The sequence below is a fragment of the Canis lupus genome, chromosome 23 (genome assembly GCF_048164855.1).
Source record: "Canis lupus baileyi chromosome 23, mCanLup2.hap1, whole genome shotgun sequence".
NCBI classification, from domain to species: domain Eukaryota; kingdom Metazoa; phylum Chordata; class Mammalia; order Carnivora; family Canidae; genus Canis; species Canis lupus.
The window spans coordinates 16843848-16953060 of NC_132860.1; the positions used below are offsets into that span (position 1 = coordinate 16843848).

General features: G+C 42.7%; 2 protein-coding genes, 1 long non-coding RNA gene, 1 other non-coding gene and 2 pseudogenes across 5 annotated transcripts in view; 4 read left to right on the top strand and 2 right to left on the bottom strand.

The window, feature by feature from the left end:
- The window catches only part of EIF4G2 (eukaryotic translation initiation factor 4 gamma 2), a 10875-nt gene extending 5579 nt beyond the window's left edge, over positions 1 to 5296 (top strand). Inside the window, exons 13-23 of the mRNA XM_072795153.1 lie at positions 1 to 62; positions 174 to 334; positions 686 to 799; positions 1300 to 1425; positions 1565 to 1669; positions 1757 to 1972; positions 2057 to 2315; positions 2661 to 2865; positions 2994 to 3205; positions 3294 to 3415; positions 4470 to 5296. The exon at positions 1 to 62 is cut by the window's left edge and continues 80 nt beyond it. Of these exons, the coding sequence (XP_072651254.1) occupies positions 1 to 62; positions 174 to 334; positions 686 to 799; positions 1300 to 1425; positions 1565 to 1669; positions 1757 to 1972; positions 2057 to 2315; positions 2661 to 2865; positions 2994 to 3205; positions 3294 to 3415; positions 4470 to 4535 (1648 nt within the window). The 3' untranslated portion in view covers positions 4536 to 5296. The remainder of the gene's footprint in view (positions 63 to 173; positions 335 to 685; positions 800 to 1299; positions 1426 to 1564; positions 1670 to 1756; positions 1973 to 2056; positions 2316 to 2660; positions 2866 to 2993; positions 3206 to 3293; positions 3416 to 4469) is intronic.
- LOC140615645 (small nucleolar RNA SNORD97) lies at positions 852 to 994 on the top strand. Its single transcript, XR_012016140.1, has one exon. It is a non-coding gene; the product is annotated as a small nucleolar RNA SNORD97 (small nucleolar RNA).
- A 2517-nt stretch (positions 5297 to 7813) lies between the features above and the next one.
- Positions 7814 to 14284, top strand: LOC140614786 (large ribosomal subunit protein eL15-like; annotated as a pseudogene).
- A 9307-nt stretch (positions 14285 to 23591) lies between these two features.
- Positions 23592 to 57614, bottom strand: CTR9 (CTR9 homolog, Paf1/RNA polymerase II complex component). The gene is made up of 25 exons (XM_072794075.1): positions 57359 to 57614; positions 56056 to 56154; positions 53628 to 53867; positions 51986 to 52103; positions 51349 to 51438; positions 48495 to 48643; positions 47077 to 47184; positions 37013 to 37120; positions 36640 to 36876; positions 36314 to 36403; positions 36071 to 36199; positions 35783 to 35966; positions 34244 to 34332; positions 33560 to 33745; positions 33369 to 33456; positions 33054 to 33202; positions 31236 to 31352; positions 30886 to 31031; positions 29886 to 29957; positions 29275 to 29410; positions 28975 to 29121; positions 28396 to 28553; positions 27622 to 27718; positions 27283 to 27395; positions 23592 to 24667 (listed from the first exon to the last, which is right to left on the bottom strand). The coding sequence occupies exons 1-25, from the start codon at positions 57401 to 57403 to the stop codon at positions 24241 to 24243; spliced, it is 3522 nt and encodes a 1173-aa protein (XP_072650176.1). The 5' UTR covers positions 57404 to 57614; the 3' UTR covers positions 23592 to 24240.
- Positions 56605 to 78530, top strand: LOC140614790 (uncharacterized). Of its 2 annotated transcripts, XR_012015566.1 has the most exons (6): positions 56605 to 57103; positions 67530 to 67630; positions 72078 to 72151; positions 73092 to 73188; positions 76331 to 76382; positions 78090 to 78530. It is a non-coding gene; the product is annotated as an uncharacterized lncRNA (long non-coding RNA). The 2 variants fall into 2 exon arrangements; XR_012015567.1 differs by lacking the exons at positions 72078 to 72151; positions 73092 to 73188.
- A 14292-nt stretch (positions 78531 to 92822) lies between these two features.
- Positions 92823 to 93629, bottom strand: LOC140615404 (RNA-binding protein 7 pseudogene; annotated as a pseudogene).
- Positions 93630 to 109213: the final 15584 nt, after the last annotated feature.

Genomic DNA, 109213 nt, shown 5'->3' on the forward strand with positions numbered 1-109213 from the left:
CAGGATGAAAATGGATAGGGACCCACTTGGAGGACTTGCTGATATGTTTGGACAAATGCCAGGTGATTTTGAACAAAACTGTGGTTTAAACAAAAACAAAACAAAACTCTGTGACATTTTAACAACAGCAGAGTTGTGTTGTAAAATGTTTTTTTCACGTTATGTTTTTCAAGGTAGCGGAATTGGTACTGGTCCAGGAGTTATCCAGGATAGGTTTTCACCCACCATGGGGCGTCATCGTTCGAATCAACTCTTCAATGGCCATGGGGGACACATCATGCCTCCCACACAATCGCAGTTTGGGGAGATGGGAGGCAAGTTCATGAAAAGCCAGGTATGGAAACATTGAGAATGCTTAGGCAACAAATTTTAAATCCAGTAATCTGTTATTTACCTTTTGCTTTTTAAAAAAATGCAACTATTTTAAGGTTGTGTGTTTTTTCTAAACCAAATTTACATCTGTGACAGTTATTTAAAACTGGGTGTGAGATGCTTATCCTTAAGATTAGTAAAATTGCAGTACTTTATTTGACAGGCTAGATTTTTATTCTTCCTTGTTTCATCTTTTACTTCCTCTGAACAGTTTAAACTTTCCTTATGGCTTGGTTCATCCCTTTGGTACTTGATTACCATAATTTGTTGGACCCCTTTTTATCTAGCCTTTCTTTCTCCCTTTCTAAAATAGGGGCTAAGCCAGCTCTACCATAACCAGAGTCAGGGACTCTTATCCCAGCTGCAAGGACAGTCGAAGGATATGCCACCTCGGTTTTCTAAGAAAGGACAGCTTAATGCAGATGAGGTACATTTGCCTATGTTACTTATATACCAAAGTGTGTCAATTCAGAAATCTATTGCCCGATGATTATAAATAAGACGCGTTATTAAGAGGACTTAATGCTGGAGTTCTTTATCTTCTTCTTTCTTTTCTGTACTTCTTTTTCTTTCTTTGGATGTCCAGCGTCCTATGAGCGAAGATTATGAGATATGAGGGCAAATCTTTTAATTAAAGTCTTCAGTTAGAACAAAGAAAAAGGTTGTCAAGATTTTGATTGTGATTTTCTTGTAAATAAATTCTCTGATTTAATATTTTAGTGATGTTTCTCCTAGGAGAATTCTAGTACAAATGTAAGATTTTGTGATACTTTTGTGTGGACCAAATCATTACATTTCCTTGCCTGAAGTTCCGTTAACATGGAGCAACCTTTTTCAGCCATCAGTTCTTGATTTTGTGCCTTAGATTGTAGGATGTTGGATCTAATAGTTTGCCAACTGCATGTTAACTTTTGTTTTCAATTATAGATTAGCCTGAGGCCTGCTCAGTCATTTCTAATGAATAAAAATCAAGTGCCAAAGCTTCAGCCCCAGATAACTATGATTCCTCCTAGTGCACAACCACCGCGCACTCAAACACCACCTCTGGGACAGGTATGACTGGTATAACCATTTCTATTGTTAGAATATTTTCTGAAGAGTGTGTGTGTGTTTAACTCCATGAGTCTTATTTTAAACTAAAAGATGCATACCAATTTTTTCTGGTTTTTTTTTTTTTTTTTTTTTTTTTTAGACACCTCAGCTTGGTCTCAAAACTAATCCACCACTTATCCAGGAAAAGCCTGCCAAAACTAGTAAAAAGCCACCACCATCAAAGGAAGAACTGCTTAAACTAACCGTAAGTTTCAGATAATTAGAGTCTAATTCATAAAGTGTATCTGAGATAGGAAAACCACTAAAGATACTTGGATTGTGTTCTTTTCAGGAAACTGTTGTGACTGAATATCTGAATAGTGGGAATGCAAATGAAGCCGTCAGTGGCGTACGAGAAATGAGGGCTCCTAAACACTTTCTTCCTGAAATGTTAAGCAAAGTAATTATCCTGTCACTAGATAGAAGTGATGAAGATAAAGAAAAAGCAAGTTCTTTGATCAGTTTGCTCAAACAAGAAGGGATAGCCACAAGTGACAACTTCATGCAGGTACAACACTTGACTGATTCTGTGAGAACTCTGTTTTTGCATTCATATTTGAGAACTGATAAACTATTATGTGTTTCTTCTAAGGCTTTCCTGAATGTATTGGACCAGTGCCCCAAACTGGAGGTTGACATCCCCTTGGTGAAATCATATTTAGCACAGTTTGCAGCTCGTGCCATCATTTCAGAGCTGGTGAGCATTTCAGAACTAGCTCAACCACTGGAAAGTGGCACCCATTTTCCTCTCTTCTTACTTTGTCTTCAGCAATTAGCTAAATTACAAGATCGAGAATGGTTAACAGAACTTTTTCAACAAAGCAAGGTCAATATGCAGAAAATGCTTCCAGGTAAGAGCATGCTGGGAATTTTTTGTTTTTATTTTGAATAATAAGTCTAGATAGTCTTTAGTACCTTGAAAAGATTTGTATAAATCATCACACTGATTATCCTGTCCTGATAGTGATAATAAGCATTACTACAGGCTAGATTTCACCTTTTATAAAAAGAAATAATGATTTAATGACTTTCATTTGATGTGAATACTAAGCATTTCCTTTGCTGGGTGTGGTTTTTTTTTTTTTTTTTTTGACATTAATTTCTTACCTTTGGGATATAATTTGTGAAGCTGTTCTCTAGATAGGAAACTGGCTAAAATGAACTACCTGATGGAAGTGGGTTTTTTTTCTCTCTAGAAATTGATCAGAATAAGGACCGCATGTTGGAGATTTTGGAAGGAAAGGGACTGAGTTTCTTATTCCCACTCCTCAAATTGGAGAAGGAACTGTTGAAGCAAATAAAGTTGGATCCATCCCCTCAAACCATATATAAATGGATTAAAGATAACATCTCCCCCAAACTTCATGTAGATAAAGGATTTGTGAACATCTTAATGACTAGGTAAGATAAAGTTCAGAGTTAAGTTACACTTTGTTTACTAGAAAGAAGTCAAAGGCAAGGGACTTAGAATTGTCTTTCTTGAGCTAGAAAATTTCGCTTTTACGTTCTAATGAGCTCTTTCTTTACAGCTTCTTACAGTATATTTCTAGTGAAGTAAACCCACCCAGTGATGAGACAGATTCTTCCTCTGCTCCTTCCAAAGAACAGTTAGAGCAGGAAAAACAACTGCTTCTTTCTTTCAAGCCAGTAATGCAGAAATTCCTTCATGATCACGTTGATCTGCAAGTGAGTGCCCTGTATGCTCTGCAGGTGCACTGCTATAACAGCAACTTCCCCAAAGGTGAGTGACAGAGGACGGGGATGGTGGTGCATGTGGGCCACGTCTTCCAGCAGCCCACTAGATCATGGGATTGCATATTGTTTTTTAGGCATGTTACTCCGCTTTTTTGTTCACTTTTATGACATGGAAATTATTGAAGAAGAAGCTTTCTTGGCTTGGAAAGAAGATATAACCCAAGAGTTTCCTGGGAAAGGCAAGGCTTTGTTCCAGGTAAATCTTCATTAGAGGCAGTTAGTCTGCTTTTTTTCAGTTTACTTAGTATTTAATGAAGAGCCTTTAAAGCTGGAATAGAGGAGACAAAGTACCTGGTTTTTTCCTCTCCTTCTGCACTGCACTGCTAGAAGCTGTGGTAAAGTAGGCAGTTAGCAGAGCAAGGTGAAGTCATGAAGTGATGAAAGGCTTCAATCTAGGGATACCTAAGAGGTTATTGGTGGCTAGCATTTTTTTTTTAGAAATAAAGCTACTTATAAAGGTTGAATGCACAAGATTGGATTTAAGCTTTTAAATGTAGTAAAGAAGAGATTGCTGCTGATTTTTTTTTTTTGTTAATACTTTAAATCTTAGTAGACTTCTAGCCCTAGGGGAAGATTGGGAAGATCCTTAATACTTTTCGGGGATTTTAAAAGCACTGTAAGTTAGTCATCAACAGAGTGGTTTGTGTTTGTTTTTGTTTTATTTATTTATTTTTTTAACAGTGGTTTAAATGCAGGTTTCAGAGACTTAGATTTAGTGGGTCTGTTGTTTTCTAACAGACCAGGCTTTGAGAAACCCCGCTCTCTACAGTATATTGCTAAGGCTCACAAACTAGCTTTGTGAGGGACGTCTGTGAAGCATTTCTCATTAGCTCTGTCCTTGGGGAATCTGATCTAGCAATGCTGGGGTGGAGCTAGAAATCTACTTACAGGAATCCCCCCCCCCCCCCCCCAACTACTGCTAACCTCTCTTAGGTTTGCAGGGCAGCCCCGGTTGCATACTAAGATAAACCTGAGATATAACTGGAAGTAGTTAGTTACCTGAGAATGACACCCAAGCTAACTGGCTATAAACCCCTTACCAGATACAATTAATAGACACCATTTTAAAATAACTTCTGGCCAATAGTCAAGTAATATTTGCAGTATTTTTGAAGGGTTTTGCGATCACAAAAGGTATATACTATCTAAAACTTCTCCCCTTTGGTGGGTTTGCTAGCTCAGTCCTAAATCAATTGGTTTTTCTACCTTCCATAAATATGGCTTAATTTTGTGGAATTACAAATTCACAGGTGAATCAGTGGCTAACCTGGCTAGAAACTGCTGAAGAAGAAGAGTCGGAGGAAGAAGCTGACTAAAGAACCAGCCAAAGCCTTAAATTGTGCAAAACATACTGTTGCTATGACGTAACTGCATTTGACCTAACCACTGCGAAAATTCATTCCGCTGTAATGTTTTCACAATATTTAAAGCAGAAGCACGTCAGTTAGGATTTCCTTCTGCATAAGGTTTTTTTGTAGTGTAATGTCTTAATCATAGTCTACCATCAAATATTTTAGGAGTATCTTTAATGTTTAGATAGTATATTAGCAGCATGCAATAATTACATCCTAAGTTCTCAAGCAGAGGCAGTCTATTGCAAGGACCTTCTTTGCTGCCAGTTATCATAGGCTGTTTTAAGTTAGAAAACTGAATAGCAACACTGAATACTGTAGAAATGCACTTTGCTCAGTAATACTTGAGTTGTTGCAATATTTGATTATCCATTTGGTTGTTACAGAAAAATTCTTAACTGTAATTGATGGTTGTTGCCGTAATAGTATATTGCCTGTATTTCTACCTCTAGTAATGGGCTTTATGTGCTAGATTTTAATATCCTTGAGCCTGGGCAAGTGCACAAGTCTTTTTAAAAGAAACATGGTTTACTTGCACAAAACTGATCAGTTTTGAGAGATCGTTAATGCCCTTGAAGTGGTTTTGTGGGTGTGAAACAAATGGTGAGAATTTGAATTGGTCCCTCTTATTATAGTATTGAAATTAAGTCTACTTAATTTATCAAGTCATGTTCATGCCCTGATTTTATATACTTGTATCTATCAATAAACATTGTGATACTTGATAGAGTTGTGTGTGACTTTATGAATTACTACCTTAGATTTGAAGAATTAGGAACTTTCGGGATGAGACTGAATATTTGAAAGTCTCATGAATTCAGAAAGCCCATACTGATGCATAGTAACAAACTTGGTGACTGTCCTATGAAATACATGGTGACCTGCAACGCTAACCTCCAGCCAGGTAACAAATATTTCTAAGACTGGATGGTGTATTTTCTAGCGTACTATACTGTGGACCAATATTTGGATTTACTCAGTGTGTCCTTATGAATGACTTGCTTTTGTTAGCTAGCAGTATGCAGATACTTTGATAACCACATCTAAACAGCCCCAAATTTCTGCTTTCCTTTATACAGCAAAACTGACATTTGCCTAGGCAGATCTCTAGGTCAAAACCCTATCCTTGGTCTGTGCTGCCCTACATCTGATCTAGTCTGACCTCCTGTCCTTACCCAATGCCTGTTTCTCTGATCAACAGCAAAGTTGTAAGAAATTCATTCTGCTCCTGCCATACTGGCCTGCTTCCTAGGACATGCCAAGCATTCCTCACTTCACCGCCATAGTTAGATGACTGGCTCCCTAAGTCTTGGCTCAAATGTCAGGTTAATTAGAGTGCCATTCTGGTTTTTTTTAAGATTTTATTTTATTTTTTTTAAGATTTTTTTTTTTATTTGACACAGCAAGTAGGCAGAGTGGCAGGCAGAGGAAGAGGGAGAAGCAAGAGTCCCACTGAGCAGGGAGCCTGACGTGGGACTCGATCCCAGGACCCTGGGATCATGACCTGAGCCGAAGGCAGACACTCAACCCACTGAGCCACTCAAGCGTCCCTGTCTGTTCAATTTAAAAATGTAACTGAACACATAACTTGATATATCCCAACCTATTTTAGGTATTGCTGTCCACCATTGTGACTTCCTGCATGTTTTTTATCTGACTCCTTCCAGAATATGAGATTGAAAGTTTTTTGTTCATTGCTGTTTCCCCAGCAGCTAGAACAGTGGCGCTACACAGCATATTTTATCGAATTAAATCACAAGCATAATCAACTTGCCCTATGTGGTAAGATCTGGATGTAGAGATAGTGGAAGGAACTCAGACTTGAGTTCTAAGCTGGTGTTTATCCTGACTGGTGAGCAGTGTCTTCTCAGGCAGGATACTTTGTTTCATTCCTCTGAGTTGATTTTATTTATTTTTTTTAAATAGGACCAAGGGATGGATGCCTGGGTAGCTCAGCGGTTGAGCATCTGCCTTTGGCTCAGGATGTGATCCTGGTCCTGGGAGCCTGCTTCTTCTGTCTTTGCCTCTCTGTGTCGTTCATAAATTTTTTAAAGGGGGGGTGCAAAGGGCATGAGAACTAAAGGTAATGTGAATGCCAAGCAAGATAGTCCCACAGAAGTAGGCCTTTGATCTGTGTGAATTCCTACTTTACCTTCTCAGTAGCTTTTCTAATGTCTCAGAAGAGCTGCTTCCATCCTGAGCTTCCATTCAGGCACGTCCAATGGGCTGACCTATCAAAAGCAGTCAATAGTTGGTTCTTTGCCTTCAGGCTTTTCCATCTTTGAAGGCCCTCTTTTCTAGCCTGACTCAGGCATAGTACTGTTCTCAACACTCCACTCTTAGAGCTCCAATTCCCATCGACAGTCTGAAGACCATCTATCGAGTCTACATCTTCCCAGATCATCAGTTGACATCCAACCGGCTCTTGGACATTTTATCTGAATGTGCCGCAAGCACTTTAACCCCCAAATCAACGTCCTGGCCTGAATGCTTCCCCCATCTGAGCCCTCCTTCCCAACCGATCCAATGTTCCGTTCATCTTCCATAATCACCATCGAGGCCCTTGACTTCAACCTCTTCCCCCATCTCCACTGCACGGCCCTGGTCCAGGCCCCACGGTGTCATGACTGAACTACTGCAATGGACTTCCAAACGGTCGCCCTCCCGTTCATCTTGCTCTCCTTCCAGTCCATTCTCTATATCAGAGTGGTTATAAAACTCTGGCCTTTTAGGGACTTTTGCCTTTTAGGGACTCCTAAGTTTACCTCAAGAAACTCCTTCTGCCTTTTAGGGACTCCCAAGTTTACCTCAAGAAATTTTAAATTCCTTAATGCAGTAGCTACCTGCTGTTTACTCCTTTATATATGTATTTTTTTCTTTCTTGTGTCTTGACCTCTACATGTTGTTTCCTCTTCCTGGAACATTGCTCTCCTTGCTGTTCCCACCTCTTCATCTAGCTTATTCTTACTTTGCCCTTCAAGAATTAGCATGGGTGTCCCACATATGGAAAGCTTACCTTCCTCTGCCAAGATTGAGGAGTTGGTACCATTCAAGAGTTCTTAGTTGCAGGGAGAAATGTACCCTGGACAAAGTAAGTAGAACTTACTGGAACTCCACTTAAGGGATGCAAAGAAAGCCCAGAGAACCAGGCTAGAAACGAAGGGGGTAAGGGGAAAGCCGGGTAGCCTGCATCCCAGAACTCCCCTGGCCAGAGCAGTGTTGTAAGCCCCATCAAACCCCAGAGCCTCCTGTGCCAGTATCTTCCTCTCCCAGTGATACCAGGTCTGGGTTCAGAGCCCCAGGCAGGAGCCCACAACTCACGGGCTTAGGTCTCGAGTTCACCCTTCGCTGCCTTTTTTCATGTTAGCAGAGCGTGGATCTGGCCCTTTGGGCCACTGCTGTGTCAGGCAGTCCTTGACTCCCACAAAGACTCCCAAGGTGGGAGGGAAGGAAGAACTCGGGAAGGGAGCGTGGGTAGACAGCCGCCACTGTCTGCTAGGAGGCCTCTACCCCACCGCCCCATCTAGCACTTACCCCCTCTGCATTTTGACCACCCACTTACTGCCTGCCCTCCCACTGTGCCGAGAAGAGCTCCCGGGTGCGGGTGTCTTTTGTCCATTCCTCGATTCTCAGGGCTTATTAGCACAATGCTGGACACATACCAAGTACCAATAAATAGATATGGGATGCGACGATGAATCCAGGTTTTGGAGAACCTGAATTTTCTATAATTGGGACATGAGGAAGAAGGTGCGATTCTTGAGCCCAAAAAGGGTTGTGGGAGAAAAGTTCTTTCTGTCCGTCAGCAGCCATCGGCTCAAAGGGAAGCCAAGATGGGCTCTTACAAGTACATCCGGGAGCTCTGGAGGAAGAAGCGCTCCACAGCTCACCCCCCGACCCCGCCTGACGAAGCCCACGACTGGGGTTCAAGGCCAAGCAAGTTTATGCCCTATATCAGATTTGTGTGTGTCGTGGTGGCCACAAACCTCCAGTTCCTAAGGGCGCTACGACAGCAAGCTGGTCCATCATGGTTGTTAACCAGCTGGTTTGCCAGAAGCCTTCAGTCTGATGCAGAGGCATGAGCTGGACGCCACTGTGCGGCTCTGAGCGTCTTGACTTCCCATCGGGCCGGTGAAGATTCCATATACAAGTTCTTTGAGATTATCTTCATTGATCCATTCCATAAAACTATCATCAGAAACCCTGACACCCGGTGGATCACCAAGCAATCCACAAGCACAGGGAGATTCAAGGGCTGACATCCACAGGCCGCAAGAGCCGTGGCCTTGGAAAGGGTCCCAAGTTCCACCATCTATTGGTGGTTCTTGCCAAGCGGCATGGAGAAGACACAACACTCTCCAGCTCCACCATTACTGCTGATGTAAGTAATATTTGCACAATTCTTACCTAATAAACAATGTAGGACAATTTTTAAAAAGTACAACTCTCAAAGAACACAAACTACAAACTTGGGGTCAGTGTCCAGATAGATTCCTGGGTAAGAGTCCGATCTTGAACTCAACCTCATTGACCTCTTGGCAACTCTGGCAAGTGGCTGTAGTTCACACCTACAGTATGATACCTCTTGTCCCTCTCTGCACTAGGTCTTGCTTCCAATCCAGTTCCAAAGCACTCAGCTCCCCACATTAATTTATTCATTCGGAACTTCAAAGGTGAGCACCTCATCACTGCCAGCCCTGAGCGCTCGGGGCACAGCAGGACGAAGACACCAGCTCTCCCCGCGAGAGCCCTCTGTGCAGCGGGGACACCGGGGTGGGCCGTGCAGCCATGGGCAGGCGATGGGCCGCCTGAGCGCAGAGAGGGAAGCGCGCTGGAGAAGCCGGGACTTCAGGGAAGAGTCACTCTCCTGAGGAGCATTGGAAGGGGGGCTCTCTGGGCAGAGGCGTTGAACCCCCGGAGGCAGAGTCCACACCGCTTCTGAGCGAGGGACGTCTGCCCTCTTCTCCTGGAGGTGGCAGCGTAGAGCAGCTTCGGACACCAGCTCTGCCGCGGGGCCTGGAGGACAGGGACTTCCCAAGCTCCCTGGCCCCGCTGGATGGGGAGACCGCCTTCCAAGGGGTGTCCTCCAAGGAAACCCTGGGCTCTGGTCGGGGAGACGTCTGAGCAGAGAGCAGAGGGGAGCAGACACAGGCCCTGAAGCCACACACGATGCAGCAGTGGGACTGACAAGCCCTGAATCCCTGGGGGCCGCTCAGGTCTGCGTGGGACTCACTCAGAGCCTGGGCACCCCAGCTTCCCGAGGAATGAGTTCCAGGAGCTTAGGCCGCTGCTCCGCCTCTCTGGGCTTCACCTGCCTTATCCTTTGTTTGGCCACCTCCTCGGGTCGTTGCAAGGACAGGTACGAGACTGCTCTACAGGTCCGTCCATCCCAGCAATACTTAGGGAGTACCAACCACATGCTGGGCACTCTGCGGCGCTAGGGATGTGACGTGAACGAGGCAAAGGCTCTTAAGGGGCACACGTTCTGGCTGGTAGGAGAGAGAGAAGAAACAAGTGTATAGGGTCCATTAGGTAGTGCTATGCGGGGCACCTGGGTGGCTCAGTCGGCTCAGTGTCTGCCTTCAGCTCAGGTCATGATCCCGGGGTCCTGGGGTCGAGGCCCGCATCAGGCTCTTCTCAGTGGGGAGCTTGCTTCTCCCTCTCCCTCTGCATCTCATCCCCCACCCCTGCTCGTGCTTGTGCTCTATCTCAAATAAATAAAATCTTTTTAAAAAATGGTATACGTAGAGAAATAAAACAGTAATAGGGAGTGATGTGAATGCTCGCTGAAATAGAGTATTCAGGAAGATCTTATATGGAAGTGACCCTGCAGCAAAGATCTAAATAGTGAGGGACTGAATTATGCAGATATCTGGAGGAAGAACTTTCCAGGCATGGGAGAAGCCAAGCCAAAGGCCCAGAGATGGGAACACACAGGGCGTGCGAGGAACAATGAGGGAGCCAGTGCAGCTGAGCAGAGTAGGGGCCTGAGCCAGAGAGTGGCAAAGGAGCATGTGAACTAGCCAGATGCAGTGAGGACTGTGGCTTTTTTATTTTTAAAGGTTTTATTTCTTTATTCATGAGAGACACAGAAAGAGGCAGAGACACAGGCAGAGGGAGAAGCAGGCTCCATGTGGGAAGCCCGATGCGGGACTCGATCCTGGGATCACGTCCTGAGCCAAAGGCAGACCCTCAACTGCTGACCCACCCAGGCAGGTGGCTCTTATTCTAAATGGAGTGGACTGCCTTTGGAGGATCGCTATTATTATTTATTGATAATATTACTCATTCATTAGTATTACCCATGCTTTGCTATGGCATATTATTGTGATTATTCGAGCTACCATTGCTTTAGCATGTAGTATATGCAGTCGAGATTAGGTCTGTTAATCATCTCATTTAATCTTCCCAACCTCTTTGAGGCAGGTACTTTATTATCTCCATTTCATTGATGAGGAAACTGAGTCTCAAAAAAGTGAAGCAGCTTGCTTAAAGTCTTTCATTTCTTCAAGTAGTGATGAGCACCTTCTGTGTCCTCTTTTGATGTGCTGGGACACAGTGTTGTCGTGGGGTCATCACTCAAACCCTGTACTGCATTTCAGGAGCCAGCACTCATCACTGATCACTGCTGAGCCCGATGCGGGGGAAAAGAAGGAAAGGAAAGAAAGGAAGAGATTTGCCCAGAGGCAGTGAGCTCCTCCTTCCTGGGAGTGGGCAACCAGACCTGGGCGAGCACCTGAAGAGCAGGTGCCTTCAAAGGTTGTGCCACAGCACCTGAGGTGAGGAACAGACAGCCTCCAGATCCCCCTGTTATGGGTTGAGTTGTGCCCCAGCCAAAAGATAGGTTGGAGTCCTCACTCCAGGTACTGTGAATGTAACCTTACTTGGAAATCAGGTCTTTGACCAGATGTAATCAAGTTGAGGTCTTTAGGGTGGATCCTAGTCCAATATGATGGTGTCCTTGTATGAAAAGAGACACATATAGACACAGAGGGAGACTGTCGCATGATGACAGAGGTGGAGATTGGACTGATGTCTCTACAAGTCAAGAGATGCCAAGGACCGCCAGCAACAGTGGAAGCTAAGAGAACAGTATGGAACGCGTTCTCCCCTACAGTCCTCAGGTGTCCAACCAACATCTTGATTTCAGACTTCTGGCCTCCAGAATGATGAGAGAGTACACTTCGGTCGTTTTAAGGCAATTTCAGGCCTAGGAAATGAATACACCTGCACTGCTATACCAGCACCCCCATCGCTGCAGCCACAATGCCTACCAGGCACCCCCTACTGGTCCCCTACCCTAAACCTACTTCACTGCTCAGCTGGTTGCAAAAGGGAAGGGAAGCACTTGGATGAACAAATGAATGAATAGTGGAGCTTTATTTAGTTCTGAGAAAAATCAACTCTGAAGAAAATTACCACACTGGTAATCCATTTGAGCATTGGAAACTTAGAACATCAAGAAGAGTGAAAAGATACAGTTAGTCATATCAAAGATTTTCTCAATTTGGGGCAAGGTGACCGTGCTAAGCATGTTGGTGGCAGTTCCAGATTTTGTGGGGCCTGCCTGCACTTTAAATCATTTGAGAGGCCCTTTTAAGAAAAATAATACAAAGTTAAAATAAAAAATAATGTACAGGGCCCGAGGAGGTGCGGGGGGTGCGGGCACCTAAAGCATAAGCTTCTTCAACCTCATGGAAAATCCACCTCTGCATGGAAAAAAAAAAATCCAGAAACCACTAAAGAAAGCGTTGATGGATTTGTCTAATTAACCTGTTTGTCCCAATATTAACAAAGGACAAACTAAGAAAATATTTGCCATACTCACAATAAAGGGTTAACCAGAAAAAGCTCTTAGAAGTCAGTAAGAAGGGGCACCTGGGTGGCTCAGTGGTTGAGCGGCTGCCTTCAACTCAGGGCGTGACCCCAGGGTCCTGGGATCGAGTCCTGCATCAGACTCCCCGGAGGGAACCTGCATCTCCCTCTGCCTATGTCTCTGCCTCTCTCTGTGTCTCTCATGAATTAATAAATAAAATATTTTTTAAAAAATCAGTAAGAAAAAGGCTAGCTTTGGGGGGCCCCAACTATGTGCCTGGCCCACAGCATACATTATTGCATTGGATTCTCCCAGAATGGTCCTGGGATGCAAATATTGTCCTCCCAATTTAATCAGTAGGAAATCAGGGATAAGGGACACAAAGCCACTATCCAAATGAAGCCGCTGTCCAAAGTCGCATAGTTTGTTGTTGGAAGAACAATCTGATGCTCATATGTTTTCCATCAGACATGGTCAGAATTGGAGCTGATTTTCAAAGCTGGAGAAAATAGAACATGGCAGCCCTGCAGGTTTTCATCTCAAATTACCCCCAAGAACGGGCCTGGCCTGACATTTTAGTGCTGACAGTTTGTTTCCAATGACACAAAACCTTCTCAGTTATTTTTTTGCGCATAAGGATGTACTGGTTGGGAATGACACGCGAACCTGAAATGGTCCAATCAACGCTAGTTTTTGACATGTGTGGAGACCCGCCCCCCACACACAGTGGGCTCGGTGAAGAAAACAAAACAAAACCAAAAAAAGCACAGAGAAACTTAACACAGATTTAATCTTTATTCCTGGGGATGTGATCACACAATCTAAAGAGTTAGCAAAAATTATAAACATTTTAAGGATCACTTAAAAATTTTTTTAGGGCAGCCCGAGCCCGGGTGGCTCAGTGGTTGGGTGTCTGCCTTCGGCCCAGGGCCTGATCCTGGAGACCCAGGATCGAGTCCCACGTCGGGCTCCCTGCACGGAGCCTGCTTCTCTCTCTACCTGGGTCTCTGCCTCTCTCTGTCTCTCATGAATAAATAAATAAATAATATTTTTTAAAAACGAAAAAAAATATTAATTTAAAGATTTATTTTATATTTGAGAGAGAGCGCGAGAGATCGTGAGAAAGCACAAGCAGAGTGGGGAGGGAGAATCAGGTTCCGCACTGATCAGGGAGTTCGATCCCAGGTGCCCCAAGGATTATTTTAAAAATCAGTCCACTATGGGGCGCCTTGGAGGCTCGGGCTGTTAACCGTCTGCCTTGGGCTCAGGTTGTGATCTCGGAGCCGGGGTCCTGGGATGGAGCCCCACATGGGCTCCCTACTCAGCGGGGAGCCTGCTTCTCCCTCTCCCTGCTCCCCGTTCATGTTCTCTCACTCTCTCTCTCTCTCTCTCTCTCTCTCTAATCAATAAATAAAATCTTAAAAAATAAATAAATAAAAATCAGTACGTGAAATGGAGGTGGACAATACACATCTACCAAATGGAAAGGCCAAAAATCTTAATGTGATGAGAGTGAACATATGGGGTACATTTCCAGCCAAAAATAGACAGATTCTCAGGCCCGGATCACAAACAATGCCACGGAACAGAAGGCTACATTCTATTAAAAACCACATTAGAGGGTTTGGAACATGGCTAGAGACAATGAGGAAAATTATTTTATGAAGTGTGAATGGAGAAAAGCATTAGTTCTTTTTTTTTAATTTTTTATTTATTTGATATAGAGAGATTGAGAGAGAGAGAGAGCACAAGCAGGGGGAATAGCAGAGGGAAAGAAGCAGACTTTCCACCAAGCAGGGAGCGCGATCCCAGGACCCAGGGATCATGACCTGATGCTCAACCGACTGAGCTACCCAGGTGCCCCAAGCACTAGTTCTTAGCCAATGTTTTGTTTTATATGCGGTTTTAAATATACGTTTGTAATAAATAAATTAAATATTATTAACAGACACTGAACTATTTTGCCTGTATCCCAAAAGTCTATGAACTTAAGTTAATTAAAAAAAACCTTTGGAGCAAGGGTGCTGGGGTGGTGCAGCCGGTTAAGTGTCCGACTCTTGGGTTTGACTCAGGTCGTGATCTCAGGGTTGTGACATCGAGCCCCACATCGGGCTCCCTGCTCAGTGGGGACTGTTTCTCTCCTTCTCCCTCTCCCTCTGCTCCCCCCCCCCACCTGCTTACACTCTCTCTCTCAAATAAATAAATAAATAAAATCTTCAAAAAAACCACAAAAACATTTTGAGCGGTGAGAGAACACATGGGAATGGAGTGAGCGACCCTGTAATTCAAGCCACCTTATATCTGGGCGTACATGGCATTTGGGACTCAAAGCACAATTACTGCTTCATCTTTGGAAATGCTGAGCAGGGAGTCCTGTTTCCAGTGCAACGTGGCCACTGCGCTGCTTAACCACATTGATGTAAAAAAGCACCCTCAGTAACGAGACGTGCCGTGGAGACAAGGGCACAACCACACCCTTCCTGCCCAGGGCCACAAGGCAACAGGCCCTCGGGAAGAGGCGCCCCATTCTCCGGGTCCAGGAGGGACAGCGTCCCTGTAGCTCTTGTGCCCCCCAGCCTCCTCCCTCCAAGGATGCCTGCGTGACCCAAGCTGCCGGAGACCGCACCCCTGCTCTCTGTAGCCTACCCTGGTCACCTTGCCCCCATCACGTCTCACCCCCACCCCAGCCCACTAGAAGCCCGAGGGCCCCCGCTCCCACGCTCACCCCTAAACCTCTCTGTATACCTGCTGGTCTGTCCCAACTCCCCAGCCCTTCTCCCTCAAACCCTTCCTTCAGACCCTCTGGGTCCCATCGTCTATCGCCACCAAATGTCCCACATCCTCGATCTCTCTCTGAACATTACTGTCCTCTTCTTGCTTTGAAGGAAACCTGACATCTCCTTGAGCCCATCACCTCCCTGCTGTCTTTCCCCTCATGCCAGAGGCCTTGGGTGGGCCACTGGACACCTTGCTTCCCACCAGCACTTTCCAACCACTTTTGCCCTCTTTTCTTCCGAGGACCCAGACCCTTAGAAGTTTATAACATCCGACTTTACCACTCCCAGGTATGCCACTCTCCTGCTCTTCAAAATAACGGTTTCATATCCCTAAGTCATATCTGACTCTTCCCTTCCCCTCCCTGTGTCTCCACATCACAGCCCCTGCTGGGCCTCTCAGTCCCAGTGAACACACTGCGGGTGTTCCCTCAGCAAGGGTACACTTGTCGTGACGTACAACTTTGCCATCATCTGGGAGCTTGTTAGAATTGCAAAATATTTGGTCTCACTCCAGACCCACCGGATCAGAATCTCTAGGTGATTTGCAAGCCTGTTAAAATATGAGAAGCCCTGATACACGACATAATGCAGGCTCCCTTGCTGACCACCAAGGATTGTATCGCGTCCCCCGTTGTGGTGGCCTGGGACTCAGCTTCTACTTCGCTGAAAAGCAATTTTATCCCCGCGTGACTCCCTACCTTCCAAAAGCCCAGCCTGGACACATGACTCCTCTCCTTTTACTATGGATGGAGTTCCAGTTCTTTCCAAAGGTCAAACCCTTTCTCCATTCTCATCTCCCATTCCCTGGGGCCAAATAACTGTAAAGTACTTGCTGTCCCCATGACAGGGCACAAATGTCAGGGCCAATGGCCACAGCACAGATGTCATTGGGAGTCAAGGGGAGTCCATGCCAGTTCATGTGACAACTGAGAGCCTCTAGTCTGCCCCAAATAGAGGTTTTGGACAAGATCAGCTGTTTGCGATGTGAGATTCCAGCAGGAAGAGTTCCTGAGTCTTCCTGGAGGATCAGAGGGGTGAAAACCTGAACTCTGTGACTTCTGTGGGCCATGCAGAGGAAGGGTGCGCACGATTCTGAGGCCAAAGTGTTGAGGGTAGACGGAGAAGAGGCCTGCAAGTGCTGCAGGGAGCCTACCCCAGCATTCAACCCTTACTTCATTGCTCAAGGTCAAGGATTATGGTGATGCTCCCTTGCCACACGTCCTTGGTCCAAGAGAGCGCCTTCACTTCGCTTCCGCCGCCACCTCAAGTTGGAAGTAGCAGGAGGAGAGGGAGGGAGGAATGAGTCTACACACAAGCGGGCCAGGACAGTCCAGCAGCGGGTGAGGGCAGGAAATGAAGTCTCCGCTTCTCTCCAGCTAAGGAACTTGGAGCAGGAGCCCCCATTGGAGAAATCAAAGCAGCATTGTCCCGAAGAACCAAACAGCCCAGGAGAGAACAACGGTGTTGGCGCCGATGCCTCTCACGGAGCAGATGTTATCGGAGACGCTTCACCTACTTAGATTAACCCGGCCCGTCTAGAGACCCAGCACTAGACACCAACTCACAGCTTCCTTTATTAGGACCAGGCTCAAGAGAAGTGATCTTGGGCCGCCCCCGTGGCTCAGCGGTTTAGCGCCGCCTGCAGCCCAGGGCGTGATCCTGGAGACCCTGGATCGAGTCCCGCGTCGGGCTCTTTGCGTGGAGCCTGCTTCTCCCTCTGCCTGTGTCTCTGCCTCTCTCTCTGTGTGTGTCTCTATGAATAAATAAATAAAATCTTAAAAAAAAAAAAGAGTAGTGATCTTTCAGTAGCTTGACGAACACTCAGTACCTTCACTCTTACAAAAGCTGAGAAGAGTATCTGTTGAGCAGCAAGAAGGATTTCTAAGGAACCATCACTTTAACAATGTACAGACGCCCAGAGACGTGGGCAGCGCGCCTGCGAGGGGGCCCCGGGCTGCACCCACAGGCCCAATGTAAACACGACGCCAACAAGATGATTTTGTTGAAACTCTTGTAGGGGAGAAGTAAAGGAGCTACCAGAGACCCCGAGCAGAGCCCAGTCCTTTCCCCCAACATCCATTTCTAGATAAGAGATTCAATGTTAAGAACAAAGTAGAGGGACTCCTGGTGGCTCAGTCAGCTAAGCGTCTGCCTTCAGCTCGGGTCATGATCCCAGGGTCCTGGGATAGAGCCCTGCTTAGGCTCCCTGCTCTGTGGGGAGTCTGCTTCTCCCTATCCTCCCACCTCTCCCTCTACCCCCGCTCCTCCCTCCCCCACACCCCACTTGTGCTCTCTTTCTCTCAAATAAATAAAATCTTTTAAAAAAGAAAGGAGGAACAAAATATAAAGCCTTATGTTTGGCTCTTGGAAAATAGATGAAAGAAAACAGAATTCCTGTCCTCAGGTTCACTCACTAGTGGGGACATATGAAGAGATTACTTCAATCAATATAGTCTGAGGTCAGGGGATCCCTGGGTGGCTCAGTGGATTAGCGCCTGCCTTAGGCCCAGGGTGTGATCCTGAGGTCCCAGGATCGGGTCCCGCATCGGGCTCCCTGCATGGAGACTGCTTGTATCTCTGCCTATATCTCTCTCTCTGTGTCTCTCATGAATAAATAAATAAAATCTTAAAAAAAAAATATATATATATATAGTCTGAGGTCGTTCAGGGCAAAAGTGAGGAGGCTGTTTGACCTCACTTACTGTAGGAGCACACGACAATAACAAGTATTTGAAATATGGACCTTGGATCATCAAAAAGGGGGTAAAATTCCTCTCTTAGAAGTATCACATGTGGGATGGAGAGCAGCTGAGAAGGGGTACGCAGGCAGCCTCTGGTAGGGGCAGAGGTATTTGTACTACGGTCATATTTACTACATTACACCTTCTTCTGTATGTGCGATAAAATGAGTGAATGAAGCTTGGGTTTTTGACAATACTGTCTCCTGATTGAAGTGTCCCTTCCTCCTCCCACCCTCAGATGTCCAGCACAAGACACAATAATCTTTATTATTAAATCCATTTGAAATATCGTTTCCTGTGGTTTATCACTGAAAGCATCCTAACTGCAAAGGAATATAGAATTCAGCATTTTCCTAACTTATTTGGCTATAGAATTCTTCTTTAAGGAGTCTCTCTTGGGACTAGTGTTGCAGGGAAAACTTGCTGGGGAACACACTGGATTAGAGATTTGGGAGCCAGGACCCACAAGAAGGTGAATTCACGAATTTAGTGACTTCTGGATAAGACACCTCAAAATCCAGCCCCGATGTCTTGCACTCATTAAGTGTTCTCTTCACTACTTAGCTGTGGACCACATGAACAAGCACAAAGTTGCCCTTCCAGTGCTGCGGTAGTGGCGATCTAGAATAGATGAGCCAGGTCAAGGAAAATGCCAAAAAGTCAAGATATTTTCTACAACTCAATGTGTTCAGAATGACAAATGTTACAAAACACATTTTGGCTGTAGTAAATAGAACAAATAAAAGCAAAAATCAAGAATGAATATATATATATATATATATTTCATAGGCAAAAAAATAAAATCTATCTGTATCTATGGAAAAATTAGGCTTGAAATAGCAGGCATGGTTTCCAATTTCTTGGAACAGAAAGACCTGAAGTTACTCAGGCAGTTGTGGTAGACAGGACAGTCTGGACAAAAGTCTCTGCAATGACCTCGGAGTGTTTAACTTAAAAGGATCTCAAACAACCTTATTTTATAGATAGGGATACTGAGGCCGAAAAGGGAAGTGCTTCGTCACACCAGTGTGTCAGAGCCGGGCTAGAAGCCAGGGCCTGATGCCACGTGAGGCCCTGATGACAGGCTGCAGTCTCCTGATTTGCTCCTCCCAAGTCAGTGGATGGACCGATGAACTTGATTTGCCAGTAGCATCTACCCTCCCCTGGGCTCCTGAGGATGCAGGGCAAGCATTACAATGGCCATGTGCAACACTAACAACTCCCAAAGACCAAAGCATCAGAAACTACCTTTAGGGAAAAAAACCACACTGGGTTGTGCTCCAAGTTCTTTTTCTTTCTTTTTTTTAAAGATTACTTATTCATTTATTAGAGAGAGAGCACACAAGCAGGGGGGGAGGGCAGCAGAGGGAGAGGGAGAAGCAGGCTCCCCACTGAGCAGAGAGCCTGGTGTGGGGCTCAATCCCGGGACCCTGGGACCATGACCTACCTGAGCTGGAGGCAGATGTTTAACCAACTGAGCCACCCAGGGGCCCCTGTGCTCCAAATTCTGGTTTTAGAAGCAGATACTAGTCTCCTTTAAAAGGTCTATCTTGACTCTATTGGGTACTTACTCTCCCAGGGAAGAAATTCTTTGTCAGTGGAATCGAAACAAGGGAAACTTAGAAAGCTCCAGGAAAGTCAACATTTCCTGGAGATTAAAAATATTTTTCTCCAGGGGCCGCCTGGGTGGCTCAGTTGGTTAAGTGTCCAACTCCTGATTTCAGCTCAGGTCATGATCTCAGGGTCCTGGACTCAAGCCCTGCATCAGGCTCCACCCTCAGCTCCCCTCTCCCTCTGCCTCTCCCCCTGCTCGTGCTCTCTCTCTCTCTCTCTCTCTCTCTCTCTCTCTCTCTCAAATAAATAAATAAAACCTGTACAAAAATATTTTTCTCCAGAGGAATTGGGCAGAAGCAAGAACTTGTTTCAAGAATGATCGATGAAAGTGTAACCGACCTAGACCCCACTCCGTCTAAACATCAGACAAGCATCACCGAGCTCGGCAAACGGGGCCAGGCAGTCGGCCCGGTTCCGTCCCGGGAGGAGGACTGTGCGGCGAGTCCATCACAGGCTCATTGCGGAGCCGCCGTCCGAATCCTACAGCAGGTAGGTGCAGCCTTTGGCGGCAAGGGAGGGATTGCCCGCCTAGGAAAACTCGGCTTTAAAACGAGCAATTTCGGTAGAGGAAAGTGGGTTTTCTTGCCTAGATCGAAACAAAATTTTATTTATTTATTTATTTATTTTTAAGATTTTGTTTATTCACAAGAGTCACAGAGAGAGAGGGAGAGAGAGAGAGAGGCAGAGACACAGGCAGAGGGAGAAGCAGGCCCCATGCGGGGGCCCCGACGCGGGACTCGATCCCGGGCCTCCAGGATCACACCCTGGGCCCAGGGCAGGCGCTAAATCGCTGGGCCACCGGGGCTGCCCAGGAGTCCGACTCTTGATTTCACCTCGGGTTATGGTCTCAGGGTCGTGAGTTCAAGCCCCCCGTTGGGGCACCGGCCGTGAGCACTGGGCAGGGAGCCTGCCTGAGATTCTCTCTCTCCCTCTCCCCCTCCCACCACGTGCTCTCTCTAAAATAAATCAATCTTTAAAAAAAAAAAAAAAAAAAACAGAAAAGAAAAACCTCACGATGTAGAAGTGGCTTGTTTTACAGAAGGGAGAGCGGCCTGACTAGGAAGTAATTTGCTCAGGGTCACCTGGCGTGTCAGCGTCACAAGGCGAGATTCCCTCGGGGACACCTGGGTTCCCGTGTCCCGCTCAAAACCAACCACTCGGTGGGCCTCTCCTGCGGACCCACACCCCACTAAGTGGGGGGCTGGGGCTCCCATTCAAGACGGCGACACGGCAGGGTCCTGGACCCACCTGCCCCCTTGGGCCCGAGGAATCTACGGTCACCCATGGAACCATTTCTAGGGGAGAAAGACCCAAACCAGCAGAACGACTCCTTCACATCCAGAAGAAAAATCACATCAAAACGGGTAGGAAAGGCCGAGAAAGCACCTCACCGTTAATCCCTCCCCACCCCTGCCCCACCCGTCACCCCCACCCCTGGACAGCAGCCCACAGTTGGGAGGGAACTCAGGAACCCAGAGCTTCTCCCTGAGGACTTGGCACCCTAACTTTGAAACTCGCTCCGGAAAGGCAGCCCCCAGACAGCTGGTTCTGAGGCCCCGAGGCTCAAGCGCAGCACATGCCTGGGCTCGGCACACAGGACCGGCTCCTGGGCCCCCTCCCCGGCCCCCACCTCCGCGCAGCAGCAGGTTCGAAAAGTGCTCAGTCTTTCTGGGAAAGAAGCTCATTGCTCAACTTAAAGGGCCCAACGGGGGTGGGGGGGCTGGGGGTGGGTGCAGGGGGGGCAGGTTGGCAGGGGGGCTTGGAGGGTGGGGGCAGGGGGCAGGGGGGCAGGGGGGGCAGGGGGCAGGGGCCTGCTGGGACACTCTGGCCTGACCCTGGCAGGCGCCTTCTGCCCTCCCCCGGGGCGTCTTTGGGCACCATCTCCACATCGCCCCTCTGCTGTGCTCCCCAGAGAGGACCTGCTACACACACCTGGTGCCCGGGGTTTTACGGTGACCCTGTTTTTGTGCCTGTATCCCAGGGGACGCAGCACTGGGCGCCTGGGGCCTTGCGGTCCTGGGTCCGGCCGGGCTGGGAGCTTCAGAGCCGTTCGGCCACTGCGTAGACAGCACACTGAAAAAACCCGTCTTTCTGTGAAAGAGGCGGGTTTGCTGGTTCAGGCCCTCAGCCTGGCCACTCTCTGGGGGCCAACGGAGCTGCACTCAGGCAGGGAGGCCGTGGAAGCCATCTCCGCACTGCGCCTGGCTCCAGCTGCCTGGCATCTTACTTTTTTTTTTTTAAAGATTTTATTCATGAGAGACAGAGAGAGAGAGAGAGAGGGAGGCAGAGACCCAGGCAGAGGGAGAAGCAGGCTCCACGCAGGGAGCCCGACGTGGGACTTGATCCCCAGACCCCAGGATCAACTCCCTGAGCCAGAGGCAGATGCTCAACCACTGAGTCAGTCACCCAGGCGTCCCTATTAGTTCTTTTTTTTTTTTTTTTTTTTTTTGAGGAACTTCCATACTGTTTTCCATTTTTGTCATTATGTGTGGTGATGGATGTTAACGAGAAATGTGATTATTTTGCAATATATACAAATATCAAACCATTATGCTGTACATTTGAAAGAAATAAAAAAATGTCAATTATACTTTGAAAAAAAAAAGGGAAGGAAAGAAATTGAAGGCTGATCCTAGCACACGGCCTCCAGGACCATGAGTTCCTGAGGGCAGCGGGTGGCAGCAGACCAAAGGCTATTTTTGTCGGAAGGGCTTTCCCCTTCCTCAGGGGCATTTCCCAATTCTTGATCATTTCTGTCATCTCCAGGCTCCAAACTGTGGCTAGAGGGGAGTCAAGCCAGAAGAAACCTCGCAGTGGCTTCTGACGTGGGACCCATGGCCAGGGGAGAACACTGCTGCTCTGCTAACCTGAGGCCCACCTGGAGGAAATGCCCGTTTTGAGGTGGCACTGACCAAAATTACAAATCAGGACATGGACTAAACACCTTTGTAGCCAAAACCTGAAGCAGGGAAGCAGCATGATGCTCAATCCCTCCTTCATAAATAGCTGCCCAAAGGACCTTCTACCAACATACTTTAGTTACTGCTTGATGTTGAGTCATCTGTTGGGAAATGTTCTTTATTTTTTTTGGGAAATGTTCTTTAACTTAGATTTTTGTCACTTGGGGATTAAGTAGATCACCTCAAGTTATACGTGACATAATGGAAAGAGCAGAGGCCTGGATTCTAGTTCGAATCTCCCCTTTCACTAGCTGCGTTAACTTCTGAATCTCAGGCTCTTCGTCCTTCAAAGGCAGAGATTCATATTGCCTCTTACATTCTAGTTGAGTTGCACACGCGCCTCCCACAGCCTCAGACGCCCTCCCTTGACTCTCTACTTGTCCTGTCCCTTGAGTCATCGCAGGTCTCCCGTCCTTCAGGAAACCTTGCTTTGATTTTATCCTCCCTTCTGCACTCACTACCTGTGCAAACATTACTCTTGTTGTAATCATGATACTTGTTGACTAAATACAACTTTTTTTTTTGTAAAGGTTTTATTTATTTGTAGAGAGAAAGCACAAAGGAAGTAAAAAGAGAGGGAGAGAGAATCTTAAGCAGGCTCCATGCCCAGCGCAGAGTCCGATGTGGAGCTTGATCTCACGACCCTGAGATCGTGAGCTGAGCCAAAATAAGAGTTGGACGCTTAACCAACTGAGCCACTCAGGTGCCCCTAAATTAATTAAAGCTTTTTTATACGCCATAAAATGCAACATAAAAATGTTACTCATAAATCATTAATCACTGGATTACTGAAAATAAAAATACATACCAGTTTGTGTCTTAAACTCCACAAATCTATAAAAAATTATCAAGGTTTTGGGGTGCCTGGCTAGCTCAGTCAGTAAAGCGTAAGACTTGATCTTGGGGTTCTAAGTTTGAGACCCACATTGGGCTTAGAGGTTACTTAAAAATAAAACCTTTTAAAAAATGATGAAAGTTTTAAGTAAACAACCTCAAAAAAAAATAAACAACCTCAGCTTAGTTCAGATTCTTCCAAATATTTGCATAGTTTACTAATTGTAAATTTTCATAAAGAAATATACTGAGCAAATAAAAATGACATGTTACCCATAAAAGTTGGTAAAAGAATTTTATTGTGTGGCTTATGTAGGTCTTTGCATTCTACTAACAGAAAAGCATTTTTCCACATTTTATTTGACCTAACAAATTATATATTTGTGATTTTATCTACATGGCTGCAGTATTACACTACTGAAGAAAACCTTCCTTCCACTCGTACTTTGGTGCAATTATACAGTAGATATCTTTCTCCAGAAAATAAAAATATTCTCAATCTAAACTTCAAATGAACAAAAACATGAAAACCAAGTTTCTTGCACCACTTGGTAAAAGATTGCAATAAAAATCAAAACAGTATGCTGCTTAACATACAAAGATGATGAGACGTCTGCCAGTTTCAGTCAAACCTCTGTAGGAATGATTTAGCATCTGGGTTTATTTTTACTGCAGTTTTCACATATGACAGGTGGAATTGTACCATACTGAAGAATAGTCACGTTCTTCATTTGCTCAAGAGACTCAAATATTGGACTCTAGCACAGGAAATATCTCTTGGGGTTTAGTAATATACAAATGGGTAGAAAAAAAAACTGCCTTAGGAAAAATTTCACAATTGTTTGACTAAACTTTTTTTTTTTAGTCACAGCTTTCATATATTAAAAAAGTTTCCTCCAGAGATGAAGCTTATTTATGAAATAAAACCTAGTCGCTCTCATCTGACCCACGTTCTGAGCCCCGATCCGAGGCCTCATTGTTGGATCCCTCTGGTTCGGATTCATTCCCAGAGCCTTGGCCAGAGCCCTCGTTATCAGAGCCTCTCTCGGAATCGTGCTCTGACTCGGCACTCGGAGAAGCAGGGCGAGAGTCCATGTCGGAACCTCCAGAGCGGCTTCTCCCGGACTGCACAGACTCATTGTCAGACTGTTCAGAACCTGAGGGCCTTCTCTTTCTGGATGGCTGGTCACTGTCTGAATCCTCATCTGACTCCTGTCTGCGGGGCCTCCGGGGACTGCCGGCCTCGCTGCCAGACTTATTTTGGTTCTCATCAGAATCGCTCTCCGAAGAGGCGTGTTTCTTCCGCCGCTCTCCCTCGTCCGAGTCACTGTTGCTGTTGCTGTTGCGGTGATGTCTGGCAAAGAGAAGCACTGGTTAGACTGGCCAATGGGAGCCTCGATGAGCAGAGAATGCTTTTAAAAAGTCAGGGCATTTAATGTCCTATTTCTTGACCTGGATATTGTTTACACAGGTATTCATTTTATGATATTTGCCAAGTGTACTGTTTTGTAAATCCAATCTATTCCACAATAAAAAAAAGGATTAAACGACAAAGAAAACAAGGCACTTTGATTATACCACAGCATTTAAACAGTCAAGGAGGACTCTCACTGGGTTATATCAGGCACCTCTCATCAGAATGAAGCACTTCTCAGTTTCATACATAAAATGATGAAAAGGAAGGGATACATTTATTTTTATACACAAATTCATAGCAGCAGAGGTGAAATCAGGGTCTTGCGTGGCTGTAGAAGACTCTGAAGAATAAACCCTCTCCTGAGGCTGGATGAATAGGACTGACTCTTCCCTGTCCCATCAGATACCTGAAGAGCAAAGGCACCTTTTCTATCCACGATTTGCTGCTGCACTAGTGCCCTACTCCAGGACAGGGCTTACTCAAGAGAACAAGCCACAACTAAAAGCCTTGTGTAGCTTGCTTCCTTTTGCTGAGCTCCCCTCTGCCCATGTATATACTAAAGGCCAGTGGCCTCCTGGGATCCAATTCCTATCATTCTACATGGCCAAAATTAAACACTTTGTGATGGTCAGGACCAAGTTTAACTGATGATATAAGTGGCTCAAATCAACTTGGTCTTGACCTTGGATATAGTTTAGCAGTAACTCAGCCTCTAACATAGACCCTTCTGCCTACATGTTTTAATGACACCCATTCTAAAACCACATATTTCTTGCTCTGCTCTGCCTCTCAACACTGGCCAGGGTGACAGCACGGTCAAGGGCAAGGCAACCCAAATGTGTGTCAGCCAGCATCTTCAGAAAAAAGGGAACTACAAGTCTTTATAGATGGTTCCCTAGAGATCGCTACCTGTGAGGCTGCACCCCCACTAGCACCCTTAGCTCCTTCGACATGCTACTTGCTCACCTCTAACCAGCTAGGACTCCATTTTTCCAAGACTCAACTCAAACAGTCTTTTACAAAGCATGTCTCTTACAACCCTACCCTCAGCTCCAGAATAGGTATAGTCTCCAGAGAGTAATAAATGAAACCGTAAGTGATAACACTTATCCAACGATAATGTTTTTGGTTTATCTGTTGTTCTCCATTGCCTCTAAAGCATAAACTCCTTAAGGGCAGAGCTATGACTCTTTCCTCTGTATCCTCAGCACTCAGCACACTGTCTCATGGAATTCTTAGTGTATGCTCAAATGACCGTGGAATGAATGAAATGACAGCCATTGGAATATATATAAATAATAAATATACCATGTGGTACAGCACTGAGTCCCAGTCTGTGAATCCACATTGGGAAGAACCTCCAGCTTGAGGGTCAAGTTTAGGACAAGTAAAACCAAATACTGCTTTTCCAGGTGTGCCATGAGCTAAAGGAGAGTACTAGAAAAGCAGTCTAGGATAAGCCCTTCACGAAGCAGGCAGAGCTGAGTCACCATTGCCTGACAATGAAGGACACGGTCAAGAAAATCCTATCTCCATGTGACCAGGATCAGGCTATTCATAACAGTTTTAGCCAGTCTGGTAGTATACCAGAGTGATACACTCCATTTAGAAAGATGCCATCCGGAAAAAAAAAAAAAAAAAAAAAAAGGATGCCAGCCAGAGCTAGAGTATATTAGGCTGTGAAATAAGTCAATCAGAGAAAGACAAATACCATATGATCTCACTCATATGTGACATTTAAGAAAGAAAACAGATGAACATATGGGAAGGAGGAAAAGAAAAAAAGGAGAGAAGGAAACAAGCCATAAGACACTCTTAACAACAGAAAACAAATTGAGGGTTGATGGAAGGAGGTTGATGGGGGATGGGCTAGATGGGTGATGGGTATTAAGGAGTGCACTTGTAATGAGCACTGGGTGTTGTATGTAAGCGATGAATCACTGAATTCTACTCCAGAAACCAATATTGCACTGTATGTTAACTCCCTACAATTTAAATAATAAAAAAACAGCAAAAAATAATAATAACAATAAAATATAATAAAGTTTCACTACTAAAAAAATAAAAAAAAAATAAAAAAAAATAAAATAAAATAAAGTTTCACTACTAAAAAAAATAGATGGATGCTATCCAAGAAATTTCACATAATACCCACAAATAAAATATTTCAAAATAGGTTTTCTTCTCTGAGGGACAAACATGACAGGAGAAAATGACAGGGTTTGAATAAGATGTGTGCTTAGGTTTCTTCCAGCTATGATATATATTTTTTAAAGATTCTATATATTTATCAGAGAGAGAGAGAGGTAAGCAGGCAAGTAGGGTAAGTGGCAGGCAGAGGGAGAAGCAGGCTCCCCGCTGAGCAAAGGAGCCTGACACGGGACTCAATCCCAGGACCCCGGGATCACAACCCGACTGAAGGCAGATACTTAACCACTGAGCCATCCAGGCATCCCCAGCTTTGACATTCTAAGAGGCTGAAAAGAAGTCATTATGGCACAGTGACCACTCTTATCTTTCATTAGAAAGTACACTAAGGAAACAATTCCTACCCTTCATCGGCAATTTTAAGTTTATCTTCGTCTGAAGAATCATCACTTGATGATATTATGGCTTTCGATTTTATTTTGCCCTTCATTGAAGGAGGCAGACGTTCTGGCTTGGGCTAAAGAAAGAAGACCAAACATAACAGATTATTCAAGACTTTTAGGTTACATTAGGACATCCTGTTAACTAAGTTTGCAGTGTAATGATAACAATCAAATAGCAACAAATACACTTCAAAAAGAAGCATTTGTGCTTGAAGAAACTGTAGGGAAAGAATGTATTCTGGTACAGTGTAGCCCCTCCTGCCTACGACGGGAATGAAAACCACAGTATTATAAACTTACAGCCTTCTTCTTCTCCGCTCTCGGGGTACGGCGCTTTTTCGGTTTTGGGCCATTTTCTGTTTCATCATCATCAGATCCTTCTTCTCCCTTTGGAGGTCTTACATAGTGGACAAGAGAAAGTCTGTCAAGATCCACTCATACATAGAAAGCCTAAGACTACTTTGTCATCAACATATATTCATTTTGAACACTACTCAGAGTAGATACCCTCTTCAACCATACTGTCCACTCCTCAAGAGCAGAGGCCCTAATTTACAACTGCTACACACAGTTCAGGAATCTGCAAAAACCATGGATTTACGTGATGTCTACCAAATAATTAAGTCTCTGTTAAGTCCTCTTATTAATCTAAGATAAGCTTGAATCTTGTACTTGGTGGAGGCACAGAGACTGTGACAGAAGACCCAGGCCTCAGACCTTACATCCTTCCTCTCCTTTCTTCCCAGCTACTCATTCCAGGCCTACTAATGTCCTATCATAGCTTCCATCCCACAGGTCTGTGTCTGAATGAATTCATTAGGTTCTCCCCCAAGGAAAGGTGGCCAAGGACTGGGAAGAACAGCCTTGCTAAGACAGCTGACTGGAGATTCCTGGACGAGAGACGAACAGGACAGCTCAGGGGCACCTCAAGGTGACAGACGGGCAGGATACCACTTATCTTAACAGCAAATGGGAAGGGGAAGATTCACAGGCAAATTCTAATACAAGAAAGATTCAGAAGGTGAAAGGTCATTTGTCACCTTTGTAAGGCCCTTCACAACACACTAATAATACCTTCTCCTCTTTTTCTTCTTTCTCTCACCACCCTCCTCTTCTTCGCCTTCTTGTTCACTACCACTGCCCTTTCTTCTCTTCTTCTTTTTGGATATAGGCAGGTCATCGTCCGTATCATCATTGACAAATTCGTCAAACTCTCCTCCCTTTTTAGAACGCTGAAAACCAAACAAGACTACAATCAGTTTTCTCCTAGCTGGTGGAATGAGGCCAGATCCTATCAGTCATTTGACAAATGAAGGATCTTTTTTTTTTTTTTTTTTCCTTTTATAAAGTCCAAAGGAAGGGGTGCTTGATGAGGCCCAATGTTAAAGACTTCTAATTAGGATGAATCACCCTAATGTCAAAAATCATCAGCTACCTAGGCCACTACAAGGTACAGCATATGGGACCGACATTGGAATGCATTTCTAAATACTGGATACCACTGAAAACACCGTGCTGGAAGACTGTCTCTTAACAAAGGAGGAAGTCAAACTTAAGAACCAAGCACTGTGTAAATACAGCCGATTATATTTACTTCTGAGAGTCAAATGACAGGGACTGGGGCCATCAGTATTAGCAGGAGTTCTATCTTACCCGTCCACCACCACCACCTCTTTTCTTTTCTTTTGTTGCTTCAGTCTCTCCAGTAAACATAAGAATGTTTTTGGTCTTCTCTACATACTGGGCCCGCTGTTCCAAAAGTTTCTTTTGCTCTTCCTTTTCTCTGAGACGTTTCTCTTCCTATGAGGAAAAAAGAGTAGAAAAAAACTGTATCAAAATGTTCTGTTGACAAAATATCATGACTACCATCAGAACAACTTCTTTTTTAGCATACAAGGGGCATGTATGCACATAATTCTTTAGTTCTAGTATAACTGAAAACACAACAAATACCTGTTCTTTAAGAAGTTTCTGCCTTAACAGTTCCTTTTCTTGCTCTTGTTTGGCCCGTAACTCCCTTTCTTCTTCATCTTGTTTACGTGCCCGAGCCACATGGTACTGGGCCTGGCTCAACAAGTCAGAGCACTGCCTATAACATTGTAGATATAGAGAAACATGAATGCAGTTAGTCCACTTTTTGTTCAAAACCTCAGAACATCTGTTTTCCTTACACAAACTGAAAAGTCTGAAGATCATTAGTTGATATCTAAGAGATATTTTAATTAGCAAAATTAACTTAGTTTCTCAAAAGTCAATACTGTCAAACTATAGTAACTTTCCAAATTATAAGTGTCCTCTCCAAGCATAGATGTAAAGATTTTCAACATTATCTTCACATGGGACTCAAAGAACCAGAATAGATAGAAAAGTATTTTCTCCATACAACTTAAATACTTGTACTACACTGATTTTGTCATATTCCCTGGAAGGGCTCTCAGAAAAAAGCCTTGTATCAGGCTGGGGAGATGCACAGGAGTGGGAAACACTGACCCCTGGAAGGCTACCCAGTGCACATAGGTACCACATTGCCTCACCCAGTCACCTGCCATAAGTAGTAACATTACCTGGCTTCTGTAGCAGCAAGGGCCAAATCGAATCTCATTTTATCTCCCACTTTACTCAAGTAACTGAAATATCTAAATGGAATGAGAAAATAAAACAGTTCATTTAAAAAAAAATTCTAATGAAATAGGCCCTTTACATTTTTAATCCACTCTATAAAAATAGTCTGAGACTAGGTTTATATATTGACTGACTTACATGAACCTAACGGATACATGAAAGGCTATCATTTCAATAAAATTATATATGAAACACACTGAGAAAAAGACTCATCAATAACACTCAATATGTTTAATAAAAAAAAGTTCACAAAGTTAAGTACTCATATTAATATCATCAATAAATTCATAAATAACCAAAAATAACCTCAAGCAACAAAGATTTACTAAACACTGTATTTACTAAATATGTCAGCATGGAGGTTAGGAGGTGTAGGCCATGAAGACAGAACCAATGTATCAGGCAAGGCAAGAAATGCTTATGTAAGAACTTAATTATAGTTGGACAAAACCTGAAGAGATGTCAGGCTTTGATTTCACCACATACTGAAATTACCAAATAAATCCTATACATAAATTTAGAGCTAAGATGAATAAACCTATTCAATATTTAAGAGGCCAGGCCTTAATAATCTTAGCCCAATGAAAATTAATATCCCATGAAAGACATAACAGTATTAAGTAATAAAACCAACATAAGTGGAGTCTAAAAATTTCAATTGTGTAAAATGCTGGGTCATTTTATTGTCAGATTATGAAAATCTAGGGCAAGCTTGCAAAGCTAGCCAACTAGTTCTAGGGGAGGCTACAGGATCTAAATCTGGCAGGATCTTGGCCACAGTTTGGCGCCACCTGGTGGCAACTGTCCACTTTGGCTTAAAAATCACTGGAAGGGTTCTTAATAAAAAAGATTCTCTTGAAGGAAGTGATTTTCAGCACCTTTTGAGACAAATGGATTTACAGAAACAAAGCATTTCAAAAGTTGTTTCCACAAAATCTTTACCTATGTGCAAGCTCCAGTTCTTTCACAGCATTAAGTACTTCCTTCAGATTACTCTTTTCATCCTTTAGAACAGAGGTAGCTAATCTTTGCAGGACCAAGGCCACATTAAACATAAGTACTGTATCACTGGGTGCCACATGTCTAGCCTATAAATAAGAAACAAAACAACAACAACAACAACAAAAAAAAAAAAAAAAAAAGAAACAAAACAAATATTTCATATAATCTAATAACATGAAAAAGATTTTAGCCAAATAGATTGTTAGGTACATGAACGCATGAAATAGAATTAAAAAAAAAAATACAATGCAGTAGAGAATTACATGAGAAAAACGAGTTTTCCTTTTTACCTTTAGCAAAGTCTGTTTGCATTCCTGTAACTTGCCACACTTGAAGAGGGCCCGGGCCAAATATAGCACAACTTCCGTGTTCTGATGCTTATAGAACTTTCTGAGGCAGTTTTCATACTATAATAAAAGAAAAAGTCAGATAAAATACAATAGGGATTAAACGACATTGTGATCATGTAACAAGATTTTAAGCGATTTTAAAAGGTGTTTTACCCTTTGAATGGTTAATTTTAAAGAATAATTTGAGAATGATTTTTGACATTCACCAGGATACATTTCTACAACATGAAAATCTAATTCAAAAAAATCCCCCAAGACTAGATACTCAAAATAGTTTTTCCATTTGAAACTCAGACCAGCACTGAAAGGATAAATAGACTGGATGGCCTTTTTTATCTCTCTCTAGCAATGCTATCCAGAATCAGCTTATTGACAACTTATTAAAAGTCACACACCTTACTCCTTTGGGATATATTCTCTACCATCCTTCTTTAGGATCGGTGGAACCTACTGGCAATGAGCATGTGAATCTCACAGTTCTGGTTAACTTTTTTTTTTTTTTAATTTTTTTTTTAATTTTCATTTATTTATGATAGTCACAGAGAGAGAGAGAGAGGCGCAGAGACACAGGCAGAGGGAGAAGCAGGCTCCATGCACCGGGAGCCCGACGTGGGATTCGATCCCGGGTCTCCAGGATAGCGCCCTGGGCCAAAGGCAGGCGCCAAACCGCTGCGCCACCCAGGGATCCCGTCTGGTTAACTTCTTGGTAAAACCAACATATAACAACACTAGTGCCAATTTTGTCATGAATACTCTACTTTTTGACCATGGAACCTATCTTGTCATCGGTGAGATCTTTTTCATGGAAGGTAGTTAGAGTTTCCCCTTGAGTATCCCTAGTAATCAATTTGCATTTTTTAAAGGCCACATTATCATTTGGCAGATCAGGAAGGCCCACCTCCAAAAACAACCTGAGCTACCATATGCAGTCTGGATTCCATAAATCCTTCTAACTAGTACCTTTCAAATATATGATTTTGGTAATACCCACCCTTCCTAGAAAATAGGTTAGCCACTTCCAGGAACCTGGACGGACTGCAATTGTCTTGTACTTCTGCTAAGAACCTTGTTTTTCCTGACCATACTAATTTCCCATAGAGTCTAAGAACTGCTTTACTTTCTAATATGCTATAGATGCTAAATATCATTTTTTAAAATATTTTAAACTCACGACACTGAGATCTACCAACTGAGACAACCAGGCACTCCTAGATGCTAAATATGACTTTATTCTACTGCAAATTCAAGCACTCCACAAATAGGAAAAGCCTAACAAAATTCTATAGTGATGAAAACTAATCCTCATGGAGTTTTTTCTTTCTTTCCAAAATGTCATTTAACCTTTCTGAAACTCAGTTCTCCCATCGAAGAAAGATGAGTCTAAGACAAGCAAACAAATATTAAATCCTCCTATCTTCTGGGTACTTACTGATATACTAGGCATGTTTGTGCCAAGTATGGTATCCAGTACTTTTCATACTGGATCCTCACACAATTCTGTGAGTTTATGATCTCCATTTTATAAATGGGGAAAATGGATCAGAGAGGATATCCCTTGCCCAAGGCATGCGGTTAAGGGTGAACCAGGACTCATGTCTCTAGACACTGAAGATTGGCCTTAACATTATACGATTATAAGTCTCTGAATAGACACAGTACCACAAGACATAGCACCCAGTTCCATGACAGGGCCAGAATAGTTAAGAAAACATTTGTTCAACAATGAACATAATACAAAAATATCTTGAAAGATATTACCATCTGAACGGCACTAATATATTGCTTCTGTTCCACGTAGATGTGTGCTAGGTTTAACCACACATCACTGATATCTGCTGTTGCTTCTCTTACTTGGGCAAATACATCACGAGCTTCACGAAAATATCCTTTGTGGGCCAAAACAGCTCCTAAAATTATAAAAAGGTTCACATTTGAGAATTTTCTAATTGTAGCCAGAAAAACTAAAAGTCCTATTTTAGAACAACTATATTATTACTTTTAGGGAGAAATTACAATCTACAAACATTCCTTTGAAAGCACTTATTTCACAAATCACTAGGGATTTGTCTTTACCTATGCCATTAGCAGCATACAGATTCTTTGCATCATTTCGGAGTACTTGTTTATAGATGGCCAGAGCACGGTCTTGATGACGTTTTTCCTATAAAAAGAAAAAAACATTATAGAACAAAATTCAAACAGGAATAAAGTGCCAGTTTTGTTTTAAAGAGACAAAAAAGAAGAGAGAGACAAAAAGAAGATACCTTTTCTCGATCTCGGGTGGGCTGATGCAAAGTTTGGAGCCAGACGTTGCCAAGAGCTAGCATAGAGTAAGTATCACTCTGCGTAGATGGTTGTTTTAATATCCTCTCAAATTTCTTCTGTCCTGGACCCCATTCTTGTTTTGCTAAATGAAGGTTACCAATCAAAGACCAAGCGTCTGGATGGTCCTGAAACACACATATGTAAAGAAGCAAAATCTGTAATTTGGATTCAGAGACATCAATCACCTTTCTATGATAGCTGATTACTGAAGTTTACAAGCTACATTTACAAATTCAGAGGGGAGATGGATTTATGAATTGTAAAATCAATTTAGTGTGTAATTATCAATGTAAGAAATCCAACAGAATGGAATATAGGGTTATCAGTGTATAGCACATAGCAACAGCACATAAAAATGTGCAAAACTTTCACTTCAGTTGTTTGTATACACAAACAACTATACTAGGCTATGATGTAAAATCTATTTCTGTGGGCCACAGTCAAAAAGTTTAGATGACTTCTGCACTCTAGTATCTTTAACAAGTAAAAATAAAACAGAGATGTCAAGATATTAGAAATACGAGACATTAAAATGAAAAAAAAAATAAAATGAAAAAAATGATTTACTAGGGAAAAAAAGGTGAGAAAATTGTTTTTCAAACCTAAGAGTTAATACTACCAACCTGATTGATCTGAAGAGCTTCCTTAAACCAATCTGAAGCCTCATAAAAATTTCCTTTATCTCTAGCCATAGCTCCCAGGCGCAGATAGCCTGAAAATACACATTTAAAAGTTCTTACATTTAAGGTATTAGCTATAAAAGATCTTAACTTCCAAGTCATACTTTTGAAATGACTGTATTTTAATACATTCATACGATGAACAGAAAAATCCCACAGGTGAAAAAATACTGAGCACCCATTAAACTAATTAATAATTTAACAATAATCTAACAAAAGAGCAACTCTGTCACCCTCAAGTCTGTTTGAAATCTCAGATTTCTCTCTGCCACTGTATTCCCGATGCTAGCACCCCAGTCCAAGTTCTTATCTCCACCAAAGATATTTAAAAAGCTTGCAGCTGTTCTATTTCCAGTTTCTTTCTGATGCACAGTACTGTCACTGCTTGTCATATGGCAAAACAGTGAAAGCATGGACCACTAGTTAGAAAAGCTTGCAGCTGTTCTATTTCCAGTTTCTTTCTGATGCACAGTACTGTCACTGCTTGTCATATGGCAAAACAGTGAAAGCATGGATTACTAGTTAGAAAATCTGGACTCTAACTGTGGGCTTCCACTTAAAGAATAGTAAGAAAGTGTCACACAAATTTAAGTTGTTATTTTCTCCAGAAAATGTCACTCTCCTCAGGCAATTAATAATGGCTTCCTATATCTATCAAACCAATTCAAGTTCAGCCTGGCATTCAATTAAAATCTTATTTATTTTAAATCACTTTTGCATCCATAACAGCATGATGGGAGGCAAGTTAATAGCTTCTGATATAACCCGAGTCAAAATATCATAGCTTCAAGTTCTTTTAAGGGGAGTATATTATTGTCAATTATTTTTAATTAAAAAAACTTCCCAAATTTTATAATGGCTAATGTGTAAAAATTCAAGGCAGGACATTTTAGTAATAGTTATTTCAAAGTAAGACAGTGTTCTTTCTTACTGTTATAAACACTGCAAAAATGTTAATATGAAATAAGAGCAGGTGCATCAGAAAGGTACATCTATCATCAAGTAAGTCAAGGAGTTGTTCAAAGTCTAATAAAGGTAGCTGACCCACTGAGGTTGGCTCACCTCATGAAATATATGGTTCAACTTGTTTTGTTTCTTTTATTTTCTACCATAAATTTAAGTAAAGCTGCATTGCTTTTTTTTAAGGCCATAAATTTGGTTTGAAGGAAAGGGGGACATTATAACCTTCACATTTTTTAACTACTGGTTCAAAGAAAGATTTTTTTTCAGGCTAAATTTTTGCTACTGTTGTGGGAATTTTAATTCATAAAAAAAAAGCTTTATGGGCAGCCCAGGTGGCTCAGCAGTTTAGCGCCGCCTTCAGACCAGGGCATGATCCTGGAGACCCGGGACCGAGTCCCATGTCGGGCTCCCTGCATGGAGCCTGCTTCTCCCTCTGCCTGTGTCTCTGCCTTTCTCTTTCTGTATCTCTCACGAATAAATAAATAAAATCTTATATATATAAAAGTTTACAATTCTTACAGTCAACATAATTAGGATGTTCCCGTAAGATGTTTTTATAGAGTTTTTCTGCTTCATGGAATTCACACATTGCCTCATACAGCCTGGCTAAATTGTATGATGTCGTAACAGAAATGGCATTATAATAGTGTTCATCATGCTCAGCTTCTGCCTTTGCACGATCCAATGATGCCAAAAAATATTTCTGTAAGAAAAGAAAATTACATTGTTAAAAAACAGTTGATACATCTCAAATAGTGTGCATTAAACCTGATAGTACATAAGAAGGGATTATTTCCAGTTCCCTACCTTTGCCTCCCCTAGATTTCCAAGTCTAAAATGGAGGGCGCCCACATTATTCAGAATCTCTGGCGGGACATCGGCCTGCACTTTCTCCTGAAGGATACGTGTAGCTGTTCCATAGGCTGAGAGGGCACCCTGTATTTTTCATAGTGGAGACAATAAGGTGTAAGTGAAAATGAAAGGGAGAAACACTACACCATGCTTTCAAAACACACATTAGGTAGGAGACCAAAAATATTGCTAAAATACCTGTATATCAGTCTGTTCTAAGATTTGTGCCAATTCAATCCAAGCTTCAACGTCATCAGGATACTGTTCTGTGACCTTCTTCAAATGGCCCTGAGATAACAGAGATCATTAAGTTGAAGCAGGCTTAATCTAGAAACTACAGGCTGTCAAAGTAAAAATTGGTAGCTACTCTACCTTGTTTAATACGTCAACTGTTCGTTATTTCAACTGGAACAAGCCCGGCTAACAAAACTGCTTCCATCATATCTCTACTAGCAATAACAAGAATGAGGCATGACAGTCTAGTGATCACTAACAGAAAATGGCTACAATTTTTTAAAATGTACCTTGGCAATATCTCTTTTTTCTTGATCTTCTGAGGCAGCATATAGCGATCCAAGAATTTTCATAGTTTCATAATTATTAGGATAAGCTTTCAAAACTTTCTCAAAGCACTGAGATGCATTTTCTTTGTCACCTCGATAAATGTACATTTGTCCCAAACCAAAAAATGGCAGCACAAAAGAGGATGAGGCAAACTGTGTGGCTTGATAGTAGTACTGGAAAGCTTGGTCATAATCTTCCTAAAAAATGAAAATAAAACAAGGTCAACAGTATGTACAAAAGTTTGTCTTCTTTGTGACATACAAAAATTTTTTAAAAACTTGAAAAACTATCAAACAAAAGAAGTAGATATTTAGAGATTTAAAATGATTGTACCTGAACGTGGAATGATCTAGCCAGCTGATAGCAACTTTCTGCTTGCATAGCCTCCACTTCTGTATTATGGAATGCATGGAGAGCCAAGTGCTGGACTTTACTATAATCCTGAACAATGAGATCCAGAAATTGAGTAAATTCAAACAACTCTAACAGTCTCAATCATAAGGCTCACATAAGGCTCAAATTTCATTTTTAAAATGTGTTCACTGAATTAATAATAACAGTGTTGTATCCAGAATTAAGAATCATTTTTCTTATTCCCCTTGCAGATAAATTCATTTACCTAGAGCTTAACATCTACTCAACACATCTATTGCTTTATTTAATCCTGTAACAATCCTTTGAGGTATCAGCACTACTTCTGTGATGAGAAAACCTAAGAGTTAAATCCCTTACTACTAGTAAAAGGAGCAGTTACAATTGACTGAGAACTATTATATACTAAGCACTGTGGTAGGTATGACACACTTATTCTAGCCTTAGTCAAAAACTCTGTGAAGAGTATCATTATTGATGGGGAAATGGAGGCTTAAAGAAATAAAGTATGCTGTCTAAGGTGGAAAAGCTAGATTCTCAATTTAATATTTTTATGACTCTAAGGGAAATGTTCTAACATATGAGGGTGGGCAGCTTAAGTAACTGGATTTTAATTCACCTCTCTTTGAATGCATGGGTCATGACTTTCCCATTAGACCTTACTTAATTTGGATTATAGAGCTAATCTCCTGAGAGTCTGGAAGTCAGAGTTCATACATCAAGGCATAGTTTTAATAGGGATATGTTTTACCCATTTCACTAGTAACCTGGTCTGGAGAGCCTCTGTTTGGTCAATGCTCAGTTTCAACTTTTTTTTTTTTTTTTTAATATTAGGAATAATAGTGTGATTGCTGCTTTTTAACAGTAATTGTTTTCCATTACTTAAGTATTTAATATGCACATGACATTTAGTCATAACTGCCACTCCTCAAATCCTATGAAGTAGGTATTATTCTTGTTTTACAAGTGAGGAAATTAAAGTTTTAGAAAATTTTTTGCCCAAAGCCACATAACTATACAATGGTGGTACCTGAATTTGAACCAAGTGATTCAAACTTTATATTTCGAATTTTGTTGCACAGTCTCTTAGTTAAATTTATAGATTGTTCCCTGGGATGAGGGTAAAAGTCAAATGTTGAGTTTGGAATATACTTTAATTTTTCTATTTTTATTAGTCTTTCACTCATGACACATTTTTTAGGGAATTTCCATTTTGAAATTTAACAAAATACACTAAAGATTACCTTTTACTTTAAAACCCTCATTCAGATCTCAATTCTACCTCACATCCCAATTTTTGCCCCTAATCCCCTTTGCATTCTAGCTGCTTCTCTTTCTGATCAAAAAACCAAGCTCAATTCTCTATTCTTTCTAGAAGTCTGTGTTAATTGTTCCAGGAATCACTATAGCTCCCATCTCTAAACACACTTTATTATTTAATTACTGAAGTGTCTGGGATGTTAAGTAATAATACCTTTTCTTCCCAGCTAAATGATTCTTCTATAGGGGATGCAATGTAGTGTGGTGGGCAGAGAATTAAAATACATCTCAACTGTATTCAACTGTACTACCTGCTAGTTGAGTGAATTTTTGGCAAATGATGTTACTTAACTTTGCTGAACTTCAATTTTCTTATCTATAGAAAGTGAAATAGAAATATCCTGCCTACCTCCTAGGGCTGCTCTAATGACAAATTAAGAAAAAATACATAAGCATGCTCTGTAAACCTTCAGGATATATATTCAGTGCAAGAGGACCTCACAGTGCTGATCACATATCAGGTGCTCAGTAACACTCAAATAGATTGGCTGGCTTGATTTACATATTTCATGTATACAATATAAAAAGTTTTGAGCGGCAAGATGGCGGAAGAGTAGGGTCTCCAAATCACCTGTCTCCACCAAATTACCTAGAAAACCTTCAAATTATCCTGAAAATCTATGAATTCGGCCTGACAATTAAAGAGAGAACACCTGGAATGCTACAGTGAGAAGAGTTTGCTCTTCTATCAAGGTAGGAAGACCTTGATAAAAAAAGAAATAAAAAGAAAAAGAAATAAAGAAACAAAGGCCTCCAAGGGGGAGGGGCCCCGCGAGGAGCCGGGCTGAGGCCGGGGCGAGTGTCCCCAGGACAGGAGAGCCCCGTCCCGGAGGAGCAGGAGCTGCACCAACCTTCCCGGGCGGAAAGGGGCTCGCAGGGAGTTGGAGCAGGACCCAGGAGGGCGAGGATGCCCTCGGGCTCCCCGGGACAGTAAGAGCAACTGCCCAGGAGAGTGCCCAGGAGAGTGCACCGAGCTCCCTAAGGGCTGCAGCGCGCACGGCGGGACCCGTGGGGACCCGGAGCAGCTCGGAGGGGCTCGGGCAGAGGAAGAGGCTCCGTGTGGAGGGGGCTGCGCGGTTCCAGGAGCAGCTCGGGGGTCTCGGGCGGCGCGAATCCAACAGCGCAGGCTCCGGAGCACAGGGCGCCAGGACACAGCCCAGGATCCGGCCTCCCCTGGGATAGGCAGAGGCGGGAGGGGGGGGGGGGGGGCCAGGACAGCAAGGACGCTCCTGCCCCGAGCTGAGCAGATCAGCCGCCCCGCCCCGGAGCCTCCAGGCCCTGCAGACCGAGAGCTCCGTGGTGACTGCGGGGGGCTGAATCCAGGTTTCCAGAGCTGGCCCCACCACTAGGGCTGTTGCTCCTGCGGCCTCACGGGTAAACAACCCCCACTGAGCCCTGCACCAGGCGGGGGCAGAGCAGCTCCCCCAAGTGCTAACACCTGAAAATCAGCACAGCAGGCCCCTCCCCCAGAAGACCAGCTAGACTGACTGACAACTTACAGGGGAAGCCAAGGGACTTAAAGTACACAGAATCAGAAGATACTCCCCCGTGGTTCTTGTTTTTTTTCTTTTTTTTTTTTTTGTTTGTTTTGCTTTTTGATTTGTTTCCTTCCCCCAACCCCTTTTTTCTCCTTTCTTTCTTTTTCTTTCTCTTTTTCTTTTTTTTCTGTTTTTTTTTCTTCCTTTTTTTTCTCTTTCTCTTTTCTTTCCTTCTTTCTCTCCTCTCTTTTTCTCCTTTTCCCAATACAACTTGCTTTTGGCCACTCTGCACTGAGCAAAATGACTAGAAGGAAAACCTCACCTCAAAAGAAAGAATCAGAAACAGTCCTCTCTCCCACAGAGTTACAAAATCTGGATTACAATTCAATGTCAGAAAGCCAATTCAGAAGCACTATTATACAGCTACTGGTGGCTCTAGAAAAAAGTATAAAGGACTCAAGAGACTTCATGACTGCAGAATTTAGAGCTAATCAGGCAGAAATTAAAAATCAATTGAATGAGATGCAATCCAAACTAGAAGTCCTAACGATGAGGGTTAACGAGGTGGAAGAACGAGTGAGTGACATAGAAGACAAGTTGATAGCAAAGAGGGAAACTGAGGAAAAAAGAGACAAACAATTAAAAGACCATGAAGATAGATTAAGGGAAATAAACGACAGCCTGAGGAAGAAAAACCTACGTTTAATTGGTATTCCCGAGGGTGCCGAAAGGGCCAGAGGGCCAGAATATGTATTTGAACAAATTCTAGCTGAAAACTTTCCTAATCTGGGAAGGGAAACAGGCATTCAGATCCAGGAAATAGAGAGATCCCCCCCTAAAATCAATAAAAACCGTTCAACACCTCGACATTTAATAGTGAAGCTTGCAAATTCCAAAGATAAAGAGAAGATAATTAAAGCAGCAAGAGACAAGAAATCCCTGACTTTTATGGGGAGGAGTATTAGGGTAACAGCAGACCTCTCCACAGAGACCTGGCAGGCCAGAAAGGGCTGGCAGGATATATTCAGGGTCCTAAATGAGAAGAACATGCAACCAAGAATACTTTATCCAGCAAGGCTCTCATTCAAAATAGAAGGAGAGATAAAGAGCTTCCAAGACAGGCAGCAGCTGAAAGAATATGTGACCTCCAAACCAGCTCTGCAAGAAATTTTAAGGGGGACTCTTAAAATTCCCCTTTAAGAAGAAGTTCAGTGGAACATTCCACAAAAACAAGGACTGAATAGTTATCATGATGACACTAAATTCATCTCTCTCAATAGTAACTCTGAATGTGAACGGGCTTAATGACCCCATCAAAAGGCGCAGGGTTTCAGACTGGATAAAAAAGCAGGACCCATCTATTTGCTGTCTACAAGAGACTCATTTTAGACAGAAGGACACCTACAGCCTGAAAATAAAAGGTTGGAGAACCATTTACCATTCGAATGGTCCTCAAAAGAAAGCAGGGGTAGCCATCCTTATATCAGATAAACTAAAATTTACCCCAAAGACTGTAGTGAGAGATGAAGAGGGACACTATATCATACTTAAAGGATCTATTCAACAAGAGGACTTAACAATCCTCAATATATATGCCCCGAATGTGGGAGCTGCCAAATATATAAATCAATTATTAACCAAAGTGAAGAAATACTTAGATAACAATACACTTATACTTGGTGACTTCAATCTAGCTCTTTCTATACTCAATAGGTCTTCTAAGCACAACATCTCCAAAGAAACGAGAGCTTTAAATGATACACTGGACCAGATGGATTTCACAGATATCTACAGAACTTTACATCCAAACTCAACTGAATACACATTCTTCTCAAGTGCACATGGAACTTTCTCCAGAATAGACCACATATTGGGTCACAAATCGGGTCTGAACCAATACCAAAAGATTGGGATCGTCCCCTGCATATTCTCAGACCATAATGCCTTGAAATTGGAACTAAATCACAACAAGAAGTTTGGAAGGACCTCAAACACGTGGAGGTTAAGGACCATCCTGCTAAAAGATGAAAGGGTCAACCAGGAAATTAAGGAAGAATTAAAAAGATTCATGGAAACTAATGAGAATGAAGATACAACCATCCAAAATCTTTGGGATGCAGCAAAAGCAGTCCTAAGGGGGAAATACATCGCAATACAAGCATCCATTCAAAAACTGGAAAGAACTCAAATACAAAAGCTAACCTTAAACATAAAGGAGCTAGAGAAAAAACAGCAAATAGATCCTACACCCAAGAGAAGAAGGGAGTTAATAAAGATTCGAGCAGAACTCAACGAAATCGAGACCAGAAGAACTGTGGAACAGATCAACAGAACCAGGAGTTGGTTCTTTGAAAGAATTAATAAGATAGATAAACCATTAGCCAGCCTTATTAAAAAGAAGAGAGAGAAGACTCAAATTAATAAAATCATGAATGAGAAAGGAAAGATCACTACCAACACCAAGGAAATACAAACGATTTTAAAAACATATTATGAACAGCTATACGCCAATAAATTAGGCAATCTAGGAGAAATGGACGCATTCCTGGAAAGCCACAAACTACCAAAACTGGAACAGGAAGAAATAGAAAACCTGAACAGGCCAATAACCAGGGAGGAAATTGAAGCAGTCATCAAAAACCTCCCAAGACACAAGAGTCCAGGGCCAGATGGCTTCCCAGGGGAATTTTATCAAACGTTTAAAGAAGAAACCATACCTATTCTCCTAAAGCTGTTTGGAAAGATAGAAAGAGATGGAGTACTTCCAAATTCGTTCTATGAGGCCAGCATCACCTTAATTCCAAAACCAGACAAAGACCCCACCAAAAAGGAGAATTACAGACCAATATCCCTGATGAACATGGATGCAAAAATTCTCAACAAGATACCGGCCAATAGGATCCAATAGTACATTAAGAAAATTATTCACCATGACCAAGTAGGATTTATCCCTGGGACACAAGGCTGGTTCAACACCCGTAAAACAATCAATGTGATTCATCATATCAGCAAGAGAAAAACCAAGAACCATATGATCCTCTCATTAGATGCAGAGAAAGCATTTGACAAAATACAGCATCCATTTCTAATCAAAACTCTTCAGAGTGTAGGGATAGAGGGAACATTCCTCGACATCTTAAAAGCCATCTATGAAAAGCCCACAGCAAATATCATTCTCAATGGGGAAGCACTGGGAGCCTTTCCCCTAAGATCAGGAACAAGACAGGGATGTCCACTCTCACCACTGCTGTTCAACATAGTACTGGAAGTCCTAGCCTCAGCAATCAGACAACAAAAAGACATTAAAGGCATTCAAATTGGCAAAGAAGAAGTCAAACTCTCCCTCTTCGCCGATGACATGATACTCTACATAGAAAACCCAAAAGTCCCCACCCCAAGATTGCTAGAACTCATACAGCAATTCGGTAGCGTGGCAGGATACAAAATCAATGCCCAGAAATCAGTGGCATTTCTATACACTAACAATGAGACTGAAGAAACAGAAATTAAGGAGTCAATCCCATTTACAATTGCACCCAAAAGCATAAGATACCTAGGAATAAACCTAACCAAAGATGTAAAGGATCTATACCCTCAAAACCATAGAACACTTCTGAAAGAAATTGAGGAAGACACAAAGAGATGGAAAAATATTCCATGCTCATGGATTGGCAGAATTAATATTGTGAAAATGTCAATGTTACCCAGGGCAATATACACATTTAATGCAATCCCTATCAAAATACCGTGGACTTTCTTCAGAGAGTTAGAACAAATTATTTTAAGATTTGTGTGGAATCAGAAAAGACCCCGATAGCCAGGGGAATTTTAAAAAAGAAAACCATATCTGGGGGCATCACAATGCCAGATTTCAGGTTGTACTACAAAGCTGTGGTCATCAAGACAGTGTGGTACTGGCACAAAAACAGACACATAGATCAGTGGAACAGAATAGAGAATCCAGAAGTGGACCCTGAACTTTATGGTCAACTAATATTCGATAAAGGAGGAAAGACTATCCATTGGAAGAAAGACAGTCTCTTCAATAAATGGTGCTGGGAAAATTGGACATCCACATGCAGAAGAATGAAACTAGACCACTCTCTTTCACCATACACAAAGATAAACTCAAAATGGATGAAAGATCTAAATGTGACACAAGATTCCATCAAAATCCTAGAGAAGAACACAGGCAACACCCTTTTTGAACTCGGCCATAGTAACTTCTTGCAAGATACATCCACGAAGGCAAAAGAAACAAAAGCAAAAATGAACTATTGGGACTTCATCAAGATAAGAAGCTTTTGCACAGCAAAGGATACAGTCAACAAAACTAAAAGACAACCTACAGAATGGGAGAAGATATTTGCAAATGACGTATCAGATAAAGGGCTAGTTTCCAAGATCTATAAAGAACTTATTAAACTCAACACCAAAGAAACAAACAATCCAATCATGAAATGGGCAAAAGACATGAACAGAAATCTCACAGAGGAAGACATAGACATGGCCAACATGCATATGAGAAAATGCTCTGCATCACTTGCCATCAGGGAAATACAAATCAAAACCACAATGAGAGGGATCCCTGGGTGGCGCAGCGGTTTGGCGCCTGCCTTTGGCCCAGGGCGCGATCCTGGAGACCCGGGATCGAATCCCACATCAGGCTCCCAGTGCATGGAGCCTGCTTCTCCCTCTGCCTGTGTCTCTGCCTCTCTCTCTCTCTCTGTGACTATCATAAATAATAAATAAAAATTAAAACAAAACAAAACAAAACAAAAAAAAAAAAACAAAACCACAATGAGATACCACCTCACACCAGTGAGAATGGGGCAAATTAACAAGGCAGGAAACAACAAATGTTGGAGAGGATGCGGAGAAAAGGGAACCCTCTTACACTGTTGGTGGGAATGTGAACTGGTGCAGCCACTCTGGAAAACTGTGTGGAGGTTCCTCAAACAGTTAAAAATAGACCTGCCCTACAACCCAGCAATTGCACCGTTGGGGATTTACCCCAAAGATACAAATGCAATGAAATGCCGGGACACCTGCACCCCGATGTTTATAGCAGCAATGGCCACGATAGCCAAACTGTGGAAGGAGCCTCGGTGTCCAACGAAAGATGAATGGATAAAGAAGATGTGGTTTATGTATACAGTGGAATATTACTCAGCTATTAGAAATGACAAATACCCACCATTTGCTTCAACGTGGATGGAACTGGAGGGTATTATGCTGAGTGAAGTAAGTCAGTCGGTGAAGGACAAACATTGTATGTTCTCATTCATTTGGGGAATATAAATAATAGTGAAAGGGAATATAAGGGAAGGGAGAAGAAATGTGTGGGAAATATCAGAAAGGGAGACAGACGTAAAGACTGCTAACTCTGGGAAACAAACTAGGGGTGGTAGAAGGGGAGAAGGGCGGGGGGTGGGAGTGAATGGGTTTCGGGCACTGGGGGTTATTCTGTATGTTAGTAAATTGAACACCAATAAAAAATAAATTAAAAAAAATTTTAAAAAAAGTTTTGAGCATGTTAAAAGCAAGACTTTCTCTTCAGCAGTGGAAGGGTGACTAGCATTAAAAATTAAAAATTGAAAAAAAAAATAAAAATTGAATAATTTTCTTTTGGTTCAAGGAAGCTTTCCTAATAGTTGTGAGCAATGATTATTAAATATGTATTCAAATATTTAGGATTATTGGTCCTTTGTCTTCTTAGTAAAAAGCATACTTGTGTAACTTTTATCTGAAACAGTAACACTTCAAGTACTTATAAGATACCTTTCCATCTTCTCTCTAAATAGTTGTCTTTTCATACTATAAAAGTTACAGCATATAAGTTCATTAGAATTCATTAGAAATGAGGAGTATGCTCCTATAGCCAGAGGGAATAAAGCATCATGGTTAATAGCTGTGTGACCTTTGGCTATTACCTTTGCTTCAATTATTCATCCACAAAATGGAGATAATATTAACTACCTCAGGATTATCTGACTGTTCTACAGATTCATGGAATGCATATTTTTTTAAGTTTTATTTAATTAAGTAATCTCTATACCTCACATGAAGCTCAAACTCACAGCCCTGAGGTCAAGAGTCACATGCTCTTCTGACTGAGCCAGACAGGCACCCCCATGGAATTCATTTTTAATAGTACTTGGTATTTAGTAAGTATTGACTGCATATTTATAGCAATAATAAGAGTGATATGCTATCATTAACAAGGATTGATATAGCTTTGTGAACTTTTGCCTAAACTGCTATTTAATTAAAGTTCTTAGCACAGTTTAGTACCTGGTTTCCACATGGTGAGTAAAACTTTCACTTACTGTATAAAAACTCTGTCAATGAAATATTTGATTTAGTATTCAAGAAATCAAAAATACCATTGTTTCTACAGAATTAACGGCAACTTTAAAAATTACAGCTTAGGGATCCCTGGGTGGCGCAGCGGTTTGGCGCCTGCCTTTGGCCCAGGGCGCGATCCTAGAGACCTGGGATCGAGTCCCACATCGGGCTCCTGGTGCATGGAGCCTGCTTCTCCCTCTGCCTGTGTCTCTGCCGCTCTCTCTCTCTCTCTGTCTCTGTGTGACTATCATAAATAAATAAAAATTTAAAAAAAAATTACAGCTTGATCAATGAGCGAAAATAAAAACTTCAACAACTCCTTGGTTGCCTGCATAAGTAGGTCCAAACTCCTATATCACAGAAGCGCCTCACTATCTGTATCCAATGCATCGTCTATCACGAGAGCCCACCATATGCCCTGCTTTTACTAAATCTAGATCTGTCCCTTTCCCCTTTCAACTACCTAAAAACCTCCTCCTAAAAATCTAGTTCGAGAGCTTTTTCTTTTTGGTGAAAACCCTCCTTAACCATTTGGTCACTTCCTCTTTCGTTTCTCTACCACAGCAAGGTAGAGACCTTTATTTCTGTATTTACATTTGTTTACATGTCTGTGTTTTCTATGAAACTGAACTGAGTGCAGAAACCACAACTTACTGGTCTCCACGTCTCTATTACAGTGTTAGGTACAGTATAAAGGATCAATAGAGTGAATGAATAAACATACCCACCCCAAATTAACTAATATACATTTTAACTTGAAAAAAACTCTTGACATTGTCAATTTTTTTCCAAGTTAAAAAAAATACAGTATCAACTGCAGAACAGAAAAACAAGACAGGATTTAAAAGCAAACAACTTTAATAAATTGACTTGTCTTACCTTTTTGAAGAAAAAGTGATTTGCTAAGTGGTTCAATACCATGGGGTTGCTAGGATCAATAGTATAGGCTCTGGAAAGAAGCTGAACACCATTTTTGATGGAATCAGCCTAAAAGAAAAGCAACAACAGGGTCATTACTTAATTAGCATTTTTTCAAAATTTTCTTTATAGTCTGAAGAAATAAGGTTATATAAATCTAAGTTCAGACACCAAGATACAGCTCATTTCAGTCAACCTTCAGCAGAAATAAAAAAATTTCTAATAGTGAATTAAACTGTTACAACTTCCCTCACAAAGAGTCACCTATGGTATCTTTTCCTGGCTGTCTTCTTGGTGGCAGATGTCTGTGGATTACCAACAGCCAGTTTAACCCCCTTAATAATTCTGTTTAAATAGAGTCCAGACATTGCAGCCTGTGATCTTTTAATTTCAGGAAGGAAAGTTGCCTCTTCCTCTTCTCAAACCCCAGGGGATGAAAGATTATTAATCTAAACCAGTCAAGATGATCTATTCCCCTTCTCTGGAGATCAGTCTAAGGTAGTGGTCCTAAACTGGGGGCAATGTCATTTTTCATTATCACAACAGGGAGGACGTGCTGGTTTTTAGTGGGCAGAGGTGAGGTATGCTGCTAAACATCCTACCAACGGATAGGATAATTTCCCACACCAAAAAATCATCTAGCTCCGTAAGTCAATAATGCTGAGACTGAGAAAATCTGATAACCCTGTCAGACAACTATACACAAGGGGAAGTATGATGGGGATAGAACTGCTCTAAGAGAAAGCTGTTGATCCTTTCTTTCCCTTTCCTCCCTATATATAAGATTGATGAAATAATGAGAGCCTGGAGATATAGCAGCTATCTTGCAACTTATAAGGTTAACAGACATGAGGAGGAAACTTCACACACTGCAGAAGGACAGACAGAAAGATGTAAAACTCTAGCTTTGAGGATAATGAGGTGCCAAATCCAAGACCTTAAGAGAGCTTGTTTAGTAGACGACTAAAAACCCTTATGTTTCAGTCACTCAGTAGGCTTTCCGTTACTTGCAATGGAAAGCATTCCAAACTGACATATATTGTACAACCCCTTATCTGAAATTCTGAAATCCAAAAACTTCTTTAAAAAAACAAGGTGTTTGGTAATCTTAGAGCAAGCTCACGTGGTAGCAAACTTCACCTAAATTGTGCGGTTATCCTAGTAGTGTGAATCATCACTCATCCTCACAGAGAAATGTAAGTTTGCATTTGAGGTAGGGTCCTAATACCTGGGCATTATATATAATGCAGTGCAGGCATCATGTTATATTTCTATTATCTGCAATCTTGACCTTTAAAACACTCTGGCCTCAAAGAGTTTTAGATAAGGAATATTGAGCCTAACAGATCAGTCACAAAATAATTTTTTCACTCACATACCTCTTTATTGTTGAGTTCCAGTACAGCCAGTCCAACCAATGCTCCCACACATTTGGAATTGAGTTCCAGGGCTCTGCTGAATGCCAGACGAGCCTTCTCCAGTTTGTTGAGTTTCACAAAGCAATGACCCATTCCTAAACGAACTTCCGCTAAAAAAATAAAGTCATTCAAGCTGTCAAACCAGGGCATTTTTCAGGTTTGAATTAAACAAAATGCTTAAACATTTTCTATGAGTTGCAAAATCTCAAAATTCACCTCAGGATAACTACACTATAAAATCTTTTGGTCTATCATGAATTTGGTTTCAGTGGATATTATACCATACTCCCTCTGTCCCCTTTCTCGTCTTAAACACAATATCTACAACGCTGGTATTTTTCTGGTCTTCCAAGATTCCTGGGGTACACTTTACCTTCAATATCTAATTTTCAAAGAGCAATTTTTAAAGAGAGCATAAAGTTTCATTAAGACCTTCAATATCGTGACTACACTCACAAACTGTCATTCCTTCAGAGCTGTGCTTATACATGCTAGCCAATTTCAAGGCCATGCTGAAACTCCACCACGTTCCCATGAAGGGCCAATCTCCCCATTGGACACTAGATCTTACCCCTTCTCATCTATTTAAGGACACTGCTCCAGCAATCATCTATTTTTCCTGCATTATCAAATATTGCCTTTTACATCATTCTCATTCACATATATTCTCCCATCTTAAAAAAAAATACTCTTGATTCCATTTTCCTTTCCAATTGTTAATCCACTCCTATTCTTCCCTTGATAGCAAAACTCTTGCTGCCTAACTTTCCTTTTCCATTTTCTCTTAAATGCACTCCACCAAGGATCTCACCCCTACCATTCCAGTTAAAATGCTTTTATCAAGGTCACTAATGATTAATATGCTACTGAATTCAATGATCAATTCTTTTTCTTTTTCTTTTTTTAATGATCAATTCTTAATTCCTATTTTACTTGACCTAATAACAGAATGTGATAGTGTCTGACACCATCCTGGAAACATTTTACATTTTACTTCAAGGACATTGCCCTTATTCTTTTCCTCCTACATCTCTGGCTGCTCCTTCTCAGGCTCTTTTGTTGGTTCTTCATTTCCCTAAACTCTACAATGTCACAGTGCCCTATAACACCATCCTTGGACCTCTTTTCTATCTACACTCACTTCTCTGGTGACCTCATAGTTTCAGGGCTTTATACACCATCTATATGTTGATGTCTTCCAAATTAATTACTTCAGTGCAGGGCAGCCTGGGTGGCTCAGCGGTTTAGTGCTGCCTTCAGCCCAGGGTGTGATCCTGGAGACCTGGGACCGAGTCCCACATCAGGCTCCCTGCATGGAGCCTGCTTCTCCCTCTGCCTGTGTCTCTGTCTCTCTCTGTGTGCCTCTCGTGAATAAATAATAAATCTTAAAAAAAAAAAAAAATTACCTCAGCTCAGATCTCTTTCCTGAACTATGGTCCTCCTGACCTCTCCACTTGTAGGTCTAAAAGGTATTTTTAAATTTTCACACCTAAAACTAATTCCTCTTGAACTATCTTTCAATGTACTAAAATGTAACTCTTACTCTTACCTTTGAGTCCTCCTTTGTCTCATATCACATCTACTCCATTAATTCTTCCTTCAAAATATTCCAGTCACTTCCCCCTCTACTATTATCATTCCAGTGCAAGCCGAAATCATCTCTCACCTACATGACAGCAACAGCCTTCCACCTGGGCTCCCCATTTCTATCCTTACCCTTCTCCCAGACTCTAGTCTCAATCCAGAAGCTCAAAATGATCCTTTTAAATATAGTCAGATTACGTTACTTCTTTGCCCAAAGCCCTTGAATGACTTCCTATGTCTATCAGAGTGAGAGCCTAAGTACTTATAATAATCTATAAATTCCATGAGGGCAGGGATTTTTTTTTAAGATTTATTTATTCATTCCTGAGAGAGAGAGATAGAAAGAGAATGTACACACACATGTGCACAGCGGGGAGAGACAGAGGGAAAGAATCTCCAGCAGACTCCCTGCTGAGCATGGAGCCCGAAATGGGGCTCTGTCCCATGACTCCAAGATGATGACCCAAGCTGAAACCAAGAGTCTGATGCTCAATCCACTGAGCCACCCAGGCACCCCAAGGGCAGGGACTTTTTCTTTTTCACTGCTGCATTCCCTGGGTTTAGAACAGGAACACAGTTGGCACACAGTTGATTATCAATAAGATTTACTAAATGAGATTTTCAATAGAAAAATAGTGTAAAGGGACGCCTGGGTGGCTCAGCGGTTGAGCGTCTGCCTTCAGCCCAGGGCGTGATCCTGGAGTCCTGGGATCGAGTCCTACATCGGGCTCGCTGTGTGGAGCCTGCTTCTCCCTCTGCCTGTGTCTCTGCCTCTCTTTCTCTGTGTCTCTCATGAATAAATAAATAAAATATTAAAAAAAAAAGAAAAATAGCATAAAGCAAAAAGACTATAATATGATCTGCTAGGACCTTAGTCAGTTAAACTTCCAAATCTTGGTTTCAGCTCGGGTCATGATCTCATGAATCATGAGATCAAGTCCTACATCAACAGGAGTCTGCTTGAAGATTCTGTCTGCTTCGCACCCCCACTCGTGTATGTTTGTGTGTGCTCTTTCTCTCTCTAAAATAAATAAATCCTTAAAAAAATATATGATCTGCTATTCAGTTTTTGGATCAAACATAGCATTTTTTAAAAATTTCAATTCTGTCATATCAACAGCCCTATATCATCTTTCACAACCAACTTCATAAGCAACTGCCTTTAAATCTTCAATATTTCTGGTTGGATCATTTACAGCTTAGACTATTTAAAATGAAGTTTTTCTCTTACCTGGACATCCTGGGTTAGTACGCAATGCTTTCTTATAGTAAGCAAGAGCTCCTCTGTAATCCTTCTTGTTGAATGAAATGCAAGCTTTACCTATAATTTTTAAAAATAAACATCCATTGACTAAAGAACACAAGTCTCATATGTTCTATATAAACCCACCGAAATCAAATACATCTCTGAATAAGAAATACTTGAAAATGGTGAAAATGATTTTATACTAAAACTTGTTTCCCATAAGGATATATTACTTTATGCCTTTAAAATAGTCCTGTTAGATGGTATAAAACAACAATTAAAATAGCTTACAGTTGTCCAAATAGACATTGCTTATGGACTCTTTAGAAGTGGATAACAAATAGGGTGACGGGATGAGTATTGGGTATTATACTATATATTGGCAAATTGAACTCCAATAAAATAATATACATATAAAAAAAAGAAGTGGAAAACAAATTACTCTTAACTGGTATATATTCTATTTTTGTAACTTTAAAAGAAAAAATGATCCATTGCAGATAGTTTCATTTTTATAAGGTAAAGCTCTTTTACGTTGCTGTCTAGCCCAGTCAAAAAAACATTATTACAGGCATATGATGAAAGATACAGTTTCCTAAGATGGCTGCCAAAAATGACTTACCAAGAAGGGCTGGAATATTATTTGGAGACTGGTTGAGTACAAAATGAAATTGTGCATCAGCCTGATCCATTTTGTCACCTTCAAGTAGGCAGAAGCAGGCTCTTCCCAACAAATGGTTCTGGAAAAGCAATACATCATCTTAGACTTGACTTTACCAATGACCAACCACAATTTAACATGAATGTGTAATATTAAAATGAAAACCATATAGGAAGGAGGTGGAGTATCACACAAATTCTTCTTATCAACTATAATATGTGTATAAGCTACCAGTGGGTAATTCTTAATTACAAATCAAGAAATTGAAAGGGAATAAAGGGGAAAGGAGAAAAAAATGAGTGGGAAGTATCAGGGAGGGAAACAGAACATGAGAGACTCCTAACTCTGGGAAGCGAACTAGGGGTGGTGGAAGGGGAGGTGGGCGGGGGGTGGGGATGACTGGGTGACTGGCACTGAGGGGGGCACTTGATGGGATGAGCACTGGGTGTTATTCTATATGTTGGCAAATTGAACACCAATAAAAAATAAATTTATAAAAAAACAAACAAACAAAAACAAATCAAGAAATTATCCAGAAATGAAAGACTTCTGTGCAAGGAACAATGACAAAAAGAAAAGTTCATTTTTCCACAATAGCCAAAATATGGAAAGACCCAGATGTCCATTAAAAGATGAATGGATAAAAAGAAAACGTGGTATGTATATGTGTGTATATAATATATATAATGGGGGATGCCTGGGGGACTCAATAGTTGAGTGATGGCCTTCAGCTCAGGCTGTGACCCCAAAGTACCAGGATCAAGTCCTACATCAGGCTCTCCAAGGGGAGCCTGCTTTTCCCTTTGTCTCTCTCTCTCTCTGTGTCACTTATGAATAAATAAATAAAATCTTAAAAAAAGAAAAGATATATATATGTATATACATGTGTACATATATATAATTGTATATATGTGTGTGTATATATATACATATATATAATAGAATATTACTCAGCCATCAAAAGAACAAAATCTTGCCATCAGCAATGACATAAATGGAACCAGAATATTATGTTAAGCAAAATAGGTCAGTTAGAGAAAGACTAATACCATATAATTGCACTCATATGTAGAATTTAAGAAACAAAACAGATGAACAGAAGGGAAGGGAAGGAAAAATAAAATAAGATGAAAACAGAGAGCAAATCATAAGAGATTCTTACTCTAGGAAACAGAGGGTTGCTGGAAGGGAGGTGAGTGGAAGGATAGGATGGGGATTAAGGAGGGTTGGGTATTATATGCAACTGAGAATCACTGAATTCTACCTCTGAAACTAAAAATACAATATATATTAATTAAATTGAATTTAAATAAAATCTTTTTTTTAAATATGCTTGAAATTCATCTGGAGTTGATGGAATTACTGACTCAACCTGTGGATAAGTTTTATATATGCTACTTTGTCCACATTACTTCAATAGTACAACAACCAAAGAAATTCCAATTTTAACAGGGAATTCTTTTTTCAACTATTTTTATTATCAACCATGTTATTTTAAGAAAAATTCTTTTCAAAAAAAAAATCTGTTGCTTACAACACACATTCTACTCTCATGTGGTATTTTTCCCCCTTTCATAAATTCATAGAAGTCTGACTTATTTACCTGGTCGTACATAATAATTTTGTCAGCCATGGTATACAACAGGGTTGCTTGTGTAATAAGATCTTTCTTATTGTCTTTATTCTTTTCCTTCCGAGCCTGTTGTACATAATAGGCTGCCAATGTATCCAAGCAAGTCATCTGGTCTTTTTCATGGTCTCTATAGTCCAAATTGCCATCTATACGTGCTGCTTCCAACAACTTTACAAACTCTTCCGTTTTTCCTTGCTTGTAATACTCCAGCTAAAAGGTAAAGAATCAAATTAGAATTATTAAAGTACATATAAAAAGCTGCACACAAACATTTATAGGAGCTCTGTTTTTAATAGCCAAAAACTGGAAATAACTCAATTGTTGATCAACAGGTGAATGGGCAAACAAGCTGTGGTACATCTGTATAATAGCTGCTACTCAGCAGAAAAAAGAATTACTGATGCATGCTACAATGTGGATAAATCTCAAGATAATTATGCTGAGTGTGAGAAGCCAGACCAGAAAGAATACATACTGTAATGATTCCATTTATATAGACTCTAGAACATGCAATCTTTAGAAAGAAAAAGCAGCAGATCAAGGATTGGCTGAGCACTATGGGGGGTGGGGAAGAGTTTGGAGGAAGGTTTGGGGGGGGGTGATGGATATATTCATTATCTTGATTGTAATGATTTCATAAGTATGAAATATGCTAAACTTCTCAAGTGGTACATGTCAAATATGTGCAGCTTATTATAGGTGAACTATGCCTAATTAAGTTATTTAAAAAATGATAATCACCATAAATGTTTCCAAATTGCTACTTACCCAGCAATAGTTGATTTCAAACTAAATCAGAGCCCAAGAGAAGAAGCAATGATGAGGGGGATATAGAATTCTAAACAGAAAATTTAGGTTCTGGTTCTAGATCTATCAAAATTATCCGTGACTTTGGGCCTCCTGAATAACTTTCCTGGGCATCTGTTTCATTTATTAATACTAAAAGGAAGATCCATCATTTACTCACCTACTATGGGCCACAGATTATGCCAGGAGTTGTATATACTTATTTCTATCTGTACAATCACTCTTAAAGTAAATGCTAACATCCCCATATTTTAGAAGAGAAAATAGGCTCAGAAGGTAGATCATTTGTCTAAGGTCACACAGCTAGTTAGCAGCCAAGTGGGAATATGAACAAAGGCCTCTCTAATCCCAAAGCCTATACTCTTTTCTCTGTAACATTCTACAGCCCACAATGTTTCATCAATTTTACCACAGGTGCCACACTAATCCTTCAATTCTCCATTTTTCCTGTAAGCTCTGTTGGAGGCATTTGTACTAAAGAAAATCTAAATTCCCCTCTAGCTTTAAACACTGTGTGACAAGCATTAAAGGCTTGTTCTCTGTAGACCAGGAAAACTTAACACTTCAGAAAGGCACCATTGTCACAAAGTATTTATCTGTAAATCCATATCTAAGAAATTCTTACAGTTAGGCTTGAGCAACAGATATAAGTCCAATTCCAGATCAACTTCTCCTTTCAAGATGATAAAGGGAATCTCCTATCTATCTTTACACAAAAGTGACCTGGGGTATGCTTGCTTAGAAAAAATGATTTTAGTATATGCTATACTATATTACCAGAATAATTCAATATGATGTTCTCATACAAAGGAAACATTAGGCAGTCGGTGCTGGGGGGGGGGGGGTGAATGGTGTTAGAATTTTAGACTCTCTGAGGTGATTCTCCTGAGAATCTCCAGTAGGGTTTCTGTTATGGAAGGGACCAAACAGGACAAAAAAACAAGCCCCTCAAAAGGGCTTTTGTGAGTCAGCCTGGAATATAATCACCTTCTAGACTACTTTTCAGGAAATGTTACATTGTTATGGAAAACAATGTTAAGTAACAATGTTTACATGGTGGCACTTTGTTTTTTCCTGATTATCTACAAATTATAAGCCAGTCTTCATTGAGTAATTAATAAATAATCCAACACACAGTATAGAGTACTGTTTAATTTAAATGGATTTTGCCTTTACCAACATATACTAATTTAGCAGTAGAGTAAGTACATCATTTAGGAAACTGGCCTTCTTGTTCTATAAATGGTAATACAATTAACTTTCTTTTTTTTTTTTTTTTTTAAAGATTTTATTTATTTATTCATGATAGTCACAGAGAGAGAGAGAGAGAGGCAGAGACACAGGCAGAGGGAGAAGCAGGCTCCATGCACCGGGAGCCCGACGTGGGATCCGATCCCGGGTCTCCAGGATCGCGCCCTGGGCCAAAGGCAGGCGCCAAACCGCTGCGCCACCCAGGGATCCCTTAACTTTCATACATATGGTACAATTTACTTATCATGTTCCCAAGCTGGCTATTACTGTATTTGAAAACAGAAACCAAATTATTTTTCCCAGCCAACATATAAAAAATATTTGTTACATGAATACTGACCGCCAAAGCAATCCATATGTGCAGTTGTGTGTGTTCCTGTTTCAGAATACTGATAACTTCATCTCCCTCCGGTAACTGATCGAAGTCAAGTTCAATGACCTAAAACACACAATGGAGGTTTTGACTCTTAGTTCTTCTTTAAATTCACATTTCTTCTTTGCTGCCTTTCAGAACATACATCGACACGGGATATACATAGGGTGTGTGTTCACTTGCAATAGGGCTGAGCAAGTGCATGTAAAGAAATGTTCAAGGCACACATGTCAAAGAGGCCAGAGGAGAATATTAAGGTAAAAGCACAGAGAAGCACACCAGCAAGTACTGCCAGTTGTCTTCAAGTCACCGGAGCTACAAAATGTCACAAAAGCTTTGCTTATTCAAAAATAATAAAACAAAACCCTGCATAACATATAATCTGTGTGAAGTGCAGACAGATAAGCACCGATGCCACAGGCCCGACAACTTGAGAAGCACAATCCTAGAGGCAACAGGAAGTTGAACGCTGCCTCTGTACGCGTTCCTCAGGCCACAGCACTTGTGTGGCACAGACACTTTTGAAAGTGGGCACGAAAATGAACAGTGGGTAAATGCTCTGGAATTAGTGCGGACGGTCACACAACTTTGTGACTACTACTACTACTACTAAAAACCAATGGATTTTAGGCTAAGTGAATTGTATCTCAGTAATGTATACCTCAACCGAACAAAAATAAGAATTCGTGACACACTGGACCCAGACAACAGCAGCGCTGAGGGCTTTACTGAGACACGCCGCGGGCTACCCAGGATGGGGCGTCGGGAAGGGAGGGAGCGTTGGGTCCAGCAGCACACCGCGGGGCTGCATCTCGGGCCCCTCCTGGGCGCTGGAGCCGTGTGTGGAGGACACAGCGCACCACCACTCCAGTTCCTAAGGGATAAAGGGCGACATTCTGGGCGTTCTCAGGGGAAGGCGGCTGGAGCAGCAGAGACCACCTTACGACTGACTCATCGGCACTCCAAAACCCCTGCGCCCGACAGCTAGGAAGCGAGCACTGTCACAGACGAACAGGTAGGAAGGAACTTCCAACAACTCCCGGGGCGGCCCCGGGGCTGCGGGGACGCGACGCTGCCAGGCTGGAAGGGGGCAGGGGCAGGGGCAGGGGCAGGGGCAGGGGCGGGAGGTGACTGCGGCTTCGGCCAGGGAGCCCGACTCGGGCTCCTGGCGCAGAAGGTGCTCTCGCCCCGGAGACCAAGTGGAGAGAAGGGGGAAGGTGGGGATCGTCCAAGTTCACGGCCCCCGCCCTCCCCCATACGCGACACTTACCTCGTCAGTGTCCCGGAGGGGAATCTCGATGGAGCCCCGCGACATGATGAGATCAGAAGGCGAGCGGGCGTCCCGCCCGTCCGCTCCGCAGCCGGCGCTCCCGGCTTCTGGCTCGTCCCGGAGGCTCGCGGCGGCCAAGCTCGGGTCGTGACTGCCGCCCCGCGGCGCCGCCGGAGCTGGGGCTTCTCCTTCCCGTCAGCCGCTTAAACAACGAGCAGCGGACGGCGTCCGGCCACTTCCGGCAGCCCCGCCCCCTGCCCCGGAAGCGTTCCCCGCGGGGAGGCCTGTCAGGCGGCGGGCCCAGCCTGCGGCTCCGCGGCTGCCTCGGCGGCGGGTGGACGGCGCCCGGGGCCCCCTGAGCCCGTCAGCCCCGCGGTGGGTTATGGCCCCAAGTCAGCCCCGCACTGGCGCGGCCTGAAGAAAAGCGCCGGGGGCGTAGCCGGCCGGCCCCGTGGCGGGCGGGGCGACGAACGAGCAGCGGGTTCGGGCCGGGCCGCGACTGACGAGGGCCGTCCGGCCAATTGTGGCGGCGGCGTGGGAGCCCGGCCCGCCCCCGCCTCCGCGCCCCGCGCTGGGCCCGTGGTCGCTCGGTGCCGAGGCTCCTCGTGGAGCGGACAGGAGGTGCCGCCCGCCTGCGCCCCCCTCGTCGGCCGCTTACACACAACCGCGGCTGCGAATTCCGTCAACACCGTGGGAGTCCCTGTGCTGTCTGTGCATGTGTGTGTTCTCGGTTCTTAGCAGCATATGACAATCGGCCGGATTGGAGATTTTTAATAACATTGTTGAATTTGATTGACTCAGCGTTTTTGATTAAATCACCGAATTCGCTCAATACATTTTAGTTGCTGTTGTCATCGTAGATTATGAGTAAATGCAATCAGTGTTTTGATCCAATCAGATAAGAATCGGATTAAGTAAAGTTTTAATCCTTGTCACTTTTACCTCCCAAGTGTCTCTCAGGTGTACCTTCTCTTCATCTCACCACCTCCATTCCAGCCCAAACCAATAGCATCACTTTTCTGCCTGAATTACTGCAGGAGCCTCCCATGTTACCCGATACTACAGCCGCTCGCCCTGAATTCCAATCCAGCTTCAGCATATTACATATTACACAGCATATTACAAATTGGTAAAAATACCAATTTGGGGGCGCCTGGGTGGCTCAGTCCGTTAAGCATCTGCGTTTGGCTCAGGTCTTGATCCCAGGGTCCTGGGAGCCTCACATCAGGCTTCCTGCTCAGCGGGGAGTCTGCTTCTCCCTCTCCCTCTGCCTGCTGCTCCCCTTGCTTGTGCTCACTCTCTCTTTCTGTCAAAATTTTAAAAATATATTTTATTTATTCATAATTGAGAGAGGCAGAGGCACAGGCAGAGAGAGAAGCAGGCTCCCTGCAGGAGCCCGACGCGGGACTCGATCCCGGACCTGGGATCACGCCCTGAGCCAAAGGCGGAAGCTCAACCGCTGAGCCACCCAGGCGTCCCTCTGTCAAATATTTTTTTAAAAAATAAAAATATCAATGTGATGTATTTCCTCCCAACTCCCTCAAAAGCTTTAACTGGAAACTTTGTAAGCCTTTACGTGCAAACTTTGGTAAGTTTATGTTTTTGATTAGTTGACTAGTTGGAGCTGCGCTGTCCAACATAACGCTAACCCTGTAATTAGCCATGTAATTTAAAATAAGCTAGATGGTTTAAAGTTTTCTAGTAGCCACTTAAAGCAAGTAGGTGAAATTAATTTTAGTGAAATATTTTATTTAACCTAATATATCCAAAATATAATTTCAATATGTAATCATATAAAAACAGATAATTCACATTTTTTAATACAAGTCTTGAAAATCTGGTATCTACATTTCTATACCTTATTCTTAATTGCTTAGCTTTTTTTTTTTCAAAGATTTTATTTATTTATTTGACAGATAGAGCCAGAGAGCACAAGTGGGGGGAATGGCAGAGGAAGAGGGAGAAGCAGGCTCCCCACAGAGTGGGGTGGGGATATTCCAGGACTCAGGGATCACCACCCAAGCTGAAGGCAGACGCTCAACAGACTGAGCCCCCCAGGTGCCCTATTAATTGTTCAATTTCAATAGGAAATATTGGACTGTATTAGATATCATAAAATTTGCAGTTGGAAGAAAAGATTCACATACTTGAGTTTTTCCAAATGCACTTAAAAATTCCGAATAACTGAAGCAATTATCAGCTTTAAATTTTAATTAAAAATAAATAAAATTGAAAATTTAATTCCTCAGTTGCATTAGCTGTATTTCAAGTGCTCAATAGCCACATATGGTTACTGGATACTGTTTTGGACAGTACAGCAAAGTATTTCCAGGAAATACTGTTTACTTACATATTAAGGTTTACATAGTGAGCTTTAAAAAAAAGTACACAGGGGAATCCCTGGTGGCTCAGTGGTTTAGCGCTGGCCTTTGGCCCAGGGTGTGATCCTGGAGACCCAGAATTGAGTCCCACATCAGGCTCCCTGCATGGAGCCTGCTTCTCCCTCTGCCTGTCTCTGCATCTCTCTCTGTGTGTGTCTCTCATGAATAAATAAGTAAAATCTTTTAAAATATAAAATAAAAAAAGTACACATAGTGGTGAGCATTTTGAGCATTATCCATGCTCAAAACCTCCCTGGCCTTAAAGATACGAGTAGTACATTTGAATTAGTCTTCAACCAAAGGCATCCTAACTGATAATTCAGACACTATGACTGATAGGATAACAATTTAGATTGGGATTTGCGGAGGAAGTGATATTTAAATTGCAACTGAGAAGATGAGGAAAATTTGGCTAGGTAAAGGTTATAAACGAGTGTGTATCAGACAGAAGGAATACTGTGCTAGGGAAGAGCTTGTGAACATTCATAGGCTATGTGGCTGGAACATAGAAATGAGGAGGGACGGAGACATAAGAAGTATCCAGATCATGCCCAGATTTATCCTTGTAAAGCAAAATCAGCATCTTGCCCTGCTTCCAATATGTATAAGTATAAATGCCACATACCACAGCCAGGAAAACAAAACACTTTGTGCTCTGAGGTAAGCCAAAAAAGAAGTGTTATACTATCTATTGTCTCCAAAGTGAATGAAACCTCTAACATTTCTCACATGTTACTGATTCTTTAACAAAAACAATGTAAGCATTGACTTTTGTAATGCTGACTTTTGTAAGCCTTTTGTAAGTCTGATGATATGCAATAATTTGGGGGAGTATGGAAATCGTATGAGAAAGTTACTTTTTCCATCATGAACCATATAATCTTGGCGTGCAAGTGTTTTCTGAACCACTGCTTCTAAAGTTGAACTCACTTGTAAACTTTTGAGAGTCTTTTTCTAAGAAAACTTTGTTCCTGAATACTTTTGTCTTTGAGATTTCTTTTGACATAGGATATGTTAAGGAGTTTGGATTTTATTTTAGGTTCAATGTAACCGAAAAGTTTGAAGCGATTTGTATATGTTTTAGTCAGTATGTGTGTGTGTGTGTAAGAAAGAGAAAGAACTGGTTCTGTGGCTTTAAAAGATTATTCTGGCTACATTGTAGAGAATGGATTAGAAAGTGTTTGAGAGGATGTGGGCAGACCACTTAGGAAACTAGTTCTGATGACTATCCAGGTGACACATGATAAATATCTAGGAATAGGATTAAGGTAGTGGGGTTGTAGAGAGATATATAATATATCTCCATTTCTCTCCACCACCATTACAATCAATCAAGCAATACATAAATCTTAATCACTAGATCTTGCAAACACATTGGATATACAGGTCATTGAAAAGGTAGTATCAGGAAGGGCTTCCAGAGTTTTGCCATGAGTTATGGGGTGAATGAAGTGTCATTTTTCCAAGATAGGAATGATTATAGAGGAGTACATTAAGACAAAGCTAGATCACAAGTTGGGTATCAGACATATATCTGAGACAGATATCAGGCACTTGGATATACAGATCTAGAGGTCAAAAGACAGTTTCTGAGCTAAGAAGTAAGTCTGAGAGCTGCTGATATATAGATTAAATTTAAAAGTATGGAATTCTGTGAGATAAGCCAGAGAGAGTTTGAAGAGTGATAGAACAAGGCCCCAGACCAAGCTCTGAGGCATTCTAGCATATAGCAGGCAGGTAGTGGAACAGGGTCTGCAAAGAACCAGAGGATTGAACAGAGAGAAAAATCACTTGACAACAGTACAGAAACTGCAACTCAACTCTGTTACTTACAGGCAGCCTTTTATTTTCCCCCAACTGTAGCAGATATGAACTTAGGCATTTTTAAACTTTAGATCCAGTTTTGAAGTGAGTAAAAAAGATTTTATCTCAGCTGGCATGACTGTGCAATGTCCACTCACAAAATGCCATTCTCCACATTGGGCTTGAGTGCACCAGATCCAGGTGAAGCAGTGTATTTGGTCAGTGTGGGCTTTGTTGAGTGTATACGAAGACAGCTAAGATTCTTTAGTTTTCTGTTATTGGTACTGTGGTTGGTTATAGTGTTGGTAAATATATATGTTTAGGAAATCCAAAGAGTGAGCTATTTTTTAAAAAGATTTATTTATTTGAGAGAGAGAGCGCACACACATGAGCAGGAGGAGGGCCAGAGAGAGCCGGGGAGAAGAAGCAGACTCCCTGCTGAGCACGGAGCCCCAGAAGGATCTCTTGACTCTGAGGTCATGACCTGAGCCGAAACCAAGTCAGACATTCAACCAACTGAGCCACCTAGGTGCCTCCAAAAAGTGAAGTATTTTTAGGTTGATATAATATGCTAATTATTAAAAAGGAATAAAGCATATTTGATCTTAACAGAGAATGTTTGAGACCTTAAATTAGATATCTTTTAAATAGCAGAACACAAAGGGAAGTGTTTTAAGTACTTTCTCTACATTAGTGAGAAAGAATCGGCAGCTGTATTAATTCACTAGGGTTGCCATAACAAAGTATCACAGACTTTGTGACTCAAGCAACAGGAATTTATTTTCCCACAATTCTGGAGGCTGGTAGTTCAAGGTAAAGGTGTTGGCAGAGTTGGTTTCTTCTGAGGCCTCTCTCCTTGGCTTGTACATGGCCCTCTTCTAGATGTGTCTTCCCTCTGTGCATGTCTGTGTCCTAATCTTCTTCTTATATCAGTCATATTGGATTAGGGCTCACCTAATGACCTCATTTTAACTTAATTATCTCTTTTAAGATCCTGTCTCCAAATATGGTCACATTCTGAGATACTGGAGGTTACAAGTGCAGCTTATGAATTTTGAGAGGACAGAATTCAGCCTTTGACAGAGGTGATCAATAGAATAAGTCTTTGCACATGAATTTTTAAATGGTGGTGCTTTTTCCCTGTCAAATACCAAAGTAAGGCTTGTTTCTGAAATATTAGGATATATTATCTGTAGTGAACGTTTTAGGTTATAATTAGTCATTACGTTAGTATGGGCAGTTGTTTTACTATCTATACCATAGCTTTCCCTGGGTTTTCAACAAAGATTCATCTCTAAAACATGAGCTTATTTTTAGGAATTTAAAACTAAATGAAATGCTCCCTTAGGTAAGAACTGAGAAGGTAAGGGTAAATAGGCCTAACTTGACTGTCAGTGAAAAGCTATAATGGGAATCTTTGTTCTGGCAAGTTAGAATAATTAGATAATCCTCCAGCTATAAAGCACCTACTTTGGACTGCTCCGGTGGCTCAGGGCTTTAGCGCCGCCTTCAGCCCAGGGTGTGGTCCTGGAGACCCTGGATCGAGTCCCATGTTGGGCTCCCTGCATGGAGCCTGCTTTTCCCTCTGCCTGTGTCTCTGCCTCTCCCTGTGTCTCTCATGAATAAATAAATAAAATGTTTTTTAAAAAATTGATGAATTGGTTCAGAATAGTCAGAAATTTTGTATCTCTCATTAAAAAAAAACACCCCCCCCCCAAAAAAAAAAAAACCCACCTAGATACACTGGATTAAAAACCAACAAGAACAACCTAGTAAATGTCCTTGTAAATGCATAGCTGAGAGATCTAATAACCTGAGTCACAGAAATTTAAGCCTATACTAAGGCTACCCAGGTAGTGGTAAGTACAAGAAGGGTGTTGTTTTTCATTACTGCAAGGGCTTGAGAATTTTTTTTTTTAAGATTTATGTATTTATTCATGAGAGACACAGAGAGAGAGAGAGAGAGGCAGAGACACAGGCAGAGGGAGAAGCAGGCTCCATGCAGGGAGCCCAATGCTGCACTCAATCCCCGGACTCCGGGATCACGGAGGGCTTGAGTTTTAATGCTCACACACAGACAGAATTAGAGGCTTTGGGTCCATGCTGTAAGCCTTAAAAAGTACACCCTTGGTAAAAGGGGTGGTAAGTAGGGTGGAACTAAAGAAAAAATATCCTACCAAGACACATGACTGTATGGCCTCTGGATTTGCAAGTTACAGGTGATGGTAGTAGTGGTGTTGGAGGTAGCTAGAAGAGGGATGGGAGGGTTTCCCTTGAGAATTTGCAACCATGGGTCTGTATATCAGGTAGATTTGATCTCTGACATTACCTAGTATTTCTGGGAATCCCCAAGGAAAGAAATTAGCATAGGAAATACCCCTAAGTGTGTGGGATGCCCAGGCAACTTACTTAATCTTCTTGATTGATACTTATTTACTATAGTAGGAATTAAATAATAGTAGCTAACAGATACTGAATGGTTATTGTGTCAGCACTCTATTTGCTGAAACTTCAGAACAACCCTATGACATGGATACAGTAACCTGTCAGAAGTGCAGGGCAATGAGGAGTGGTCATATCTGTTTCCTAGGATTGGTGTGGAAGTAAGACAAGGAATAATGGCATAGGCCAATGCTTATGTGACTCTACTTTGGAAACTGTGACCATATGCTTTATCCTTTGGGATTTTCTCACTTCAAGTAGGACACAGACTCTCAAACTCTTCTCTTCCTCTCTTTCTTGTTGGTCCCAAGGACAAGAAACATAAGATCCCTTCTTGTCTTAAGGATTTTATTATTGATTCTTGTTGAAGGAAGGAAAGAATTTGAGGTGGCCTTAAACGATGGGTGGAATTTTTTTTTTTAAGATTTTATTTATTATTCATGAGAGACCCAGAGAGGCAGAGAAAAAGGCAGAGGGAGGAGCAGGCTCCCTGTGCGGACCCCGGTGTGGGATTCCATCCTCTACCTCTGCCAATCACACCCTGAGCAGAAAGCAAGACATTCAACCATTGAGCCACCCAGGGGCCCCAATGGGTGGAATTTGAATAGGCTGGATGTGGGACGAATGTTTCAAGCCGAACGGATAGTAAGCAAAATCTTAACAGTGGGAATAATATACACTTTAAATACCAGTGACAAGTAAACATATCACAGCATTAAAACTTGATAATTCCTAAAAACAAAAAGCAAAACAAAAAACAAAAAACCCTTAATAATTCCTTGATATCTGTCGAGTCTCCCATCTCTTCCCAGAAGCCTTCCTTGTTGAGTACCTTCAAGATACTCTGTCCTTTCTATGTTTCCTATTGTCTCCAAAAGTAGCTTGGTATTGACCTATATTCAATTTGGAAGAACAGTATACATCACGATTTATTATTTATTTATTTATTTATTTATTTATTTATTTATTTATTTATTTAAAGTTCATTTATTTCATTCATGAGAGACACAGAGAGAGAGGCAGAGACACAGGCAGAGGGAGAAGCAGGCTCCATGCAGGGAACCCGACACAGGACTCAATCCTGGGACTCAATCCTGGGACTCCAGGATCACGCCCTGGGCCGAAGGCGGCGCCAAACCGCTGAGCCACCCAGGGATCCCCCCATCAGGATATATTTAAAACACAGTTTTTGAATGTAGTCTTTTTTCCCCTCTGACTTTGCCCGTCCTGAAGGTCAGAATACATCTGGAATACCCCCTTTTCCTAGTGTAAGGAAGCTAGAAGGTGCTGGCTACATCAGTAGATTTGGAATTGCTTTGTCAAAGTCACAGTCAGAAGTACAGCAGAGGATATTGCTTCCCAAAGCAAATGTACTCATGGAATTTGCATGCTATTGCTTTGCATAGACAAAGCTTTCTGCTTAAGTGTTTAAATAAATATTTTGGAGATATTTTCAGAACCTTGAAAAGTGAAGATTGCTCTTCACATTCATTCCTAAAAATTGCGAGAAGCATTACAAATTCAAGAAAAGATGGATTATTTTGACTGAATTATCTGAGGTTTTGTATATTAAAAGATCTTTGTTTATAAAGCGAGTTTAGAACTGTTTAAAAATACTTTTACCTGATTATTTGTCTATCTTTATGTATGTTATAAACACATCACTGTGCTCTGGGACTTGTTAGGGCAAAGAAAAATTAATGCGTGCTTCAGTGAGAATTCTTTTTACTTAACCCCGTGGTGACTTTATGCTGAAACAAGTATGTTGTTAACAATTTAGGAAATTCTTTCCCAACTATCCTATCTACTTATTCACCTCTATGAGTGCGGAAAATCAAGTTGACTGTGTAGTTTAGGATTGGTCAAGCAGTGGCTTACACAGTATAACCAAACTTAGTCAATTTATCAGTGCTCTTGGCTCATGACATGCCAAGGGCAGGTCATACTCACATACTACTCATAGTGCAGATGATTCCAGCCAGTGAAACCTGTTTACAAAGGCAATGGTTAAAAAAAATAATAATAAAAAAAATAAAAAGCATTCGGATCAACATTTCAGCACTATTTTCATTTTAAAATAATTTTAAGGAGGAATAAAGGGAGAGTATTTTAAGGTTTGGAGAGGTTTTCTATTTTCGTATTTCAGAGACAGGACTGTCCCTGGAAGGCACTTTTTAAACTTTTTAGTGTAACAAACATCACTGGGAGCGCTAGTTGAAACTCAGATTTCAGCACCATCCCCAACCCCCTCAGTTTCTGATTCAGTGGGTGTTAGGATGGGAGGGGGGCATAATTTGCATTTCTATTGAGTTCTTTGGTGGAGCTGATGCCCTTGGTCCAGGGACCACACACTTTGAGAACCCCTGTTTAGGGAGCCTGGGATTAGAGAGTCCCAGAATGGAACTCCACAAGAAAAGTTTTACTTTCTTAAATACGTCCGCTGTGCCAGACACTGAGCAAGTCACCTTGCATACGTTCTGTCTCACCCAGACAGAAGCCTCACAAGCTGGGAATTAGTACTCCTATTTTACAGATCAAGGGGTTGAGGCTCAGAACGCTAACTCAGTGATCCAAGATCACACTGGTAGTAAAGTGGCGGAGCCAGAGTTTGAACCTGGGCTTTCTATGTCCAGGTGCATGCTACTCCTGCTAAAGTCTAATCTGGATGAAGTCCTAGCTCCAGCTCCTTCCTCATGCAGGAATAATTTCTCTAACATCCCAGAACTATGGTTCTCCATGCTCAAACCATGGTTCTCTTCTGCTCAAACCCATCACAGAGAGGCACTGGCTACTTCATGAGGGAGGCCTCACTGGGGGACAGCTAGGGTGACCAGTTGTCTGATTTGCCTGGGACCCAGGGTGGGATAGTGCAGGGCCACTCTGGAACAAAGGGTCTCTCGGGGATGGCTCAAACCACTTCAAATGCAATATAACAAGACTATCCTTCTTTCCCATAGTTTCCACTTCTGTTGCAGTTGTTTAACAGGGTCTTGTCCATGACAATCCTTCAGCTATTTGAAGACGATGATCTTTCTACCAGTCCTCAGACTGTCCTCATTGCCCCAGACCTTTCTTCAGAGCATTTACAGTTTTTTTTAGGAACTCTCCCAAGAGCATTATGTATATCAACTACCTAAATCCTCACAAAAGTCCTATGACGTAGGTACAATTATTACCCCATTTTGTAGAAGGGGAAACTGAGGACAGGCAAGTACCCTGGCCTAGGTCACATTGTGATCAAGAGGCTGAGTCAGGATTTTAACCTACAGGGCATGGCTCCAGAATCCACACTCTTTCTTTTTTTTTAATATTTTATTTATTTATTTATTCATGAGGCACACACACACACACACACACACACACACAGAGAAAGGCAGAGACACAGACACAGGCTCCCATGCAGGGAGCCTGATGTGGGACTTGATCCCAGGACCCGGGGATCACGCCCTGGGCTGAAGGCGGCGCTAAACCGCTGAGCCACCCAGGGATCCCAAGAATCCAGACTCTTAATCACTATACTTTCCTGTTTTCCTCTCGGTCGACAGGGCTTTCCTGAGTACCTACTATGACAGAGTGAAGAGATACAGAAGAGGGATGGGGTCCTTGTCCTCATGAAGTATACGGTTTATCAGGAGACACATGAGCAGTAAGTAAATAATGAAAAAAATAAAACCATTACAAGTTAGAAGATGTGCTGTGAAAGCAATAGGTGTTCAGACAGAAAATATTGGTGAAGCAGTTTGAGTCCAATCAGAAGACTACACAACAGGTAAAATGGGGGGCAGTTTAAAGAATTATTAACTGTGATAAAAAGAGTAACTATAGGATGTAAGGACACTATCTGGGACCCTAGAGCTGAGGGAGTATATCCAAAGGACAGACTTGGAAGGGCTTCAGCTCTCATTAGGGAAGGTATGGGTATTAGCTCAGGTTGCCATAGCAAAATGCCATAGACTTGGTGGCTTAAACAATAGGCATTTATTTCTCACAGTTCTGGAGGCTGAAAGCCCAAGATCAAAGTGCCAGTTGATTATGTTCTCTATTGAGCAGTTTATTCCTGGTTTGCAGCCTCCTGGGTTTGCATGCTCACAGTGAACAGAGAGAGAGAGAGAGAGAGGGAGAGAAAGAGAGAGTTCTCTGGACTTTTTTCTTTGAAGGTGCTAATCCCATCGTGACACCCCCACCCTCAAGACCTCATCTAAATGTAATCATCTCCTAAATGCTTCATCTCCAAATGGTAGTGTTAGCGGTTAGGGTTTCATAAATGAATCCTGGGGGGCACAATTCAGTCCATAGCAGTGTGGTTCAGCCATCTGATAGCAGATAAGTTGCCTGATTTGGCCAGGCTGGAGCTAGCCTAGAGTCACCGGACAAAGAGGAGACCATATTCTGGAATGCAGGAGGGGATGTAAACCATCAGCACCTGGCCATGTGGGTGGTCTGGGTGGTCTGGGGCCCTGGAGTGGGCAGGAGGCTTTTAGAACATGCTTGTGGAAAGGCTGTGAAAAGCTTATCACTGAGCTGAGGCTGCAGGGTTATGGAGAGATGGTGCTCTGGGCCCATGGCTGGGGTAGGATTCAGCATGCATCCTCATACTTGCCCCTCTGTCCCGGAAAATGGCAGGAAAGTCTCTTCCTCCAGCAATGTCCCTCCAGTGCCTTCAACTGAGAAAGTTTACATTTTACTTCAAAGGAGAAATGCATAAAGGAATCCTGTTGTTTAGCACAGAGCCTATTTTGAAAGGTGTATCCAGAGCTCAGAGGCCATACCCTGATAATGAAGGATTTAGTGCCAAGTTTAACAAAAAACTGTTGATAATATAGAGACACCTGGGTGGCTCAGTGGTTGAACGTTTTCCTTGGGCTCAGGTCGTGAACCCCTGGGTCCTGGGATGGAGTCCCATATCAGGCTCCCCGCAGGGAGCCTGCTTCTCCCTCTGCCTGTGTCTCTACTTCTCGCACTATGTCTCTCATGAATAAATAAATAAGATCTTTAAAAAGCTGTTGATGATATAAATCCAAAGTAAAAATTTCCAAGGTCTTCCACCTTACTCCAGAAAGCTACAAAATAAGAAAGGAGAATCTCAGTCCTTCCCTTCATATCCCATTTTCATTGCTCAAACATAAAAAGCAGTTTCCGGTGGTTCCTTCCAGAAAAAAATATGTTACTCACATACACACCAATGTTATAATTTTTTTTTAAATTTTTTTATTTATTTATGATAGTCACAGAGAGAGAGAGAGAGAGAGAGAGAGAGAAGCAGAGACATAGGCAGAGGGAGAAGCAGGGCTCCACGCACCGGGAGCCCGATGTGGGATTCAATCCTGGGTCTCCAGGATCGCACCCTGGGCCAAAGGCAGGCGCCAAACCGCTGCGCCACCCAGGGATCCCCCAATGTTATAATTTATACAAAAGGGATCGTTTTCTTCTATACTATGCTTTTTTCTTTTATTTATTTTTAAAGATTTTATTTATTCATAGACACAGAGAGAGGCAGAGATACAGGCAGAGGGAGAAGCAGGCTCCATGCAAGGAGCCTGATGTGGGACTCGATCCTGGGTCTCCAGGATCACACCCCAGGCTGCAGGTGGCGCCAAACCGCTGCACCACCAGGGCTGCCCTGCTTTTTTTCTTTAATATGTCTCAACGATCTTCCCCCATCAGTACACCCAGATCTCCTTTTTCTCTTTAATCACTGCACAGTATTGTGTCATGTAGATGACATATAATTTATTTACTTTTAATAGACACTTTGGGTGTTATTTTTATAAACAATCTGCCAAGAAGATTCCTGTACAGTCATATGGCTGCATTTTTGCACATATAAGCATATATATAAATTCTTTGCTATGGGAAAGGATATGTGCCTTCGAAATTTTGGAATTTATCACGTTAACCTGCAATAAGTGCACCAGTTTGTGGCCTCCTCTCATCACAAGTGAGAGAGCAGCGATTCCCTCACAGCTCTGCCAGCATCAGGGAAGCCTTGTACAACTCTGACAAGTGAAGAAAAGATGTTTTCTTACTATTTTGATTTGCATTTTTAAAATTATACATGAAGTAGTGCATCTTTCCATTTGTTTATCATCTTTTTTTTTAAATTATTTATTTATTTATTCATGAGAGACACAGAAAGAGGCAGAGACACAGGTAGAGGGAGAAGCAGGCTCCCTGTAGGGAGCCCGATGTGGGACTCGATCCTGGGTCTCCAGGATCACACCCTGGGCTGCAGGTGGCACTAAACCGCTGCGCTACCGGGGCTGCCCCTGTTTATCATCTTTTGAGTTTGTTTTTCTATAAACTATTTCTACCCTTTGCACAATTTTCTGTTGAGCTGTTCTTTTTAAAAATATTCATTCATATATATTTAAGTTAAGGAAAAGAGCTCTGTGAGAAATATGTCTTAAATATATTTTCCCTGTTTTGGAACTTAGTCTTTTAAGTGTTAAGTGGTTCTTTTTTTTTCCTTTCTTTTTTTTTTTTTTAAGATTTATTTATTTATTTATTTATTTATTTATGATAGACATAGAGAGAGAGAGAGAGGCAGAGACACAGGAGGAGTGAGAAGTAGGCTCCATGCCTGGAGCCCAACGTGGGACTCGATCCCAGGACTCCAGGATCATGCCCTGGGCCAAAGGCAGGCGCCAAACCGCTGAGCCACCCAGGGATCCCCTTCCTTTCTTTTTCTATATCAAAGTTACATTGCTACTCAGATGAATTTATCAGCTTTTCCCTTTATAGCTTCTGAATTGTAGAACCTTCTCAGAAAAGCCTCTTTCTTAGATTAGTACTAAATTAATCCACATTTTTAGATATTATGTTTTTTTTCTTTTCTTTTTTAAAAAAGACTTTATTCATGAGAGACAGACAGAGAGATGGGCAGAGACACAGGCAGAGGGAGAAGCAGACTCCCTGCGAGGAGCCTGTTGCAGGATTTGATCCCAGGACCCCAGGATCATGACCTGAGCCAAAGGTAGATGCTCAACCACTGAGCCACCCAGGTGCCCTGGCTTTGTCCTTATCTCAGTAGATACTATTACGAGGTCACCATTTATTTACTTACCTCTCTTTTCCCCAATAATTTAAAATCTCATCTTAACATGTTTACAGTATTCTAATTCTCTTGTGCATTACAGTCTATTTTTTAATTTTTCTTTGGTTCCATTAATTTCTTCTCTTATATCAAACTTCTTTATTGACTGAGGGTTCAAAATACATTTGCTAGAAGTGGGTTTGCTTTGGACATGGTGGACAGAGAGGATCTTGCTGAGAGGTGACATGTAGATTAACATGATTAACATTTGAAGAATTAGAAGGAATTTGCTACAAGGAGATAAAGGCAGGAACATTCCAGGTAAAAAAAAAACCTATGTATCCAATGGCTGGCAGGCAGAAAACAGTTTGGTGTGTTTGAAGGCACTGCAAAAAGACCAGTATGGTGAACACAGTAAACATAGGAGAGAAAGACAGGAGAAGGGGTGGGAAAGATAGGCCAGATTTTGTCAAGAAAGGTTGGTTTTGTCCTGAGGACAAAGGGAAGATGAGACTGGATTTGGAGTAGGGAGCCACCATGCTCCAATTTCCCAGAGTATAACTTCGCACTCTGGCTATTGCGGGGGCTGGGTAGGTGTTCTGGGCCAGAGACGGTGGTAGTCAGGCTCCAGAGGGGCAGTGCAGCTGGGGACAAATGGGTGACTCAGGCACATTCTGGCAGTAGAATGAACAAGATTTGTTGATAGCTTGGGTGTAGGGTAAGTCACAGGAAGGAATCATAGCTGATTCCCAGAGGCCTTCTTTTCATTGTGTACGTTTCTGGACCGAAGGGGAACTGAAAAAGTTACTAGTCCCAGTTGCTGAACTGCAGGGCTGTGACAACAAGGCCTCAGCAGAGGGCAGCAGAGGGCTGTGGTTCTGCTTCCTGGGGCCGTTGGCAGGGGTGGATAAGGGAGGGGCTGGGGTGCAGGCCAGGCAGCTAGATCAGATCCTTTAAATTTACCCACCTTGTGCATGAAGGCATTTTAAAATGGAAAAATAGCAATGACTGGGGGAAGTGAGGGACCTGTGAAATATATTTGGGTTTGTTTACAACACAGAGTCACAACAAGTGGTGCCATTTGCTGAGATGGGGACGATTTGGAGGACATTGGATTTGGGATTAGGAATGAAGGTGAGTGGGCTGGGGTTACATCAAGAGTGCAGACCTGAGATGTTTGGCTTGAGATTTCTGAGGAACCCAAAGCAGGTAGCAAGTAGGCTGTCTGATATGTGGATCTGGAGCCAGAAGGGGTCCAGGTGGAGCCACCAACCCACGTTTGAATGTTGTTTAGAATTGTAGGGGTGGGTGAGGTAGCGGAGGGAGAAGAGAACATAGAGAGAGAAAAGAGAGCTAGGACAGAGCCTTGAGGAACAGCGGCAAAAGAGTTGGGTGGAAGAGAGGGAGCCAGTGAGAGACCGCAGGGCAGCCAGGGGTATGGCTGGATGAGTGGGAAGACTCAGAGTGAAGTAAGTCAGTCGGAGAAGGACAAACATTATATGTTCTCATTCATTTGGGGAATATAAATAATAGTGAAAGGGAATATAAGGGAAGGGAGAAGAAATGTGTGGGAAATATCAGAAAGGGAGACAGAACATAGAGACTCCTAACTCTGGGAAACGAACTGGGGGTGGTAGAAGGGGAGGAGGGCGGGGGGTGGGAGTGAATGGGTGACGGGCACTGGGGGTTATTCTGTATGTTGGTAAATTGAACACCAATAAAAAATAAATTTTTAAAAAAAAAAAGATCACAACCTGAGCCGAAAAAAAAAAAAAAAAAGAAACCCACTTCCCAAATCTTTGATGGCTTCCCCTGAGAATAATGTCCACCCTCTGGGAGGCTGTGCCCACTCTGGCCCATGTCTACTACCCTCACTGCCGCTCTAGGTCCTCCCACCCTCAGGCACCTCCTTTGGGCCTCACAGTGGTCTTCTTGCCTCTCTGCTGGGGAGACTCCTGTTCTTGGTGTGTTGCTTCTTCCTCATCCAAGTAGCTTCCTCTTGTTCTATTCTCCCAGCATCTTATTGATTTCCTTTATGGAAAAATTGCTGCCTTATTCCTTTTTGTGTTCTTAGAGTCAACACGGTGTCTAGCAAGAAGTTGGGCATGTAATAAACATTTTGACTCATGAATGAATGAATAAGACTTTTACTCTACACTGTGGCCCTTGAGGTGAGAATTTTAAATCCCCTCCAACTTCTCGTTTCTTATTCTTAGTTTGTATAATTGAGCACCTGACTAGTGATGGGTGGGTTAAAACATCGGTAGCGGGATCCCTGGGTGGCGCAGCGGTTTAGCGCCTGCCTTTGGCCCAGGGCGCGATCCTGGAGACCCGGGATCGAATCCCACGTCGGGCTCCCGGTGTATGGAGCCTGCGTCTCCCTCTGCCTGTGTCTCTGCCTCTCTCTCTCTCTCTCTCTCTCTCTGTGACTATCATAAATAAAATAAAAAACAAACATCGGTAGCTGCGTTCCAGTGACCCGCCCAAAGGGGAAGTCAAACACTTGGAGAAAGAGCCCCTGGTTGGTGTTGCAGAACCCCAGGGCTGTGTAAGCAAGGCCCCAGCAGAGGGCAGCAGAGGTCTGTGGTTCTGCTTCCTGGGGGTGGGGTGGGGTGGGGTGGGGGTGGGGGTGGGGTGGGTGCTGGCGTGGGCTGGTGCTGAGGGGAGGGGCGGGGCAGCCGGCTAGGAGGCTAGAACCCGAACTATAGTGTTTGGGGAGATGGGACCGTCTAGTCCTTTGCAGGAATCTAAAGTGCATTGATGGAGGGCATGAGGCAGCCTTCCTGTTTGTGTTTAGATGGTGCTGATTCTTGCCACTCGAAGTCTAAGGAAGCTCTTATACTGTGGGCCCCTTGCTCTTGGGAAGGGCAAAGGGTCTCCTAGAACAGTGATGGGGGAGGAGGAAGGGCCCTGAGTCAAGGGTGTAAGGGGACAGGCCTCCAGGAGACTGTTCTGCAAAGCAAGGAATAACGTGGTGCGGGTCAGTTAGAGGCAGGCAGGAGCTGGGAAGGCTCAAAGGCGGCACTTTGGGGAAAGAAGGGGGTAGTTAATGGGTCAGAGATGTGCATTGTCAGAAATAACTGTTTCTTATGCTCTTTGAATTCTGGTCTCCTTTTTTATTAGTAGAGGCGTTTTTAAAGTTTGTAACCTATCATCTGAGCTTAGGTGAAAAGGGATTTTGTGCAAATATTGATCATAGTGTCAAAAGGGGAGCACAGTGCCCCCCTAGGTGCTAGCAAGTGGTAGCAGCAGAGGTCAGAGTGGAAGGCCCTAAGTGGCAGGGATGCTTAGTCTGGGCACATGGTCTTCTAACACACATGTGCGTGCACGCATACATACATCTCACACGCATGCTCATACAGATATATAACATACACATAACACACCCTCATACACACACATCTCACACACTGATGCACACATCACAACACACCCACACCCATACTGATAAAAGGCAGCCATCCTGTTGTGTGTAGCAACAATGTGGCTTAAGTTTAGAATCAAATCAACTCTTGGTTTCAGGCATAGATTCTAATTGGCTTAATCATCAACATAATCCCTACCCCCTTGGAGCTTCCTTGGTTACTGGGGTTGTTTTAGGAGTGGATATATAACTACATAAATCTATTAGATGTGAATGAGTTGGCAGGTAGCCCTGGAAGCTGCCAGCAGTCCCCTCAGAAAAGGCTGGTTTAGAAAAAGCTGACAGGGGGCAGGTGGAGATGAGAAACTCACCAGCAGAGTTGTAGACCTCAGACATTGTGAGCTTCTGAACAACCTGTGCCAGAAACCTACGCCACCTCTAAACTTAAGATTTGATGAACCAGGGGCGCCTTCGTGTCTCGGTGGTTGAGCATCTGCCTTCAGCTCAGGTCATGATCCCGGGGTCCTGGGATGGAGTCCTGCACCAGACTCCCCGCAGGGAGCCTACTTCTCCTGCTGTCTATGTCTTTGCCTCTCTCTGTGTGTCTGTCGTGAATAAATAAAATCTTAAAAGAAAAAAAAATATTTCATGGACCAGGAAGTTGTCTTGGTTGTTTAAGGTCTATAGGTTGGGTTTCTGATATCAGAAAACTTGAGAATGGATCAACTCGTCACATAACTCTTCTGTAGGAAGCCGGGGGAGAGGGGTCAAGCCTCTGCTTTAATAAGGAGGACTGTTCCTTCCTACCCCTCTATTGCCCTCTTGGTCCTCAAAGTGATCACAGTGGAGCTGGCACAGTTCTCAGACCTTTCCACGTATGATAGAGAGGGAGAAAATAATACTTAAAGCTCATTGTGGCCTCTTTGCATTCTATGGAAACTGATACGATTTTAATCTATAGAGGAATAAGTATCTCTCTATATATACACACATGCCTCCTCTTTCATCTAACCTGAGAGGTGGTCATTTCTTACCATTTTACAGACGATCAATGATACTCAGAGAGAGTGTCATCTGCTCAGTGTGAAACAGCTACGAACAGGTGGAGCTGGGCTTCCAACCCAGGGATCTTTGGCTCTAAAGTTCATGGTCTCTCTTCCAGGGTAGCCACCTACCACACTCCACACTCATGGCTGCCTCCTGTAGGTGGGTCTAGGTGGGCCTTTTGGGGAAGAGGGTGAGGAAATATTCTTGTACATTTCTTAACATTTCCTGGGCGTAGTGGTGGGAATGAGGAAGACAGCAAACCCCTTTAGGGTTTCTGATCATCATAGGAAGGAGAAGCAAAGTGGACGTTGAAAAGTCAACCGGTGCTAGGGATGCATTGTAACATAGTGGCTGGGCACACAGCCTTAGAGCCCATGAGTCTTGGGTTCAGGCTCCAGGGCCATAATGGACCTGTGACCTCAAGCAAGTTACTTAATTTGTCAGCGCCTGAGTTTCATCTCTGATAATGAGACCTACCTCCTAGGACCTTCATATAGGCTAAATAAGAAACTGTAAGTAAAGCACTTATCACAGTGCCTAGCACCACGGAGCTTGTGGTGTAACTTGTGTAACTTGTCACACCACATTAAGGTACACAGTGCTCTGCAAGCTCAGGGGAGACATTCTAAAGGCCATTGTGGTCCAAATTGCAATGCTTAAACACTGTATGATACAGAGAAGTCAAAGGGAGGCAGTTCACGTACAATGCTTTCCTTTTTGTAAAATTTTAAATTGTGGTAAGATGCATATAGCATCAAAATTACCATCTTTACTATTTTTAAGTGTAGAGTTCAGTAAAGTTAAGCACATCTACATTGTCATGCAACCAATCTCCAGAATTCTTTTCATCTTGCAAAACTAAAACTTATACCCATTATTCTCCTCATTCTTCCCTCCCTCAGCCCCTGGCAATCACTATTCTATCTTCTGTCTCTGTGAATTAAACTACTCTAGGTAAGTGGAATCAAACAATATTTGTCTTTTTGTGATTGTTTTATTTTATTTGGAATGATGTTCTCAAGATTCATCCATGTTAGCATGTGTCAGAATTTCCTCCCTTTGAAGGCTGAATAACATTCCATAGTATGTATACACCACATTTTGTTTATCCATTCATCTGTCAATTGATACTTGGGTTGCTTTTACCTTTTGGCTATTGTAAATAATGCTGCTATGAACATGAGTGTACAAATATCTCTTTGAGACCTTGCTCTCAATTCTTTTGGGTATATACTCCGAAGTGCATTTGCTGGATCATATGGCAATTTATTTTTAATTTTTGGAGGAAACATCATACTGTTTTCCATAGTAGCTGCACCATCGTACAAATGTTCCAGTTTCTCCACATCCTCATCAATACTTGTTTCTTCCTTCTTCCCTCTCTCTTCTTCCAACGTTTCTCCTCCCCCCCCCTTTCTTTCTTTCAATAGTTGCCATCCTAATGGGTGTGTGGATGTGAGGTGGTATTTCATTGTGGTTCTGATTTGCATTTCACTAATGATTAGTGATGTTTACATGTGATTATTAGCATTTGTATAACTTCTTTAGAGAAATGTCTACTCAAACCCTTTGCTCATTTTTATAATCAGCTTACTGTTGCTGGTTTGTATGAGTTTTTTAAAAAATATATTCTGGATATTAATTCTGTATCAGATATATGATTTACAAATATTTTCTTTCATTCTGTGTGTTGCCTTTTCACTTTGCCAATTGATGCATGAAAATTTTAAATTTTGATGTTGTCTAATTTATCTATTTTTATCATAGTGCTTATCTTTTTTTTTCTCCCTTGCGAGCAAGTTGGTGGAAAGTGAGGTGACCTTGGCTGTGTTCTATCTCTGTTGTTGGCCATTGGTATGAAAAAGGAGAAGGAGCTCCTTACTACAAAAGACAAAAAAGACCAGTGTCCCTATTGGAGACATCAGGACAGAAGATTTAAATACATCTGTTTACTGAAGACTCCTGAATTAATAAGGAATGCTGACATAGAAGGATTGGCTCTTAGAGAGCCCCTCTGACATGTGGCTCAGGAATCAAGCTGGAGGTGGCAGGAAATCTGACCATTGTGCTGGCCAGGACCGGTTTCCGGGACTGTCAAGGCCAGGGTAGGAGTGGCTGGAACTAAGATGAGATAGATGAGGCACTGAGGGCACACAATTTAAAGAGACACTCCCTTTCAGGTGCCACCTTGCATAAACCAGGAGGGAATACCTCCTATAATTTTGCTCCTGGGCACCTCCCTTACCTCACCCCAGTCCAGTCTCTAGCTGGTGCCAGGGTAAAGGGGGGCCTGGCATCATGGTTTCTGTGTCTGAGTGAGGGAGACAGTTGTGTGGTGAAGGGCATACAAGTGTGTGTGTGGCCCACCTCACAAGGAAGAATGCTCAGGCCAGAGTGTGCACCTGATGGTCAGGCCCAGTGGATCCTGACTGTGATAGGCTCTCAGATATCTTCCCCTGGATGGAAGATCAGACCTCAGGGTACCATGCAAGAGAAAGCATGTTCCTTTCTTCTCTTCACCCACAGAGTAAGCTTGGGTCCAGAAATGGAATCCATGATACCGTGAAAGGAAATATATTAGTTATCTATTGCAACATAACAAATTATCCCAAAACTTAGTGGCTTACAACAACAACATTTATTATTTCACTGTTTCTGTAGGTGAGGAATCCAGGCACAGCTTACCTGGGTTCTCTGTTTCAGAGTCTTTCACAAGCTGGAATCAATATTTCACCTGCGAATAGTCATCTCAAGGCTTGACTGAAGAAAGATCTTCGTTTTAAGTTTGTTCATGTGTCTATTGGCAAGATTCAGTTTCTCTCTAGCTGTTGACTGAGGCCTCCCTCAGTTCCTTGCCTTGGGCGACTCTCCAACATGACAGCATGCAAGCCACCATGCTGAGAGGGCAGTAGAGAAAGAAAATGCAAGCAAGATAGAAGTCATACGGGAACCCTGGGTGGCGCAGTGGTTTAGCGCCTGCCTTTGGCCCAGGGCGCGATCCTGGAGACCCGGGATCGAATCCCACGTCGGGCTCCCGGTGCATGGAGCCTGCTTCTCCCTCTGCCTATGTCTCTGCCTCTCTCTCTCTCTCTCTCTGTGTGACTATCATAAATAAAAAATTAAAAAAAAAAGATAGAAGTCATAGTCCTTTGTGGCCTAATCTTGGAAGTAACACTCTATAACTTTTGCTATATTCTCTTAGTTAGAAGCAACTCTCTTGGTAACACACCACCCCCCCCACCCCCCCACCCCCCCGTCAAACACACAAACTACCCCACACAAGTCCTTACACCAGGGTGTGAATACCCAGAGGCCAGACCATCAGGAACAATTTCAGAAGCCTACCACAGGAAGGGAGTAGAGGTAGGCAACTAGAACTTATTGAGGTCCCAACATGTGTCAGGGCAGCCTCATAATGATCCCACTAAGTCTTCACAGTAGGCTTGAGAAGAGAGTGGCCTATTATTCTTAGCACAGAAGAGAAGCGAGGAAGGTATTTGAAGAGTGAAAGGCCAGTTGGGACACCCATATATGCGTTAGTCTGAGGAATGCAGGTATGAGTGCTGTGAGACACTGCAAGAGATTAGTCAAGTTTATAGCACAGCTGGCAACAGACATGCAGACAAACTGCAGATTCCCAAACCTTCATTTGAATGGGGAGGGCAGGGAATACTCTCCTGATGAATGAGTGGGGCTTAAAGCTGAGGTTGCCAGGGCAACCCCCCAGAGGCTGAGGTTGAGACTTGACTTATGAAGCAGTTAGTTGCATGACTGATGTTCCAGAGTTGTCCACAACGTTGGAAGAAAAAGTGAAAGACTCCCACAAGAGGAGCGCATCTGAGAAGTAGCCCATGTGCTTCCGGCAGAGGGGTAGTTGGTGCATCAGCCCCACAGAATGTCACTCTGAATGGAAGCCTCAGGCAGATGAGGTGGTTTCTGAGGTGATCAGTGAAAGTGAATGCTGGTCACAATAGGATAAGCTTATGCACAGATGATGTCAAAGTAGAGACCATGCAGAATGTTTGGAATTTCTAGTTACCTTTCCTTAGCTTGTATGAGCTCTGGGAGTTGGGAGTGGGGGTTTCCCCTACTGTCCTAGGAGGTATCTGTCTTGATGTGACTCAGGGAAACAACTTATCCACTATAAGCCTTAGTTCCCATGTCTTTAATATGGTGATACTACCTACCTATAGTGTGTTATAGGAAATTACTGAGTTTATAATAGATGCCTAATAAAAGTTAGCTCTTTTCTCCATTCAGCCTCTCTTCCCTCCTCAGAATAAGATGGTATGGTTATACACAGCAGATGGGCACTCAACCTGCATTCCATCTGCCTTCTAGTGGACTGTCTGGTATTGCAAAGGCTGGGAAGCTAAAAACCGTATTTCCCAGACTCCCGTGTAATCAGGAAGCTGGAGGTAAGTAAGAAAGGTAGGTCAGGCCCAACCATCAGATGCACAGAGAGCGCTCAGTGGAAGAAGGCAGAGACCACACTTCTGAGCTCCTGTCATTTCTGTTGGTATTGCCGTTGAGGGACAAACTGAGTTTTCTCTGGCAGCACGAGCAGACATCCTAGGGTCCTGTCACAAGCCTCAGGGATGCTGGTGGCCTTGTGGCAGGGGCAGCACTGGTTCTGGAGTGAGCAGCTTCCTTAGTGGCTTGCATCTTCTTTGGGAAGCTTTTCTGAAAGCTCCACCTAAAGTCCTTTCTAAATTCCTCCTGCTAGTTCTGTAGGACACCTAATGTCCTGCCGTAAATTGTTTCTTGCTTAATGTGGCTGGAGTGGATTTTGTTCAACTAACCAGTACAAGTGGGATGGAGAGACTTTAATTCCTGAGTTCTTCTTGGAGAAAGCACTGTGTGTATGTGTGTGTGTGTGTGTGTGTGTGTGTGTTGATACTTTGCTGAGTGCTTGGAGAGGGTGTGGTCTTCCTCCCTACCTCAACTCACCTCATCCTTCCTTGGACCTAGTTGTCAGGGGACACTAAGACTCAGGAGCTTTAGGAGTTGCTCTTGAAAGACAGGAGGAAAGGGACAAACGTATGGAGAGAAGGCAGAGGAACTCAGTGGATGGCTGAAGGCCAGGTGCTGTAGAACACACCCTTTTACAGGACCTCCTCTCTCATAATTTGTAAAACTTGTGGTTGAATTGAGTTTTATTTTGTGTGGCAACCAAAAGAGTGACTGAATTTCATGTTGGGGAGGATGTTATATGGGGACAGAGTGGTATGTGAGGAAGCCAGAATCTTGAGAGGTAGAAAGGCCAGGAGACCAAGGCCGCCATAGGGAGCCAGCAGAAATACTGGAGAAGGTGTGGAACTCTCTAGTCCTTGGGATTCAGAAGTCCAAGCCCACCTCACTTGGACATCAAGGAGCCGAAGCCCTCGGTGGACATCTGGAGCACACACAAGTAGCAGCTGAAGCTGGTTCCTTCCCATTCTGCTTGGCCCTTTACCTTCCAGCTTGATCTCTCCCCGAGGAACTCTCAAAGTCCTTACACAACAGTCCTTCAGAGCGCTAGTTGTGTTCTCATCTATCTCTATGTGTTTTTTTCTCTGTTTACCTTCTTTGTAAGACTGTTAGCTTCTGGAAGGCAAAGGCCTGGAGATGTGATATATATCACTGAGCCACCAAAAAAGAATGAAATCTTGCCATTTGCAAAGACGTGGATGGAACTAGAGGGTATCATGCTAAGCAAAAGTCAGTCAGAGAAAGATGATTTCACTCATATGTGGAATTTAAGAAACAAAACAGATGAACATAGGGGAAAGGAAGGAAAAATAAGATAAAAACAGAGAGAGAGAGAGAGAGAGAGAAACCATGAGAGACTCTTAACTATAGGAAACAAACTGAGGGTTGCTGGAAGGGAGGTGGGGGGGGTGATGTGGTAACTGGGTGATGGGTATTAAGGAGGGCACTTGGTGTAATGAGCCCTGGATGTTATATGCAATTGATGAAATATTAAATTACCTCTGAAACTAATAATATACTATATGTTAATTAAATTGACTTTAAATAACAAAGTAAAGAAAGAGTCATCTTTCATGTCAAATTCATTTCATCTTCAGGCTTGTCTTCCATTGAGGGGGTGAGTCATGGAGATCCAAGGCTCGTGGGCTACGCAGGAAATCTAGAATAGGCTTCTGGTTTCAAGATTCTGTCAATTAGGGACTCAGTCAAGCAGTGTGTGTTTATCGCCTCTTCCCCAGGATGCCTTGCTCTGCACTCAGAGAGGTTTACAAGCCAGACTGACACCAGGCAAGTCCCAGGGAGGGTGGGATCCATGGTTGTTGTGTGCTTTCCAGCTTGTTGTCTCTGAAGCTATAAATATTTACCAAGTGAATGTGGAGGTGTCCGTCTCCAAAGAGTGTCTGGGGTGATGTGTATGTAGGGGGCGGTGCTGGGCAAGTGAGAGACCTAGGAGGCTGCCATGCACTGTTGATGCATTAAAGATTGAAGATAAGCAATTAGAGCCCCACCCAAGTCAGTGTCTCTGTAGCCCAGGGTGGGTGGCAGATTAATCTGTAAAACCTGCACATCTCAGCCCAGAAACCACAGGCAAATATCAGTGAAGCAAAATTGGCTTCCCAGCACTGCTGAGTTTATAAACTTTCTCAAATTCCCATATTTATCTCTTAAATGAAGCCAGCAACACCTCCATATGGTTGACAGCTTTGCCTGTGCGTATGTGGATAGGCTCAGTAAGGGAAACAGTAAAAGTTTGGAGAGGGCCAGATTTTTTTTTTGTTGTCATTTTATGGATTTTATGGAGTAATTGGTTGTTAAAATGAAATGGCTTCACTCTTGGTTGCAGTGAAGGCTCTAAGATCCTGGCCCCTTCCTAATTAAGATCACTTCTGAGTGCTTGCAAAAGGGTGACACCTCACTTGCCTAAGGACAGAAAAGAGTTGAAGTTGAGGTGGCCAGGAGAAAGACACACTGGAGACCTCTCCCACTGGCCCCCTTCCCTAAGTAGAAAGCTTCCTTCTCTGTGTTCCCACAGCCTAGGTAAAATGTCAGTCTCCTTTGTTAAGCTGAAAGTTTCTGGAAGGCAAGGATTTTGTATGTCTCATTTGTATGTCTCTTGCACTTACACAAAGCCTGATAGGTAATAGCTGTGCCCACAAATTTTTTGATACTTCTCTCTTCAGAAGGTGGAGCCTAATTCCCTTCCTTTTGATTGTGGACTAGACTGATGTGCTCCTAATGAACAGAATGTGGCAAAGTGATGTGTGACTTTTGAGACTAGGTCATAAAAGATGTGGCTCAAGTGCTTTTGGATCCCTGGCTCCCAAGGAAGCCAACTGCCATGTCATGATGACGCTCAAGCAGCCCTAAGGAGAGGTCCACATGGCAAGCATCTGAGGCCTCCTGCCAACAACCAGCACTAACTTGCCAGGTGTTTCCTTCTCCCAGGAGGGAGACTCCCATCTGACCTGGGAGGACATTCAAGGACCTTGCCTCCCTAGTCCATTAAAGTGGTTAACAACCACAACCTGTTGACTTAATCTTCTTTATTTCCTGTGAATTGAGGCATGGTGGACAGAAGGTACTGAGAGAAGACAGGATAGAAGTGAGGCTGGAAGGTCTGTCTTCACTGAGGGTTTCTGGTTGGCTTTGGCTAAGCCTGACTGATTCTGCCGAGAAAGGCAAGGAAGGGCCCCCTCACCTCTTCTCATTGGAGAGAACCTTGTGGTCCTGGTAAACCCCGAGATTCCAGCACAGCTCTTGCCAGAGGAGGGAGAGCCACTCAAGAAAGGATCTTCCAGATCTCTCCGTCTACCCTGGTGCCCTATGTGCTAGTGAGTGGTCTGGAAAGACTGCTCTGTAGAGCCGAGAGAGAAAGGCTCTTACCCAGCAGTAATACAAGAGCATTAAGCCAGCTCTCCAAGTGATGCCTCCAGCAGGGAGGCCTGTTTCTCAACTTCTTGAGGCAATTGGGGATAAGTAAACTGCTCATTTCAAGCAAACTAGCTGAGGGTAAAAATTGACTTCTCCAAGAAGGTAGAGCCTTGGCAATGCTTGGTGTGTTTTCCTCAAGCTGGGATCCTATACCTTTCTTTTCTTTTTTTAAAACTTACACAATTAATATATTTCATTATAAAATAAAGTTCAAACTATTTCAGTTTTATGGAGTAAACAAGAGAGTGTTCTTTATAATCCATCCCCTCCCTCATCCCATTTCCTCCCCACAGGTAATTACTGCTAATACTTGGGCATGGAGCCTGCCAGACATCATGTGGGTGTCACACATTATACATTGCCCTGAAACTTGTTTATTTTTCCATTTGATGATAAATCACCAACATTTTTGATCATGATATTATGTGCAGATCAAACTTGCTGTGTTTTCTAATAACTGTCTAATCCTCTGTAGTGAGAGGAAGAATACAAGTATGCTAAGAATAACCACTTTGCACTACTTTTCCATGGAGTAGGGAGCAAGAGTGTTGACAGGACACCCAGTGGAGTTGTGGAGAGCTGAATAATGATAGCAGGGGAGGCACTTGTAGCCTGTGGCCACCTCAGGTAGAGAGATGAGAAGGAGAGAGAGAGGGCGGGGAAGAGGTGTTGACCAGATGGAATATAAGGGCCTGTAAAGTGACCCCTCTGTGCAACCCTCACATCTTTAGCACATTTACTAAGTTCATGAACTTAGATGTTCCCCATCTCTTGAATGTTTCATTAGCAACAACGTTGCAAGGATGCTATTTCTGGATCAAAGTGTGGGAATTTCTCTATGGCTCTTATGATATCATTAAATTTTTATCTCAAAGGGCTGTAAGGAACCATGCTGCTACTTATAATGTTTCCTTGTGTCTCTGGTAGGGTGAAAGGATCCCCAGCTTAGGATGCATACTTCTAGAATCTGTCATTTGAGATACTCTTCACAAAGTCCGACAGATCAACGCATAAATATGGATGCCTGTGATGTGCCAGTCCCTGTGCTGCCCTGTGATGCCAAGGAGGCTGAACTGGCTCAGGTATCCAGCTTGGCTCCCAGCTCCACACTGCTGACAAGCGTGAGGGTCAGGGCATGTGTACAAAGCATGGCCACAAACACTAGGGAATCCACAGGCCAGAAGTAGCAAATGTGTGGCATCTGTGCTCCACTCCTTCGTCCAATGATTGATTGTGGATCTTTCTTGGTGATTCCAGGTGCTTCTTGTGCTTCTTCAGAATTCTTCTCAACACAGTGCTCTTCCAGGCAGTTATTAATCAATCAGATGGATTGAATAGGACATATTTTCCCTCTCTTCTATAAGTTCAATCTAAAATGGGATTTAATTTTTTTTCAAAATGTGTATTAGATTAGAATACACAACCAGTGACATTTAAAATGCTTATCCAAAATAAAAAATTAAAATAAAAGAAATAAATAAAATGCTTATTCATATTCCACCAAAGGTAAATGTGTGTACTTGAGAAAATCTTGGATTGGTATAAAGATGGGTGAGCAGAGGGGAAGCAAGTCCCCAGCCACCAACTTCCTGAAGGCTGGCCTTGGTCCCATCTGGTGAGCCCATAAGCTCATATCTGAGGTCCCAGACACTTGGATGAGCAATGGTGGCTGGTTGGTAGTTGCTAAGAAACACTCAGGAAGTGGCTGGGGCACATCTGCTGGGCCTGGGGTACACTATCTGGTAAGAAGTCAGGGCCTGGAATCAAAAGAGGAAAGAGGAAGGTATGTTCTGTTCAGAGCTGTTAAAGGCCTTTCATGATCCTTGGACTTGAATTAGAAATAATAGGGGCAGAGGAAACCCAAATGAAAGCCAGAATGGCTCTAAGTCTACAGCTGGGTGAACCACCTTGCACAAGATGTTTCCCATTAGCTTCATTTGCATGAGGGCAGTTATTTTTCTTGTGATTGGGCAAGAAGCCTCTTCTCTTCTCTACCTTAATCCCATCAAAGTCAGACCGATGGGAATCAGCTTCAGAGACCAGTTACTTCTGACTCAGGCAACATCTTCCCCGAGGGGCTCCTATGGCCATTCCCTAGCCCACTTTCTTACCAGCCCTGGTGTCCCTTTGAGCTTGAATTGAAGCCTTCTTGGTTTTAGATCTTGCATTTCTGCCCCTATTCTGTGCCTGTTCCTCTCCAGGCTCAATTTCACGTAACTGCCCATCTGTTTCCTATCTACCATGGGTTCTTATGGGCTTCTCTTAGTGCCCGGAGCCACTCACTCTGTAGAACTGTAAAGGAGCCTGTCAGATTCATGAATATTGGCCTCACCCTCCCACCTCCTTCTGCCAGCTAGGCCTCAGCTGTCAGCCCTTACGGGCCTGTTGGCTATCCTGGCTCCTGGGTGACCATCGGGGATTTGCCAACTGTTGTCTATCCTGAGTGGCATGGCAGGAAGCCCATTGTGTTGACAATAGTGAATTGAACATGTCCACACAGACAGTAAAATAACCAGGCATAGTTCACACAAGCCCAGGACACACGATAGTATAATTCATAAGGATATCCCTCCGTCTGAGACAGTGGTAGATGGTGTAAAAAAGAATAAGAATTTCATAGGCAGCAGAGGTCAAATCTCGGCTCTGCAACTTAATAGTCTGGGCAAGGTTTTTAATGTTTCATAGCCTTAGAGTCCTCATTTGGAAAATGAAGATAAATAAAAGTACCTAACCTATTGGGTTGTTTTAAGAATTAAGTGAAATTAGTGATCATGACTTAGAGTGAGAATTTTTAAATGGCAAGTGTATTAGTTTATTAGAGCTGCCATAATAAAGTATCACAAAGTGAATGGCTCAAACAACAGAAATATTTTGCCTCACAGCTCTGGAGGCTAGAAGTTCAAAATCAAGATGGCTGTGGGGTTGATTCTTTCTGCAGTCTGTGGAAATGTCCAGCCCTTTTTCTTTGGCTTGGAAATGGCCATGTTTTCCCTACGTTTCTTTACATGGTTCTCTCCCTGCATATGTGTCTCTGTATTCAAATTTCCTCTCTTTCGTCTTTTTTTTTTTTTTTTAATAAGGATACAAGTCATTGGATTAGGGCCCACCCTAGTGACCTCATCTTAACTAATTACATCTACAACAACCCTATTTCCAAATATGGTCACATTCTGTAGTACTTGGGTGTTAGGACTTTAACGTGAATTCTGGTGCGGTGTAATTCAACCCATAATAGTAAGCTATCATTATTTGTCAGGGGGGTCTTATAAAGCTCTGATTATTGATGGGATTTTAATGGAATTAAATGGTGACCATTCAAACTTATGCAGTGAACCTCATTCTACTTGAAATACTGTTGTATCAGTCACTAGTAGTGGTAGGTCTATGGGTGACCTTATAAGCCTCCAAGTTCATGTGTAGGAGCTAATTGTGAAAAGATTTTTGTTTTTCCTTTTTCCCTAACCAGTGGTAGCAGTGGTTATGAGGTAGTGATGGTGGTGGTGATAAACTCCCAAGCGTCAGACAGAGTATACTTGAGCCTGGTGTCCATGTTGGATCCCTAGGACTGAGAGCCAGGGCCAGATCCTGACTCTGTTCAATTCCTCTTGTCATATCTCCAACCCAAGTCAGTATGAAGGAGTTTCATGCTTCACAGCAAATTCCAAGATCACTGGGAATTTAATCCCTACGGAATGGAGGAGAGGGTGGCCTACTACCCTCTCTGTTCTGTAGAAAAGATGGGCTTCTATGGAGGCAAGGTGTTGTTTTTTTTTTTTTTTAAGATTTTATTCATTTTTTCATGAGAGACAGAGAGAGAGAGAGAGGCAGAGATGTAGGCAGAGGGAGAAGCAGGCTCCATGCAGGGAGCCCAATGTGGGACTCGATCCAGGGATCAACCGCTGAGCCACCCAGGCCTCCCTGGAGGCAAAATTATAAGCAGTACCCAGTAGCTGACAACTGGGCTTTTTATGCCACACCAATGGAAATAGGAAAGCTGAAAACAGAGGGATGTTGAGGTATATGTAGAGTGGGATGGAAGATCTTTCATGACCTCCATAACCTCTCCACACCCAAATCCACAAAGCTATTCACTGGAGCCCAGTGTCATCGCTGATTCTCACTTCTCCTCCTCCAAGGGGAGCCGTATTCAGGAAGTCTCTGCCCTGAGAGTGGGGAGCTTGAGTGTCTGGGATGCCCACTTCTGGCATTAATGTTTCAGTCTCTCAGCACCCCAGTGACCTGTAGTTTGGACAGTTGTCATGTTTGCTTCCCACCAGGTCAAGGCTATGCCTCTAAACATTGTGGTAGGATTTGTGTGGCTAGAGACAGTAGTGAGCCCTTGGTGTGTGGCCAAGCCTGGGGGCACTGCAGCTTTCCCTTAGTATCATTCTTGAGGGCAGGCTGGCTTTGAGTAGGACATAGGGACAGGTCACTCTTTTTTCTCTTTTCTATTAATTATCCTAGAATTTCCTTTCTAATTTGATCTTTTAGCTCAGCTCAGTTTTTTTTTTTTAAGTGTGTGATTGTGTTTTTTTTTTTTAATTTTTATTTATTTATGATAGTCACACAGAGAGAGAGAGAGAGAGAGTGGCAGAGACACAGGCAGAGGGAGACGCAGGCTCCACGCACCGGGAGCCCGACGTGGGACTCGATCCCGGGTCTCCAGGATCGCGCCCTGGGCCAAAGGCAGGCGCTAAACCACTGCGCCACCCAGGGATCCCAGCTCATCTTAGTTTTAGCAAATATTTATTGAATATACACACCATGTTAGCAATTTAATACACGGTACAACCCTCAAGGAATTTACATTCAAATAAAAGTTTAAAAAGACAAGGAAAGGGGTACCTGGGTGGCTCAGTCAGTTAGGTGTCCAACTCTTGGTTTCAGCTCAAGTCATGATCTCATGGGTGTGAGATTGAGCCCTGTGTTGGGCTCCATGCTCGGCAGGGAGTTTGCTTGAAGATTCTCTCCCTCTGCTCCTTCCCTCACTCTCTCTCTCCCTCTAAAATTAATAAATAAATCTTTAAAAAAAGGACAAGGAAAAATTCACTGAAACATAGGCAGAGAGAGAGAGAGACAGGGGTGATTTTCTAGATGATGACAAGTGTTAAGAGGCAGAGAGAAATGAGAATTTACTTCCAACTAGAAAGACTTCATGGTGGAGGTGGTACTTGTCTTGAGCTTTGAGGAATGGCTAGAATTTCAATGGGTGCAGAGAGGGAGGAGGGCTTCAGAGTGGAAAGAATAGATTGAGAAAACATAGGAAGTTCAGAACATGTAGAGTATTATGGGAGAACAAGTGTTTAGGTATGACTTGAGCATGGGGTAGAGGGTTTATGTGGAAATAGAATAGGAAATGAAACTAGAAAGTTGTGCTTAGATTGTATAGAATTCTAGATGTCTCACTAAAGGACTTAACTTTTATTCTGTAAGTGATGAGGATGACGTTGAAGATGTTCAGACCAAGTCAACAACCTGATCCAAATTGTGTCTTAAGTAGACTGATCAAGTAGCTTTCTAGTTATGGATTCGTGTGGTAGAGGTTGAACGTGGGAGGGGAGGGCAAACTGGAGGCTGCTGCAATGGTCCAGATAGAGATGTTGGGGTGGGTTTCATAGGTTAGGAGTCAGAGTGTGTGAATGGTTACTTAGACCAAGATGAGCAAGAGAGGCTGGGGACCAGGACTGCCCCTCCTACCCCAGGCTGGACAGGCACAGAGGATTCTGAATGGCACATGTGGTGACCAAGGAGTAAGCAGCAATTATCTCCTGTCCTTCAATAGCATGGGTCTAAAATAAGTTGGTGGTGAGCATGAGGACAGGAAAGCCCAAGTCCACAACAGCTGGAATGGTGCCCTGAAGCCAAGAGTTCGTTATGGATCCTGCCGTGTTGTGCATTTTGACTGGACACTTTCTCCATTCTAGTCCATACTCAGGACTCTTGCTTGGGTCAGATAGGCAAGTATCTGGGCAAGCTTGTTTTCTATCTTATTCAGGTACTAGAGTCCAAGAATTGCAAATTCCACCCTCTGGCCTGATCCCTGTACCAGAGCTTCTTCCTCAAAGCCTCTCATGTTTTCCAAGACCCAAGCTTCGGTTGTAAGAAAGATATGAAAATACTGGTCCTGTGTCCTTGTGGGTCTTCTGAAATCCCTAGAGATGCTTCTTGAATCTCTTCTAACTCACTTTTCCATTGTTCTTTCCATGAGAATGGAGAGTGGGGGGCAGGTTTGGACAACCTCAGCAAACCCCCTATTATATTCCAGATGCACGTTCAGGCACACGCACGGCCCAGGCCCGGACAGAGCAAGAGACCACCACCACCTCTTCTCCCAGAGCCCATGGCAGTTGGGCCCATAGTCTCCCATGCTTACTAGTTAAGTCATTGCTGGTTCTGCAGGAATGGCTCTATACTTATTTAGTAGCTTTGGCTACTCCACTTTACAGGAATACCCCACTCCTCAAATGCTGGACGTTGGATCAGGTTTTACTTTTTTTCTTCTTCTTTTGCACACCATCTGGAATTTTTGCACCTCTACCGACAAACTGCAATATAGAGAGGTCTTGATTAAGCCTTTGGCCTTCTCCTCAAACAGGCTTTCCTAGGTCTCTGTAACTCAGTTGTCAGCAGGAGCCTCCTTAGTATTTGAACTCTGGAAAAGATTGCTTTCAATCCTCGATTCTACAGTCCAGGGAAGTCCAAAGTAAATCTGCCATGAACTCTTCTGGTGCTTCTGCTTCTGGGCTCTTGCAACTCTGTAAGCCATCCCGATTCAACCTGCAGACACAATTCAGCCCTTCATTGCTGTCCACAAAAGATCCACTCAGTGAATATTTGTGAACGTAGCAGAGGGAGAGGGGGAATATCACACATCCCAAAGCTTTCTTGTTGGCTTCTTTCTCTTATTTCCATCATGTTTTCCTCCAGAGTATCTAAAAATCTCCTTTCTCCTTTACTGTGCAGAGCTGTCCTCCATCTTACTCTTCTCTGCCAGTTAACACTCAGATTGTTGATGCTCCGCATTCTACCCTGACAATTTTCCATTTGTTTTTCCCAACAAAGCAGTTCTCACCCTTGAAGGAATTCTAGTGGAATTCTAGTGCCAACTCTTACAATAATAAAAATTTTCCTGTCTGATTTCACACGTATCAATTTCAATGTATCACACTGAGAATTGGGGTTTTAAAAGTTCCCTCTTGCCATTAGGATACTCTTGGTGCAATTTAATAGGAACTTAATTCAAAGTGTCCTAAGTGATAAAGACTATTATTATCTCACAAAATTAGAAACCCAGAGATAGGTTGGCTCCAAGCTTTAGGATTCAGCTCTGCCTCTTGATTCTGTCCCAAACTTGGCCTTAGACTGGTAGCAAGATGGCTGCTGCAGTTCCAGGCATCATAGCCAGACCCCACAAGGTGCAGAACAAGAAAGAGTGGTTCTTTTACCACTTCTCTTCCTTTATAGGGAGGACAACTTGTCCAGAAGCCCCTCAGCAGAAGCTGCCTTCTCATCTCATTGGCTTGATTTGGTCACATACCTAAACCCACAGCTGGAAAGGGGAATGGGATCTGTGATGGTTCAAATTAAGCAGAATCACCCCCTGATGATGTGGAGCATCTACTGAAGCATGAAGCTGCATGGAGGATGATAAATGCCCAAGCAAAAGTGAGGTGCCTCCTGCACAGATAGAACACTCCTGTGCCTCTGCTTCCAGGCCCAGAATCATGGCTGGCTGCTGTCTCCTCCCCTAGCTTCAGTCTGCTCCTATAGCTGGTAGCTGGAGAGAGCACCCAGTAAAACTGAACCTCTCCGCCTTAAAACTCTTCTCCCACTTCTGCACAAAGGACAAACCATCATCTTTTTGCATTTAATATTCCTATGTTTTGAGGAATTATTCTCATCTTTGTTTCCCTGTTTAGAACATACGAACAATGTTTTGCAAGTATTTGAACCATCTATTTTTTGAGAGAAGTTATAGGCATTTGGGAGATTCCAAAACTTTCATTTTACTTTTAGAATTGATTGAGGGTTTTTTGGGTGGGTTTTTTTGTTTTGTTTTGTTTTTGCCTTTCTCTACTTAGAGCAGTGGTTCTCAAACTGCAGTGGGAATTTCTTAGAAAGCTCATTAGAAAAGATCGAAGTCTGCGTTCTACTACCTCCAATCTGAAGCAGAATCATGGAGCTGATATTTAAAACAAGCACAGTAGGTGATCACATGTTGAGATTCACTACTTTAGGAGAAGGCATTCAGATCTGAGCCTGCCTTGACAAGTTAATTGGAGGGGAGCACCATTTCAATATCATGTAATTCTATTTTTATTTATAGAAAGGATTTTTTTATGTTTTCAATATATTAAAAAGCAACAGAGTACAAATGCTGTAGTTAATACTAAAAAGGATCCGAATTTTTCAAGGAATGATTTTTTTTTTATAAACAAGTTCTACAAGTTCTAAAAGGAAAACTGCATCTTGATACACAAAGGTTCTGTTAAACAAGATTTAAAAATTTTTAAGTCAGAAAATGTTTAAGACTAAATTCTTTCAAATGTTCAAACCAAAAAACCACCTCTACAAGCTTCATAATAAAATGTATCCTTGTACACATGTCCTGGGCACTTTGATAATGTTAAAATTTTTAAAATGTGAGTGATAGAGGCAGCACGTAAAGGCTTCATGAACCTTTTTCTTTTTCCTCAAAAAAGCATACTTTCAGTAAAACATTTTACCATTTTTATCCGACTATGCATTTACATTTGTGTTCTTCCTGAAAAGGGGGATTTATATTAACACTGTATTTTTAATGTAAAAAATACATTTAGAAATATTTAACTTCCTGAGAGACTTAGAGTTATACATCAAAATGATTTAATGAGCAAATTCTAAAATTTTAGAATGAGATAGCATATATAAATTTACAATTTTATGTTCACTAAGAGTAAAACTCAAAAGACCATGTCACAGAACTTACACTAAAAATTCTCTAAGAAGTCCTGTATGATTTATCCCCAAACTTTACCAATAAGCTTTCTAAGTAAACTGTATCACTGAAATTACATTTTCTCATTAACAAAATACTGATAGTCATTTCAGACTACCAAACTCGAATGTTTTCTATTATACACGCCAAAATTTGATTCACTAACAAGAAACTTTTTGCAATACAAAAAGATAAAAAAAAGATAACAGATAATTAAAATATTTGCTTTATAATACAACTCATATAATACATCCCTTCCTCAAGTGTCTAAAATGATTAGGAATTGTGGCACTTTCTTTTGCATAAAACCCTTTCTTCTTCATAAAACCCTGAGGTGAAAGGTTATTAATGTAATAAAATTGGAACCACAACTCTTATTTATGTATTAGACTAGCGATAGGTTTTAAAATTTTGATAAAGTGGCAACTTGTAAAGCTGCTCTGCACAGTTTAACAAAACATTTCCAGGCCAACTGAGCCAAAAGAGCCTAGAATGACCCTATAACAACATCGTCCTTTTAATACTTGTTAGTGTCGAGATGAACACCATTTTCCATCTCGGTTACTGTCTCTTCTGTTATCATAGTCATGGCTCCAGCCTTCGGGATTTCTATCTTCATAGAAGTAGTCATCTCTGCTTCCTCTGTAATGATGGTCAGACCCATGATCACTGTAACGCTGTTCTCGGCTCTAATGTCTATCTGGTATATAGGGATGAGAATTCTGTCTGCCTTTAGGGTGTGATGATGGTGTATCTTGGCGCCACTGGGAGCTTGAAGACTGGTTAAAACTGTGACTATGTGATGGGGAAAATCCTGATGGATCCAGGTGTGGAGAACCAAATTTCCCACCATAGGACATCTGTCTCAAAACACTGTTCATCACTGCTTGTCTCTGAAAATTTTCTGGAGAAGAGAAAGATCTCTGAATTATCTGTGCTGATGGAGTCATAGTATCCACAGTCCTTTCATACCTGCTAGGAGATGTAGAGGTAGGGCTTGAGTTTCCAAGATGATGCTGGGGATACAACAAATTGACATCCCGTGAGGCATGGCTACTTCCTGATCTAAACTGAATTTTGATGGGCCTCCCAAAAAGTTTGATTCCATTAAGTAGGTTCATCGCATAAGGAACAGACACTTTGTGCTTGAAATTCACAAATGCAAACTGCTTTGGTTTACCATTTGGGATTTTCACTTTTACTATAGGCCCAGCCTGGTGGAAAAGCTCGAAGAGGAACTCCTCTGTCACCTTCGTCTCCAGGTTGCCCACAAAGAGCATGCGGTCCTCCTGCACCGCCGCCCCCATGTCAGCGTCGCCCCCCGCACGAGGCCGAAGGGTCTAGAAAGGATTTTGTTGAATGAAAACCAAATGTGATATGAATTATAGGTTGTCAGGAGACTTTTCCTTTAAGTACATTCACAAATCAGAAAAGAAACTCTCTCTTGTAAAAGTGTCTTCCTGGCAGCCAGGCTGGCTCAGCGGTTTAGCGCCTCCTTCAGCCCAGGGCCTGATCCTGGAGACCTGGGATTGAGTCCCACGTCGGGCTCCCTGCATGGAGCCTGCTTCTCCCTCTGCCTGTGTCTCTGCCTCTCTCTCTCTCTCTCTCTGTCTCTCATGAGTAAATAAATAAAATCTTTAATAAAATAATAATACAAGTGTCTTCCTAGTTTTTGGTTCAAAGCATATGGCCATCCTTCTAAGACTAAACATTAGGATGCCATTTGTTCAGGTAAAATGGTGATTGCTGGCTCCCAATGCCAAGTGTGGAGCTGCTTAAGACAGTCTGGGCCTGGCTCCTGGAATATTTTCAGTGTTTAAAAACTCCTGAATTTTATTCTTCACTGATTGGGTTTGCTTCTTCTAGAAATGGAGACCTCTCGTTGTGAATCAGGACAAGTTAGTCTTGTTTTGAGCACTTGTTGCAGGATCTCTCACTCCTTACCTAGCAGAGCTGGAAGTTCCCAATGAGAGATGAACTTGAGGCAGGGTGGTAACCATTTTTGGCAGATGAGGAAGGGGCATGAAATCCAGGACACTCCAGAGCAACCTTGTCTTTTATAGCTGGACCTGAGCAGGTTTATGTTTCGGTGTCCATCGAAAGATGAATGGATAAAGAAGATGTGGTTTATGTATACAATGGAATATTCCTCAGCCATTAGAAACGACAAATACCCACCATTTGCTTCAACGTGGATGGAACTGGAGGGTATTATGCTGAGTGAAGTAAGTCAATCGGAGAAGGACAAACATTATATGGTCTCATTCATTTGGGGAATATAAATAATAGTGAAAGGGAATATAAGGGAAGGGAGAAGATATGTGTGGGAAATATCAGAAAGGGAGACAGAACGTAAAGATTCCTAACTCTGGGAAACGAACTAGGAGTGGTAGAAGGGGAGGAGGGTGGGGGGTGGGAGTGAATGGGTGACGGGCACTGGGGGTTATTCTGTATGTTGGTAAATTGAACACCAATAAAAAATGAATTTTAAAAAAAGGATACTTCACCTTTCAAAGTCTTAGTTTCTGTAATAAGAGGGGTAATACTACTACCTACTTTAAAATTCTTGTGTAGATTAAAGTAATTCATTTGAAGGGCTTATAGTGGCTGTCTGGCACAGCTACCATTGATTGACTGCATACTGTTTTTTATTTTTTATTTTTTTATTTTTATAAGTTTATTTTTTATTGGTGTTCAATTTGCCAAGATACAGAATAACACCCAGTGCTCATCCCATCAAGTGCCCACCTCAGTGCCCATCACCCAGTCACCCCCACCCCCCGCCCACCTCCCCTTCCACCACCCCTAGTTCGTTTCCCAGAGTTAGGAGTCTTCCATGTTCTGTCTCACCTTCTGATATTTCCCACTCATTTTTTCTCCTTTCCCCTTTATTCCCTTTCACTATTTTTTATATTCCCCAAATGAATGAGACCATATAATGTTTGTCCTTCTTTAATTGACTTATTTCACTCAGCATAATACCCTCCAGTTCCATCCACGTCGAAGCAAATGGTGGGTATTTGTCATTTCTAATGGCTGAGTAATATTCCATTGTATACATAGACCACATCTTCTTTATGTTTTTGTTTTTGTTTTTGTTTTTTTGCATACTGTTATGACCATGGTCTACCTTCTTGATTTGGTTCATAATTGGTATGAACTGCCTCCACAACTTGGAGTACAACTACAATCATCTCCCTTAAATTTTCCAAGCACCCACATACCTTTTAGTAGGATGTCCCAATATTTTCTACAGGAGATATCTATTCCCTTGAATTTTCTAATAACCTTAGTGGCTCATTCAGTCCAAAGGGACAGTCCTACAGCCAAATGCTAGCCAGGGAAAGAACTCTAGAATCTCACTGGTCCAATGATGATGTTGTTGCCACTGTTTCTGTTATATCATATGGTGTCATAGTTGAAAACAGGTCCCATGTAGTTGTGGATCATTGCTAATGATAATGCCCTCAATGACCTAGCACTCTTTGTAGTAGATTGTCCCTACTGGGCCCTTCTCACAAATGGATTGTATTTCTCACTCTACTGCTGTCTGTCTTGGCCTTATGACTTGCTTTGGCCAATGAGGTGGAAGTCACATGTGCATCTTCTAATCAGAAGTTTTAAAAGCCATCACAATCTGCCTTTTCCTCTGCCTCACAAATGTCACTGTCCCATGTAGGAATTACTCCCTCAATCTGATGCTTGGAGTAAAGAGTTTGTGAAAAAGAGCTATAGCCAAACCACAGCCAGCATGTAACATGACTAAGATTATTTACTACTGTATGCTACTGAGATTTTGGTGTGGTTTGTTACTATAGCATAATCTTTTTTCTTTTTAAGATTTATTTATTCATGAGAGACAGAGAGAGAGTCAGAGACACAGGTAGAGGGAGAAGCAGGCTCCCTGCAGAGAGCCCAATGCAGGACTTGATCCAGGAATCCGGGATCACACTCTGAGCCCAAAGCAGACACTCAACCACTGAACCACCCAGGCGTCCCTACCTTAGCATAATCTTCTTTACCTGGCTGATATACACAACTGGGTCACAGGAGAGCCTCATATTTAGATTCTATAGTTATAGCTGTTTTAGTTCATTCATTCAACTCAGGCATTACACCCAAATCATACCACCATGCCAGGGTAGCTTAGTTGAGAGGGACCTCCAGCCTCACTACATGCTCTACTACAAATATATTCCTCCATGAACATGTAGGCTCTTATTAAAAGCTGGATTACCAGCCCACAGCCTCATGGTATATTCCTTTCTGGGGCATTTGGTATCCCTTCCAGACTGCAGATCCCAATAGGGGTCCTCCAAAGACATCAGGGAGGTTCTAATAATAATGCTCCTGCGAAAGGAATGGGTCAGGGGTCATTGCCCTTGCCTCCTGTGCAGATTTACCCCAGTAGACAATTTGGCAAGCAACAGGTATTTGGGAGAGGTAGTCTTTGTCAGGCTCAGCAGTTTCTGTTACAACTCTTTCCTGTATATGAGTGCCTTATACTTGCTAAAGGAAGTCACTCAGTTGATTTTTTTTCTCACGGTAAGTGCGATATACCCTAAGGAGATTTGCTACTCCCACTTCTAGCCACAGCAGAGGTTTTTGTTTGTTTGTTTTTTTAAGTCTACATGTAGATGTTATATGGAGGCCTCAATGAGAAAGTCTGAGGGAAGAATGGGGGGCCACAGTGAGGGATTCTATCCCATTCTCCTTTTTCCTCTTCTAAAAACTCAAAGAATAGAATTGAACCCCCAAAATTAGAAAAATTATTCCAGTACAAAATGAAATGAAAATGAAAGGCAGCATCACTCAGGCTTTTGTGATGGGATTTGATATTAGCACAACTAGAGAAGGTATGTGAGAGTCCAAGGTCAACAGTGGATCTTGTAAGCAGGAAGGAGGAGGAGGGCTGCCTTTCAGGGCTCAGGGAGGTTTCTTTTCTTTTTCTTTTTTTCTTTAAATTCAATTTGCCAACATATAGTATAACACTCAGGGCTCATTACATCATGTACTGTCCTTAATGCCTGTCACCCAGTTATCCTATCCCCCCTCCCTGCCACCTCCCCTTCTGCAACCCTTTGTTTGTTTCCCAGAGTCTTTGTCTTCCTCTCTAATTTTTCCCCACTCAGTTCTCCCTCTTCCCTTACTGTCCTTTTCACTATTTCTTATATTCCACATGTGAGTGAAACCATATAATAATTGCCTTTCTCCAATTGACTTATTTCATTCAGCATAATATCCTCCAGTCCCACTCATGTCAATGTAAATAGTAGATATTCATCCTTTCTGATGGCTGAGTAGCAATCCATTTATATATATACCACATCTTCTTTATCCATTCATCTGTCAAAGGACATCTTGGCTCCTTCCACAGTTTGGCTATTGTGGACGTTACTGCTATGAACACGCAATGGGTGCAGGTGTCCTATTGGTTCACTACATCTTTATCTTTGGGGTAAATACCCACTAGTGCAATTGCTGGGTCGTAGGGTAGCTCTATTTTTTAAACTTCTTGAGGAACCTCCACACTGTTTTGCAGAGTGGCTGCACCAGCTTGCATTCCTAGGGAGGTTTCTTGATGTAAGGAGTAGAATCCTTTAAGTCACTGGTATCTGGTCTCCCTCTGCCAGAGGGTGTAAACAACAGAATAACACTTTGGAAGTATCTCTCTGGCTGCTATGGGGAGATTGGGGACAGAGGGAGGAGTGAAGACTAGTTAGGGGAGGTAGAAAGATATATGTTTATTGAGTGAATGAATAAATAAATGAATATTTAGCTGTGGATATTAAGCTGTGGCTATGGGTCCTTGCTCTGCGGTGTTTGCCATCTTCCTTAAGGACTGTGGTGGGTCTTCAGACTTTTGGAAGAATAAAACATTTCCCTTCCTGCTCTCCTCCACTGACCCCACAGATTCCCACTCTCTTCTTGGTAGGCCCCTTTGGCTGTATCCCTGAGATCCCATCCTGTTTTTCTTTGAGCTTTTTGAGATTTTAAAGGTTGGTCACAAGCCGGCATCGAGTCTGGTTCCATGTTTTAATGCCTTCCATTTCTTGACCTCTGGTCGTCCAAGTTGTGTCTTATTTAACATCAGATACTATCTTTTCTCAGAGCCATTCTGGTTCACATCACACTTTAATCTCACCATAATCCCTAACATCCTACATCCACATTCAAAGCCTAAGCAGGTTTTTTTGTGGGCCAGAAGAGGACAGCTTGGCTGCCCAAGACTGTGTGCATTCTAGAAGTTACCCATTCCACTGAGGCCCTTGTTACTCTTAGGGAACCCATCATCCACCTATACACCCAGGGTCTATACACCCACCTGGCAGTTTTCCATTGCCAGAATGTTTTCACATTTACTTTAAAAAAGCAGGCTACATTCCTACCCAAGATAAATGAAGCAAGTCCCTAACATCCCTCAAAAATAGTTTTCGGAGAATTCCAAACAGGCCTAGATGCTTTAGGAAGATGTCTTTGGTTTTTAATCCAGAAAAAGGAAGGAAGAACACAAATGCAAAGGAAGGGCTCAGATCCAAAGTGAATTCTTTTGTCTAGTACATGGTTTATTTTAAATGTGAAAGTTCAAGTTTACAAAAACAAATGGATGGGATAGCGCGTTTGTGAATTCTGAAGCATAGACATTTCTCCATGTTTGGAGGATGTGCTCAGATATTTGTTTGTGCAATTTTTGTCATTGTTGAAATGAAGAGGTACTGAGGCTGTGGAAACTGCACCCAGAATGCTGTGAAAAATAAATAAGTGATAGTACAGGGCCCAGAATCCCAAGGAAGGGAAGGAGAGAAAATATGGCCCTGGTTGGTATTATATGGTCCCAGGATACTTGGTTGAAAAACCCCTTTCTGACATATCAATCCATAAATGGATTAATTCACTTATTGAATGGAATAAATTGAGTAAGTAAGCTGCTATCAAGAAAACTTGATACAGAGGTATTATTCTTACTTTTCTTGCACCTTTCCTACTTGCTTTTGTTAAAATCTCTTTTTATGAACTTGACTTTAGATGGACTTGATCAGGAGGCTTTGAGAAAGGGATTTCCTAGAGGTGAGGAGGACGGAATTTATTTTAAAAGATTAAATTAAATTAATTAATTAATTTTAAAGAGAGAGAGATGGGGGGAGGTGCAGAGGGAGAGAATCTCAAGCAGACTCCCATCTGAGCACAGAGCCTGATGCAGGGCTCAGTGGGTCAACCCTAAGATCATGACCTGAAGTGAAATCAAGAGTTGGATGCTTAACCAATTAAACAGCCCAGGCACTCCAAGAGTGAAATTATTCTTCAGCAATGGGTTGAAGGAAAGAGCATGGCCTTGGAATGCCAGGTCCGGCTCTTTCATAGACCAGCTTGCCTGATCATGGACAAGGCACTCCATCTCTCTAGGCTTCATTTTCTTACTAGAAAATGCAGACTGGATATTTTTGGAGATTAGGTTTTGAGAATGAGTGATGTATAGAAATTGCTGTGTATAGTACCTGGTTCAAAGTAAGTCTTACGAGATATGATCTAACTCATAATCGAAAAGAATCACTCTGCCTGCTTTGTGGGTGGGGTGGGGTGGGGTGGGGGGAGGAGGCAGGAGAGCAGTTAGAAGTCAGCTGCTTTGATGTCACAGTAAGAAGTCATGGCCACCTAGACAAGGTGGTAGTGGTAAAAGTAGTAAAAAATGGTCAGATTCTGGGTGTATTTTGTTTTGTTTTGTTTTGTTTTAATAAATTTATTTTTTATTGGTGTTCAATTTGCCAACATACAGAATAACACCCAGTGCTCATCCTGTCAAGTGCCCACCTCAGTGCCCGCCACCCAGTCACCCCCACCCCCTGCCCTCCTCCCCTTCCACCACCCCTAGTTCGTTTCTCAGAGTTAGGAGTCTTCCATGTTCTGTCTCCCTTTCTGATATTTCCCACTTATTTTTTCTCCTTTCCCCTTTATTCCCTTTCACTCTTTTTTATATTCCTCAAATGAATGAGACCATATAATGTTTGTCCTTCTCCGATTGACTTACTTCACTCAGCATAATACCCTCCAGTTCCATCCACGTCGAAGCAAATGGTGGGTATTTGTCGTTTCTAATGGCTGAGTAATCTGGGTGTATTTTGAAGGCAGAGCTAAGATGAATTCCCTGTGGGGTGTGTGGGGAGCAGCAAGTGGGGAATCATGAATGATTTCTGTTTTGAGCTTCAGCAACTTGAAGGATGGACTTGCCATTTACTGAGATGGAAAAGGCGGAGAGAAGAGCAGGCTGGGTGGCATAACCTGGAGAAGTCTATGAGACACCCAAGAAGAGGTATTGAGCCGACAGCTGGATGTATGGGGCTGGGGGGCAGCGGGGAGAAGTCTGGGCTAGACATAAACATTTAAAAGTCTTCAGATTATAGATAATATTTAAAGTCATGAGCTTGGACAAGATCCCCTTGGGACCGAGTGCAGGGAGAAGAGAATCCAGGTCTGAGAAGGAAGCCCTGGAGCAGCTCGTGTTACACTTCAAGGAGGTGAGGGGGAACAAATGCATCCCCCCGCCCTCCGCCTTCCTCCTCCTCATCTTTCTTCTTCTTTTATGGTTATGAAAGGGAACTGTTCTATTTAATTCAGTTAGTCTTCACTTGAGCAAAGCTGCTTACAAAACTTATTTTGGGTTTGCTCAAAAGCGATATATGCTCTCTACAACTTCAAAGTCTTTTAAAAAGGAAAAACACCCAACTCTGGGCTGTGGAAGAGGGCCTCGCTCGTGGTGCAGTCATCGAACCAGCAAGTCCAGTGCATCTGGAGATTAAGTTTCTCTCAGGATTAGTGAAATCAAGCTTTTGTTAGCATTAATTTAATGGTGGAATGTCAACTTGAAAACCTCAAAAATCCCTTTCTGCTTCACATCTCTTCCCCTTTTTCAACCAAAAGAAAAACTATGTAAGGCCAGAAGGGAGAATCTGAGAAAGGTTTGAGTCTTCCGTTGGTGAGATAAACAATCTGTTGTGTCATGGCACCAGCACAGAAATCCTATGTTTGAAGAACAGACTGAGATGACAGTGTTTCTCAGGATAGTTTAGGAAAGGGCAAGATAGGGGAAGATCAGTTTTGTGATATAGATCTGGGAGTTTCAGTGGACCATGGGTTTTTTTATGAGTCATGTAATGACATGGTAGTTCCTGGAGCCAATACAATTGTGGGCTGAATTCAAAGCAATGTGGTGTTCTGGCCATTTGAAATCAGAATCCCTTAAATAAAGAGACTACTGGCTGGATGACACTAACAGTCCCCCATACTGTTCAGGACTTTGTATTGTGGGACAGACTTTGAAAAGGTTTGTATTGTTTGGTGGCAAGAGGGACCAGCATGGGATAAGAGTTTAAACAAATAACAGTTTTCTGGCCTCAGCTGTCACTATCTTCGGATATTGAAGGGCTTCCAGGGTATGAGAGAGATTGGTTCTGCAGTTCTCCATAGGGCACAAGAGGAAGCAAAGGAGGGAGAGTTAAACAGATCTTTTTATTGTGTGTGTGTTTTTTTAAAGATTTTATTTATTTATTCATGAGAGACACACAGAGAAAGAAAGAGAGAGAGAGAGAGAAAGAGAGAAAGGTAGATGGAGAAGCAGGCTCCATGCAGGGAGCCCAATGTGGGATTCAATCCAGGGACTCCAGGATTACGCCTGGAGCCAAAGGCAGACACTTAACTGCTGAGCCACCCAGGCGTCCCTCTTGATATTGTTGGATAAATAAATAAATGGGCTGCCACATAAAGTAATGAGCTCTCTCTCCTTCGAGGATTTCAAGTAGGAGGTGAATAATCAATAGTCAGGAATGCTATAGAGAAAATACTCTTAGGTGGAGGCCTAGAAGGTCTACAAATCCCATGAAAGCACATGTCAAATGATATGGACATGTTCCATGGCTTTTATTAGATTCTCAGAGTTATGGGACCCTAAAATGTTTAAGAAGGTCTGTCATAGCAAATACCTTTAAGCAGGGTGGGTGTAAGACTGGTTGACCTCTGTGGGGTTCTTAGACTAAGTTCAGTGGTTCTAACTAGTTCCCCATTCTCTGGCAGAGTGGTCTGGGGAGAAGAACATTGATTTAAGAGTTAGATAGAACTTGGTTTAAATTCTAGCTCAGCTACCTTCTACCTTTGTGATCCTGGGCCAGTGGTTTAACTTCTCTTAACCTCAGTTTCTTCATTTGTAAAATAGGATGAAAGCTATCTCACAGGCCATTGAATGACATAACACAGGTCACTCAACACAGATTTTGTTCCTAGTGGGGGCTTGGTACATGTGTGGTCTTTTCTTCACGTCTTGTACATGACATCTTTTGTTGCCTGTCCCACCCACGGCCTCTGAGGAGGGACACCATAATTTATCACATGGCCTCAGCTATCACCACTGGATCAGACTAGGAAAGGAAAAAAGGAAAGAGGAGAAGGGGGAGGGAGCAGATGTGTAGAGAGAAGGAGAAAGAGGGAGGGAGAGAATCACATGGTATGTGGGAGACAGAGGAATACAGACATTCAGACAGAAAAGGGGCCTCAAGTTCTGATGGCTCTGCGTGTACTTCCTTTCCTGGGTTCTGTGGGGACTCAGTTATCATTGGCACAAGCCCCCTTTGCACTGAGCCAGCCAGAAAGGGTTTCTGTTCTTTGAAACTTAAAGAATCCTACACTTACCCCATCTGTTCTGCCATTAAATCTGCTCACACATTGGCCCAGACTGGAATTCCTTTGTTTTCCTCTACTTTCCCCATTCTACTCAGGACTTGAGGCCCAGCTGAATTTCCTACAAAGCTCTTTCTGAGCAACCCAGGCCCCAGCTGCCTCTCCTCCCCCTGAGCTGCTTCTTTGGTGGGTATATGTGAGCTTGGGGTGCAGGGGAGCCCAGAGGAGGGGACAGACTCATCCAAACTTCTCCAGAGAGCAGTGCTGCCTTCTCGGAAGTCCTCCCCTGACCACCTTCCCTATATGGTACTTCTAAGGTCATCCTGGTATCACAGTCCATCCTTACCAACTTCTGCCCTCCCTCTTCTTACACACTCATGTGATCACATGGTTGCCGAGTGAATGAATAACTGAGCATCGCCCTCACATCCAAACCCTGCAACTAACCCCTGCATATTGGCTTCTGATGCCATCAGTCTATATGCAAGGCTCTCTTAAATCCCAATAGCTTGCTTACAATCTTCACCTGTGACTTCAAGCTCTCCTGGAGATCCATATTTCTAAGATACATGCTATAGTTGGTATCCCTCTCAAGCAGCAATCTTGCAACCCTGCATTTCTAACCATCTTCTGGGCATCTCCACCTGCACATCCCAGAATCATCTCAAACTGAACTCATGTCTTCTTTAAGAAGTACACTCCTGCTCCTCGCTTCCCTGTCATGCTAACATTCGCTCTACCTGTCCCAGGATGAAGACTTGAGTATACTATCCCTGCTTAGAAACCCCCTGGGGCTCCCAGCCATCATACAGGTAGATTCAAACTCTGAAGCCTGGGGCTTATGGCTCCTTCTGAGTCTAACCTACTCAGCCAGCTGCATGATGGAGCTGCTGCCCCTGCGTTCTTGAGCACTTTTCCACTGCTGTGCTTAGGCCCACACTACTTCTTCCTCTGGGAACACCCTCCCTAACCACTCTCTATCTCTTGAAACTTTGACCTCTTAAAACCTTGACCTTGCCTCAAATGCCAACTCCTCTAGAAAGCAAACCTTCATGAAGCCCCCACTTCTTCTTCCTTGGAATACCTGCAGCGCTTGGCTTAAGTTCAAAGACCCCCACCCTAGCCCACCCATGTTCTCCCTTATAGAACAGTTTTACTAATAACATCTTGTGCAAGTGTACGAACAGATAGTTTGCAAACCACTTTCACATACCTTCTATCACAAGTGTTACTTCCTTTCTTGAGTCTTATACCATCAGCTCCTAGAGGGCAGGAGTCATGTTTTGCTTCCCTCAGTCCAAGGCACAAGGTATGTGTGCAATGTACTTCCTTGAAACAAATGGGTAAATCATGCTCTTGAGGCAGAATGGGGAAAGGAGATGACAATTTTTCCAGCACTTGTTCCCTCTAGGACTGGCCCAAAGCAAAGTAGGATACCAAGACACTTTCTTTCCCCAGCCTACCCCAGGACCACTTGAGGGTTCTTATCTTATTCGTGGGTTATCATCCCTTATTGTCATTAGTTACCAGACACTCCTATTGTCTCAGATTTAGCCAGTGAGAGCTCCTTCAGGTGGCCCCCTGTCCTTTGACATGTCACCACCTTTGACATGTCACCACCACCAGTAAGGACCAGCAGTCCTTACTATTTGGCACAATCAGATGTTCTAGGCTCATCGCATACTTTCCCTATCCCAGCCCTATAAGTCCTCATTTCTCCAAGGAGTCCTAGATCCTTTAACTGGAGAAGAATATTTGTAAACCAAAATCTGTGAACAAAGTGTGATCATTGCAACTGGAGCATGTGATTTCTGGGCCCTCTCAGTGGACAGGGTTAGGAAAGAGATGTATGTTATGCATACATGTCTGTCTGTCTATATATATAAATACATATGTTTGCCTACACAAGCCCACCCCCTTATTTATCTAGCCCTTTCCTTTTTCTCCCCCTTTATCTACTTGCCAATCTGGTTCATTCCAGTACCTATGGTTCCAGCCCAGCATGCGTGGTTTATTTGTTTTTCCCTCCTTTCTGTGTTTGTAGCTCCCTCCCCTCACAAGTGAGAAACTTGATTCTCATTATTAACAACATATTTACTGATATGCTCAATCCTGGAATATGCAGGAAGTATGTTCAGAATTGCTAATCCATATGAAAAATAAATCTACTCAATATTTGTTTATAGTTCTTGTTAGCCTGAAGGCATTTAGTCCAAAAGCTGGCCGAAAAGTTACCCGAGGTAGTTCCTTTCTAACCCCTTCTCTCCACAGACTTTGAATCATCTGCTTGGCTCCGTATCTCATTTCTGTATTTGTCACACCTGGTTCTTCAGGTGTGGAGCCCCTGGGGGGCACCAGAGCAGTAGAGCCCCCTTCTCTGTGGGTCTTCTCCCTGGGCTGAGGCCACCCCCTTCCACCTTCATTAGGCTCCTCTTCTCCCTCCTCTTGCCAGTTTCAGAAATGTCCTCACTCATGCCTCTCCTATTCTTTTTTCAGCTAAGATTTATTCCTTTTTAAGGAGTCTTTTGCTATCATTGCAATGTAATCCTGGGAGGGAGAAGAGACACCTTATGTTCCCCTTCTGCTGTCTTGAGCCCAACCCCCTGAGGACTCAGGAAGACCTGGCTTTACAAATTGTGAAACGTGGGCATGCTCCCTGACACCTCTTTGTGTGTCTCAGATTCCTCATCTAGGATATGAGGCTGAGAAGTCTCACATCATATGGATTTAGTGAGGACTGACCTAGACCTTACATGTAAGGTGGCTGACAATGCCTGGCACCGTGTACAGCAAATGACACATGTCATTGTCAACCGATTGACACCTGGATGCAGTTCCCACTGATCGGCCCCTTATTTGTTTGCTTACTTATCCCAGACCTACTAAGCACTGGGCATAGCACAGAGTCCCTGAGCATAAAAGGGGCAGAGAGGTCTCAGTTCCCAGTGCGGTCAACCCAGCTTTCAAGCCCTAAGTTGGCAATGTTTTTGGCAAGATGCTGCTTCTCCAGGCTTGGCTTCCTTCAGTCCCAGGATGAGCTTTTGGCCTGGGACTGTTAAACTTCTTCCCTGGCCCAGAGTCAAATGGTCTGTTGGGAGAGCTACCCCCAGCTGTGTGCCAGTGTGCCTCCACTGGGCCACTGCTTTTATACCGAGGACACATGATTGTCTCTGATGGGAATGAGTGATGAGCTGAAGATTTTGGTAGAGTGAGGCCAAATCCCTGTGTGGCTCCAGGAACGAGGATAAAAATAGCCCAAGTAATTGCTCATGCTCTTTTAAGGATTTAAAGTCAGCTTTCAGGCAAGCTGTGAAGCTCCATGACCAGGACAGCAAGGGACACGGTTCCTTTTTTAGAGGTTTTGGTCAGCGCTCCCTGTGTACGTACTGCTGGCTCCTGGGCTCCTGTGATGCTATTCCCACTTGAGTAAGGGGGTCACCTTCACTAGTTCACACCCCATGAGGGCAGGGGTGGGTCTGAGGTGTCACTACCCAGGAATGGGTTTGAGGTGTCCCTAGTATGAGTCTGGCACACTTAAGGTGCTCAATAAAAAAATTTAAATGAATATATGAGCTATGAGAAAGCTGTATTTTAAAAATAGCCTTAAGAATAAGTTCTGTAGTTGAGTCAATAGTAATGTACCAATGCCAACTTCCAGGTTTACATATTGTACAACGGCCTGTAAGATGTCACCACTGGGGGAAGCTGGGTAAAGGGTACATGGGACTCTTTGTACTATTTTTGCAACTTCCTGTGTATCTGTAATTATTCCAAAATAAAAAATAAAAGCAACAAAAATAACCTTTAGTTAGGTTTGTGTAAATACTCTTTGACACTTGGAGGAAGCAGTGCTGGAAAATGAATTGATTAAATCCTTGTTCATAGCAATGCTTTTGTTTCATTATTATTTTTGAATGTCAACTTATGATTTATTCATATGATTCAAAATTCTGAATGTATAAATGAAGTCTACAGGAGTGCCTGGGTGGCTCAGTCAGTTAAGTGTCTGCTTTTGGCTAAGGTCATGATATCAGGGTCCTAGGAGCCTCACATCTGGCTTCCTGCTCAGTTGGGGGGAGGTCTGCTTCCCTCCCCCTCCCTCTGCCTGCCACTCCCCCTGCTTGTTGTCTCTCTCTCTCTGTCAAATAAATAAATAAAATATTTTTTAAAAATGAGATCTACAGTGGATACTCTCTGTCTCAGCCACCCCATTTTCCTCCCCCTTGGCAACTATTGTTAATGTTATTTGTTTCTTGTGCTAATTTTCACAAGATTTTGTGCACATATACACATATGTACTTGTGATATGTATGTGTAAATATAATTGTGGATGTGTATATTTATATACTGTTCTGTTATCTTACTTGTACCACTTAACCATATCTTAGAGGCTTTTTGTATCACTATCCAAAGAGCTTCCTTATCATCTGTTATGGCTGTACCACATCACTTTTTTTTTTTTAAGAGAGGGAGCAGGGAAGGGCAGAGGGAGAGGGAAAGAGAATCTTAAGCAAGCTCCATTGCTCAGCAAGGAGCCCTACATGGGGCTTGATCTCATGACCCTGAGATCATGACCTGAACTGAAATCAAGAGTCGAATGCTTAACTAACTGAGCTGTCCAGGTGCCCCTGTGCCCCAACAACTGTTATGGTTCCCCATTGATGGACATTCACATTGTTTCCAATTATTTTGCTTTTATAGACAAAGCTGTAATGAGTAATCCTGTTTATTTGTCACTTCCCAAGTGTGGGACTGTATTTGTAGAATAAATTCCTAGAGGTGGAATTGGTTCAAAGGATCCGAGCCTTATAGTCTTGAGAAGGCTAAATCATCTCCTATAGAGCTTGTTCCATATTACACACCCACCGGTAATGTGTTTTATGAAGTGCTTGTATTAATTCACTGATTTTGAAAGTTATTTGGTGACTCCTTTGTGAGGCTGGTGAAAGCTACAGACCTGGATCCAAGAGAACAAATCCAACAAATCATACAGTGTTGCATATATAATTTCAATTGGCTCAGAAACTCCTGAGGGCTATCCATGAACCCCAGTTTAAGACACTCTGGCTGAGGGGGAAAGAGCTTTAGCGCGAACCCATCTAAGTTCACCCCTTTACCATTTCTCAGCTGTGGAATGTCAGGCAAGAGGTTTCACCTCTTCGTGTCTCGGTTTCCTTTTGGAAGGAAAGGTACAATAATCTTATTTCGTGGGCGCTTGTGAGGTTACATTCATGCTTTCATGCAGAGCATCTAACGTAGAGGTTGGACTATAGCAAGTGCTCAATATATGGTCTATGTGCACTCCCACACCTTGCTCCCACACACCTCATGTGTACACAATGCCTTTCATCGCATTTCAACCTCAGTTTCTTTTTTTTTTTTTTAAGATTTTATTTATTTATTTAGGAGAGACACACAGAGAGAGGCAGAGACATAGGCAGAGAGAGAAGCAGGCTGCCTGTGGGGAGCCCGATGTGGGACTCGGTCCCAGACCCCAGAAACATACCCTGAGCCAAAGGCAGGCGCTCAACCACTAAGCCACTCAGGCATCCCATAACCTCAGTTTCTAGTTGTCTCTGGTATAACTGCTGCTAGAGTCACAAGATCAACCTTTGGAGCATCATTCCCTAAAGTGGACTCCTTGGACCGACTGCATAAGGATCACCTGAAAGCCTTAATTAAAATGTAGATTCTTTGGTCCCACTGTAGATCCATGGAATTAGAGTTTTTTTTTAAACAGACTTTTTTAAAAAAGATTTTATATATTTATTCATGAGAGACAGAGAGAGGGGCAGAGATACAGGTAGAGGGAGAAGCAGGCTCCATGCAGGGAGCCTGACTTGGGACTTGATCCCAGGTCTCCAGGATCATGCCCTGGGCTAAAGGCAGGCGCTAAACTGCTGAGCCACCTGGGCTGCCCGAATTAGAACTTTTGGAAGAGGGGTCCAAGGAACTTCACGCATGAGGATTCTCATACACAATGAGGTTAGAGAAACAGTTTGATAAATTCCCTCTAGTACTTTACCTGAAATTCTGTTAGTTACCACGATATGGCTTTGTCAGTGGGAACCTGTACACAGCAAATGGATGGATTTAGACACCTGAGGAAAAAGCAGGACTAGATCCTGGGAGATTCTCTTCTGGTTCCATTTACAAAAATATTATTATTTATGGGTGTAATAGCACAAAATATTCTCATCAGGAATCTTTCTCATAACCACCAGGGAGACCAGGACTAGAT

What these genes read in the sequence shown, in the direction of transcription:
- CTR9 (XM_072794075.1), bottom strand. Translation starts at nt 57,403, where the DNA reads ATGTCGCGGGGCTCCATCGAGATTCCCCTCCGGGACACTGACGAG. An exon ending in ACATATGGATTGCTTTGGCG is followed by an intron (nt 53,868 to 56,055) that starts GTCAGTATTCAT and finishes TTTACCTTTTAG; the next exon opens with CTGGAGTATTACAAGCAAGG. An exon ending in ACATCCTAATTATGTTGACT is followed by an intron (nt 34,333 to 35,782) that starts GTAAGAATTGTA and finishes GTGTATTTTCAG; the next exon opens with GCTATCTGCGCCTGGGAGCT.